Source organism: Poecilia formosa, unplaced genomic scaffold, assembly GCF_000485575.1.
Source record: "Poecilia formosa unplaced genomic scaffold, Poecilia_formosa-5.1.2 Scaffold71, whole genome shotgun sequence".
Lineage (NCBI taxonomy): Eukaryota > Metazoa > Chordata > Actinopteri > Cyprinodontiformes > Poeciliidae > Poecilia > Poecilia formosa.
Genome location: NW_006800010.1, coordinates 301,761 through 433,525, shown reverse-complemented (window position 1 = coordinate 433,525; position 131,765 = coordinate 301,761). Strand labels below are relative to the sequence as shown.

The window sequence follows — 131,765 nt, the reverse complement described above, 5'->3', positions numbered from 1 at the left end:
TATATATATATATTTAGCTGTGAGAGTGCTCCACTTTTAAACTAAGACTTTTCCACTGCTTTGCTCAGTGGAACTAAGACACTCCAGAATTCACTGTGGTGTTCTTTTGCTTTTGTGTTTAATGAACTTCTCAACTACTCCTATTCTTTAGGCTGGACATATAGAGGATTGTTTCTTGTTTTTTTTGTTTTTTTTTATGTGGAATCACACAAGTATGTTAGTGCAGATTTGGGATTAAAGTTAGATTTTTATCACTGCCAGTACTTTGTAGAGACTCCTGCAGCTGTGTGAGCGTTTCCTTGCCTTCATGGCCTCCCTGACTGGTTTCTTTCTAATCTTTATGCCTTTCCCAGAAACTTTCATTTTCACCATTGTCCCATATTGTCTTTTATTATTAATGACCGTCTTCCTTGTTGAAAGGCAAATAAATAATGCTGTGGAACTTCTCGTACCCACTTCCTTTTTAAAACCGTTTTTCAATTAGATCCTCGCGATCACATCATTTCTCCGAAACCTTTGGTTTTGATCAAAAGATACAACGCAGAATGTTCTGGAGAACAGTATTCTGAAGGTTACATGAAAGCAAAACTTTTGCAGTGAATCGCTTTGGTCTCATTTTGTTTTATTACTAAAGCCTGCCATTTTAAGAAGGTCCGTAGATTTTTAAGAGCCATTGTATATGCAGGTCCTTGATGTTTAGCATCTCTTATAAGCAGACAGAGGGTTGTGTTTTAGTGGAAACAACTTTTGAAAAGACGATGGTGGGCTAAGTTTATTAGAGATGTGCTGCTGCTTCAGATTCTGGGCTTCAGTTTTGATGTAAGGACACACAGTTCCCATTTTATCCAGATGTTTTTACTACAGCTGTTGTTTTATTCTGCATGGTGCCGTTTATTGGAATGGAGAATTGTAGCATTGGTGTTGTCCTCCTCCAACGTTGAGTCTCATAAAAAAATAAATAAATAAATTGTTGAGGTTTCTGGCCTTTTTTTTTATTATTTGGAACTGTCTAAACGTTCAAAACTTTGAAAAACAGCCGTCTAAGAATTTTATTAAACTTTCCCTGTTCTTGTAAAATAAATAAATGTATTTAATGAGATATGAAAACTATATAAACGTCTCCTGGCTCCATGCACAGTTGCAGCTTGTCACCCTAAACCATTCACTTTAGCTCAAAACAGAACCATATTTTCTTTTTTTTACTGACTTTTACATCCTAGCTGTGTTTAAAATGTATAATGTAGAATCCCAATAATCCCAAATGATATAAAATATATGTTAAGTGTGGCATGTTGGCCAACTATGTTATAATCTAAAAAGAGAGGAGGCAACGGTTGACTAAAATTCACAGAAATTTATTTTGCTGTAAAAGTGGAGAGGCTTCAAGAAAAACCCACAGAGGCTTCAGCAGCAATAAAAAAAAAAAAAAAAAAAAAAAAAAAAAAAGGGGGAAGGGGGCAATTTTTAAACATCTGTGGTCCTTGCTGAGTGAAACTGCACAGCGAAGACCATTTCACACATCTTATATCCCAGTGGTGTCCTGGTTTACAGCATTAGGGTTCAAGTTTTCCCTCTGTGTTCTACCTCGTTAACTCTTGCTCCACGATAGTATGGAAAGACATTTTCACTGCGTTTCAGTATCTCAATCCTTCTCGTTTCCTTGTTTCCTTCTTCACCTTGGTTTCACAGAGCGAAACTTACCAAATCGAAGTGGTTGCAGGCATCCATTTCCCCTAACAGGAGTACTTGCTAATCAAACAGAAACAAATGACACGTTATCGGAGTTATTATGGGAAGCAATTATGAGGCCTTTGATTGTTGACTAGCATATGAAAAACAAATCATGTTCTGTAGTGAGACGTCTCTTGTTCTGCAGATAAACACAGAACAAGGCAAGGAAACGTGGAGAGGGGAAGAAGAAGAAAAAATAAAGTGTTATATCAATGAGGGAAGATCTGCCATAATCAGAGTCTAGTTCAAGAGGGCCAGACAAGAAATCTAGTAGAGTCTGGGTGGCAACAGATTAGAAGAGGTCACGTCATGCTAATGAGAGTCATTACCATCACATGATAGCCAAATAAACTAATTGCCAGATTATTTACGAGACAGTGTGTTCTAAATCAAAAGGTTAATTACATCTGAGACGAAGTCCTTCGCTGAAAACTGACCTTTTGGACTGTTCTTTTTTTATTTATTTATTTTTTTTACCCGTTTCTGTCTTTCTACTGCTGTTTTGCACAAAAGACAAAAAAGCAACATCTAGATAGAGTTGGCTGCTTGTTTATTGATAAGCTTCAGGCACAGACCCTTGCCTGTTTCTTTTGTTGTTTTTTGTTTTTTCCCATAAAGTACCAGGCTGCATAATTACCAAACATCATCAGACAAGACGTGGTGCCACCGAGGACATTATGTTTCCTGAAGTTTCTGCGCCCCGAAGCCTTCCCGCAGCCGCTAAAGAATGTTTGCTCTTCTTGAAATTAGATGGGTTTAATTGCTGTGGAACAGCAGCGAAAAAAAAAAAAAAAAAAAGAGCCCCCCCCCCTTAATATGCACACACAAGCACTCTCATACATAAAAAGTCTAAAATCAGGCCGACTAATTATGCTAATAGCCAATTGTTCAGCCGTGGTGATGTGTTTACTGAGTGAGTTGATGTGTTTCCTTTTGCTTCGTCATAAGGCGGCCTGTCTACGGGTCCTCTGTGAGATCGCTGCACCTGAAGGCAAGAGGACTGCGCCCTCATCCATCCTGCCTAACCCATTACCCTTGGACAGGGAAGAAGATAAATATTGTTGCAGATGCCTAACTCTCCACAAATGAGATTTTTCAAGCCAGATTTATCAAGCCTTGGCGGGGTGTTTAAGGCTCCAAAACTTGGCCCTCGGCATGATAAAATGGCAGCACATGTTTCTGAATCACCCACCACCGTGTTATTGCCAAAGGGTTATGATGATACCGTCAAGTTTTCTTTTTTTTTTTTTTTTTTTCGTTGTTGTGCTCTTCTGCATCTTAGCCACCATTGCTTTTATGATATATTTTCTGGGAACCTGTGATTTTGAAAAGCTGGTGATCAGTCAGTTTAAGGAAAGTGCAACTTTGTCTTTGTTTACATGTTTCTGTATTTCAGCTTAATGCCAAATAGTTTTTCCAAGAGAACAAAAATAGTTTCTATCTTACTGTAATTTAAAAAAAAAAAAGTTAGGTTGAAACTAGATAGCTACACACACTTTATAAAAAATATGTACAACTTTTTTTTTATTATTCTTACTAACATTTATAAAGCTTTTCCGGTTTTAGATCAGTTTTAGTACCACGATTGTTTTGTATTAATTCCAAAATTAATCAGAAATAGTTTCTTTTTAGAGGTTTTTCTCAAACTTTCTTTAAATTCAAAACTTAACATTTTGAACTGAGAACAGATCTTTTTGATGGTCACACCAAAACATTGACTTTGTTCTCCTTCGGCCACTTTTCCACCACTTTAGCTCTATGCTCAGCGTCATTGTCCATTTGGAAGAACCCAAGCCCAATCTTTAATTTCCTCACAGATGTTGATAGATTAATATCTGGGGAGACACGATCCATCATTTACCTGAAACGTAGGCTAGTTAGACTTTACCTCGGAGTTTAATCTTGCACTGTTTTGCCCAAAAGTGCATTCTCAGGTATGATTCCATAAAACTCCATCAGTATGAGTTAACGTATCAACACCATAGGAAGCCATGACATTGTTATTTGTGTTGTGTGAATTTATTTAGCTACAGTAAATTTAAAGGTTCTGGTCAAGCTGAACTGTATAAATCACTTCAAATGTTTGCAGCTGCATAATGAAAATGACGTCATTTTGATCTCAGCCTCATATGCTCCACCCCTTCTTGTCACAGAGTTCATAGAATTTTTTTTTCTTTTTTTTCTTTTCTATTTTCTGGTATCACGTTTCAATTATATTTAGGTAACAGTCTATAAAATGTTTAAAATATATGCTTTGAAGCTGTAAAATGCACTCTTATTGTTACACAGAGGCATGTTCCCCTCCAGGCTCCAAATCCAGCACAATCACCAATAGAAGTCAATGTTTTTAAAATGTACAGAGTACGGCGCTTGCAACCAAACTGACAGAAAAGGCAGTGGAAGGAAAAATAATTAGTAATTTCAGAAAAAAGCAACAAATATAAACTTGCTGTTTTGCCTTGGAGTCATAAATCCCTTCAGCAGATCAAGTGCATTCACATTCAGTCACCTTCAGACTAACTATAGTCCACCTGTGGTTGGTTTAATCTCTGTCTCTTCTGCGAAGATGTCAACGCTTTTGTTAGAGAACATCAGTAAACAAGCAGCAGCTGGAAGCATAGAACCTGAATGCTGAATGGAGCACAGACATTAGAGATAAACATTTAAACACCCAAAGTAAGACTTTAAGAGTTGGGTTATAAAACAGCATTGTAAGATCTATTAGAAAGTCAAGTGAGCCAGAGCCCAAAGTGAAGAATCAACTATTAGTCTTGCACTGAACAATTCTGGAGTCTTGGGAAGAACGGCAAATAAGAAAGTTTGCAGTTTTCCACAAGCCTTGTAGGGGACACAGCAAATGAGAAGGTGTTTTGCCACACGTAGTGCTTGGCCTCAGTGAAACGTGCCATGTTGCAGAACTCTAACACCGCATATCATGCTGAACACACCATGCCCACTGTGAAACATTGTGGGTCATGCTGTGGGGATGCTTTTTCACCAGCAGGAACAGGAAAGCTGGTCAGATGTGGTGGAAAGACGAATCAAGGTACATACAAATCAATCCTAGAAGAAAACTTCTTAGAGGCAGCAGGGCTTTGAGGGCAGAGGGTCCACCTCCAGCTGGACACTGACCCTAAACACAAAGTCAGAAGTGTAATGAAACCATGTTGATACATTACAATGGACTGGTCAGAGTCTAGACATGCTCGAGGAGAGGTACCCTCAAAAAACGATCCTGTGTATTTAGACAACAGTGCAAGGCATTAAATCATGAAGACTGAATACAAATGCACAACACACTTGTCAGATTTTTATTTCTGCAAATTATACAATGATGCCCATTTTCCCTTCTACTTCACAGTTTGTTTTTTTTACTTTGTATTTTGCTGATCAAGTAAAAAACCTTGAAATGTGTGGTTGTAATGTGATGCCACGTGGGGAAAGGCAAGTGAGATGTATGCTTTTGAAAGTACCAGTTTATGAAACAAAAACAGTAATTACAGAAAAATCTAATACATATTTTTGTTCTATGAACCTTCTCTCTGGTTTGACATTTCAGGATATATATATATATATATATATATATATATATATATATATATATATATATATATATATATATATATATATATATTCAGTTTAACAAGCTAGCAGTGAAGTTATAGTGATGAATGAAATCAAAAGATTAAACGGTTGTAAACCATCATAATTGTTAAATGAGAAGTTTACTCCATAACTGATTTGGTGCTACATGATCCATCACATTTCCACTCTTTGCATGTAATATGGCCTTTTTCAGAAGGCCATATTACCTATGATAACACTTGGAATATCTTTTGCAGTCTGCACTCGAGTGGTGGGGAACACCCTGAAGACGTTACCATCAATCACCCATCAAAGGGCAGATGAAGTATTTGAGAATCCTTGCTTAGCTCATCTTGCACATTGTAGAAAACCAAAACTCCTATATGTGCTGTGATAACTTAGATTTATACATAAGTTTAGTTTAATGAAGTTTAATAAAAACCACTCAATGGAGTTAATCAAATCAGAAACAAATGTCAGATTAACTTAATTCTGGAGAGGAAAGTGATTTTATTATTTTTTTTTTAACTGAAATATATTTTTAGAAAGACTTTCCTCTTTTATTTTTATAACTGATGCTTGATTCTACTCTGTGTGCCTTTCTTTACCACGAAAATCCCCGTTACATATGCGGTTTATTTTATTTGTGGAAATTATTAGGGGGAAACAAAAACCTTATAAAATACATAAACTGACTACCTTTTTCCTAATGTTGAGAGCCCTTTTTCGCAAGTTGAATTTTAATAAGAGTTGTGGGAGTCGTTAAAGCATTTGCACCACAGTAGCAATGCTGAACAGTAACATAACTATGAAAAATCATTCGAAGGCGGAGGCCAAACTATAAACGCTGAAACTCGAACCAGTGGGGAAACACTTCTCTCTCAACTTGAAATGTACACCTCTGCGTGTTGTGGTGGTCTCTAGTGGTTGTTTGTAAAATGAACATAAAATTGGGACGGAACAATTTAACTGCAATATCACTTAGAGAAAAACAACAGGCAGGGGATCAGTTTTTTTTTTTTTTTTTTTTTTGTTTTTTTTTTTTTTTTTTTACCTGAAATAAGTGTAAGCATAAAGAAATTATGCAAAAAAAAATCACAAAATTTGAATCTCTGGAGACGAGGCAAGATGGACGATAAAACAAAGGTGCTTTCATAAAGGTGACCCCAGATGACGAGCTTCCTGATGCATATCAACACTCTCCTCTCGCGCCCGAGCCAACGGGGAGCCTGGAGCGTCTGCAAATGAACGATCTGTCAGGAGGCTGTTTATATCGCCTCTCCCACTCCTTTATTTAACACTCGCGCATTAAAAGGGAAGAGCTTTTTAATTAGCTGTGGACTCTCCTATTTTAATCAACTCACAAGCGGAGTCCTGCTGTGGCGGCCCTGACAGGCGAAGAGTGGTGATGTTCTGACTATCTCCTCAACCTCCAAAATACGCCAGCGAGGAGTTCGGCAGTGCTGCAGTCTTCAGTGTGTAGACTGAAAAAATGTAGATTTCCAACTGCTTGGGTAATCGTGAGTATGTTTGTTTTGGCATTTATAGTGTTTGCAGAAGGGCAAACGCTATAAATTTTGTATGAAAGTTTGGTGTCATGATTACAGTGGTCAGATGTATCAAAACAAATGTGCAAAAGCGTATTCTTAAGGCTAAATTAAGTCTGAAAAATCACTTAAATCTTCTCACAGATTAAGTTTAGATTCAAGTAGTAGTAGTAGTAGTAGAAGCAGCTACATGATACGAAAGTAGTATAGTCTTTGTTTTTGCTGTATTCAGTCACATTAACTCCCACTTACTCATAAAATGTCCACTGTACTATAACATGTCTGATTTGAACCTAAAAATTAGTTTAAACTAGATCTGCATTGAGAATGAGACCCAGTGTCTTAATCAGATTGCAAAGATACATAAAGAAGACATTTAATAAAAGCTTTAAGCAATTTTTTTTAAAAAATGAGGTGTAAAATCTTTATAGAGCAAGCAGTTGGGTTTCCACTGCTGACATTTTTAATCTTGGAAAATATTTGCGAGGACATAAAAATGTTCTGCATTTTGAATACACAAATATTTGTTTTTATCTGCAGGGAATCACCTTTAGTACCCTCAGAACAGAACAGGTAAATGACAAAGATTGTCACAGGGCACATAAAGTCGGGTACAAAAAATAATTTCTTTACGATGACCAACCGCTTTGACGTCGTCGAGTCCGGTTTCCATGCTCGCCTCAGTACTGAGAGTCCCCTTTCCGAGGTGTTAAATACCATCCACACGAACACCGACTGTGGAAGAGCCACAGTGTTGGTTCTGTTGGATCTCAGTGCCGCATTTGACACTGTTGACTATGGCTTTATTAAACGACTGAAGAGCTGAATAGGAATCTGACACCTGAAGGGTTCCAGTCTCACCTGAAGAACAGGGAATTCTTTGGAAAGTAGGGCACATCAGCCCAGTTCTGAAGTCCTCTCATTGCCCTCCTACGTCTCAGAAAATAAACTTTAAAATACTTTTGTTAGTTTATAAACAACTGAATGGCTCAGCACCAAAATACATTAAAAGTCCATGGTCTTTAACTAGAATATCCGAAAGGACTCAGGTCTCCTAGTTTAAATCTGATCTGCTGAAGAAGCAACACCCAGTTTTATGCACCACAAACGTGGAACGCACTTCCAAAAAAACTGCATGATTAATACATTTCATGTATTTTATTATTATTATCATCATTGGTGATTGTGATGATGGCATTTCACAAAATGCAACGTTTGTTTTGCACAGTTAATAACTGTGTAATGTTTTCTTCATGTAACGCACTGAACTTCCCTGTTCCTGAAATGTGCTACACAAATAAACCCGAATGAACTTTTATGAAATGTGTGGAGGACTTGAATAAAATCCGCCCTGCAAAAAACTGCAGGATGGAAAGATGGAAAGAAAAACAGAGAACACAAATGTTTTTGCGTATGCTCTTACACTGATTTCATGCTTTATTTGACTACATAGGAACTCTGCATGTGTTTATTGTAGTTATTCTGCAAAAATGTACAGATTTTAATAAACTTGGCACATAAACAATCGAAAAAAATCCACATTCATTAACGTCAGTCACATCTCCTGTCCTTCAGCGCGGCTCCTGACTTCTGCTGTGTCTTTCATCTGTGGAGCAGCTTTAAGGTCCGAACCAAAAAAAAAAAAAAACACCAACAGACGCAGTAAAAGTCACAGGAGCTTCTCTTTTCAGTCATTTGATGTAGTTGCCATGCAGTCAGTGGGACACTTTGGATTTTATTTTGCTTTCCAAGCAAGAAGCATCTTTTATTTAGATGACAGGACTGAACAGATTGCACTAGGCTCACACACAAAAGATGAATCAAAGATGAAAACAAAAACAACTCAGAGAAATCAAAGAAGACATTTGCCAAATAATGTAATGCAATTAAAATCAAGAGAGCTGTCGAGTCCACTCCCTTCAGCCACCAGTCACTTTTTGATCTTTTAGTACACGTTGGAGAGTAGCCCACTGTTCGACTATGATGTGCAATCTGCTCGCCTCTCATATTGTCATGCAAATACATTAGCTCAGGAGATGGCTTCCTCCACAGTGCTCTCCGTGGACAACACTCATTAAACTAATTACACATTGAACCTAAACTGAGAGGAGCGTAATGGGCTATGTGATATTCACGAGAAACTTATGCCGCTGGGAACATGCCAGCGCAAATTTATGACACCACCATTCCACACCTGCTTGAAACTCACACCCAGAGAAAGCATGATGGGTCTTTTAAAAATATTTGAGTAAATGGTCATGCGGTTGTAAAAAGCGATAGAGGGGAAAACGGGATGCCGTTCTGAATTTAAAAGATTTGTTTTTTTTTTTCCCTTTGTTTGAGCCAAAACAAAATTTTGTTGTCACGATAACTTTATAGGGCTGGGATCAAATGATGTTAAATGATAACGGTGTCTCAGAGGTTGCTGGTCAGAGCGACCCCGAACCGTTTCACGTTTCAAACATAGGTGATCTGCTGTTTTCCTCATTTCCTACTTCCACTTCTTTTCATTTGCAAATAATGCAGAAAACCTTTTCACATGTAATTCATAGAACAGATGTGTAAAGGAAAGGATGAGCCAATTCTAAAAACAAAAAAAAGACACTGCCGCACACTGTAAAACTACAAAATTTAACACACAATGCTTTGTTCATCAGACAAATACGTTCCAAAGATTACAAATTCCTATAAATTGAAACTGTTTGCCAGTATCATACCCATAAGTTACATTGCGGTTGCATTTAATTAGTAGTATGAAAGGCCACGGCAACAAAAATCAGATTCCAGCAATATATCTGAATTGAGCAACAATGCAGATTGTTTGATTGATTGCTTTGTGACTTTGAGTCAGTCTAGTCATTTTTTTGTTGCCGTCGTTTTGTTTAATGGCATTAGTGGTCTTTTTATGTAAATAGCTCGACGGGAAAAAAACAACAGTTTTTGGTCAATAAAATAAACTCTGATTGGCATCTATAATTTAAGTACATAAATAAAAGTAATAAAAAGTGACCACTTTAAAACTGGAACTGGTAAATGTCCCCAAAGACCAAACAAATGGTCACCTGAAAACTTCGTTGGAGCTTTGGAAACAACAAGGAGAAAAACGTTGCGTCTATCATGATGGGATGTGCAAAATGTGACTTTTGCACGGAGGGTTTGCTCTCAAGATTAGTCAATAGGAGTTTTATTTCTTTGGTTCATATGTGTTTTTGTTTTATTTATTTTTTTGCATATTTCACATGAAAAACAAAAATAAAACCTTTTTCTTCAATCTAATAGTGCGAAAGACAGGCTTTTGAGCAGACATACAGGAATATAAATTCTAGTGTATTTTGCCTCAATCTACCCAACAAAACTTTATGAAGCGCGAAGTTGCTCCACCATGAAGCAAACAAGCCTGTAGGTTTGAAGAGGGTGCGATTAGGGAGATGCCCTCTTCGCAAGTGAGTTACCACATGGAGTTTCTTATTACAGTTACAAGTATCATGAGAGTCATCCTTCTCATCCTATAAAAGTTTCTCTCTCGTTTTTTGGTGTCGTTCTTACCCGGGAATTGGTGAATCAAATGCTTTGCAATCAAAAAAAATAAAAAATAAAATAGAATTAAAGACTTACCTGAACACAAATCTCAATCTCACATCACTGCCTTCTCCTGCAAAAGGCCATGTCTCCTTTGGGGGAAAGAGTAGATGAAACAGCTTCAATGGGAGTAAATGCGTTTAAGCTGTTTGGTGCAATGAAAATGTAAAATATTCAAACAGTTGTGTTTTGAGTTGGTCTCATAGTCGCAGTTTGAGAATTTCTTCAAACATCCCAGTTGAGGCCTGCATTCTATGCTAAAAACCACCAATGAAAACACAAATGTTTCATGTTGTTTCACCAAATACCCCTGAATTTACATGGACTCCCATTTAAGTCATATGGTTTAAATGGGAGTTCATTGCAGGTTAGTGTACGCTCCTATCTGTAATTTGAGAGTTAACCAACAAAACCAGTGTGCAAAACAGATAAAAATTAAATAAGACCAAATGTTTTGTGGATTTTTTTTTTTTCTTTTTCCCCCCGAAACTTTTCTCTTCTGGAACAGGAAATTCTTGATGACTACAACTTTTTTGCGTCCCTGTTTTTCACTACCTCCACCGTTACCATTACCGTGTTGGCATGTGTGCATAATCGCAGCTCAAAAAAAATAAATAAATAAAAAATAAGGAAAGCGTTTAATTCTCTTTGCTCTCCATGCAGCCGTCTAATAGGCATGAAGAATTAATACGTTGCTGTTTTTATACTTTGCTAATAAATTTGCGCTGCTATGTTTATTACATCCCACACTGAGGCAAGGGTATCACTTTTCATTGGGAAGGACTATTTGTTCAAATGTTTTATTTCAGTGCAACTCTCTGGCTTTACTTGTGAGCCTCCCCGCTTGCATTCGTTCCTCTTTTTTCCTTTTTTTTTTTTTATTTCCTCTACCCCCTCCTCACTGCACTAAACACATCCAGACAGGCTGTGATGGTGTGCGCTGGAAGTTTTCCATGCATCATAATTGATTCGCTAATTTACTATGCTAATTGAGTAATTAATTCGGGAACAGGAGATTAGAAGGGGGCAAAAATACAGAAATAAATAAACAAGTAAAGCGTTGAACGTTACCGGCGGGGCTACCATTTTCCTCTGACATTAGGGATGCAGACTGACTTGAACGCTCAAGCATGTTTGTTTCCTTTGCCCAAGGCTAGCTGGTGGATGTGCTTGGCAGGCAGGCACGGTGTTAGCATCCCAAACTTCTCTCTGTGGGACTTCACAACCTCTAGGAAGAAATTGCTTGCTGCATCACCTCATTTCAGCTCCAGTGGAGTGGTCAAACTTAATGGTTACCAACATGCACACATTGAGTGATTTTTATGTTGAGAGAGAAATTCTACTAAATAGAAAGCTGTGCGTGGCAGCATCAGGCACTGGCATGACTTTACTCATGAGGAAACATGATTGCTATTCATAAAAAAGTTCTTCTATATTAAAAGAGCTTGGAGCTACAGTTGCTGAAATCACCTGAAAAGCCATCAGGGATTTCTAATTTGTAGAGATCCCTAATTCATTAAAACACAGGAATGCCTCATAAACATTTTACACACAATTTATCAATCTGCTAAAATAGAAACCATTATATTTTCAAAACAGCTATGTCTATACGGTTCCAATTTCCCTGTATCCATGAAGCAGGTTCTTAAGGTTCTTGTGCAATTGAGAGAGGAAACCACAAGATGGCACCCAAACAGTTCACAAATTTCAAGCTACTTTCAGTCCATGATGAAAAAAGTCTGTTTTGATGTCTCTTCATTTGGTCCTTTGTAACAACTTCTGTTTTACAAATTATGGAACAAATCCTTTTTTCATGTCTCTTTTGTTGTTGAAGGGACATTTACTGGTGTCTTGATGTGCGTTTCATTTAGAAATACCCACATTTCATTATATTTTTAAACCCGATCTCCACAATGAAGGTAAGCTGCGAAAAGGCCAGAACTAAGGAAGCTGGCTGCTCAAAGAAAATTATGTCCGAAAATGTTTGAAACAGTTGTTAAAAAAAAAAAAAAAAAAAAAAAAAAAAAAAAAAGCTGTGCAAGTCACTAAGTTCAGAGCTTTAGCAGGCAATAAGAAACCACATGTATCCAGGATATGGAATAAACTGTGGATTTTATTTTATTTTTTTTTGTATTAAACAACTCCTGCTCTTTTTAGTTTGAAATAAACTTGCATGTAATGTAGTCCCAGGACCAATTTCCTTTGGTTGTTTGCCCTAGGACTTTCAATTTTATAAAGTGAGTCTGGAGGAAGAGTGGGAAGGCACACTATCCAACTTGAGGTCCGGTATCAAACAACTTTGGGAGCTGTGTCCTCTGCTGGTGTTGATCCGCTGCATTTTCTCAGTTCCAAACCCATCCATCAGGGACGTGTGGAGTGCTTCTGCTGACAAGTTTCATGGTGTTCCTGATTTTTTTCTATTTTATTTTTTTCCCAGTAAAACCTGGTGTATGGCTGCTCACACAGCCAAAAGTACCAATATCCCATTTAAGAATACTGTATTTCAGGGCTTGGTTAGCCAACAAACTGGGCTGGCCAAAGACCTACAGAATTTGCCATAGGCCGATTGCTCCCATCCCACACTGCACTGGTATTGTAATTCATACAAAAAAGAGTTCCAGCAAAGTTCTGAACTCGTAATGTACGTGCACTATGTGGACATCTGTTTATAAAGCTGACATTTCTTTATCAAACTTCTAGCTTTAAAGCCAAAATAATCTAAATAAGCAGAAATTAACATAACACTGTGTGGAATGACTTTGTATAATATATGAGTTTTCCTTTTTGAAATTACTGAAATAAATATACTTTATCATAACATTAAAATTCATGACATTTTAATGTTATGATAATAACATATCTTAATTATAGAAGTTTTTAGCTAAAAATTATTATCTTGTTCATGTCAAAAACTCCTGTTCTTTCCAATGTGTGCCGTCCGTTGGAGCCACACAATCTCCCTCATAAAACTCGACCGCTTACGGAGAGTGTGGAAAATTACAAGTCTTATCTCTGGAAACGAGCACAATGGAGCAGCAACTGTGACTGGAAGTGATCCTGTGGCCCACTGCCTCCGTGTCCAACAGTACAGAAGCTGCTACTGCTTCCTGTGTCACGAGTGTTTGTGTTAAAGAGCCGAAGAACGCACAGTCTGTGTTGACATCAGTGTGACAGCTGAGCACGTTTAACAAATTGATGATGACGCTTTTATTGCTCTGTAAGTCAGCCTGGTATTCAGGTTTAATGGAAGCTATCATACCACTCCTTAGTGTTTATTTTACATTTTAAAAGAGCGCATTCTTCTTAATTTTCTAATGCATAATGATAAATAGTCATCTGTTGAGACATTATAAGGGTTTAGCTTAATAGGTCAAAAAGTGATTTCACATCATAAAAAGGAGCCTGAAAGCAGCCTGTGAATTAACAAAGATCAGGAACTGAGCCAGAATTCTCCACTTTCTTTTATCCTGAGCCTTCCTGATGTTTCTTTCCCACTTTATTTCCTTCCTTAGAGTTACTATCAGTCTGTAGCACACCTTGTAAAGCTATTATATTACATCTCCCACAGTTATTAATTAATAACCACAAACATCAAATGATTTTTTTGTGATTCTGTGATTTATTTTTTATCAAAAGATGCATGACAAGCATTTGTATTCAGCCCTCCTGAGTCAATACTTCGTAGAATTACATGTTGCTGTCACAGCTGCAAATCTCTACCAACTATGGTCATGAGGAAACTCAAAACTGTTTGTGTAGATATTTTCGTCTTTTGTAAAATACCTCAAGCTTAGCCAAAAAGTCTCTGTGAACAGCAATTTTCATGTCTTGCCAGATATTTTGAGTTGGATTTTAACCAAAAAATAACTGTCACATATAAGGTTTGTGCTGTACATATTAATGCACAGTGTGTGCATAATGTATATATTATTAAAATAGACAAGCATTTGTAGAGGAGTGTCTCAGGTGTTCACAGAGTTCAGCTGTTCAGAGGCAATTGTGGGTGTCTTCTGTATATCCAACAAAAAAATAAATACTTTTAATTATTATCCAGTTAGACAGATTTTAGTCTAAGCATATAGTTCTTCTTGGAAAAAAAAAAAATCAAGCCTCAAGCTGAACCCATTTTTGACAAGTAAACACATTCTTGAAATGTATGTAAAGCACAGAAAAGGCAAGTCCAACCCTCCTACAAGCCTTTTGTACAAATTGCACAACCTGCTTAACAAACAGAAATGCCTTCAACAAACAACCTGGACTTTGTTAACTTTAGAGCCCAAGTTCTCATGATGGGAAACACATGTGACTAAATATATATTTAGTTGGAGACAACAATAGGAAGATGTCTCTTAGAATGTGACTGGAGCTCAGTCAGTAAGGGCTTCTTCAAAAACAATCTGCCCCGAGGAGGTGAGCTTACAAAATGCACAACAGATGTACAGTAATGGAGATGACTCATAAAAAGAAGAACACCATGTTCAGCCAACAAATGCAAAGAACCAAATTATCCTCCTGCAATGGAAACTGCGTCCATGTTAAGAAGTAGCACCGTGCATGTTTGGAGCTGTGGGTGCCTTGGAGCGCAGCAGTTTCCCAACAGATATCCAGCGCAACACCGTGAAGCATAAAAGAAATTGCTAGTTGTGTGGGGAAAAAAATCGCAAAAACTTGGCCTCTCAAATGATGATGTTAAGCAGTTTTGAAACCAGACCTTTGGAAAAGTAAAAAAAAAAAAAAGACAGATTGGATCCAGCTGCCAAAACTGGAAAAATCAAAAGCACGCCAAAGAAAAACATAGTTGGCTTCCAGTTCTTCTCAGAGTGAGACTAATGAATTGAATAAGAAGTAAATCACTATATCAAACATAGTACAACATGTAACACAGGCTCATTCTGCTGAAACGCTTGGGAGTTTGATCAATTCTCTCAGACCGAATTGCCTGCGCAAAGCCAACGCAAAATAAAAATTATTGGTGCAATTATCGTTGACCTTACTTTCCTCTATTGCTTCTCGTGGGTTCAAAACATCAAATGAACATTGTTAACATTTATGAGCTCTTTTAAATGCAATTAAGCAGGCAATAGAAACAAAAGGGTAATGAGCAAGGGGCTGTTGTGACGAAGGCTGTCGGCCGCAGATATTCAGAAAACGTGAGACGTTGCGCATGAAACCAAGGATGGCAGGGGAGGGGAGAATGGTGTGTGTTCAATAATCGGAGCAGATGCACTTGGGAATTGATGTACAACAGTGTCGCATGTCCAAATCTATATGGCCCTTTTAATCCAATGAAAAATGAGAAGTGTGCAGTAACTTTGTTAGAAGTGCGTAATGCAGCCAGGGGAAATGGAACACGGGGCAGATTTGCAGGCCTCCTCCGCATTCGGTGTAAGGGCTAACCTGATTTGTGGTGTGCCAGCTATGAGACCACTATCTGCCTGTATCTGCCAAAGCCCATCAGGAGTGATTAAATAAGCATGATGGACAATTTTCTGAGGACCTACTAACTGTGACATCTGGTTAGCATATGCTCAGACATACACGTTCATTTGATCATATTTGACACTTTGCGCTTCAAAATGCATGGCTCAAAGAGCTAATCCTCTAAATGTTATGCATAGATCATGTTTACAAACAAAATGATCCCAAGTGAGACAATATAAAACATAGCAGAGACTAAAAATAATGGAAATAAAATGCCCGTTTCCCATTAAGTGTGATGAAAAAGCCACATTACTCGTCTGAGGCTCGACTTGGGTAAATAACTGAAGGCTCATGTGAATAAGCAGCGTCATCAATCAGTGTTACTGCCATTGAAAGACGGGGATTTTAAAATTACATGAATGATTCAGAGTTAGACTATGTAAAAGTCAAGAAGCTAGACAGGTTTAAGTCCCCTGTCCAAGACTGATGACCATATATTCCACTGTTATTAACTTTGTATCCAAAAACAAAATGGCCCATGTTACTTTGGTAACATTTTGTATTGCATGAAAGAAATAAAACCCAACAGCTGGCTTCAGTAAACAAAAGTTTCCCAATCTCCTTTGCAGTTTAGTCTTTTGTCTGAACTCCAACATAACATTAGAGCAAATCTAAGAAGAAAGAAAATAAAGAGACATGTTTTTTTCTTATTATGTTACATTGAACCAAAAATGCTGAAATGTTAAGATCAAAGTCATAGTGCTGAGAAAAGAATAAAGTGATTTGTATAACATCCTACCTAAACAATCAAACCAGCGCACCATGTAACTACAGCGTAATCATTTTGAAAATGAGGAAAATATAAGTTTATAACAAGATCACAAGAATGAGAATTTTTTGAACACTTTTTTACAATGCAAGCCCCATTTTTGTATCTTAACACAGAGTGAGGAAAGGTTTAGCAAATCAAGGCCTTGTTTTATTTCAAGTATCTGTAATTCATTGCAGAATAATTTAGCCTAGTTTTTTGTCATTGTTCAAGCTGAACAGTAACTAAAATAGTCCCAATGAAATAAACAGCAGTGAGATGCTCTCTTTGTGTATTTTTGCAAACAGATCCATGAGAAACATACATAACTTGTTGTATTCATGTTTCTCTGTCAAAGCTGTGGTCAGTGGTCTAATGACCACGAAGAATTGATCTAAATTAGCGATAAAAGGAACAACACAGAACATTGGAGGCGACTGCCAAGTTCCTCTAATCATACTTATTGTCAAGAAACATTAGATAGAAGTCCATTAAGCTACCAATGTAAACAGTCATTTATACATGCTACTCTAACTCAGCACGTAGCTAGTTTAGTGTAGATACCTTATAGTTGCTGGTTTACTTTTACTTCAATAACATCAGGTAAAGACTGATGTTAGCTGATGGTCATAAAGGCCAACTCTCAAGTCTTGAGTTCAAGCCAAGTCAAATGAAATATTTATTTTTACAGGGCAAGTTGCAGAGTTCACTCACTTTGTCTGGTTGAAGATTTATAGACTTTTATCTTTTAATGAATAATATATATGAGGGTATTTGTCCTACATTATAGATAATCCTTCATTACTGAGATAAGTATTTGGTCTTCTTCTTAAGTAAGATAAATATTTAAACTCGTGCAGTTCGAGTACTGGCACTATCGCTATGAATTATAGCTTCTAGTTTAGCAAACCATTTGTTCACACTCTGAACACACGTTCAAAAATGTGTGTCTGAATAGGGGATACAATAAGAATGCGTGCAATGTCTTAGTGTGGATGTTGTCCAAGAAAAGCCCTGTGTCCATTTGTCCAGTCACTCCCATCTTCATGCATCTGACCACTCCACTGTGATTAATTAGGAAAATTTGGTTGAACTGGTCCATCAGCAGCCTCAGGGAGAGGATGAAAATATTTACAGAGCTCCCAAGAAGGGATTTCATTAGTAGTTGTCTCTTGTTGGGCTGCCTCCTCTATGTGTTCATGCCAAAAATAAATCTCTTAAAGTTGGTCTTGCAAGTGTGGCAACTGTTAAATGTCATTGTAAAAGTAACCAAATGAGACAATAATGACTTTCTCCTTTGTTTACAGAAAGAAAAAAAATACCACCTCTTAACATTAATATGTGTCTTCGTACCATGACATGCACTAGAGTATAGCATAGTAGTATAGAAGCTACAGCAGGCGCATTAACCATTCTGTCCTTCCAAGGGTAAAACAATGCACACACAATCCTGGGAAATTGGTTAACATCAGTCTTTTGGCTAATGTTTGTTTCTCACTTTGCTGTGCAGTGATTGGCACGTAAGATGCCCCGCTGGGGTGTTATTTCCTCCAGCAATTTTTCCTTGTCTATTCATCCCAGCATTCTCAGCTTGGGCTGACTTGACCTCAGAAACTTCCAACACAAAGACCCATAAAGGGAACAGAGTGTCTCATGTTATCTGGGGGATATCAATACAAATCTCTTGAGCAATTTACTGGTCTAAGACACCAATCAGTCTTTTTTTTTATTGTGCTTGGACGTGTATAGCTCGATGAATTATGAATCAGAGGAAACATTCCATCGAGCCGATGGTTACTAAAGGAGGACAAATTTGAATTTTACAAGGACACCCAGGATATTTCAATTATTTAAAAACAAAAAGAAAACCTTTTCACTGTTTTTTTTCTTGACGATACATGATGTATTTAAAATGTGCTACTTGAATGCTAAAACTATCCAGTGAAAAAGCTGTGATTGGCAAAATAGTCCCAGTCAGTTTGCCTGCATTTGGAAAATATCTTTCTTTTATAAAATGCCAACGTAGTTATTCTATTGAAGAAACATACAATGTTTAGAAAAAATGTATATTAAACACTATGCAATTTGCCTGGATCATTGGCATTGTTAACTTTGTCCTTTCTATTATGTTTGGAAATTGGCTTAAATGTCCTTTTAATTTCTTGAGTTTGCTGAGAGAAGAGATGTTTGTAAAGTCTGATAATTAGTGGGAGGAAGGATCTGTGAGCCTGGGATGCGTCAGTCGATCACATAAGGAACAGTCCAGTTCAGCAAACCCTTCATGCATGGAACCGGGAGACACGGTCCAACAACGATGTTATTTTACAACAGCTGCACATTTTAAAACATGATAAATTGTTTTTTTCTTTCCAATATGAAGACAAAAGTTTGTAACCGATGTGCAAAATTTAAGAAGACTCCAAGACACTATTTAAATAATATGCTCTGGGCTGGATTTTAAATAGGATTTTCTGCACATGTTTTCGTCAATTTATTTGTGGATTACAACAGTCATTGACCAAATGTCTCACTTTTTGACAGAAGAGATAATGCATCTCTATAAAGACATAAATGGCAGCAGGCGAAAGTATAGAGAAAAGTAAAGGGAGTGTTACAGCTGAAATTATTCAGTTAATTTCTCATAGCCCTTTTCCTCATCCAACAATCAGGCTCCAGAAATAACAAGTTGCTTCACCAAGGACAGGTGTTTAGTTTTGATGACAGAAACCTGGCTCCATTCATATGTACCAGACTTTACTATAAAGACAACCAGCGATAGGACTCTCTGCTTTACTAGGATGATGGACTCCAGTCAGAGCTAATAGTGGGAGGTTGGCCATTGTAGAGACATTAACACGAACTGGGTCAGGGACACTGACTCTGGGCGGTCTTTGCTCCCATGATCTGAAGTACATGGTTGTGAAATACAGACCCATCTATTTAGCAAAGGGAATTATCTGTAGTAAGAATAACTGCTGTTTACATTCCACCTACTGCTGATGCTAGTGAGGCTCTTCATTACAACATTAGCCCCTATAGCTAATCAGCGTCCCTAATAGCAGATAATTTCAAATATGTGGATTTAAAAGCAGCTTTCCCAAAACTTCAGTGGCTCGTAAAGTGTGCAACTAAAAGCTACTTTGCTCCCACACTCAGTTAAGTCTGATCATATGTCACTGCTGATGATTCCTGCATAGACTCCGCTATAACATGCTTGTGCTGCCACAAGAACAATCACATTTGTGGCATGATTGATTTGAAAGAACCAACTGGGGTATCCAACTGGTCTAAATAACTACCGTCTGGTGGCTCTTTCTACTGCTGATGAAGTGTGTTGAGTTCAGAGTCGTTTCATTTCATTGATCCCTCCCTCCTCCAATGTGCAGAGCAAACAGATCTAGCAAAGATGTCATTGTGGCTGCTCTCCACGCTGTGCTGTCCCACCTGAAGCACCAAAGGAGCTATGCACACCTCCTCTTCATTGGCTTTAGTTCTGCTTTTAAACCCACAGTATGACAGACTGAGCTGGAAGCTGTTAGCCCAGACTCTTTCCCATTCCACCTGTCTCTGGCTTATGGGCTTTCTAATAAAGCTCATGCAAAGGGTCACAATGGTCACCCTTTAGCACTAACACCAGCTCTCCATAGGACCTTGGGCTGAGCCCTGTCCTCCTCACTCTGTTCCCAACAATCCACAACTCATAATAACAAATAGGTCAACAAATTTGCAGATGACACTAGTGTAGGAGGGATTCATCTCAAAGAGTGGTTCATACAACAACTTTCTTCTGAACCCGACGAAGACCAAGCAGTTTATTGTGGACTTCAGGAAAAGGAATAACCCACTACACGCTGAAAGGCACTGTGTGGAGAGACGTAAAAGACACAAAAAAACAAAATATTGACACAGATAATTAAAAAATATATATATGCAAAATAATACTTGTGAGATATGAAAGCACATGTGGACGAGAAAGTGTCCAGTGGCTTTTCTAAATGAGTCAACGTTTCACTGTCGTTTTACGGTGAAGCAAACAACAAATAGGACAAAATAACAGAAAACTCCAATGTGCATAACTGTTCACCCCTATAAATTCAGTATTTTGCAGAGCCACCTTTTTCAGAAATTACAGCTGCAAGTTGCTTTGTATAAGTCTTTATGAGTTTGCCACATCTTGCCACTGGGATATTTCAGTCTTTGCTTGGGAACTCTGCAGCTACTTCAGGGTTGCCTTTGGTCTCAGTGCTGCTTCTTTGATTAATGCCACCTTACCCAGTCAGAGGGTTTCTCTTGGCAGGTTTGTTGTGGTACGATGTTCCTTCCATTTGATGGTAGTGTATTTGATGGTGCTCTAGGGGTTCATAAAAAAAATTAAGATGTATATATATATATTTTTTTTATTTTATTTTTTTTATAACCCAACCCTGATTTATACTTCGGAGCAACTTTTGTCCCTGACATGTTTGGTGTTTGGTTAGCGGTGTGGTGTTGCAGCCTCTGGGGCCTTACAGAAAATGTGCAAATACTCTCAAGTTCAATTTCTTTGACACCGACCTTGTTAGTTCTGGAAATCCCTACCAATGTGAAGCATGTCGATCAAGATGATGTGTTCAATGATCTTAAAGACTGCTGTTTTCATCTGTGGCCTTAAGAGCAGTTAACACTTTTTATTTTTTTTTTAAATGACATGAACAACTAATTTTCTGTTTTAACTAATTCAACAAACACACCAGAATACTCACAAGAATATTCCATGTTATTGATACCACTTTTATAATCAACAGGTTTTATAGAATCAGAAACGGCTGTTCAGTTATGACTTCCTTTCTGGCTACAAATGCAGACCCATACTGGAAACCAATATACTGTAAACTCCTCCTCTTCAGGGACACTGCAGCATTGCCGGCTGCGTTATGAGACCCTGGTGCCATCTATAAACTGGCACTCCTTTAAAACACAGACTTGATAAGCTCCCACAGAAAGGCCACATCTTAAAAAAAAATAAATAAATAAATAAATAAAGGGAATAGAAGCAGAAAAAATAAGGCAGACTCACCAGAGACTGAAAGAAATCATACCATTTTGCATGACCTATAAACATATCATCGGTCTCTAGACGTTCTGTATATGAATCACAAACAAGACCTGAGGGAATTACAGTTTACTGGAAGATCGGTCTTGACCTGCTGCTTATTTATGTCAAGTGAACTCAGAGTCACGGAGTACGCAGCCAGCTTTCAGGAACCTGGTGACGAAGAAGGATGACTAAAAAAATGCTGGTAAAGGCCATTTTAAGTCTAGTTTTTAGACTTTAAGTTAATGTTTCCATTTGATGTCCACAGAAGAGCTATACCAGAGCAATACAGAATGTTCTAGTTAAAGGTCACGTCTCTTACAGCACACAGGGGATTAAGATCTACACGGGGATTACTGGCAAAGAGAACTCGACAGGGTTATGAGAGTGTCTTTAGGTTCCCTAATAATAATTTTTATTCCCAATTCCGGCTTGAGGTGTGTCAGTTCTCATACAGCATGTACCTAGATTATGTCATTAGATTTGGTGTTTGGCATGATTATTTTTTATTTATTCTCTTTTTTTTTTTTTCGTGATGCCTTAATGTGCTTTCCAAGCTGGATGAACTGAATAATCTGTCATTGGACTCGTGATTCATTGACATTTGAAGGCTCAAATGTTAGCTAAGAAAACATTTTCTGCACTATTATACCACCGCAAGCAGCTTAACTGGCTTAAGGTGGGCATTAAATAAATGTGCTCCTTGTATGAGTAGCAAGTGTACTCTGCTGCAGTACTCAATTAAATAGGCCATTAGTGAGCATATTTTTCCTCATAAATTGTTGTTACCTCCAACCTTGCCTGTATATGTAATACATTGAGTTCTGCACTTCAGTTCAGTGTGAAGGTTAATAAGGTGGAATACTGCTGTTATAACTCATGTTCCATACTGCTCAATATATATGTTTTGTTTTTTTTTTGTTTGTTTGTTTTTTTAATTATAATTGTTGCTTCCATTACACCAAAGTCAACGGTTTGCAATTTTACCTTGGAAGCATTTTCAAGTATACAGGTCATTTTACAGGTACTTAATATAATTTAATCTGAAACATCTTAAATGAAGCTTTTTTTATGGTTGTTAACCTGCTTAAGCCTCTGCCTAAATATTTTACGCTCAATTCTTTTTTTAAAATTGTGCATTTTTGAAAATGTATTTTATTACCCCAATTCAGTACGTGAGTTACATATAAATAAATTTCACTCAGACTCATTTATTTAATATATTTAATAATTTTTTAATAAATTTAATAATATTTTTTGTATTTATTTATGATTGTCCTCTATTTAACTTTCTTTCAGTTATAACCAGCTTTCATGTACCCATATTCTCAGAAGTACCGTATGTTGCGATTTTATATTAATTAGGTGATGTGCAGTGTTTGCAAGTGCCTGCGATGGTCAGACAGAAATTAGACCGTCAACACAATAAAATGTAAAATTTAAAAACTGTCTCTAAAAGCAACAAGCAGAAACATCAGTTTCAAGTAAAAGAAACCTCGTTCTGTGTGTTTTGTCAACACATAAACTGGAGCAGAAAGACAACATGTTACAGGAGCCATGTCAAAACAGAGAGGAAGGAAATGCATGTAGGGTGAGGAAATACAAACTACACGCATAAAGGTCCTGTATTTGAATCCATAACCTTCGTTCTGAGAGGCAGTAATGCTAAATCATGCCACCATGCAGATGGTTCATCAGCAATGAGTGATAAAGCAATACGTGTTGGGGTGAAGTTGCGTCAGAACATTAGAGCAGTTTTCCCAGTCATGTCAACACCAGGATGGACCAGAGAGGAGAGCTGTACAGGAGACACTGCGAGGACAAAACACCTGACGTGTCCAGAAAAACAGTACGGAGAGATTGTAGCATCCTGAACGTCATCGGTGAGTCAGTCAGAGTAAGAAAATAAAACATTGATGATGTAGGCCATATAAGACGGCTGTGGTGTAAATTGTAGGTGAGTATCTGAGTCACTTTTATTTATTTTATAAATGAACGACTGCTTTATGAAACAAAAAACTTTATCTTACTAAACACAATTTCACAAAATATTGAATGTTGTGTCAATCCGAAACAGGTTTTGTTAGTTTATTTTTGTTTTGTTTTTTTTTGTTTGTTTTTTTTGGGGGGGAGGGGTGACTTTAAATTTACATTACAAGTTGCAAGTGACATTAGACATTTAATGACATGATTTTCTTTTATCTCAGAATATTGATGGAAATGTACCTAGGAAGAAAGGCAGTAAAAATAAGCCATTGTTTGTGGACCTGTAGGGTGGGATTATAAAATAACTGAAAAAAGGTTAAATGTGCAGGGGGGGACAATAGTATAGCTGTCATTGGTTCAGGAATTTGCAGATATCATGGCCCATCCTCACTGAGAATGAAGGCGACTGGCTGGAAGGTTAACAAAAATGGTTACTATAAATAAGATTTTAAGAATGAGGGGATGTTGCTGAAGGACAATCTCTGCCAATCGGGTTTTTTGTAGCTGAGGTGTCACATGGAAGCCATTCTTCACTAGAAATGACATGGCTGTCCACTGGGAGTGTGATGAAAGGCTCTACAAAGGCACCTGAGCAAAGCGTAAGAAACCTTTATGAACTTACGAGCAAAACTGTCAACACCTTGTGTCCAACAACCATTTCCTTTGAATTAGAAGGAAACCAGGCAGTGGCTTTACTTTATTAACACAATTCTTATTGTCTAACATAGAGAAGGTCAATGGATCAATCCCCATGACACATTCTCATATTCTTTATTGTTAGAGTGTCCTTTAGTGAGACCCTGAACTGCAGTTTGCCTCTAATGCATTCATTGGAGTGTGTGTGTTCATTAAGTGGGTGTGTGTATCGTAAAAACAGTAAAAAAATAAATAAATAACAAAAATAACTATGAAAGTTCTTACTGTAATTGTCCATTTGGGACATGAGAAAATCTGAATCTACCAACTTGCTGTAGAGCAGTACATTCGTAAGAGAACAGATATGTTTTCCCAGAACTTTCAGTATATACGTGCATACATATTGTTTTGTTAGGGTTTCAGCTTAAACCCAGATTTTGCTCTGTGACAAAAACACAAACCTTTAGAGCCTTGAATCCCCAACGGCTTTCAGCAATCATCTCCGTTTGGAATAAGTAACTGAGGTAATTGTTATTTGTTTTGCATGTATTTTAAGATGTTAAAATTAAAGGCCATGCCCTATCTGAGAAAAATTTGTTTATTTGTGGTAAAACAAGATAATCAGATGCTGACCCAATTTCCTTGAACACACTCAAAGACTAATCTTATATGTTTCAAGAGGGATGAGGAGATGGCACAACATCTCTTCCATGGCTCTGACTGGATGTCGGAGCTGGTTTTAAGATTCAGAGGGGGCCCAGGGCTATTGACTCAGCTGAGCCCAAACGCCCCAACATTTCACAAAGTTGCAGGACGGCTCAAAGGGGTCCAAATAGGAAGAGTGTGCATGGGGGCTGTGAAAGCTCAGAGAATGATCTCAAAAGAGAAATTCAGAGGTGTGGCCTGTTTTATTTGATGTTTATTGTTAATACCGGCTTTTGCTTTTTACTCTCTAATTTCAAAAGGATGTTTTTGCTCTTTTGAGAAATGGGGCCAGTGGAGAGGTAGATTGCTGCTGCTCACATGTTTACATAAGGGAAGTCTGGCAGGGTCCTGGAGACGGTTCCAGTACATCAGTGTGTGTTAAAAACATTTTCTTTGCACAGTAATATTCAGACACATTCACGACAATGAACAGCCAGTCACAGCTTTACAACAGTAACCAGTGAAACCTAATGGATAGCCCGATTTTATTACAAATTGGGTCCAATTTAACATTTCAGTAGCAAAATATAAGTTGAAAAAATTGTGAAAAAATGGATACTTTGGGTTGATTCTGTTAGACCCAGATATGTCTAAATTTACTAAAAGATGTCTTTAATAAACATAAATTAGTCTTCAGAGAAATAATTTCAGCTTGAAGGCGAATCGACCGACCGCTTCCTTTGAGATAGTCTATAATACTCCTGTAGCAGAACTGATGGGCATCTTAAAAAAGTTAGATATATCAGCATGACAACTCACTGTCTTTATTGAATTTAAAAGTCTATAATACTTCTTTAGCAGAACAGATAGTTAACTTATGGGAGTAGAAAACAGCAGTGTGACATCTCACTGTCTTTATTCGATTTAAACGTCACCGACTGAAAAACTTCACTAGACTGGAGGGAAGTATGAAAATGGTTTTATCTACTAAAGATCTTATAAGGAACCCAAAACATTCATGGGAGAGGTTATGTTGAATGAGAAGTAGCAAGCCTCCCTCAGCATCCCCCCCGCCACCCTCCACCTCAGCATTTTCCCATCCCTCCCTCAAAGAATGTGTGGATGTAAAATTTAAAAAAAAAAAAGTAACCTTGGGGAGCTCAGAACTAAACAACAACCAATTCAGCATCAGTCGCAGGCCTTCCTCCAGAGTCTTGAACACTTCCTGTTTGTGGAAAAGATTAGTTGTCTTTACATCTCTGTTCATTTTCTCCAAACTAAAGGAGTTCAGCTACATAGTTTTACATGCCACGAATCAACCTTTGGGTCACTGATTTCCACGGTGTTAAGATGTAGTTGAAACGTGGTTAGAGCTAAATAAAAAATGATTTAAAAAAGAAAACAAAAGTGTTTATTCCTGGGTCCAAGTTGAACTAATGAAAAAGGCTACCCAGCCGATGTGACACAGGACGTTATGTTTTTAAAGCTTTGGCCATGTTGCTGTCATCCCTCCCACACATCCGCTGGTTCTGAGTCATAGTTTTGACATATGTTGGTCATGGCAGTAACAAGGCAGGTCCATTCAGAGTGAGAGGTGCAGTAAATATTTTCTGAACCTTGACTACGGAAGAAGGATGGTGAGAGGGCTGTCCTTGACAGCTCCACGCAACACTGGGAAAATAAAAGACCACTTAACGTCACATTTAGCACGTTTGGGTCATCTGAGGAAGATTTATACTGCCTCTATGTATGTTGTTGGCTATTTGGTAGACCGAGACATAGTAGAGCATGAAAAAATGATGAAGAATTTATGGTTTTCAGCTTTTTTGTAAAAATTTAATTCTGAAATATGTGGCATGGCTTGAAATACAGCCAACTTTATTCTGATACCTCGATGTAGAAACTAGAACCAAAGCTGAAAAGCTAGAAAAGTGTGAATCAGGGGAGCCATCAAAATGCCCATGGTAACTCTGGAGGAGTTGCAGAGAACCAGAGCTCCTGTGGAAGAGTCAGTTGACAGATTGGTTGTGCACACAAGATATCTGGTCTTAATGGAAGAGTGGCAAGAACAAAATCATAAAAGCTTTCATTTGCTGTTTGACACAAACACTGCAACAAGCATTAGGAAGATGGAGACCTGGACCGATGAGACCAACCTAGTTTCCTTCTAACCCCATTCAGCGCATTCAAGCACAAGACTGTGGCTTTGTTGCAGCTTTATGGGCGAAGAAACAATCTAATACTACAGGAAAACTGTTTGTCTGCTGTCATTGGTGGACATGCTAACTATCCTGCACCTTCACAACCTGCTCTGCTGTGGTGGAGGAGCAGTAGAGCAGCAGAGAGCTAGCGTGACACGTTTTCTTCTTTATTTTACGTCTGTTTTGTATTTTCTGTGAATCCTCGAACTAATCGTCTGTTCTCTCAGGGATATTGTAAAACCCCTTGGAACAGCCAGAGATCGTGCAATACCTTAAAAAGTAGTAAAAGTTGAACTGAGCTTTCATGGCAGGAAATATTTGATCATTTCACCCACTCTTTGTTTCAGTCCTGCCAAGATAAAATGTGTTCAGCTCCCATGGGAATAATGAGAAAGACATGCATAGTAACTAGAAACTGAAAGACTGTACAAGGTGGACAATTTTCTATTAAAAACTTATGATGATCATTAAGACTGCATGTCATTCACCTTTGATATATTTTGCCTGTTGTGCGCTCAGAGTAATGTCGCAATACACAAAAGAGAGTTTGGAATATTTTAAACTAATGAATGCCATATGTGCAAAGAAAAAAATGTATTCGTGTTCTGTATTTATTCATTATGCTGGAATCCAAGATGGCTTGTTAATGCTAATTAAAAAAACGCAATCTGTTCACACAACATGAATTTTATAGAAACCATACAGTATAAATCTGTCGATGTTATGTACAATAATGGCACATAAAGCTTTATAAATGATCCTAAAATAAGCATATCTCTAATTGCGTTGAATTTTTTAAAACTCCACTTCTTGGAATGTGCTTACTTTTATTAAATGGGAAGACAATCCCCAATATTATTATTATTTTTTAGATATATATATATTTTTTTTTTAGCAAATAATCAGTACCATAACTTATGATGCCCATTTACGTTTTAAACTTGATCAGTATGTAAAAATATTTAATTAATTAAACATAAAGCTTTATAAATGATCCTAAAATAAGCATATCTCTAATTTCATTGAATTTTTTAAAACTCCACTTCTTGGAATGTGCTTACTTTTATTAAATGGGAAGACAATCCCCAATATTATTTTTATTTTTTAGATATATATATATATTTTTTTAGCAAATAATCAGTACCATAACTTATGATGCCCATTTACGTTTTAAACTTGATCAGTATGTAAAAATATTTAATTAATTAAAAAAAATCTTGAAGGGCTGGTGCAAATGTAACATAATTATATATATATATACATATATATATATATATATATATATATAAATGACATTTCCATTTATTTTAAGATATTGGAATGTCTTTACAGATTTTCACAAGGTGTGCTAGTAAATACGGAGGGAGAGATTTGTTTTCCGTAAGGAGATTAAACAGCTCCTTACTCAATCTCGATAAGCACTTTATGGTCTGAACTCAATCTTCACATATTGCATGGTATTGTGTTTCCCTGGTAGGTGCTTCTGCTTTGGGTTTGGCATTTCACCGACTGTGTTGCTGTGCTGTACAAGGTCTGTCCTTCCCCGCAGTGCTCCCTGTGCTACCAGTAATTACGACAATTCATTCTACAACAGCTTAAGCGCTAACCAAGCTAATCTTGTTAGAATGATTTGATTAGCAGGAACATCAAGCGCTACCACACCTCAGGGCAATGAGTGTAAGAGATGAAGCCTCGTCCAATTTCTGACCTTACTCACTCAGAAATGATGCAACCTGCAATCAATAAATCAAATAAATAAGCCAGGATTTTACCTCTGTTGCGCAATGTTGCAAAACATTGTTTTGGACATAATCTTGGATCGACCACTGAAAGGGGGATTCTCTTTTGGTTTGCTGTACTGTCTACAAATTCAGACAAACAACTTTTTTTTAATTTTCTATAATAGTGCCATCCCTGAAGAGACAATATTTCCCACAGCATGTTCTCACAAATCTTCATTTTTAAATCATCAACATCTGTTCCTGCATGTAGTCCAAGAGTGTAAATCACTGTTATAGTGCTGGGTGTTGCAACAACATCCTGTCCCACAAATAAAAAAAAAAAAAAAAAAGAAAAGAAAAAAATTGTTTGTTTCGTAGAATATACAGCTAGAGATTCAGGGCCCGATGCATAACTCTTCGTCTTCGCTTCCTGAGAGGTCTCATGGGGTCAGATGCAGGCCATCGATTGTTCCTGTGGCAGCAAAGAGCGAGAATTTTGCTGCCGCAGACTCTTGCTGCTCTCATAGAATACACCTAACCTAATGGATAGTTCTTATCATTCGCAGTAATAGAAGTTATAATGGAGCTGAACTGTAATCCCTCTGGAGGTGTAAATGGCTCTGTTGCTGTGCAAAGCGAGATAAACTCTGTCATAACCTTCCCTTTTTGAAATACAACAGGTATAAAACTGAAGATATATATATATATACACACACACACACCTGCATGTTATTATATTTCCAAAACTCTCTCCAGGCCTTTGTATTAGTTCCCTTTTGACCTCCTGGGTATTTTCACCTGTCGAGTTTCGCACTAACTTGGACAAATGGTAAGGTCACACCAGAGTGAGGAAAAAGTGACCGATAAGGCTAGCTGAAGCTCCTCTATTGTTTGTGTTTCCTTTCTTTATTTTAAGTTCATGTCTTTGTTCATCTGCAACTCTTTGTTTACTAAAACTCTGTGCACTTATTGCACAACTCGCTACACCTCAGCATGCCTCAAGTAGGGAGGCAACTCCTCAACTTCTGTCAGGATCCTGAAAGAGAAAATAGTGCGAGACAAATACCTTTAGTACCGGTCGGTGCCTGAAGTTACGTGTGGTCACTAAAAATAGACATTCCTTTATAATGTAGCTGGATTAAACGTTCTCAGAGTGGTCAGGCTTCAGATTCTTTCCCTTAGTGCTAAAGATCTTGCTTTAAATTATTATTTTTATCAAAGACTTCAGTCACAAGAGAGTTCCAATAGAGACATTGGAGAAGTGCTTGTCCATTTCTAACGTCATTATTTTATGCTTTCGCAGTTTTTGTTGTTTGGTACTTGGTGCAAAATAGGGCCGACTGCCACAGGACATTTCGTACCAACAAACGTCAATTTATATCCACACAGCGGACATTTTTTACCCACTTAGGACCAATAACAGCCAGTTTACATACTGCAGACTTTGCAACACTCGTGAAGTCTGGGGTGGTAGAACAGAATCCCAGACAGTGTGTAAAAAATAAATAAATAAACTAAAATTAAGAAGGAAAATAAGAACAGCTGAATCTCACACTGTTAAACAGGAAATGTCTGGAGAAACCCCAACAATGACTGGAAAACCCAGCTCCTCCCTACCAGTCCCAATTTACCCCCTTTCTGAGACCCCCACCCCCCTCCCAAGCCTTTAACAATACTGCTTGATTCAAACTGAGACACAGCATTTAGCAGCTATTAATAACACATGATGACAGGGTCCGTCATAATCAAAGCCCGGCTGCTCCTTTCAGGATGAGCCGAGGACGACGGACAAGGTGCTGACATGATAAGATCATTTTGTGGCCATAGCAAGAAGTTCAAGAACATTCTATGCGTGGCAGCAATTGCCAAGTAAATTCAGTTGACGCAAAAGAAAGCGATTAAAAAGATACAGCTCTGGAAAAGGCAAGAACATCAAGAATACCCTTTGCATGGCAGCGATATTCAGATTAAATCAGTTCGAACAAAAACAAAGAGCAACTGAAAACACACAGGATGCAGTCAAAACAGAAGAGCAAGAACTTTAGTGACGCTGTTTGTGTGAGAGTGTGACTATGGCCTGTTGGGTAAATATAGCTGGGCCAGGACAAAACTTAACTGGCTCCAATAAACTCCATTTATCATTGTAGTGTGTGTGTGTGTGGGGGGGGGGGGGTGTGTGTGTGTGTGTGTGTGTGTCTTGTTTGTGAGGGGGAAAAAAAGAGAGAGAGGGAGAGAATTTGGAAGCGTGGGGAGGGGGTCTGTCTGTGTGTCAGGCAGGAGTCCTGCTCATCTCGCTCCATGAGTTAAGTTAAATCACAGACAGGGGCTGGCACTCCGCAGCGGTCTCTCTCTCTGTCCCTGTGTTCATCCAGCTCTGAAGGCATCACACAGCCTCCTGGTTCCACAGCTGAAGGTAAGAGCTCCCACTCTAATAAAAGTTTTTATGTCAGAAATCTCTGGGTTTCTGTTGCTTTCAGTAATTAAATAGTACTTTTCAGGCAGTCAGCTAGTGGCTCCCTGTCCTGGGGCAGAACGCTGGCAGTTGTAATAATATTTATGTAATGACAACTCCACAAGTTATTTGTAACCACTGCTTTGACTGGTGAGGCCCATCGTCGCCATTTGTTTAGGTTATTCATGTGAAAGACCTGCAAAGTGTCTACTTTAGCCTTTGAAATGGCATGAAGGGAATTCTGCCATATATTTCGCAACCTATGCAAAGTAGCGTGTTCATAGACACACTGGATTAGGTCTGCTTCCTGACAAAACAAGAAGATGCATTCCTGCTGAAATGCCCAATTCTTAAAGAATGCTATCTAAAGGTGAGCGGACATTGTTTGGGGAATAAAATCATGTGGGCCTGTGTGAATAAACAAGCATGAACTTCTTTCGGAAAGACTTTATTCTCGACTAGAACGTGAGATGTATGTAGGTCTAACTTTTCTAGATGATTCGTAAGCCTTTGATGGTTTTCATATTTATAACCAAGGCAGCGTCAAAGCTCCGCAGCAAAGTAATCCTCTAATGGACTAAAAATAAGTAGGTGAGAAAATGACTTCTTATCTGTTGTGTTGTAAATAGACATGTGAGTACAGTGCAGGAAATGAATGGAACTCCATGGGCAGAACCTTGTTCTGTTTAATTGTGCAGGCCACATGTGGACTCAGTTCTGTAAACAAACAACTGTTTGGACCTGACATTTGAAGTATGCAGTTTCCATTATCTGCTCTGCAGCAAACCGTAAGACATGACCCAGTTAGCTTATGGACACCAGGAGCGTTGCTAAACGAAAAGCCCAACGAGGGCACAAGATCTCAATACAAATAAAGTCTAGCTGTAACTATTTAACTTATCTCTATGTTTATTTCAAACTGCACAATACAATAATTACATTAGAGCAAAATTATTCTGTGCGATATCGCAATCCCAAAAAAAATTACTTGGTTGCAACATTTGGTTGGCATATATTATGTAAGATATTTAGAATAAAAAGAAACATGGTTTCTAAGGATACTTAAACTGGCTACTTGGAAAGACTTCCATTGTCCTTCATGCCTACAACTGGATGTAGATGTAGGGAGAACAGTGTAGAGAAAGAAAAAGAGGAATGATGAAAATATGGATTATTCACAATAGACAATGCAACAATCAGCAATGTCACAATTCATTTTTATATCTTAAATCTTGCAGTTATTCACACCTTTGGCAAATATAGATTAAAAGTCATATCCATTCAAACATAGCGCTTGTTTTTCAGTGGGAATGAAACCGGTGTATCTGAAATAGTAAGAAATATATGTTATGTTCATTGGCAGTATAGTAAATATAGATATACATCCATGCATTTACTGACAGATCATGTTCAGCTCAACCCACCTTTAATTGTCTTCTTCTATTTCTCTTGATGAAAAATGCATCCCCACGTCACAATGCTGCCATTAGTCTTTGAGGTATGAATGAATACATACACATTTTTTTAAAAATAGTTTCAAAACACACATTTACTATGAAAAGCTGGAAATTAGAAGAAATCACTGCTTCAAGTTTTCTTCAGCATACATAATCTTTTTCTAAAACTATTCCCACTTACAGTTGGGCAAATATTTTTAAACTTTTGTTGTGCAATTTTATTTGTACAATTTCGCAACAGTCAGTTTCTGTACATAATCTTTTCTATTCCCCCTCCTTCCAGTCAGATTGTTTTTGTTTATTTCCTAAAATAGATCTTCAGTGGCTTTCAAGTTTTCGCTGAAATTTGATCGGGGGCACATGGATAAAATGTTCATGGTGGCGACTATGCTGTTACTTACTTATTCATTTTTCTGCACATAAAGATGCAAAATACTTTATATGCAACAATACAAACAGTACGAGAAGCTTTGAACTTCATTTGAAGTGCCGACTTAATAATTTTGAGGAAAGTGGTGACAGAGTATGGTTAGATATAACTAATATTAATCCTCAGGGAGAAACTGATGAGTCATACTGTCTTGCCAGTTTTAATGCAGGCATGAATTAGTTGTGACAAATGGAGGTGAATGTGTGCTCTTCTAACTTGCTAAGATGTGCAGGATGTGAAGAGCTGAAAGCACCTATTGTTGAAGGAACTTCCTGTCGACCAAACGAGGCTGAAATGAGAGGACGATCAGGAGATGGCTAATGCATGCCTCCTAATGGCATGGTGAACCATGCATTCGGAAGCATGGTGAACCTTGCTTCCTAATGGGCTTTGTATAAATCATTAACTCCATCAGCCAGAGACTGTAGTTGCTTCTCGCTATGGCTGACCAGATGGTGGTGCTCATGTCAGAGCAGATTGGTGCTGCAGCTGCGGGCAGTTTCGAATAACTCGGTTGATGGGAACCTCATTTCTGTTTAGCCCGGTTTGCTTTCTCCAGCAGGATTCCCATGAGTTCATGCAGGAAGAGGCACATTTGAATGCCCCCAAAATAGGATTAGATGTGGGATGTTGCAACTACAGTGTCACTCAGAACTCAGTCAGCACGCCTTGGGTCGGAAAAGTCCACAAACGTTCTCAAAACTTTGATTTTTATCTTTCATTGTCAGCAGCTTTGTGTTTGTAGATGGGCACAGTGACACACGGACCTTTGTCTTGTCTTAGAGGATGCAGCTTGGTTGATGTTTACCTTCCTGAGTGTGGTCACCCAAGGTTTATGGCTACCGTTTAGTAATGTGCCATCTCACTCAGAGCTGAAGCTCACTGGACAGAGCGGCGTTTATTAACCTGTTGCAGATCAACCTTCTTTTGGTACCACCTTACAATTTTTATAGGATTCTCATACTTTCAGCTTTGCTTAAATAGCACTGCTCTAGCAATCACTATCCCCCCTCATGGAAAAATACCAGTGGTCAACTAATCGCATACTGGTATATAACCTGTACAGTCCGCATGTTGTCAGATTGTTTCCACTTGTGGTCATCAGAAATGTTTTGACCACCAAGAGATTCACTGTAACTCTAGAGCCTGAATTTTTTTTTTACCTTGTGTCTTACTATAACTCCAAATTCTATGCATTTCATTGGATTATGTTACAGACTAGCGTTAGCCATAGTTGTGACTTTTACTGGACATTTACTAAATCATTTAAATCATTTCATTGTAACCATGGTTGTAAATTTAGGGTCATCATCCTGCCGGAAGGGGAAACTTTACTCTAATCTAGGCATGGGCAGCTTCTAATAGGTTTTCTTTCAAGATAGCTTTACTTAGAGCTCTATTCATCTTCCTCTCAACGGTGCAGTTTCTCTGTCCCTGCTGAAGAAAAGCATCCTCACAATCATGATGTTGTCAAAACCATGTTTGAGTGGTAAGAAAATCACAGCATGATTTGTGACTGAGCCATGGATCTCTGCAGATCCTCCAGAGTCACCATGATGGTGCCATTGTCTGGCCTGTCAGATTAGGAGGACAGCCATGTCTTTCTGGTTTTATAGTCTCCAGTTGATGAATTGAGCAGTGGTCTGAGAGATGTTCAAAGTTCTGGATATTACTTTGTAGCTTTAAACTTTAAACTTCTCCACAGTCTTATCCTTGACCTGTCTGCTGTGTTTCTTGATCTTCACTGACGTTCTCTCACAGACCTCTGAGGCCTCCATAAAACAGCTGCATTTATTTTGACGCTAAATTACACACAGGAGGACTCCATCTACCAGTCAGATAACTTTTGATGGCTTCATTCAGTCTTGAGGTAGCAGACCAAAAAGACTGAAGCAAAATGAATGGCATCAATTTGTATAAAATGCTTAAAACTATGCATCATTTTCCTTCCAATTCACAATTATGGGATGCTTTCTGTTATTATGTTACCTAGATTGCATTAAAGTTTATTAAACTATGGAAGCGTTCAATGGTTTTGAATGCATTTGCAAGGCACTGTAATCTTAACCTCTAAAATAATGGCATGGTCCTGCTTTGAATAATATTTTGCTTCACAGACAAAAAAAAAACCCAGAAAAGAATATGTTTAGGAAATCCCAGCAATGACATCTCTGGTCTCTCTTTGCTTTGTAACCATTACAGAGGAAGGTCTGTGCAGGAAACTCCGAGAGCTTTTCATTACGGTGTTGCCCTTGGCAGCCATGCACCTTCCACACTGAAGACGCAGTGCCCACATCTGCAACCGATACCATTGTTGCTTTAGCACTCGGAAAATTCATCACCTAAAACCTGGTGGAAAATGAAGAGATCCTCCAATCTAAGATAAAAGAGTTTCACTTCACGGCTCAGACAAGCTTTAACCTCACTCCGACGGCAGCACGAAACACAGTTTCTCGAAGAACAAAATTGAATTTTAATTTAACAAACACTCACCTGTTATTTTTGCCTAAATCTTTCAATGCACCACTTTTTTTTTTTTTTTTTTTGCTCTCTACTGAGACGTAAAAGAACATTTGAGTGCAATCGTATTGCTAGAGTGCCATCTTGTGGCAAGACACACAGTTTTACCAAACTGGTACTTTAAGGACTTAATTTCTGCCTTTTGTCATTATCTCAACAAAACAGTCAACTTAATTTCCCTAAATCAGCCCATTTAATTTTTATAGCATCATCAAGCTATTCACCTGTTCTTGAGCTCAAAGCTCAGTACATGTCTCTCTGTGTGTCTGCCTGGTTTAATGATTCCACAAACATCCTGTTTGCTCATAATTAGTAACAGAAAGTGTCTTTATGGCCTAAATGTTACATACACACGCCTTATGCTAATATTATTGCATCAGTTTCGCTAATGACACCACTAAGCTATTCTATTAAACATAAAGACTATCAGCAAATGGGAGGATTTTTTTTATTTTTACAACCATCTCTCATTCTGCACATACAAATGAAGTTAAAAAAAAAAAAAAAAAAAACTAGCCCTGGGGCAAATTTTCTGTGGCACGCAGGTTTGATTTTCTCACAGAGTGAAGTTTCCACAGAGCCGAATCCCTGCTGTCCTGTTTGTTTAGGTGTGTGCTGATTAGAAGTTCTCAAGCTGGGTGCGACGTATCTCCGCTCGCCAAGGGTTTCGAACATGACAGGTCTTTTTGCGGCGCCCGGAGCCACGGAGCTCTTTAACTCTCTCCTCGCTGCTCCCTCTCGCACCTCTGCCTTTAACGCCATTGTCATCAGAGCTCGGAGCTGTGCCATGAAAGCCTTCAATTAGCACAGGTCGTAATGCCGGGTGTAAACATTCATCTGGGCGCTGTCAGTCCACAAGTCTGATAAACACCCCCAGCTCCCTCACCCCCTTTTGCCCTTCATTAGCTGAGGGAGAAATTAGAGGAGGGAACAGAAAACAGACCGTCTGAATAATGATCTTTCAAAGGACATTTTTGGAATATTGAAAAACATGTGACATCTGTTTCTCATGGCTTCTTCATTTACAGAAATAACATAAAGCTTCAGGATGGCTTTAATGTTCAGGTCTTTAATGAGCTAGTGCAGGGCGGGCACTTTCATGGGTGCTCGTGTGGATTAGCGTTTATGGACCATGCCAGCAGTAATGACGGCTCCTCTCCCAGACTGTCTGTGACATTTCTGTTGTGTTTTCTTTTATAGGACGTGCCGAGGCCCTCGCCCAAGGCCTGTATCAGTCGCCACAGACGCACCCCCCACTGACACGGTTCCCTACTCTAAAGGATCTGGCACCGCAAAAAAAAAACAAAAAAGGGTGGGGGAAATGCCGAACCAAACGAGAGGCGAGCCAGCGGGGATAAACCTGACATGTGGCATGTCTGGAAGCCACGAGTTCATCTTCACCCTGGTGCCCATCGTCTACGCCTTCAACTTTGTCATCGGCATCGTCGGAAACAGCATGGTGGTAGCGGTCATCTACTGCTACATGAAGCTCAAAACGGTGGCCAATATCTTTGTTCTCAACCTCGCCATGTCTGATCTCACCTTCGTCATCACTCTGCCCATGTGGGCGACCTTTGCAGCCATGGGTTACCACTGGCCTTTTGGAGGGTTTCTGTGCAAGACTGCCGCTGGACTGGTTATGTTCAACCTCTACACGAGCATCTTTTTCCTCACGGCACTCAGCATTGACCGTTACCTGGCCATTGTGCACCCGGTGCGCTCCCGGCAGTTTCGCACCGTGGTGTACGCACACATCACTTGTGTGATGATCTGGCTGTTTGCCTTTTTGCTTAGCGTTCCCATAGCCTTGACCAGGGATGTCCACTACATCGAAAACTCTAAAACCATAGTTTGTGGCACCCTGCACCCAAACGACAAAGACGTCAAAAGGCTAAACAATCTCCTCCTGTGCATCAGCCTCATGAAAAGCCTGCTGGGTTTTCTGATACCTTTTGTCATCATCATCACTTGCTACTGTCTTATTGGGCGGGCCCTGCTAAGGGTGAAGCATATCCAGAAAAGCTCCTGCTCCCGGGACGACGAGGTGCTGCGCATGCTCGCGGCAGCTGTCCTGGCCTTCTTCCTGTGCTGGGCACCCCACCAAGTATTTCACTTCATGCAGATGCTCACTCAGCTTATCTTGGCTAACAATTGCACCATCCTAGAAATCATTGACACTGCCATGCCGTTCACCATTTGCATTGCCTACTTCAACAGCTGCGTCAACCCCATCGTGTACAGCTTTGTAGGGCGCAACTTTCGCAAGAACTTACTGAGACTGCTGCGATGCTCTCCAGGCGGTGTTGCAAGGCCTCATCCCAGCATCAGCTCTAAGATGAGCGCGTTCTCGTTCCGTGCCTCTGAAGCGCTGAGCCTCACAGTCAAGAACAGCGTTTCCTGCGATGTCAAATGACAACGGCCAAAGACAGAAACTGTGAACAGATGAGTTGTCCTCCGTCTTGTGGACTGCGGTGAAGAGACTGAGAACTGAGACGTCTGAAGCTTTAAAACCTCAGCTGTAAAATATGAGCAGTGAAACATTTAAAAGAAAAAGACCAAAAAACAATCACTACCTTATTATGTTGCAAATTCGGCATTACCTCATATTTTGTAAACCATAAACTTTAATACATTTTAGTAGCGTGACCCAAAGGAGTCCTTTATTGTGAAGTGGAAGGGAAATGATGCTTACATTTTTGTGATGAATGAAAATCTAAAACGAATGGCATGAATTTTGCATTCAACTTCCCTGATTGAGTTTTCAGTAGAACTAGCTTTTGCTGAAAACACAGCATGATGCTGCCACCACAGTGTTTAAGCATGGGGCACGATGTGTCCAGTGTGACAGTTTCCACAAGTAGCCTTTTGCATGTTGGCCTTTTGACCAAAATGTTTAATCCTGGTCTCATTTTATTGGAGTGATATTTTACACATGATCTGCCTCCAACAGGACATGGGGAACACTACAAATTGGATTTCTTACTGCTTACATACCATCGTTCCCTGGTCTAAATGATGCTGTTTATGCATTAATGTTCTCTAACCAGCCTAGAATTATGTCGATGTGAAATTACCCACTGGTGGACTCCATTTAGTCATTAGATGGCTTTTGAAAGGAGTTGTTTGAGCTGGATTTTATTTGGGGACATCAGAGTAAAGAAAGCTGAAAACATTTTTATGCCATGCTTTCTAGGTTTTTATTTGCTTGTGTTATAATTTCCATTTTACAAGTATGCCTTACTTTGGTTTGCTCCGTCACATAAAATCACAAAATGTAAGTAAGTTACATTGAAGTTTAGTGCCTGTACTGTAATAAAATGTCAAAAGAAAATTGAAGGGATATTATTGCTTTTTTTGCAAGGTACTGTAATCATCCACCAACATTACGTTCCCAAATATAAACTTCAATTTGTATTTGGGAATTTGTATCACTTCTGAATAACTCCTGAAACTACTGTATCTACATGAGATAACATTGCTCTAATAGAAAGGTTTGTGACTAATTAAAGCTCACTTATCCCATTATTTATAAAAGATGTGCATGTTCTGCAGGATTTTGTCAGCGCTGCGTCCTAATGAAGCAGCATAGTTATATATTGCAGAAACCTCGGTGTGCATTCTGTGTGCTCAGCAGGTTTTCCAAATGCTTTCATCAGTGATCAAGTGTTCTGATCCGACCCTGCATGCTCTGCCTCAAAATGTTCTGCACGTTGTCATGTAAATTTAAAAATGTAATATATTAGGCTCAGATAATGTGATATTGCTTTGTGATGCTGACAATTTATGTAAAAATGTATATGTGTGTGGTAGAGTTCCATGTTGGGTGATATTTGTCTTTGTGGTAAATATGTACTATTATGTTTTTTTGTTTTTGTTTTTTTACTCTGTAAGTGTAAAATTTGTGACTAAATATGAGAGCAGAAATAAATTTAAAACATGTCTATGAGTTGTTGTTTTCTTTCTTTTTAGATTTTCTACAAAGATTAGTCAAATCATACATGAATAACATGAATTATGTTTTTGGGAGTAAATGAGGAGTCTCCAAAAAGACATATTAATTACAACAGTCCCATGAAGGCAGCTAATTCTTTGCTTTGCACACACACAAAAAAATAAAAAAAAATAACAGGTATTGATAAATAGCAATAATAATAATTAAATTTAACAAATGCATATACTTTTGAAGGCCATACATGTTTATCTTCAGTGATAATGATATTTTATTAATTTTGATTAACCTTTCCATTACTACAAAAATCTAACTACTCTATTAAACTACGCTATGTTTGAGTTTTGCTTTATTTATTTTTGTTTGTTTTTCTGGCCCATGATCATTTTTAATTAGACAATGTTGGCATAATATTTGGACACTAAAAATGAAAAGATTTTTTTTTTTTTTTTTTTTTTTAAAGATTTTTCAGGTAGAAGGGTTTTGGACTGAAGTTGAGGCTGGATGAATATCTCATTCATTAGGGATGCGACTAAAATCACATAAGTATATTTTTACCATTTCTCAGATTTAAATATGTACTAATATTGAAAAGGCAAAATTTGATCATTTTTATTTAGGAATAAACACAGATGATGCTGAGGTGTAATAAAGGTGTAAAACATTAAAGATCTGTTGATGATCAAATGTTAGAATTATTGAACTTTGGCGCCCTCTGCAGGTCAACCTTTGGATGCCAAACAGTTTGATGTTGGGGTTTGATGATCATCGCCATCAAGGTGTTCCTGCGATGTACGTTGTGTAAACAATGTTTGGGTTGAGCATCAGTATGGAGTCAATGCAAACTTCAAACTTAGCGCATTATGTTCAAATGGAAAATTTAAACTGTAGCGGAAAGCATTGTAAAGCTGCGATGAATATTTAAAACCATTCACTCTTCAGTATTTTTATCAGAGATGTTCAGTGTGATTTAAACACCCAGCTGACGGTGACTCTTCTACCAGAGCTTAGCGCTAAACGAAGCAGAACATCTGGAGCAAAGTAAGAGAGAAGATCAATGTCAATTGGTTGAGTCCATGCATTAAAGTACATAAGAAATTAAGTTTTATAGTCTAAACCTTATTTCACACAAACCAATAAACAAGAATCAACTATAAATCTGTTGTGTACCTGGTAGCTATTACCTAAAAGATCAAAAAATAATACATCAATTTAATCTACAAACTACTTATCATTGCAAAGGGGATAATCAATAAAGGAGCACTTAAGCTGACCAACTGAAGTAGGTAAAAGAACAGTGTTTGTAAGTGAAAGCTCGAGTTAAAGAGATGTGTTTCAGTACAAATCCTGTTTTACTTCCAATCATAACATTAAATGTAGGTACCTTATATTATTTATTCCCATATAGGTCCGTTTTTTTTTTTTGTTTTTTTACAGATAGAAGAATGAGCTAATTCCATTCCCTCTTCTAAACCCAATCGTATCAGCAAATGACTCAAAGGAACCGCAGCTTCGTCACACCTGCAAAGAAAACGTATCTGACCAATGAATGTTGTGGATTTTTATCCACACTAACAGGTCTGTCATTAAAGTCTTCATCTCCAATCACTCCCACACTCAGCTGCTGCTCTTCCACCAACCAATGAGGTTACTCCAGAGTGCAGCAGGCAACAGAGAATTACCATTGAAATAAACATGTGTGAGTCAGAGTGTAACTTTATGTACATTTCAAAGAACACTTATGGAGTCATAATATGAGGAATTGTTCTTCTGTTAGAGTTGCTAATATTTTCTGTGTGTCAAGGCGTGATTTAGAGGGTGAGTTTTCAACTATTTATGTCTGACCTCAAATGTAGAAAAATAAACCCCAGCTTTCAAAATGTCAACATTTTTTTAAGCAACATCATCACAATTACAAATCTGTGAATGAAAAACTAAATATATCTTTGATGCTTCCACAAAATTTAACTGGAAAAATACTGATCAAAACAAACTGGTCATTAGCAAATGTCATTCCCAATCGTACTAGGAATGGGTGTTTCCACAAAAACACCCAAAGGCCAGATTATGCCTTTGGGTGTTTTTGAAAAATAAGATTCCAATGCAGACTATATCCTCAGTTATCTTTCAATGTTTAAGTTTGCAGCAGGGCAATTGCAAAATAAGGCAAAACAAGAATGACATTTTTGGATGATTTGCAAAGAATAAGCCACCTTTTCTCCTAAAATAATTAGTTTTCAAAAGTGTGAATGAACATTTGAAGAAATATCAGACAATTGTTCTTAAGGCAGATGAAGCTAAAGTACATTGAATGAAGAAAACAAACTAGCATCTTTAAAATATGTTAGCAGAATGGTGACGATTTTGCTTGACCTGGACACTATTTAGCAGTTTTCAAGAGTTAAATTGGAAGTATTCAAGAGTTACTTGAATACAACTTGTGTAAATATGGGTCCTGCCACCTATTAATTCATTATGAAAAGACAATTATTGATAAAGTGACACAGGAAAAGACCACTTCAAGTTATTTATATCAAATCATTTTCAGCTTTGGGCAAAAATCGGATCGTTAATATTCGTGATTTGCAAAACCCTGGAATTGAAAAGGTGCCATTCTTCCCATTCATTTTACCAAGATAAGAGTGCTATAAACAGCAAAATTCGCATAACATCACTGAGTCAAGCTTTCAAGAGCTAGACAGCGCTCGCAGGTTACGAGTGCATAAAAACTTCTGGTAATGTCGTCTAATGCGTTTCTGAAAGCTTAACCATGAACTCACCCCATCACTGTGTGAGTCTTATCTACAGGCCACATTTAGCTGCAGCAAACCATTTACTCCCCACTCACATGCCTCATTCTCATGGCTCTTTCACCTCTCGCCGGGGCGTCCGAGGGGTGCACAGTTAGAGCTCACACCCCTGCTCTCCAGCTCTCACACTGACTGAACCTCATTGCGCGGCTCTGCCCCCTCTGCTGCTCGCTTGTGATTTAGGCTCTCCGGCGATACTTTACCAAACAAAAGAGCTCCAGGGATCCTACATAACTCATGTGTTCCCTGGGAAATATAATTTCCTGCACATGCCTTTCTCTGGAGGGGCTGGAGGTTAATTTCCTTCTAGCAGCTCACGGAAGTCTACCGTTTCCTTTTTCGTTTGTTCTGTTTTGGTTTGGTTGTTTTGGTTTCATCATTTTGCTGAAAAAATGAGGACCAAAAACCGGTGATAATACAGTGGAGCCCCCTTGTGTAGGCTCAGGGTTTATAGTTATGGTATGAATTAGGCTTTGGTTAAAGTTAGGGTTAGGAACATAGTAGTAACAGCAGATAGGGTTAGGGAAAATGTCTAGGCTAAGCATAAATGGAATACTAAAATGAATGGAAGTCAATACAAAGTTCTAATGTGTGTATGCGTGTGTGTGTGTGCGTGTGTGTGATCCACATAAATACAATTGTTGGTGGTTCAGCCTTTCATGATATCAGCTATGTTACATTGCTGCCTTGCCGCCTTGCCGTCTCAGAGTACAACTAGATAGTAGATCTTCTCAGCATCAGAAGGTGGCCCAGTCATCCTGTCCTGTCCCGATGTGTTCAAGATAAAAGTATTCCTACCCCTCCGACTGACAATTTTTCTGCCAAATCACACCGGAGGCGGGCCCACGGATGGACCCATTGCAGTGGTGGAGGTCTGATGCCTGGGGGTGTTTGTCTTTAAGGCTCTTAGTCCAGCAGCACAGTAGGTGACAACAATAAAGCACCGTTTTGGCAGCATCTCTGCCCTGTGAAGCATCTGCCTCAGTCTGGAAAATGAGCCAGTGATCAGTAGGGAGTTCACATACGCTGCCGCAAATCACGCTGGCAGTAATGTGATCTATGCTTATCTATTTTAACAAAATGAAATATTCTAAGTTTTTAACAAGTCTTTGTATTTTTGTCGGCTGTGCTGTAAAATAACCGCAGTTACATGCACTTGTTTGTTACAACTCAATTTATAAGATATTGGTAAGAGCCATCTGTCAAAGCTCCATCAACTGTTATGCCGCTGCATTTGTTTTTGCCCACAAGATGGCAACAGAAGATTTTAGCCGAGCAATTTTGTTCCTGGCTTTATTAAATCTGTATAGCAGAATCAAATGTTACTCTTGGTATTAGCAGAAGGTCTGAGGGACCATATTGGTAGCAGGGGATGAAAGCAGAAAGCATCATGTGATCCGGCGGCTGTCCCAGTGGTGTAAATTCCTCTTTTGTTTTTCCAGCTCTAAGCTAAAGCAGCGGCGACTTTGACTTTTTCTCCAGCTATGACAGGTATGTGAATTCTTCATATTGACATTTAATCATTGATTTTATTTTATTAATTCAGTTTTTGAATGCATTTTATTTTCATGATTATTTTTATTGTATATATTGTTGATTTACAAAGACTTGCATTTGCTACTCAAAGATTTGACACCGTGCATACATTACAACTGTGTTGTATGCGTAATACAATACAACACTTTGAAGATCCTGGGTTCATATCCTGGCCTGTTATAAAGTTTCCACATTCTACCTGTTCCTCTCTGGGTATTCCAGTTTCCTCTCACAGTCCAAAAATAAACAATAGGTCAACTGGTCTCTGTGTATTGAGTGTGGTGACCTGTTCAGGGTATACCAAGCCTCTCGCGCAATGACCTCTACAGATAACCACCAACACTGTCGGAATCAAGTTGCATTTCTGGCTGGGCTACTCCAAAATATTTGATATTACTGCATGTTAGGAAAAACATATTGGCTAAATTAAAATATTACATTAAGCCTAAATCTGCCAGGAGTATGAATGAATAACTTTGGGTTTAACAGAATATCATCAGGCTTAATTGTGACAGAAATTCAACCTTTGGTTAAGAGGAACATCAGCAGTGCATACATAAGCATGATTGACATTGCCAAGATCCTTCTCCTGGCTTCCATTGATTGTTTCTGGTTAGCTCTGGGAGCAATAGGAGAAGGCAGAGGAACCAGATTTCTGTTTTCCCCAAAATGATCTGTCTCATACTGTACTGATACAACATAGTGACAGTTTTAACAAATATGTAAATTACATACTGCAGCTTTAATGAACTGCTGCTCTACGTTAGTTATTTAGCCTGTGGATGTTCATTCTTTTATTTTTGTCTTTTAAATGGTGTCTAATTCCATTGGTAGGTCACGTATCCACCACAGAACCAACCCAGACAAAACGAAGAGACAACCATCAACACACAGGAGGACAATCTCCAAATCTTCTAACACCCATGCCTGTGAACTGCGAGATTGACAAGAGCTCCTGGAGTAGACCTACACAGACATATCGCAGAGTTAAGAGCTTCCTCAAAACCACATGTCTCGTTTGGTGTGTATGTTGGTGTATTTTACAACAGGGACCAAGTTCTGTGATCTATTCCTGCATATTCTGTCAGCAGCTGGACAAAAAAATGGAGATCTGTTGCATTTTTAGTGCAATTTTATCCATGATGTATGATTAACTAAGACTGTCTATAATGTGGCATTGACAAGTCTTGCTGTTCTTGTTAAAAAGTTGGGAGTTTTTTGTTTTTTTAATTTGCTGTCAACAACATATTCTAAAATGAAACGGTCATATAAATTCTCCATATTTAAATATAATCACATTTTCTTTTGTTTAATTCCTCAGAAGTGGATTTTCCAAGACCTAAGCGCTATATTCAAATTTTACATTTCCTGGAAACAGACACCATTGATTACTCAGTGCTTACAATACTGAAGCAACTATTAATAACATGAAATTAAGACATTGTTGCTATTTGGAGTAGACTACGTCAAGTGACCTTGGTTGAAGTTTCCGTAAAGATCTATTAATCATTGACTAGGCGAATTGGCAAAAATAAGTCAACAGGTGCACGCAGTATGGGGACTTTCAGGGAGGATGTATGATAGGGACGCATCTTGGATTTGGATTGGTGGATGGGTGAAGGGCTGAAGGCTATAAGTGCCGTCTGCAGGTAGGGTCAGCTTCATTGCCAACATGAAGCTCCTGTTGTTTTTCGGATTTGTGGCTGTCGCCTTGGCTGAAGTCACTCGCTTTGAGGGGTAAAGTTTTCATTTTATCAATGCAGACGCAAACACTTTGCTGTGAATTTTAGATGAATGTCAGAAGCTGTCGTGCTAATTATGCCGTTGCTGTGAGGTAAAGCATTGTAGAGTTAAATTTACAGTGTGTTAACAAGGAAGCCGTGAGAATCAGGTCCAAGTCTGCAATCTGTCTGCGTTCTCACATTAATGTTTGGTACCACACAAACGTTTTGAAAGACATTTCTCTTAATATTTCTTTTCCTCATGCAGCCAGGTGTTACTGTAATATTCAGTCTTAAACAGTATTTCTCCATTTATACACTGATAATTTTTTACATAACTCAAAGTAATTAACTCAAAGTTTCATACTAAAAAGCATCAGTTTTCGTAGAATTGGCTTTGCTGGGGTAGTGATTGTGTGTCTAGTGCTTTTTGTCAGAAGAAAGGAATAGCAAAAAAACTCCTCTGGTATTTGTTTTGCAATTTCATATGGAGCATTGAATTTTTCAACCATCAATAATAATTAGAAAACATACTGTAAAAAGCCCCTGATTGTACTTTGTGCACTTAATTAATTGAAACTTGTCGCAACACAATGTGCTTCAATTTCTTTGGCTCGGTCTACTGAAAATAGTAAAGATTGCTCAGCTTTACTTTAGCATCTTTCTACACGAGTACACAGAAGAAACTAACGACATCTGTCCATGATGTTTTCTTGATTTAAATCGCTTTCTTTGTTCTTTCTCAGAGACAAAGTCTTCCGCCTGAAGCCGACCCTCGATGCACACGTGACCCTCATTAAGCATCTGGCTAAGAGCATTGAGGTCTACCACCATAGCCACTCACTCTACACTGCCGTTCTATTGCAAGGCTTCAGATTTGTTGATGCTGACAAGTGAAAAAAGTGATACACGACCAATAATTTTAAAGCCTGTGTAGATATACTTCAAAGTGCTTCTTTGTTTAAAATAAAAATGTACATTGACATTAGTGTTTTAGTCGATATTAAAAGTTTTTTTAAGGAGCTTGTGGTTGAACATTTCAATTGACAAATGTTGGACTCTGCTGCCACCTGCAGCTTGACTTCTGGAGGCCCGACAGTGACGATCTGGTGACTATCGACATCGATGTGGACATCCACGTGCCTGCCAGGTACCTCGACATGGTGTACATCACGTTGGAGCAGGGTGGCGTTGCATATGAGTAAGTCACTGATAGCGTTTTCACGTAAGTGCACATTTCTGTAGGTGTAGTTTTGAAAACATGATTTTTATGATTCTACTTACACTGTTCTATCAACGCTGCTCAGGATTCTCATCGATGACTTTCAGTCTGCCGTTGATGGCCAGGCTGACAGCGGTGCCTCTCCCAGAGCTCACAGCTACACCAAGTACAACACCTGGAGTGAAGTACGAGAGGAAAACGACATCCGTCACGAAAATAATACCGGCCTCTGGTTGTACGTCAGACTTAATTTATGTTCTTGTCTTGTTTGTTTCAGATCGAGGCATGGACCAACACTATCACCTCCTCCAACCCCTCCCTGGTGAGCAAGCAGATCATCGGAAACACTTATGAGGGGCGTTCAATGGTTCTCCTCAAGGTATGTCGGCTTCACCCAGAAAGAGCAAATGACCCCACCTGTTCATGAATTTTACTTTACTGTTCAATGTCTTAATCTAATCAAACAACCACAGATTGGCAAGTCATCCGCCTCACCTAAACCCGCCATCTTCATGGACTGTGGCTTCCATGCTAGAGAGTGGATTTCCCCTGCTTTCTGTCAGTGGTTTGTCAATGAGGTAAGTAAGAAACCGACACGTAGATTACAAACATTATTTTCTGTATGAACGTTGTCTGATTAAACTGTTTTGTTTGTTTTTTTCCCTCAAAAATTCCTCAGGCCGTCACTACCTACGGCAGTGATTCTGCCATGACCAGCCTGCTCAACGACATGGATGTCTACGTTCTGCCCGTCTTTAACGTCGATGGCTACGTGTACTCGCACACGAACGTAAGCTTTGGGATATTAAAACCTCACATTTCAGTCAAACATAAATTAAGCCTCATGTTAGTTTTTGGATGTGCTTCTATCTTCTTGGGAATAACAGGACAGGATGTGGAGAAAGACTCGTTCCAGGAACTCTGGCTCATCTTGCGTCGGAACTGATCCCAACAGGAACTTTAACGCTGGCTGGTGCAGTAAGTGCAAAAATGCAGTTGAATCTTAATGGAAAACCTAACAATTTTATTTCACATCTAAAAGAAATAAATGTGTGAAGAAAATGTTAAAATCTTTGCAACAGATGCTGCAATATCCAGAGTTTTATTTTATTTGACGTGTCTGACAGACACCAAACTTCTATAAATTTGCATGCTACAAAAGAGGTCACATCTCTGCTCTTTACGTTATTTCTCATCCAATTGCACACAAGCTGAGCTAATGACTGCTTGTAAAAGAGAACAAACCTAAATCTTGTGCGATAAACTAAATTAAACAAACTGTAGGTTGGTGTCAAAAAGAGTAAAGATAAAACAAAATCATGACAGAAAGTATTAGAAATTAGACACTTACATACTAGTATAAAAAGGTATGTTTATTTTATTAGCAGTCAATTAGACTAAATATTTCTTGCTGTAGGTTTGTTATGACCAAAAGTATTACAATCCTACCTAACCTAAAACTTGAACAGTATAGTCTAGTTTAGTGGTAGCAAGTGAGGGGGAAAAAAAAAGGTGTTTTTTTTTTTTTAGTGTTTAAAAATGTGTCATTTTAAATAAACTCTTTTGATGTCATAAATTGAAGGCTTTCCTCTGTTTTTCTCAGCCATTGGTGCTTCCAGCAACCCTTGCAGTGACACCTTCTGCGGCAGCACTCCTGAGTCAGAGATCGAATCAAAGAATGTCGCCAACTTCATCCGCAACAACAAGTCCACCATCAAGGCCTACCTCACCATACACTCATACTCCCAGCTGCTGCTCTTCCCTTACGCCTACACCTTCAGCTTGGCTGCAGACCACAGCGAGCTGGTGAGTCCGTGGAGACTAAAGGTTGCACTCTTAATCGTGGGGTGATGTGTGGAAGAGTCTGATTTTTATGAATAAAACAATCCGTGAAACATATATGGAAAAAAAAAAAAAAAACATTTTCAAGAGAAGTAGACACAGCAAAACCTGAGTGGATAAAACTTCTCGCAATGTCTCCTAATGTGTTTCGGAAAAGCTTAACTGTGAACTCAACCCAGTGCCATCACAGTGTGACTCTTATCTACAGGCCACATTTAGCTGCTGAAAACCATTTACTCCCCACTCACATGCCTCATTCTCATGGCTCTTTCACCTCTCACCGGGGCATCCAGGGGCTGCACAGTTAGAGCTCACACCGCTGCTCTCCAGCTCTGCCCCCTCTGTTGCTCACTTGTGATTTAGGCTTTCCACAGACACTTTACCGAACAAAAGAGCTCCGGGGATCCACCATAACTCATGTGTTCCCTTGGAAATATCATTTCCTGCTCATGTATTTCTCTGAGGGGCTTTCATTTCCGTCAAGCAACTCACTTAAGCTTTTTGCAGTTTTTCAGAGAAACATTGCAAAAATGTTTTTGTTTAAACAAGTGTAGAGGATGTATGGCTGCAACAAGGGGGTAAAGCTGTATATTTTGTAGGGGAATTGCTGTTTGGATCTTGTTCAAGGAAGACAAAATCCCCCAATTGGAAGAGGTAACTTATGGTGGTTAATGTCGGCAAAATGAAGGAAAATCCTGTGTTTCAAATGCATTCACATGCTGTCAGAAGCCACGAAACCATATGAGCAGATGTATCACACTATAAACAGATGCAGTCATAGAAAAAGATTAAGACACCTGCCTTAAAAATATCAAGTTCTTTTCATTAAGATGTTTAAATTTTTAGGACAATCTTTTTTATCGATCTCTAGAAAAACATTATGAGATGAGTGAGACATTTGAGGGTTTTCATGCATGAAAAGTCAATTTCAAGTAATCCCACTATTAATATTAATATCAAGATCATAATCTAGATTTTTATATCGACAGTAGCAAGAGCCTGCTGAAGGTATTGTCATGCTGGCGCGTCTTTTAGCATCCACTAGCTGCTCAGACAGCCAGACTTGGGTGTCTTAGAAATCGCTTTGAAAGTCCTGACTATTTTCTGGATGGTGGAATAACTAAATAAAAATATTTTGGGGGCCTCCTTAAATCTGTTACCAGACAAAAGCTGCCGCAATAATCTTTTTGAAGGCCTCAGAAAAATCTTTTAAGCTTACCATTATGTTCTTCAACAGCCACAGGCACACCAAACCAAATGTCTGAGATTCAAACAAAGCCTCAGTGGTGTTCTAATCAATTCCCTCTCTAAGGTGATGTTTGATTTTGTAGAATAAATGAGGTGGTGTCCTGATTTATTATTAACCAGATATTATATATTATTTTTACATTTTGAAAGGCGTTCTGGCTGAGTTTTGCAATATTCTTTTTAATCTACCACAATGAAAATTGATATTAAGGATTCATAAGTTCAAACACAATTAGAAAAACCTATAGGGTTTCCCAGTTTTTAGCAATTGTAGATATTCATGTTTGCCTTTTATGACCAGATCTTTACAAAAAAATCACCCTTTGCCTTTTATTCCTTTCTCTATAGTTGAAGGTTGCTGAGGGAGCCAGTGCTGCTCTGACTAGCCTGTACGGTACCCGTTACACCAGCGGACCATCAGCTGCCACTATCTGTGAGTATATACAGCCAACAAATATTTATTGGTCTCTTGAGGGAAATGGAGTATTTGATGAATGACTGATTGTTTACACCTCAGACAATCTGCATGATGACTTGGTCTGTAAGCCTGTATGTCATCTAAGAGGAGGGACCTTCCAGAGACAACAAATGATGACTATCTATCACTTTACATCAGCATATGTTGCGCTGTGTAACTTTCCCACTCTTTATTTACCCTCAGACCCTGCTGCAGGAGGCTCTGATGACTGGGCCTATGACCTGGGAGTAAAATATTCCTACACCTTTGAGCTGCGCGACACTGGTTATTATGGCTTCCTGCTGCCCGAGTCTCAGATCAAGCCCACATGTGAGGAGACCATGCTGGCCGTCAAGTACATCGCCGCCCACGTGCAGAAGAACCTCTATTAAAAAGTGCGGTAGCCAGGACCCCTGCCCCCTGTAGCTCCACTACAGCAGCCCTTACAACCTCTAACCAATCTTCTGCCCTGTTTCCATGGATACGGCCATCTCCCGCCATGTTTTCTCACTGCATTTGACAGAATGTCGAGATGAGTGCAAACAATAAAATCAATGATCCATCCCAACATGCTGAATCAATTTTTTTGTATATATTTATCCTAAGCCCTTTTCAATGTTGAAAAATATAAACAACAGAACAACTCAATAAATTGTAGTGTGTGTAATATTGGCACATCAGAAAAACTATCATGTTTCGTTTTTTTTAGATTCAAACCGTCTTATACAGATGGCCTTGTTCCAATAGACGATGTGTATCTGTTCTTGAGGTTTTCAGTTCAGCAGCACAGTAGGTGACAAACGCAGAGCTGTCCGTGGCAGTGTCTCTGCTCTGCCAAGCATCTACCTGAACATAACCAATGCTCAATGGTAATTTTATCACCCCTATTGGGAAATCGATTTGGAGCGTACTTATTTATTAAAAAAAAAAAAGAAAGAAAAAACACAATAGAAACGCCAACACATAACGCAACACATCCACTATTCAAGAAGAAAACAGATAACAGACCTGAGTTTTCTGAAATTGATCAGCCAGCATTAAAAGGGCACTAGAGAAGGACTTCATCCTATTAAGTACAACAGCTGCAGGCACTAAAGAAGTCACACAACAAGCCAAAATAATACAATGCGTACAAAATGTTTCATTGGTACACTTTACAACTAAATAAAGATATATATGTAAGGAGTCTTAACAGAATACATAGTCTCTGACAATAGTGCATTCAGGGTAATGTTAATTTAATCCTACGAATAATTCATTTAGGTCCAGTAATTCTCTTTATTTAGCCTCTAAATGAATCAAGCATTCAACTGAAAAGATTATTTTTGCTGAGTTACTGAGATGTGATGCTCAGAGTTTTCCACAATGTTTTTAACTTCATGGACAATCCACTCAAAAAAAGGCTGATAACAAAGGAGAAAAGCCTTCCTTCTCAGCTTGTTGCATTTTTGTTTATCACTGTTGCAGCTCTGACAGATGTCTGCAGATCAGATTTCCCTCTCTCCACATTGACGTATTGAATATCTGCCATGTTTTGCTGCAAACACTGAAGGACCTACATTTTATCAAGAAATAAAGTCTGTTCTGTCCTTTCTACAATATTGCTGTTCAGTCTCTTTTTCCCTCCGACATCCGATAAATGTCGAGTCATCATAGTATTTCTGCAGATGAAAGGATTCGGACTTTTAATGGAACATAGTGTCGCACCAACCATGGGCCGTTTGTCAGCTAAGCCAAACTGTAAAGGTTTCTCCGTAATACTCGACATAAAAAAAGGTCTGTAGAAACCATTAAAAATTCGCCTCAACTGAAAATGCTTCGCGACGGTATATGTTTTTTAACCACAAGATGGCGACAAAGATCTTCTTTTTGTGGGAGCCTGAATCAAATGTAGTAAATTTAGTAAAGATAACAGTTGCTTACTTCAGTGATGCTTAGGGATTACCTTAGGGAGAAAAATCATGCTTCCATGTATGAAATTTCTAAACATTTTGAAAATAATCAGTTTAAAAGTGGAAAATATATGGGCAGAGTCCTCAAAAGTATCTGGTGCTTTAAAGTTGTGAATATACGAATCTGGATCGGTTGACACCCCTGAACTGTAGAGGCTGTGAAGGATCATATCGGCAGCAGGTGGGTGTGCGGAGACGGCACCACGTGACCTGGCTGTCTCCGTGGTATAAATTCACCTCTGTCTGTTTAGTCAGCCCTTCTTTTTCCACGCAGAGCAGTGGTCTTTGAGTCTGAGCTACCCCAGCAGTAGCTTCGACTACTCCTCTCAGCCATGGCAGGTATGTAACATTTTAACACTTTCTAACGGTGTTGACGAACCAGCCGCTGCGGTTGTTAAAGTGACCCTCACGTCACGCGCAGGCATGATTGCTGGAAAGTTTGTGTCGCAAACCAGTTTGTTTAATTTTTAGTTGGTTACTTGTTTGACTGTATCCTGGTGTAAAACAATAAAGTGACTTGCGAGGAGTGAATTGTGTTTAAATTGTACGCCTTTCACGACAGGCATTTAACTAATCTGGTCCTAATGAGTGGGAGAAATAAACCAGTTCGCTGAGCTCGGAGTTTAACTTAAAATAAACTTTTAAAATTGCATTTGTTTATATTTTTAACCGTTGAATTCGATTTTGTACATTTCAATACTTTAATATCCACATGTGCTGTAAATATTAAAGGACTTTCTATGCAGTCAGACACAACGCAACCTGGAATATTATTTTTTTTTGTTTTTTGTTTTCCCTAGATGTCTTAGGGCTACATCACTGCCTCTACCAATTGAAAAGGGGGTGTGATGTGAAAGGCGTGGTGCTGAGACATGGCATGCACAATTAATGGGAACTATTGTTCTCAAACTGGCCCAGATTTAGACGCTACATGCCTGTGCGCTACTTGGTGTTAAACATTAAGTTGCATAGCACCATGGGACTAACATAGTTCTTATGGGATTGCAGTTGGATGATGCACAAGTGCTGCAAAACCATCCCAGATCCAGTGATTAAATCATTCCAGTTTTTTATAAAGTCTCTTAACAAGCAAGTCCTTGTTTGAGGACATTGCTTGGCAGGTAGTTTTTTATTTTTATTTTTTTTTCCCCTTGTAATGTGATGCAGCAAAGCAGTGTTGGTGCCACACTGGTTATATAAACCTTTTTTACTTTTGAACTAGGCGAGTTGTTTTGTTTTTTTTTTGTTGTTGTTTTTTTTCTTTGTTCTTTAAGCACTAACATGGGATGATTTGCAAAAAAATAGTTTTAAATATAACAACCAGTTTACTTCTAACTGTACCAAAGTCAAACTTGTACAGTCACATTGCTGTCTTAAATTGAGTTCAGTCTTAAATGTAATGCAACCTGGTATAATATACCAGTTGATCTAAAATTGTTGCTACTATAATCTAAACTCGGGGACAATGAGTTTCCCCCACTTCAAATGTATATCCTATCACTGACTGAAATTCTTGCTGTTTTCTTTTTGTATGTTTTAAGGTGAATTACTTGTGTGTGTTTTTTCAAACCCCACAGATCAGGCTTTTGTGACACTGGCTACCAACGACAGCTATGCTCGAGGTGCCATGGTTCTGGGCAAGTCTCTTCGCAACCACAACACATCCAAGAAATTGGTTGTACTTGTTGGCCCACAGGTGTCTAACCCTTGCCAGTAAGGAAAATTCAGTCCAGTGTCTGTTTTCTTCTGTTGGTATTCCTGTCAGCCCTTGGGTTCCGCTTGCATGATTGATGCATTACTCAGTTCTAACTCGATAGGTCCGTGCTGAAGAACATCTTTGACGAGGTGAAGGTTGTGGATGTGTTGGACAGCGGTGACACAGCTCACTTGGCTATGATGAAGAGGCCTGACCTGGGTGTCACGTTCACAAAGCTCCACTGCTGGACCCTCACACACTACTCCAAATGTGTTTTCATGGATGCGGACACTCTGGTGAGCTTGCATGTTGACTTATCCCCAGAAGCTTCAAGAAGCTGTGGAGACTTGTGTAAACATGTTTGCCTTATACTTGTTCTGCGTCTTAGGTGCTGTCAAACATAGATGAGCTCTTTGAAAGAGAGGAATTGTCAGCTGCTCCAGATCCTGGCTGGCCTGACTGCTTCAACTCTGGTGTGTTTGTTTTCCGGCCCTCTGTGGAGACTCATGGCAAACTGCTTCAATATTGCACAGAACATGGCAGCTTTGATGGTAAGCTAAAATGGAGCATTACTGGTTTTGCTACTTTTGTGCATTTTGTCAAGTAGTCCTAGATTAACAGATTTTACATGAGTCTTGTCTGTTGGAGTTTTAAGCGTGGCACGTGCGTGTCCAGACACTTGCTGTCTGGACTTGTGACTATATTTAACTGTAATTGACCCAACTGTAATTGGGTTGTTTTGAAAGTTCTGGACCTGCCATAGTTTCTGAAATCATGTCTCTCGGGCATTCCATGATCTCATTAGTGTAAATCCCAAACGGAGGGAGACGGAAACATGACTTTGTCCCTGATTTGCCTGCCTTTCAGCCCAGTGATCTTCAACACTTTAGCGTTAACCTGACTTGGGAAGTAAATTCTGAGGTGCATGATGTGAAGCTTGTTTATCTTTAGCTCCAAGTAGGGTCTTTATCTCACCTAGGTTCTGGACACAAGGCCTCCTGTCAGACTTTCTAACGCTGAGCTATTCTCGGGTGTTCACTTGAGGTGGAGTGGAGGTTGCGTCTGAGAGGCCCTGTCTTGCCCAGAGGCACTTGGCATGTGGACTGTTAAAAGCATGGTGCAATTAAACTTTGGATGTTTGTTCCAGATCTCAAATATTGGACATGGTTGGGTAGCCAAAAACAAATCAGTTTTGTTGTGAGATTTCAGAAAATCTTTGACAGGGTTTACACTGGAGTTGATTACACGCAATCATGATGATGTATTCAGACAGCATAGCTCGGTTGCAAGTCAAGACTGGCCATTTGAGCATGGCCCTCCAAGTAGGCACAATAAAACTTGTAGCATTGAAGCGCTATGTTGCCTGATCTACTGAATTTCTAAGTCTGGACACTGCAGAGATTAAAGTGAGACAGTCTTAACAAGAGATGTTCTCTAAGTTTGCACTTGCATTCTGCATAGAAGGTGATATGCATATTGGACAGTTGTACTCAAATTGCAAAACTACGATTTTTGACTACTTGGACTTGTACTCTCATGAACTGACTTGGACTCCAGGTCTGAGATTTGAGTCTAGGGTAACCGCTGACATGTAATGAAGATGAAGCTTCTATATACTTTCTACCATAAAAAGGATATGTGATTAGCCAGTAATAGTACATTATGGGCTGTGAAGAGCTCTTGATTAATGTTAACTGTAGCTTTATAATGAGACAAATGACTATTAAATGACTCAATCATTTCAGAACAAAAGAACATGACTCTGACATTCTGTAGCTGGAATGGAACCATTATTCATGTGTGGGCAAATGGGTAAAATTTAAAACTGCATTACTTTAACATCTCTGGCATATTGTCAAGGCAACTTTATTCTATTTGACCAAAGCAAAACCTTGTCTCAATTAAAGTCTAACAGGACTCCCAGTAATGCTAAGCTCATACTAAATGATAAATGGACTGAACATTTCTGCATTAACCCTGTGATGCAGAAACAAGGTCATCTTTTTGCAATATCTTTGTAATGAAAAGTTTCATCATTTCATATTCCAGGTATTCCTTAACAAACATGTTATTGATATCATGCAATTCAAATTTTTAATTTACCTTTTAAACATTTTAAGAAATATCATGTTTTATATTGCTACCCCATTCTTCCATACGTGGGTCCAAAATGACCCGCATTCATTTATTTCCTATGGAATTTATTGGGAATCTTTGTTTCTCACCAACTGTGACTGTCAGGAAAATGTTTTTTTGTGAACCAAACTCACTGAGTCCTATGTGTCACCCCTGAATAATATTTTACAAAGCAAGAACTCTTAAATATAAGTATTATCTTTATTTTTTTTACCTCACAAATGTGTTTGTGTGTCAATAATGAGTACTGTGACAGTGTTATTGTCACAAATCAACATATTAGCCTTCTTCAAAGTTAGCCAACACTAGTTATCTAACCAACTAGCTAACATTATTGCCTATACTTTACTGTGCATGTGTACTATTTGTGTGTGCTTGTCTGTGTGTGTGTCTCTGTGTGTCTGGCATCCTGGATGAGAAAACCAAAAGAGGGACAGAATGTGTTAAATGACATGCAAAACCTGTTGATTAATGTGTTGAAGGTTCTTTCTTTTATTATCTCAATAAATAAAATAAAAAATAATAGCTATATAAATAAATGCAAATGAGCCGGAAAAAGAATAGAGTGCCTTCTCCTGGTCGGGGGGCAGTGTCCTGCCCCAAGTGGAGCGGGAGATCGACAGCTGGATTGGTGCAGCATCTGTAGTGAAGTGGGCCTTGTACCAGTCTGTCATGGTGAAGAGAGAGCTAAGTTAAAAAGTGAAGCTCTCAATTTACCGGTTGATCTACGTTCCTACCCTCATCTATGGACACGAGCTTTGGGTCATGACCGAAAGAACGAGGTCACGGATACAAGTGGCCAAAATTAGTTTTCCCCATATGGTGTCTGGGCTCTCCCTTAGAGATAGGATGAGAAGCTCAGATGTCAAGGAGGGACTCAGAGTAGAGCCGCTGCTCCTTCACGTCGAGAGGAGCCAGTTGAGGTGGTTTGGGCATCTGATTAGGATGCCACCAGGACATCTCCCTGGTGAGGTGTTCATGTCCCACCAGGAGGAGGCCCCAGGGAAGACCAAGGACATGCTGGAGGAACTATGTTTTTCGGCTAGCCTGGGAACGCTTTGGGATTCCCCTGGAGGAGCTGGAACAAGTGGCTGGGGAGAGGGAAGTCTGAGCCTCCCTTCTTGGAGACCCAGACTGCTACCCCTGCAACCTGATCCCGGATAAACCGAAGATGGATAGATGGATGGATGGACGGACAGACATACATACACATACTCACGTGCATGATACACGCAGCACAATAGAATACAGACAGTAATGTTAGTTATCTAGGTCGGCTAGCTAGTTTCAAGAAACATGCTCTTTCTAACCCCCCCTTCACAACCTCCACATACCCACACACACACACACAATGGACGCTGACATTGTTCCAACATTGCTGTTGTAAAATTGCTGTTATTTCATTTTGAAAATGTTGTACCAATTGTTCTAAAATGCTTAAAAAAATGAAAATATGTCAAACATGAAATAATTCTTGTGTGAAATAAAACACAGCAGAAAGTATTCTAAACATTATTTTGAATCAAAATGACAAAAGTAGCATAGAAACACATTTAACATGGGTCCAAAAAGACCCACTCATGGAAGACTGTATAGTCAATATGTCATGCATCAGAGGGTTAACCAATCTGAACCCTTCAGCACTAAAAAAATCTCTCATTCACCCAGTCGCACACACATTTATCACCAATGCACAGATCGGTAGACAACTTGGAGAAAAGGGCCTTGCCCAGGGGCACATCGACGCATAACAGGAGGAAGCTGAAATCAAACCTACAACCTTCCATTTATAAGATGACTACTTTACTCACAGTGCCAGTTGCCTAAACTAAAGGATGACCATGCAAAAGGAATGGTCTTCCTGTTTATAAAGCATTGAAGTAAATGGTTTATGCAAGAAGGAATGCCGGTCATTCTACAACTTGCCATGCTAAAAGATAATCCACTATTGCCTTCTGGATTTTGCTGTGCTCTCGGTAAAGCAAGGCACCAATTTAATGTAAAACTTGTCTTGGAAGTGGTAGCATACCACATTCAAAATGTGTCCCATTTAAGTCTTAAACGGTGAACTTGCGGTTTCTCAATTTGACATGATACTTACTATTCAACCTAAATGGCTCCCACATCTCCACCATATTGAGGGCTTCCATTAACCTTGTATGATGCTGGTATCTGCAACAAAGTTGAATCTTAACATGTGGCAATGATGTCAATGGGCACAAAACTGAGAAACTTGTTGTAAAGGATTAGCGTGTAGACGGCAAATGACTTGCATCTTGTGTCTGTGTGAACGTTGTATTGTGCTCAAATTTAAAGAACCTTAAACTTGGTTTCAAAACTGTTGGATAAACATTCAATTGTTGACTGGAAGTGCTGACCCTTGTTCGTGGGCAGAAATGACTGGCTGCTTTTTTTTTTCTTTGTGATGCTGTGAAAAAGATTCCAACAGGGGCTGTCTTTTTAGAGAAACCAATTAGATGGCCTTATGTAGGCCAGTGCTTTCAGCAACCGGAATGAGTCGGTGCTTGAAAGTTTTCTGGCAAGAAGTTTGCACATAACTTTATAAAAGGACTCCCCTTTTTCTACACTAATCCCATTAATAAAAAAAAATCTGTCATTTTATTAATTGGGTTTATTTCAGTTTTTAAACTCATGCCAGCGTCTATCAATGGTGTGTTTTTTATTTATAGTCATGGAAGTTCCTATCACATGTGCTATGGCATGTGGTGAGGCTTCTTTGACCTTTAACATTCTACTTCTAGCACATTATATGTGCAGCATTTCTGAATATCAGAACATGTGGGGGGAAATTGCTGAGTATATGAGCAGTTGAACCCAGAGGCTAAATCTCAATCTGTGGCTTTAATGCTAACTGCTGCCAAGACAAACGGGCAAAGTTAGATGCACATTCTTTCTGTGCTCTGCTCATCCCTTCAAAATGAAGATTTTGTTCTATATTGAGTTCTGAGATCCTGAAATGATGGGTTCAAGCTCCAGTTTAAATTGCTGTGTTCACTTTAAACTGGAGCTTGTGGATTCATAGTTCATTGGTCAGGACTCTACAGGGGTTCTAACAGCTGTTAGTTAAGCAACTTGCTACTGAAGGTTAAGTCTGCTTCAGTGGTCAAACTCATGAAATGTTTGTTCACCCCAGCATCTTCATTTGAAAGGGAGAAAATGCCTGTGCAAATATTTGTCTAAACAGATTATTTAAAGTTGGCTGGCCTTGAATGGGACATGGCATTGTTGGAGCTCTAATCTAGTGCACCTAATTTTAGTTTATAGACAAAGTTTGCTTTTTTTAAAAGGGGAAACAAATCACACATCTCCAGTGACATGTTCTAGTTTGCATGGCAACATGCTGGTGTCTGTAACCCTACTAAGAGTTGGGGGTTCTTCAACTTCTTGACTGCTTAAGAGCTCAAATCTTCCATACTCCACCTAATTGGACTACCTGTAGCATGCAGCAAATCAAATGGCTTTAATTCAAATATCCACAGCAGTCAGTCAAGTAGTTCAGACTTGTGGGAACATTTTTCTGTAACTACATGCATTGAGTGGTGATGAATGGAAGTGGAAAGGCACATTCTCCAAGGTATGCTTTGCTTCACTGGTCACCTTCTACTTATGGCATTTTTTTAAGTGTTCCCAATTTTGAAAGTTCTCTTGGCTGGGCCCATTTTAATAAAAAATCTAAGTTTGACTAGAGGGGAAAATGTTAACACTGTACTAGCATGTGAACAATATTGAGATGGATTTAAACTGAAACTGCTTACTAGAGTCAAAATCTTGCCATGTAATGGTCTCCAAAGTAACTGTCCTATTTCTATGACTAACGTTAGTGTACTAAAGGTTCCTATACATCCATTCAGTTTATGGGTTGTAGTACCCCCACTCACCTGTCAGCTTTTATCATGCAGTTACTCAGTTTTGGCAAAGACTAACTTTCACTTGGCTCAATATTTTGACGACAAAACTCAGGTTGAGTTGCATTATGCTTTTTAGATGGTAACTTTGGGAATGAGGTTTATTTATGTAGACCGTTCGAAGCAAGAGGTTATTGTATATCATGGAATTTTTTCCAAAAGAGTTTGTTTGGTGTTGGGCAACCCATTAAATCTTTATCTTGTCACTACAGGAGGAGACCAAGGTGTTTTGAATGGTTTCTTCAGTGACTGGGCAACAGCTGACATCTCAAAGCATCTCCCCTTCATTTACAACCTCAGCAGCTTAGCCATCTACACTTACCTCCCAGCATTTAAGCAGTAAGTGTCAATCTACAGAACTCGTGGTAATGATGAGGAGGGGGGGAAAAATTCAACTGTAAATGTAATTTGAATAAACCAGTGCTTTCATTTGCCATTTCCTGTGTATAAAAAACACAATTGTTACAACCCATCAGTCTGTCAATGTAACTTTGAACTTGTCAAGACCAAAGACGTAAGTAGACCCCTGATAACATGAACATGTTGTAAAGTTATGACACGACCTCAAGTTACTGGGGAGATGAGCAGTGGCATTCCAGTCTCAGCTGAAGCGTCACCCAGCAGGCTTCAGCCTGGGTTGGATATCCATCCTGAGGTCACAGCAGCTGACACCCTCTCCTAAAATAGTGCAGATTATTAAAGGCCTTTTTATGTTTGCCTCCTGGATCGCTCATTGTGCACCATCTTAAGCTCCCCCACTCTTTCTAGCTGCATCTGTATGTCAACGCCAGTCTGGATTTAGAAGCAAACCTCTTCCAGAGGGTTTCAGTTTGGCACTTCCTTGTCCATAAATTAGTCTCTCGTGTTTGGTAGTTGTCAACAATGGAGCTTAATGGATTGGCAAAAGGAATGAAAACAAAGTCGGCCTTGGGTTTGCCAGCCTCAAACTGTTTTGAATCCATTTTTAGCTGTGGACTTCATTCATAATGTTCCTCAACACTGTTACATTATGTCTAGGAGACATTATCTTTCATCCCAATATAGCTCAAACTTGTAGATGCCAGGAATTTTGCTTCGTACAGTTTGTCACATCTTGCTTTGCCCTCTACAGGTATGGGGGAAATGCCAAGGTGGTCCACTTTCTTGGAAAGACCAAACCATGGAGTTATACTTTTGACCGCAAAACCAGACAGATTTCAGGAGGTGTACAGGAGCCTGCAATGCATCCCAGCTTCCTCCTGAATTGGTGGACTCTGTATGCCAGCACTGTGGTTCCAATGCTGCAGGAACAGTATGGCGACAAGCCGTTTCACTCTGGATGTGTGGAGGTGATAAAGAATAAACTTTAATTTATATACACTTCTACACAAACTTAATTTGGGTGTAGCTGATTGGGATCAGAGGTGCAGATGTTTAAGCTGATACTTTGTATTCACATTACAAAGAGGCTGATATTGACTGGTTTTTTTTTTTATTTAATTAAAGCAAGTTTTCCTCAGCTTCCAAGGGCTTGAAGACATTTCAATGAAATTTCTGAAAGCCCTAGTGGCGTTTGGCTGTTTTAGTGAAGCGATGCATGTTCCGTCTGCCTCACCGGTTTCATCCTGCTGGCCATCTGGCTGAGGGACATTTTAGCCATATTTTTTACAATAGGGACCAATTAAAGTTTGGAAATTTCTGATCGAAAACTATAAAAGCCTGGTGAAACTGGAGTGTTCTTTAAATGCTTTTAAATTTTACAGTTGGCAAGTTGTGAGTAGGATATAGCGTTACAGTGAGAATCTTGTACCAGCTAATGTCTCGTAGCACTACCTTTCCTGAGTTGGCTCAAGGAGTTTGTAATAAACTTTATTACAGTTTCCAACTTGGCAGACTCCTTTGTGCCCTGAGCTCTTGAATACAAGAGACTGGCATTGTTGGTAGAACTGCCTGGAAATGCTTTTGGCTACGTTTGCACTGCAAGTACATGATTTAATTCTGCCTCTTTTCTGTCTTTCCATCCATCTCAAAGTTCAAGCACAGTGACTTGGTCACTTGTGAGACTGTACAGGTATGGAGAGGATTTGGTTTAACTGTTGGCACCTGCCTGATTGCTGTTACTTATTCACTTGTTCTAAACTGAAAGGCTTGGTTTGTCTGCCTGTGCTCATTAACACAGATTCACATGGTGTGGTTCTCACAATAGGTGTCAACCATTTTATTTATGTATTTTTTATTTATTTTTTTGTCTTGTCAAATTAAAGTTACTGATTTGGATGTTTTCTCCTAGGGGGAAGATGGCTCCTCACACGCACAGGCTTTCCAACCCATACCGACTTCAGAAGAACGCAAGGAGCAGTGGGAACAAGGCCAAGCAGACTACATGGGAATGGACTCATTTGATAACATAAAGAGGAAGCTCGACATTTTTCTCAAATGAAAAATGAAGTGGGGAAAAAAAAAAGTACCTGGAGTCCGAACAAATGGTCGCTGTGTCTCTAAAACTCTGTAAATGGGTTGCAGTCAAACTTTCTTTCCCTTCACCAGCACTGTCACCAATGTCCAAAGAAGATTAATCTCTGAGGAAAATGACTAACTGCTTTAAAAAAATAAATTTGCCCTGTTACACTGTGAAAACACGACACGTTTACAATGGCATGTACTCAAGGTAGACTCTTAGAATTATTGTCAGTGCTGTTTTTGTAACGCAGATTTTAAAGATCACTTTTTTTTTTAAACTTTCAAGTCAACATTAGTTCTGTGCTAGAGTTGGCTTTTTTTTTCTAGGATGTTTACAACGCTTAAAGGCAACTTCAGACTTGGTCACCTTGCTAGCTAGCTTCCTTTGTCTCTGATTGGGTTGTGCTGTAACAAGTTTTACTTGACGACCAGCATCGTGGGTGTGTAACTGTATTTCCTCAAACAATAAAAGCAGTGGTCTATTTCTATTAGCTTTCTTTCCTTCCAAGCTGTCTTGTATCTTGGCTCAAGGATTTTAAACTAGTTCAGTTTTTCTGCTTCATAATCTAGCAAAAACCCAGGATATGCCACAAAAGATCTGGAGTGTTAACTACACTAGAAAGTTTGTTTAGGGGAGATTAAAAGTGACTGGCTGGAGACTGTCCTCTGCAAACATGAGCCCATTTAGGAACATGAGCTCCAGCTGTTAAGCTACTTCTGATGGCGAGATGATGCTAGATGATCCAAAAAGAAAAGACTGCTCACTGGTCCAAATCCACTTAAGTTAACTTGAGTCCAAATTCAACACCGTCTACCAAGATATTTAGGAGCACTTCATGCTTTCCTCAACACTTCATGAGGTAAATGTCCACCACAAAAGTGAAAAGTGGATTATTTGACAACTTCACATATTGAAAATTGAGGAACTACTGGGTTCATATGAAACTTCTTTTTTTTTTTTTTTTTTGAGTAAAAATCTGAAATTTATTTAAATATATTAAGCCTCCACTGTTTTCACAATTTTAATTCTGCCACAGTGGAGAGTTTTCAAGCAAAATCATCACACTAGCACCATGTCTGACTGCTGATGTGATCTTTTTCTAAAATATTTGGTTCAGGATACTCACCTTATAAAATGTCTCACTTGTCTGTATTTTCCCAACTGACTTGGGAACTGTGTGTGTATGTATATTCAGAGGTTTCTCCGAAGTGACGTTGTTGACCTTCCTATTCGGCCAAGTCCGCTATATTTTACCGGATTTTTTTTTTTTTTTTTTTTTTTTTTTTTTAAGGCAAGGAGGTTCCCCATGAGTTACTTCCGCTTTTACCGTGTCCCGTTAGTCGGCGTCACAGTGACGCAAATAACAAAAAAAACTAAACCTTTAATTTTAACACAGTCTATGGTTTTAACATTGCGGAACATCTGCAGCTGTTACAGGAGGAGATGCTTAAAAACATTTTTTAAAATTTATTTATTTACCTTTATTCGACGTAAGGAAGGGGGCGTGTCGTACAGTGCCGTGACCCCACGCTGGTGGGTGATGTAGACAGCTTTTCCAGGAAAATAAACACACAGTCGCTCCAAGATGGCTCCTCAGTCCGCTTTCCGAGTGGCGCTCCTGGTGTCCTTCTCGGTTCTCCTCACCGTGGTGCTGGGCTTCGGGCTCCCCGCTCTCCTCAACGCCATCATGAGGTTGCTGGGACTGCCGGAAACGAGCGTGACCGAGTGCATCGTCGTGATCTACGCGGCTTTTGTGCTGTATGTCGCGACGCCTCGATTCCCCAGGGGGTCGGTTGAGGTAAGGGGACAAAGCAGTGATCCTGCTACACATTAAACCAGACTGTCTGAGGAATGTGTCAATATGCACAGCAACTTTCTGAGAGGAAACTTCAGGACTTTAGATTGTCAGAAAAACTCCTTGAGTGCAAGGTGAAGGGTGCATGAGGATTAACCTTGCAAAGTCGGCTGCAGCTCTGTACCTGATAATCTTATTTACAGTGAAGTATTTAGCTTTTTTCTTTCTGTTTTACAGGTTAAAGGGAAAGCCGTGCTTATTACGGGTTGTGACACTGGGTTCGGTCTTTCACTTGCGAAACATCTGCACACGCTCGGCTACACGGTCTTTGCTGGGTGTCTGCTGAAGGTAATAATCCAATCTTTTTCAGAACAATTGCAGTAAAATCATTTTTTGGTGTTGTTTTTCAAAATGGAAACTAAAGTGTGGCGAGCCAATACTTTGCAGGAGCACTTTTTTGCTGCCACTGACGCTTTGGGGAATTTCTGTCAGTTTTGCACACAGTGACTAAAAATTCTCTGCAAAGTAAAATAAAGCTCTATCAGAAAGCAAAGTCTGATTCAGAAATGTTCATGAATTCCAGATTTGTGGAGTGCACGATTAGGTTTTTCCTTGTTAGATTTTCAATTTACTAAATGTTGTTTTATGAGCCTGACTATGTTCTTTACATCGTGCAGGACAAAGAGGGAGAGGGTGCCAAGGAGCTTGAGGAATTTCATTCAGATCGCATGAAGGTGGTGCAGCTTGACGTCTGCAGTGATGAGCAGGTGAAAAACGCCGTCGAATACATCAAAGGGAATCTGGAAGACTCACAAAGAGGTACTGTTAACAGTTTATTACCCCTAAATCCAGATAAATGAAACGTGTGCCGATTCATTACGATTCTGTAAATCCGTCAGGTCTGTGGGCCGTGGTGAACAACGCCGGGGTGTCGACCTTCGGAGAGGTGGAGTTCACCTCCATGGACACCTACAGGCAGGTGTCGGAGGTCAACCTATGGGGCACCATCAGGGTCACCAAAGCTGTACTGCCATTAATCCGCAGGGCGAAAGGTAAACCCTTGGAAGGTTTTTCTCTGTCCGTTACTTATTAACGCCCACCTTCATGTAAGCATGACATATCGAAAAAATGATGCGTCCAAAGTGCAAAAAATCTGAAAGAGAGCCATTGTGTGTGTACCGACACACACAATGGCTTTGATTGTGAACACACAATCAAAGCCGTTTTTAGAGAGTTTAGGGAGCAAATGTAAAAAAATTTTAACCAAAACTATTTTTATCAGATATACACTGGTTTTTAACACAACACACTGTAAAGTACAGCTAAAAAGAAATTCATTTAGTTGACTGTAAAAACAAAAACACTGCATTGTAGTAAATATAATGCATTTGATTTCAAAATGAATTAAACATTTTTGCAAAAGTCTGGCATCTGTTTTTAGGCTGATCTGTTTAATTGGGTTTTTGACTTGGTGGAGGTGGGAAAAAATTCAGAGCACCTAATATTAATATCAAAGATAACCTAAGGAAACGCACACAAAAAAAAATCACGTTTTCATTTGTTAAAGGACAGAAGCTGTCCACACCAACATAGCCTCGTGTAAAAAAAAGTAATCACTCCCCTTTGATCGTATTTGTCTGAGTTCAAAACATCTGAAATCCTTTCCAAATCCAGAATGATAAAACTCCCAACATTCTCATATTAAATTCATTAGCTCATAGCAAAGTTCATTCACTGATTGAAAAAAAAGTTACAATTTTTGATCTTCCGACCTGTTCAGCAAACTCACACCTAAACCCCCACTTGAAAAAAACAAAACTCTGACCGACGAATATAAACGCGGTTGCGTCTTATCCGCTTGCAGGCCGCGTTGTGAACATCGCCAGCATGTACGGCAGGATGGGCAACCGGCTGCGATCTCCTTACTGCGTGTCGAAATACGGCGTGGAGGTCTTCTCCGACTGTCTGCGCTACGAGATGAAGACCTGGGGAGTGAAAGTGTCCATCATCGAGCCGGGGAACTACATCGTGGCCACCGGCATCCTCACCCGAGACATCGTGGCCACCACAGCCAACAAGCTGTGGGACGAGGCCCCCGCCGAGGTGAAGGAGGACTACGGGAAAAGCCACTTTGAGCAGTACATGGCGCTAATGCGCTCTTACTGCAACAGCGGCGAGAAGGACATGACTCCGGTTCTGGATGACATCGCAGACGCCATCGGGTCCAAGCGTCCGTACACGCGGTACAGCCCCATGGAGCCGCACTGGTGGATCAGGATGCAGGTGATGACCCACCTGCCTGGCGCCTTGTCCGACTTGCTCTACTTCTAAAAGTGAAGATTTGGCTTCCTCTGTGTCTCCTATTTCACAATAGATCAGTCGGAGTTCACCTGATGTAGGGTTTCTGATTCTTCAGCACCTGGAATCATTCACATGATTAAGCCTTAATACTTTTTAATGTTTTAAACTGTAAGTAAATAGCTGCAGTTTTTTTTTTTATATGTCTGCCTTAGACTATGTATTCAGATCTATTCTCTGATGAGTTTCCATTCTTTTTTTTTTTTTTGGTTTGTTTGTTTATTTGGTATCAACAGAGTTGCAGCATACTTATAGCTTACCAACAATGCACTTTTATTGCTTGCTGTGATATTATCTAAAACAACTTTGAGCTTGTTCCTTTTTATCTTTTATTTACCATGATATTTTGCAATGTTTTCCCTCATGCAAATCGTTAGGGAGGTTGAGGGGGACGAGGGGGGGGAGGGGGTTATGGCACGAAGACAAAACGAGCTTGAAAGGGCTCCTGCTGTTCTGTTGTCGGAACAGACCGGGGCCGGACTTTGAGGGCCGCTGTGATGTTTGCCCCAGAGTTATGTAACAGCCACACAAACTCACTTTGTCCCACATGCGCCAACGAAAAACCAGCATACTACTTCACACTAAAGGGATTAATGAGGGCACTTGGAAGAAGAGGAAATGTTGTTGGACTGCCCGTGTCTTTGTAAGCGGAATGTTATGTAATATATTGAATTATGCAAATGAACAGAGTGATTTATTTTAAAATACTACAGTCAGTGTCATTTTTTTTTTTTCAAAACCTGACTAAATAAACCAAAAGTCGTGAACAAGTTGTTTAAAGTCGTTCTGAATCATTGTAGATGTAGTTTTACTAATGGCCGCCAGGTGGCACACACGCATCACATATATAACTGCTGGAATTAAGACACTTCTCCGTGAATTAGAACATGATTCAGGATTCATTACACACACAGAGATATAAACTGTCCTTTAATGAAGGTCTATGATTATTGCTTGGAGCTAATATAACAGAAACACTAAAGTATTGCATGAGGTCAATTACAAAAACATTATCTACCTCAAATGTTATGAATAATTCAGGAATCTCACCAAGTTGTCCCTCCATTAGTAGGAAATCTCACCAAGATGCTGAAGAGTCTGTGTGACTAAGAGTGCTGTATCTAAGCATGCTGAAGGAAAGTTAAGTGAAAGGGAAAAACTCCCAAAGTTTTCCACAGGCAACATGAATAACCACAATATTGACAGGACTGTTGAGCAAATCCCATCCAAAGGACTACTTCTGCATGGCCCAAACTTTTTTCCCAGTAGGCTGACACACTTGTGTTAAAAAAAAAACGAGTCATTAGTCTAAATCTGACGGGCAGAAATTTGGATTTAAATTACCTGCGAGAGATAATCAGCAATAAATAACTGAACCGTGTGGTGAATCTGCATTGAGCTGAATAACAGAAAAGGGTTAACTTTATTGATCATCTAATATATTCAGAGCACATGTGCTCCTTTTTATATCAACATAAAAATATAACGTATTAAAAGACAAGCACAAAACTTTTTTTTTTTGCTTTTTATTACATCTTCAACACTCTAAATCTTCTAAATTATTACACCTGAAGACAGTCTCCCCTCCATAAAAACAGTATTAAGAGCATAACATTACATTTTTTTCACAGCACTGCCTTTTTTTTAATCATTCCACAGCATGAATCTGTTTCTTCACTCTCACTTACAGAAATAAAAGAAAAAAAACAAAAAAAGAAACAAAACAAAAAAAAAAAGCTGTGAGACAAATATCACCACAGAAATGTAAGCAGCACGAAAGCACCAAAATCAAACACGGGCCACTTGTTTTTAATATTATCAAGACATCTGTGTGAAAGTTTAACAATATCTCAGGTTAAGTTAGCGAGTTCAGACCGCAGGGTAGTTTACTCCCCCATCAGGACGAATAGTTTGACGAGCAGTCTTGATAATATCCGTCACAACTGACTTTTAATGTCTCTTTAAAGCAGATTTATTTTTTTTATAAAGCTACAAGGCTCTGCTCATGCAGCCTCCTTCTTATTGTAAAATGGAAAAAAAAAAAAAAAAAGATCCCAGTTACAATATCTAAGCAGCGAGATACTGTAGTTCTGTTTTAATATCAAGCTAAATATTTAAATATTGAGTTTGTTCATATTCATGTGGCTAATCTGCAAACAAAACAAAACAACAAAAGTGAAATCTTACACTAGTTGTAGATAAAGATGTAAAAATGATAACTTAAGCTGTTGACGTTTTGAAACACAAGTTACTTGAGGTGCTCATACAGATTTAGGTCATGATTACATCACACCTGGAGTTATGTTTATCACTCAACATCCGCACATGTGTTTATCACTTGCGTGTAGGCATTCACTGTTCATCTAATACTTGATGAAGTCAGCTATGGTAAGGTCACTTGAAATGGAACACACCAACTGAAAAAGGGCGTATTATGCATGACCAAGAAAAGAGAGGGAGGGGTTAAGTCCATGACATTTGCTGAGCGCTAAAGGAGGAAATGCTCTTTCCTATGAGGATGTGTCCGGCCCTCCCGACGCATCTGCTAATCGCTCCGCTGATGCACATGCAAAGCTTTAAGCAGATAGCAGTGATAAGTGAAGAGGGAAGTATGGGTTCTAAAGAGAAAAAGGGGGAAGAACAAAAAAAAAAAAATAAAAAATACAAAATACAAAATCGGGGAGCTAAAGCTTTGGTTGCCGGAAAGCTGTGAAGGCACGTTAAATTCTCCCAAAGCCTTTAAAGTGGGGCAGAATGTGTTGGCGGATTCACTTTAATGCTTTGCGGCATCACAGATGCTGCAGAAACTGGGGGCTGGGGAGGAAGTACCGGCATGAACAGAAAAGTTTTTTTCTTGCAACAAATGAATCCAGCAGATAGCTGCAGATTGGGTATTTTCAAAACCCTGGAATTGAGAGGGAGGGTGGGGGGCGTAATTCTTCAACTTCAAAACCAGTGTGATTACTGAAATCCACATAGCTGCAAATGGGAATGCTAATTAATTGCCAAGTTTAATTACAAATCAACAGTTATCTCCAAAAGCTTAATAATCCTGTTTTGTTTTATGCGTGCTCCATATTAAGACAAACCGTTCAAGAAACTGTAAAATTAGCACTTTAGACACATTAATCTGAATGAACCTGTGAACGCACTGCACCTCAGTACCTCCAGTTCACACCGACAACAGTCCTCAACGTGGACGCAACTACTGAGCAAAGAAGACTCATAGCAAGCCATTTTCAGTGTCAGAGATCTGAGAAGTTATTTTAAAGTAAACAATTGCATTTGATGACATGTCAGTGGTTTATTTGGGCTGCGGGAGAAAGCAAGACTTTCAGCAGATAACAGGAGGGTTAAACAGTGTAGCAGATTTCCTGTTTTGTTATTCTAAGCTTTTTAAAATCAGTTTTGAAAATGCTGGATGATGAAATGTTTGACTTTTCTGTGAGATAAGGTACAGAGCTACATTCTCCAGAAACTACGCACGGAAGCCGGCGTTTTATCAACGCCAGCTCTGCTAAAAGCCAACATAAGATGCTGGATTTCAAAGTGTACTTTAATTCCTTTGTGTTTGTTTTGGAAAAACTAAGACTCTCACACACTGTGCGACATCACCACTACTCATCAAATAACGACGTAGATGTTTAAATCTTCCTGTAACAAGGTTCTGAAAGAAAACAATTGGGGGGGAGGGGGGAATTGATATTGATAGGTAGAAGATTGATCATTCTGATTGGTCCATCTCTACTTCTGCCAATCACCTCAGATGCTTCTATCAAAAACCTTACACCCAATCAGCTGCATGGTAGATGATGGACTGGGCGTGGCTGTTACAGTGGAACATGCTCTCCAATTCCTTAGTCTATTTTTCCTTCCCTCATCCTCTTCTCTTTTTGTGCCCGGGTCCAACCAGCTGCAGCTGGAGAACTCATCATCGCAGGCTTTGTGATGATGATGATGATCATGATCATCATCATCATCATCATCCCCCTGCTGGAGCTGCTCCCTGCCAGCACTCCGTCTGCTGCAGCTTTGATTGCTAACCTTCCACATTCAGACTCTACCTAGTCCCCTTTCAGTGAAAAAAACAACAAAAAAACAACAAAAAAAAACGCTCACTCCAAACCTTCGCTGTACATTAGAAACTTGGATCTTTTCTGCCTCCGCAAGGAATAGGTCGTTTTTTTTTGTTTGTTTTTTTTTTTCGTATGACATCCATGCTTTGCAAGTACACACACTTGACCTCCCGGTGACCCTCTATTCCCTTTAGCAATCACTAATTTAGGAGCGGTGAGATCACCCTGTTGGCTGCCTGAGCCAGTCCTCCACTTCCCCTCTCTGTTCCAGAGAACTAGATTTATACATTTTCTTTTCCTGATGACAAACAAAAAAAACAAAACAAAAAGAAAAGGACTCCATGACTCCAACGGTGAGCTTTAGACACAAAGATACTCCCAAAACCTAGAGGTGCACTAACCAATCGACCGGAGATCAGGGTAGACCAATTTGGTCAGCTTTAATTTGTGAAAAATATGATTTCTCCTCCCACTGTCATTAAGCACACTTAAGCTATAAACTTTCTACCTAAACCCATCAAAAAGCAGCATGTGTCATTAAAAAAACAAAAAACAAATATGTTTGCAGAGATGAACCAATCAACCAGCTGGAGATCAAAATCTGCCTTTTTTTTGCTTTCAGCAGATCCAGGATAAAAAGATAGATTTTTCAACAAAACTAGTAGCTCCCACCATTTTAATTCTACAGATTGCAGTAAAATGTATTTTGATGCCATTTTCTAATTTAGAAAAGGGGGAATCAGATAACAGCTAGCGGCATGGACTTTGGTCCATTAATGTGGATAATCTTGTAATTCCTTCATAAGCTGTTGGATTCCAAACCTGAAACACATTTGTTCTCATGTTTTATAATCCTTTTGGGGGCACGGGAGAGAAATCAATCAAAATCAGAAATGACAGATCCCCAAAAGTTGGTATTAGTTGGAAAAATAAAAAAAAATCAATTTCTACCTGCTGGGATTCTTAACAGAAGATAAAAGGGAGTTTGGTTTGACACTATTCTACTTATTTGCATCATGAGATTCGCCGAGTAATTTGCCTCCTCTTTGTAACATTCACATGATGTGGATACAGCAAAAATGTGGCACAAGCAGTTCTACTGTACAAAAAAACAACAAAAAAAAGCCTACTTTGCACAAGAAATGGAGGAAAACAACAAAAACGAAAAAAAAAAAAAAAAAAAAAAAANAGCAGATGCATTGTAACATTTCAATCTCAACAACACGGATCCTAACAAATCTAAATAAATATAGTTTGGTCACTTGATTTTTTTTTATCAATGATTAGCTGACGTTGTGGATTAATGTGTCCACAACCACAAAGAAAGAAACAAAAAAAAAAAAAAAAAAAAAAAAGCTTTAAGACAAACATTAAAGTGAGTCAACGTGTAAGACTTGTAGGCATGGCTCTGAGTAAGTCGTCATCTAAAAATATCTCAGTCGTGTAGTTTAAAAAAAAAATAAAAATCACATCTTTAAAGGAAATTGTTAAAAAAAAAAAAGATTATATATTATCAACATAAAGAAATCTAAATGAAACCCTAATAGATACCAAGGGTGAAATACATGCCGTTGCCTATGACCTAACGTGGATAATTTAAAATGCGACCAAGAGGCCTGTAGTCATCTCTCGGGGTCTGTAAAGTCTTTTCTTCAGCCCTCTCTCGAAGTCTCTCCCATGCTTTTTTCCATATCTCCTCTTGGAATGTTCACAAAGTGGCCATTTAAGTCCTGATGATGTGTTAAGTCTTCAGGCTTGGAGCAGAAATGTTAGTGTGTGTTCTGGTGTAAGGATCTGTTTTATATATGGAAGCCATTAATCTCTGTGCATGTGTGTGTGCTTGCACACGTGCACGTATGCGTGTGTGTGTGTGTGTGTGTGTGTGTGTGTGAGAGGATCGGATCAGGATGCTGCCAGGGCTTTGATCAGGTACAGTTTGTCTCCCTGCTCACTGGTGAAGATGGGAGCCTTTTTGTAGTGTTCGACAAGCTCTTCCATAGAGTTGAATTTGCGCTGTCCGATGCAGTAAAGGTTCTCCTTCAGCTGCACTTTGAAATGCTTGTTCTTGCTCTGCGCCTTTAGGGAGATGGAGAAGTCATTTGGCTGAAAAAGTAGAAGGAAAAACTCGGATTAGCGACCACGGACAACAGGAACGATTAGAAGGAAAAGGAAAAATCCAGAATTTTTAAAGAGAAGGTCTGTTAAAAGTTTAGCAGCAGATAATACGTATTCAGACTGGCTGGTTCCGGAGGCTGAAGCTAATGGCTGCATTGGAAGGGCCCCAAAACCAAAGCGGACATAAACCGTAAAGTACCTCTAATCTTAAAAATGTCAGAGGGTTTATGTTAATGCGTAGCAATGAGTATATTTAAGCCATTGCTACGCATTCATTGGACGGTTATTAATACTGATGATTATTTACACAAAAGACGGAGAAAGGAGATCGTGCAAACCCGGTAATATTCCTGTGTGAAACGCAAACTGAGAACTGAGCATTAGAAAACATTCATAGTCAAAGTTAACATGGTTTGAAAAACTAAAAATACGTATATATAACTAGAATATTGTTAACTTGAACTGCTGTAATAGGTTTACGTTCAAATATTTTTTTTACCAGTTAATGCTAGTTGTAATCTGTACAAATAACACATGAAATACTGTTCTTATAAATCATGATGATCAGAGTCTTAAAATGCTGAAAATCTGCTTCAGTCTTGGCTCTGCAGAGACTAGCCCATAGCTGTAGTCTTCTGGGTACAACTTATTTGCATTTATACTAGACAAAGATAGCAAGAACTTTACAGCAGAAAAAAAAGAAGCGTAGATTCTATCAAAAACTTTTTAGGGTAACAACACCTTCAAGACACCTAAAATGTTCACATCTATTTTTCAGGTGCCCTTAAAAAGTTCTGGGAAAAAGATGTTGACAGAAACTATAAGTAGGACCCAAGTCAGCTAACTAAGTGGGTAAATAACGTAGATTTATTTTTGTATACATTGTCTTGCTGAAAAATCCACCCTCATTTCTTGTTTAGATTCTTATCAAGAATGCCTCTGGCACTGTTCTCCATTCTTCCTTCCGTCACTGACGTGAAATCTGCCACAACTGAATCATCAATGACGGCCCAACACCATGTTTTCAACCATCTGATCGCAGTAAACTCCCCGAGTAGCGAACTGACTTGTCGTAGTCTTAAACCAACTTCAAAGACATTGAAAATCTTTTTACTTCAACAGTGGAGTCTTGTGCAGTAGACATTTCTAAAAGGAACTGTGGTTTTCACGAAAATTCAGGACTTTTTTGAAGCTCTCTGTAAGTGATCTGAAAATCAAATTATTCTTTTCACACTGCTGGCAACCTTATTCGTGAGATTTTTTGACGTCGTCTTGGGAGAGGGCTGGGCTTTTATTCTTCTAACATGACTCTTGTGGGTTTCGTTGGTAACGAGAAATCTTGCATCATCCCCTAATATTAACACACACCTGAATTTACTGACTAATTGGAGTTGATTTCTTTGTAGGCGTGGATTACTTGGATTGGTACTGATGTTGGTGTGCTCAATAATTAATCCTCTCTGCTGTATCAACTAGAGGTAAGATAGTAGCTGCTTATAAACTTTTAACAGAACATAATTTCAGAAATTCTGAACAACTCCTTGAATGAACAGATCTTAGTGACTGACCGATGACTCGCTATCTCGGATGAGGAAGTCTCCCTCCGTGCCTCTTTGATTTAGCGCCACCTCTGCCTGGTGGCGCGTCACTTTTCCGTAGTACCACTCCTTCCCGGCAAAGCGCCCGCTGCCTGAGGGCGAGATGTAGTCACAGTCAGGCGTTGGAGGCCCGGCTGGCCCTGCTGTGGATTTATGGGAGCTGGAGTCAAGAACAGTAACGTAGTTCTTAGGCACCAGGCCCAACTGTCCGTCTGCTTTGCGGCACTTCCACCATTCTGGGTCGTTCTCTGGTTTCTCTATGACCTCCATCACCTCGCCCCGCTCAAAGTTCAGTTCCTCGTCATTGCCAGTGCTGAAGGGGTAAAGCGCCTGAACCGTGTGCAACACTCTGTTCCCGTTCGTGCTGCTTCTTACCACGTCAACCAGCTTCTCAGTCAGCGATCCGGCAGCCGGATCGCCCAGGCCGCCCATGCCCCCTCCCCCCGCCGTCCCATCCACGTCCTCCGTCACGTAGTTGGACGGGAACCAGCCAGACCGTCCGTTGTAGCTGCCGCGCCACCAGCCGTCGCTGCACTTCTCCATCACCACCACCCGCGTGCCCTTCACCAAAGAGAGCTCGTCCTCGCGCTCCGCAGAGTAACTGAACTTGACGAAAGCGGGCACGTTGAGGTCGTACAGCCTCTCGCCGTTATCGGTGCTCATATCCGTGTCGGCGTTGGAAGCGGTGTCTCTCATCCCTCCCTTCCTGCTCTTTACCTTCCCAATTCCTAGGAGTAAAAAAAAAACAAAAAGATGATTAGCAGTGAGATCTACAAATGCAGATGGTGGTGCCCCTTATAACGGTGGTAAATACTTACTCACCTATACCCATTTCAAAGAAATAAAATGAATTTATATTTTTACAGTTTAGCCTGAATTTACAGATATAGTGGTTTCTTCATTCAAGTCAACAATCTCAGAAAATTAAACAAATTTGGGGTCTTGGGACCCTCTTCAGAAATCAAACCAAATACAACTGGCAACAGTAAAGTACAGTAATTATTTTAATGTCGGAACAGATAAAAAAAAAAAAAAAAAAAAAAAAAAAAAAAAAACAGGGGATAAAAGATATATTGGCTTTTGGCATTGTTATGCCCTGCTTAACATTAATTGACATCTAACGTTTATATGCAATAGCCACATGTCATGTACACAGCAGGGGTATCCCCACTTGTGGCAACAGTAATTTTGTTAATTGTTTCCCCCTCCCCCCTTGATTGAAAAACTTGAAATCATATTAAATATATGAATGCAGTAGAATAATCAGAGTGAGATTATTCTACTGCATTAAAAAAAACAAAAAAACATTGAGGCTACTGACTTTTTTTTTTTTTTTTGCAGACGTCTCAATAAATTTGCCCACACCTGTGTATCAAAATAGTCTTTCCCACTCCCACCCCACTAACTTTCTAATGGTGTGGGACAAGTCTTAACAAAAACTGAAAAGGAAAACAAAAAGAAAATGAAGCACTAATTAGCATTACAGGCTTTCTAAATATCCTTTCCTTTTCACATCAGAGCCCAAACCCCCCACGCTCTAAATCTAAATACATTCTTGAGGATTAGGTCTAGGTGCTGAGGAAACAACAAAAATCTATGCTGGCATGGTGGAATAAAAACTGAATGGGACGAAAACTTGTTTTGACATGGGCCTACAAATCCTGTAGAAACTGTTTTCTTTGTGTACTGTCACCTAATACTAAAATCAGACACCTCACCCCCACTCCGGTCGGCCTGAACTCCCTGGAACAGAACAGTTCACCCAGCTACAGCCTCATTGCTGCTAATCACATTGCAATAATCACCTTGACCGGCGCTGCATCCTGATTTCAAACTCTTCTACTTCTCCCCAACTCTATGGCGTTACTGTAGTTTCATTGTTGAAGAGCCGTGACCATTTTATAACGTTTTAAACAACTCCAGCTCAGCCCAACCAGACGCTGATATCACAGACGGTGACAGATTTAGGCTCATTTCTGATTACGTTTGCAAGGCTATTGCTTGCATAATCAAAAGACAGCTGGGTGAAATTACACGGTGGAGCAGGGTGGAGTCTCCAGGACTGCGCTGGGAGGACGGCGTGCGTCGTCTGTTATCCCAGCCGCTGGGGAAACGCGAGTGTCCTTTACCGCAGATGGATTGTTACTGAAAGGTGCCTCTGACTCAAGGGGAGCAGACAAATTTCACAGTAGGGCTCAGAGTCCAACGTTAAATTGCTTCCAGGTAGAGCCTGTTATTAGTCCCACCACTGTGCATAAGTACAGAGTGCAGACAGGGTGTTAAGAGCTGATGTCTAGAGGCGGAGGTTACGTGCTGCACACATGCCAGTTAGGCATCTTTGTACCAACTCAAACAAGACAAAAAGAGATATCGGAGGACAGATCGGAAGCTTCCGTCACAAAAAGGAACATTATCAGATCAATTCCTGACACGCACAATTTAAACAGAGATACTGCAGTTGGAACCTTTATGGTTGGAAGTGACCTAATTTAGCCCAAATGAAGGTTGGAGGCCATCAACTACTGATAGAGACATCTTTAACCTCCAAATGAGAGCAGAGAGATAACAACGTTTATATTTTATCTAAGGAAGGGCTTATCGCTGGCCTTCTCACTGGTGTCCATTTACTGCTTTTGTCTGCTTTGGTTCCCTGAATGCTTTGCATTAAAAAAGAAGAGCCACAGCATTTGCATAGATGCTCAATCTGCAGCCAGGTAAGTAATGGGGAGTTTGGATTTGCCTGCACAGCTAACAGATACAGGGCTGCTACTGAGAGCAATGCTTCTCCTAAAGCCTCATCTATCATGGTGTTCTGGAGTTACGCAGAAGAATCCACTTGTCGGCTGCGTGGGAGAGCTTCCTTTACAGTTTAGCAGAGATAATATCTTTTCACATCAAACGCACGAAATGGAAACGCTTCTCCAGAGAAGGCCACAGCTGCACTGAGCTCAGGTGGCGCTAACAGATACTGGCTAGTGCTTTCCTTGATAATCAGCCAGGCTTGTGTGTTCAGTTGAGTTTTGGACATTTGTGTACAAATGGCTGGAAATCTGCAACAGTAATGTCACAGAAGTAATGCAGGAAGGAATCTTGCAGAGCCTTCCAAAACCACAGACTGAAGGGAATTTGTTTTTGGAACTGGACTTTGTTTAGACAAATAAGAATAAAAAAGGGGGCTGAAACAATTGCGCACCACAAGTTTCTGATTATTTGTGGGACATTCCAAGAACTACATCTTATTTATCTTGCACTTCACAATTATCCACACTTTTTGTAGGTCCATCACAGAAAATCCTAGCAAAATCCAACTAAAGCACAGCAAAAATCAGGGTCCAACCATTACAGATTTCTGCCTTTCTTTGGGTTCTGATCTCCAAGAAAGCAAAACATATTTTTTCCTTAGGATTGTAAAATAGAAAAGTGTTACTGATTCCTAATTAAACAGAAAATGAAGGAAATGCATGATTTTTTTACCATGTTACCATTATCAGACTTTTAGTAAACAAAACCACTTCATAGTCAATCCTTGATACCATGAAGGTGGATGTGCTTGTAAACTCTCAATAGAGGAGGTTCTTTTTATTTTACATTTTGAGGTGCTTGTCGCCACAATTCACATTATGGCAGGAATTGGGCAGAGAGAGAAAGGGAAAAGCTGGAGAAATGCAGCAAAACTCCAGAAAGTTGGGAGTGGAACCCCAGACGGCTGAGTTCAGGACTAATAGCCGCCGTGGGACCGCTCTACACTGAAACCCTCCAGAACCCAATTATGGTTTTGACGCGGTTAAAGAAAGGGGGTGGGTTTCAGTATCTGACCTACTGGTCAAGAGAAGCATTGTTACAACTACAAACAGACTGTATTTACTGTGATAAGGTGTCTTCAAAATGTGCTTGGTTGCGCTCAATCTTATTTAAGTGTTTTAGAGTTAAACAGGGATGAATACAAACGCACAACATGTTTCAGATTATATGTAAAAAAAAATAAATAAAAATAATGTTTAATAGTTCTCAAATTCATATTTACATATTAGTATTTATTTGTCTATTACATCTTATCCTAATAAACAGAGTGAAGACGGGATCACCCGTACCGAGGCATACTGAGGATTTAAAAAGTTCTGCTTTCATTTGTCCTTCTATACTGTTCCCAGTGTAGGGGAGCCAAATGTTTCCTCTAGGTATATGAAAGTACAGTTAACGGTGCTGCTGATGCACGCTGCCGGTCAGCTGGATGAAAGGAGGCTATCACACTTAACACTTGCTAGAAGGACAAATTCCACTATTTGTAAAGAAAAATCTTTAATCCATCACTCAGTGCGTCAACTTTTCTTTTTTTTTTTAAACTACACTTGCTAAGCACCTACCTGCAGATGGCATGGTATAATTCAATAAACACTTGAAAATTTCAACCAAATTTGGCCATTCATTGTGTATTTTTTTCTTTTGCTTTAGATGTATCTAAATCAAAATATTATCTTATTGGTATTTACAACATTATTAGAACTGTAATGCAACGCTTGTTATTTCTGCTTTAAATTTTATTGTAATTACTGTGATAAAGAGCCAGCCCATACCAAGTCACAGAAAATAGAAAAGTTCAAAGGTCATGACACTGCACACTATAGCTGGAGATGCCAAATTAAATTTCCCAATTTCCAGCTCGAGGGAAAAATTTACCGTCATAAAATGTTGCAAATATTTTAATTTATTTTCCTATATGGTGACATGTCGCAGTTCTTTCTCTGTATGTCACACAAAACATATACAAATATTTTATGTCACTGGGTTAAAATATGCATTTGTGGTGACTGGAAAGTGTTATTTGAAAGAGGAAGCAGACACCGCTCGGAGATCTAAAAATATCCCCCTCCCGATTTTGCCTCATTTTCGACACCTGACAGTAATCCTAAACAAAGTCAACCACTTGAACTTTGTGAACACATACGGCGTGGGACGTTCAGCTTCCCCTGAAAGCCACAAACCTTGTTGCGGCTCTGCTGCAAGCTGGGAAAACCTTATGAGAGAAATTAAAAACACCGTGCACTGGAAACTTCTCTCGTACGACATCACATGCCTCTTTTTTTTTTTTTTGCGCGCTTCCTGAGAGAGGGATGTGGGGGGAGGAAATTACACAGAATCAGATGGCTGTAAATCACTGCAAACAATGACGAAGAGCACAACACGCACATGTTGGGTTCCTCCAAAATAAAATTAAAAAAAAGAAAGAAAGAAAAAAGAAAAAAAAAACAAGAGTTTGTTTACAGATGAATCACAACAGCACAAAGAGAAGAAAGTGCCGGGAAGTCTGTCCAGCTACCGGTGACATACAGGAATGAGGATTTTTTTTTTTTCTTTTTTTCTGTCCAAACTCTGGCCTGCCTACGCTAGTTGGCTGTCCATTGTCTGCAAGGGCCCTTTCGACCTCCTGGCTTCCCTCCATTCCAGGGCTCTTCCTCTGTGGACGACAACACCCCGCGTCAGCCTGTCTGACAGGCCTTTAACATCCCTTTGCTTTGACACGGACGCTTTTTCCAACCAGTCAGGTCAGAGCAAACCGGCCTGCTGCCTCTTCTGCGGCAAGTTGCTGTCACATCCTACTTCGCAATTCCAGTCAAGTTGCTTAAAATTACTGTGCAGCAAAGTCTGTCGTCTGATTGCAGACACTCAGTAGGAGCTTTGCAAGTTCATGACAACAATATGTCTTCGGACATGTCGTGGAAAACAGCAGTCCTCAGCCGTATGGTTTGCTCAGAGACGTACGCATTAAGTGTAATGACAGCATGTTGAGCCAGAAGCTGCGTGAGTCAATCAAAAGGAGGGGGGACAGCGCGCACACGAGTGAGTCGGCGTATTCGCGGTCGGGGCTGCCTTTTAGAGGCCGTGGCTTCAATTGGGTCTGCCAACATGGCTGACGGATACACAGGAAGTGTGCAGAGCTCTTGCAACTTTCAACATCAAATGCAGGCAGCCTCAGTCTCTGTGATGGGGCAGAGTTCAAGGAGAGGTGCCGCCGAGCAAAGCTGCTGTCAGAAGCTACGGTGCGTTTGAGGTTGCGATCTGTCAGGTTGAATCAAATCAACCAGTTAGGAAACGACTTCCCATACTCCACCCGATGGTAATCCACGCTCACCTTCATCGTTACAACAGCGCTGGAATCATGAGCGCAAATTAAAGGGCGGAGACATAATTTTTTTTAAGTCTGTTTTCATCCCATTATCTTTCAGCTAATCAGAAAGACATGAATAAAGCAGGGCTGCTCAATTTCAGCAAAACATCCATTTGTATCCATTATAATAAATCTTGTGACAGTAACTAACCCACATTTCTCCCATCTTCTACAGTCAAGATGTCTTTACTAACAGTGTACCCAAGCAACTCAATCTCTCAAACCTTTACCCAAAGTGTACAGATTGACTTTGGATAGAAAGTTAATTGAACTTGCCAAACAACATTATTGTCGATATACATGCATGGATTCACTAATAAATGTTTAGGATTCTGTGGATTCCTTTATAATAAACAGTTAAGAGCATAAAATCGGTGGTATGTTAATGAATAAACATTTGTGTAAGTGAGAGAACCCAATAGAATTTTTACACTTAAAGAGAGACACTTTTAATGCACAGACACAGCTTTAATACTGAGATTATATTTGAAGAAGTTAATCTATCTCTACACCCTTCAATAAGTGGGTTAGATTAAGCTTATTTTGCACAACTAAGTTCCTCTGTTTTATTCGTATGAACTCTGTGTAACAAGCTGGACTTAGAAAGGACACTTTGCGTTCTTAAAAGTTAAAGAAAGGATGCAAATCTTTACACACACAAGCTGCTATTTTAATAATGCTAGCAGCGCTACCCAAACCAGATAATAGTAGTAAGACACTTTAAGGGTTTGGTTCAATTCAGTCGCGTTATTATCCATAATAATTCCACTGCCTGTAGTAGAAAAGATTTAAACTTTTCAGATATTAAATTATTATGTAATGTTGGTCAGATGCAAACCACCTGTTTTAATTGCCTTTAGTCATTTGAAAATGACTCAGTATGACAGCTATTGTTAGCGGTTATTAACAGTCTGTTAGTGTTTTGTTTAGTTGAAAGTCCATGTTTCTAAGATATGCATATCTCTGACTAACTTGTCCACCTCCTGCAATGGTGAACTGAATTTCCCAACAAGCTCTTAACGGAATATCTTTCTGTGACGTTACCAATAGATTCACAGGAATCTATTGGTAATCTACTGGATGATGAAGACATTTGAAAATTTCTTCATCATCCTTCAGTGTATAGCAAAAATAAAATCCTGTTGAACGAAGACTGCTCTCTCTCTCTCTCTCTCTCTTTCTTTCAGTGTAATGTTTACAGCTTAAGGGCTAGAAAAATATTTAACATTCAAAACTGATCTTTGTTTCTCCAATTTTTATTAGCGCATTTTAAACAAATCCAGCTGTGGTGTCATTTACGCAAAAAAATATATATATTAACATTTAAATGCAGTAAGATGTGCTCAGGATTTGAACTAATACTCAAATGAGTTACTATGTGTAAATTCCTGCAGTGACTGTAACCAAATTCAACACACAGGAAACAAGACAAACAGCAACAGGACGACTGTCCTAATAAAAACACGTATTTCAGATGTGATATATGACTATTACATTATGGCCAATCAGAAAGTCGGCAATCTCTAGTATTCTTACTGTTTTGGCTTTGTGAAGACCACTACTCACTTTCTCTGATGTAAACAGAAAACAGGAAAAGCAATGTGTGGTGGTACACCTTTACAGCAGAAAAAAAACATCTCAGGGATGAATGACTTGGACTACTCACACTAATCTTGGCCTAGCTATGATGAGAAGTTTTTATTTTTTTTCCTGTCTTTGGTCTCTTAAGTCAGGAAACAGGAGTGAGCAATGTGGAGAAAATAAGCGGGAATTTTGGAGCGAGCCATCCAACAGACAATCCCAAACGATATGATTCAACTTCCCTCTGACTTCTCACTTCCTCTTTGGCTCGCACTGAGCTAAGAGAGAAATGTGGCTCAAATTAGAGTTTCCGCTTGCTGGGGAGGCTGAGAAACAGGAAAAAGGAGGGAGGGGAGCCAGAGAGAAACAGAAGGAGGGAGAGAGAGAGAGAAAGCAGCAGCTTACAGAGTTTACACAAGCAAAATGTCTGTTAGCTCATCTCTATCTTCTTCACCTCCCGCTAGAGAACAAGCAGAGCAGTCAATGAGATTCCTGCAGACAGAGCCAGGATATATCAAGGTGAGATTACGGCCTTGTTAAATATATATATATATATATATATATTAAAGAAAAGTGTGTCAAGTGTGGCTGTAAACCATTGACATTCCTCTGATAACCATGAGAGGTGCATAAGATGGGAACCCGAGTCCCATCAATCATCAAGAACCCCCTTCCTCCCCTTTGCACAATGACTACAGTGTTCTTACATGAGAACCCTTCAACTGTAGCTCATGATCGGCGGCAGGGGGACCCTCCCAGAACCAGGGAGCTCGCCCTGAGGGAAACATAAAAGAAAACAGCCATCTGCGATGTCGTGAGATACTCCTGAACCGTGTGGAGAGAATGACAGTGTAATCCACTAAGATGTAGCCCACCTCAATGAGGTAAACGCTGGAAGAAAACAATGAAGCAAGATCCCGGCCTGTGTGTGAGTTTTGTGCCTGCGTGAATTCAAAGAAAGAAGGATTGCCGGGGCAATTACAGGCTTGGGCTCAGCAGCAGGCTTTTCAAAAGCATATCCACCCAGTGTCTGCAGCCGCTCACACACACTGGGACAGCCTCTCTTTGTCAGACCAAATGGCTTCACACTAAAATCTGTTGCTGCCCGCTCTGATCCCGACACTTTCATTTGGTTAGCTTGAAACAGACATTCAGACAAAGCAAAAAAATCTGATATTTTAAGTTTAAAAACAAACAGCAAAAAAAAAAAAAAAAAAAGACCCGACATCTTTTTCCTGAGTCGTTCAAAGAAACCAAACTGCTCCGAGAAGTTCAGAGGGATAAATAAATAAAAATCAGATAACTGGAAACAAAACAAGTCAAAACAACTTTAAGGAGCAACTAAGGGTGAGAAAAGTTTAAAACTCACGAAAGAAATGTTTGAATAGGTTAGCCATGTCCATTTTGGGCTCGCTCTCAGTCTCCTTCGCAGTCCCTGTTCTCTTCCCACTGCAGCTGTGGAGTTATTCCATGTGAACACCCTGAGAGCTGGGCGGACTGCAGAGAAGGGCAGCCCACTTGCAGGCCATGTGATCAGGGGTTAGCCAATGAGGGCACAGGTTAGAAAGGCCTCCAGTTCAGCTCTGGAAGGCAGACTGCAAGAGGCCTCAAGAAGTAGGAGAGAATGGGGAGTAAGGAGAGGGTGGGGGTGAAGCTGAGACACAGAGCACAAGAGCTCCATGCTGCATAAAAAGTAAGAAGGTGATTTTCTAAACATATATACAGCAGATTTAAACGAAAAGGATTTTGATAAATTAAAAAAAAGGAAAAAAAAAAAAGAGGAATCTCTGGGGAAGCAGCAGAGTGACTCAGTGAAGTCTCACATGACAACAGCTGTTGAGAAACACTCATAAGTTTACAACAAACCAAGGGAACAGAAGCCGTTAAACCCAGAAACACTCCCAAACAGTAAGAGAGCCGTCTCCAGACACATCATGCCCTCTTACGCGATGACACAACTTCACGCCCAGCAACAAAAAGATCAACTTTTCCTCCCACACAACATATCAGAGTGTGAGCCTGGAGTTGCTCCTCTTACTCGCCCACGTGTGACCCAACCGCCCACAGCACAGATTAGGAAAGAGGCATATTTAATCAGAGATTACACAATGCCTGGTGTTTTTCTTTTTACATTTTCTTTCTGTATTACAAAAAAAAAAAACTGTAGTGTAACTATTTAGGATGATGTTGTGTCACCAACAAAGTAGTTTATTATTTGAAGTGGAGAGAAAAAAGATACAACCAAATACCTGAAAATGTGGAGTGCATTTTAGGCATCTTTTTAAAGTTTGATACCCCGACATAAAATAATGTACAACCACCAATCGCAACTGTAAACCTTCCAAGGGACTGCTACCCATCAAAACTAAGAGGTTGGGAAAGGCGAGCATCGATCAAAGAAGCACCCAGAAGGCACATGGGAACTCTGGAGGAGCTGCAGAGAGTTACCTTGTATTTGTTTACAAGGCAACTGTTTTACCGTTTTACATGACAAGGCTTCCAAAAACGTTTTCAGTTACGCATCTGCAAAAACTGCAAATGCACAACAGCAAAGTGAAAATACTCTGCATGCAGATGAAAACACAAATAGCAGTGGAAACTATGTAGTGGGTATGCCAGGCCAGTAAGAGGCGTTGAACCTTCGTTCTCAGACCAACTTCTGGCTGGTCTGAGCCAGAGGTCTGTTTTCATAACCCCTTTCATTGTACAGAGATGAACGCATGACCTGGAGTAGGTAACCTGTGCGTCTTCGCTGTTGGCGTAAAGTTTAGCTTTAACACTGCAAATAATCTGAAACGGTGCAGCAGCAAATCGAGCCCGAGTGGACAACCGCAGGATAACATGACTCCCAAGTGTTTTGTGCTTGCGTTTACACGGACAAGATCTGTGTTGCATCAATATAAAGTTTCATTCTGGAGCCACTTGTCAAACCTTTGCGATTTTCTCAACAGCAGCAGCAAAACATATAGGTTTTGCTGTTCTTGCATTGTCATGTAAATGGGGCCTTAGTCGTTCACTCCAATAGTCTGGGGTTAATAGAATGACAGCAAAAATGAATGTTGCTGTTGACAGTTTATCAGGGTTTGAGATACTTTGCAAAGAAGTAGGGGCAAAACTTTCAGTCTCTAAGATGTGCAAAGCAGGTAGAGGATTACCACAACAGACAGGCATCTGTAATTGTGGTGGAAAATGCCTCTACAAAACAGTGACTCAGAGATGAACGTACATTCAGACTTATGAACTAATGGGATAATAATGTGTTGCTCCATTAGATACAATCTCGATGAAATACATTCACGTTTATGGTTGTATTGGGGTGAGAAAACCTTTTAGAAAACAAAACAAAAGCCCCTTTTAGGATTATGTTACCGTTTTAACAAGATTGCTGCAAGTTTGTGTTTAATTTCGAGTGTACGGTTAAGTTAGACATGACTTGTGTTTGTGCCAGCCAGGCAGCTGTTCTTAAAAATGGAAAGATCGAATATGGTGACAGCTGGGGTGTTGTTCAGAGGCCATGGGCTTTTGTTTATGGCAACATAACCTCTTACTCACACACACACACACACACACACACACACACACACACACACAAAAACCACAGAGACAAAAAAAAATCATGTCATATAAATCTAGATACCTCTGAGTAACGCATGCAGGACAGACTTAAATCTTTGCTCAAGTCACTGAGCTGAATTATTTTAAGACATTTCAATTCCTCTTTCACCCACACTTTTCAAAAAATATTATCACACTCTACCCACAACTGCTGTGCACACACTCAGACACAAACACAAGAGAAAACGGGAAGCTGCAGTCCAACAGATAAGTGTTTTGCAAACACTGGTGAATGTGTGATAATTGTGAAATTATGACGCATGACGAGGAGCACCCAAAACCGCACTTTTGTTTTCCTTTTTTAATATTTTCATCATTTGTTCATGTAAAAAAAAAACTAATTTGGAGCTACAGTATGACCGTTAGCATAGACTGGCAATAGCTTCTTCGGAGCACATCATCTTCACGCCACATCAACGAGTAACGGACTTGTAGGCAACTTTGTTGTTAGCTTACAAGTTTTAAAAAAAATGTCTTGTTTTAATAGTTAATTATTAAAAGACAGATAAAGCTCCGCTGCAGAGTTGGTAGTGTGTAAAGAATCACCAACCACTCAAATTAAATTCTACAATAATACATGAAAAATAATGATACTTGGCAGATCTAATGCCAGGACTGACACTGATTCAAAATAGATAGCAGAGAAGAAGAACTCAGTTAAGACAAACTATAACTTTCTCATTCATGCTTAGCTTCAGCTTATAAATATTCTCTACTTTTAAAAATCAAACTGCACACTTGCGAGTTTAGTTTTGTAACTTTGCAAAATAAAATGGCTGAGAATTTATGTTTTGTTTCAATAAATGTGCAGGTAACTTTTTTTTTTTTTTAATCCAGGCTATACAAATGTTGTGCTTGTAAATCAGGATGTAGTTGTACATAAATTGTCACCTTGTAAACCAAATAGACAATTTCATCTCTGTGGATCCAAAATTAAGATTTGTGTTGGTAAAGAATAACTACATCTACACATGCACAAAGCAGAAATTCAGAGCCATTTTATTTTTTTACAAGGTTATAAAACTCAACTCACAACTATGCAGTTTGATTTACAAGTACAACATATTTATGACTGAAATTTATGCCCATACTGGTCTTACATGGTTTGCAATAGCTACAAATTTAACTCTTTTGCTAAAGGAAACAAAACAGCCAGGATAGAAGGTCTACGAAGTATGTATTCTGAGAAAAAGCTGTGCAAGAAAACCAACACTGATTTTTACTTGTTACAAAGCCGGAAAGATAAAAATATCTATAACTCCCTTACCTGAGTAAATGCTTCAAAGTTGCACTTAAAGCCTTTAATGTCAGGCAAGACGATCAAAAGTGGAAGTCCAATTCTTAGGTGCGTGCAAACAATAACCTGAGAATAATATGTCTGCACTCTGAACAAACACCCTCACTGTGGTGAAAAACGTGCAACAGGTTATATGCCACAGTTGTGGTCCAAAACAATATGAAAGTTGGCCTAGATAGAAGCAGCGCTGCTTCAGTTAATAATTAAAAGAAAATCTACGTGCGAGAGAGGAACCCCACCAAGATGCTGAAGATATGTAAATATTTGCAAAAGTATTATCTATGCGGCTTAGCTGAAATATTATGAGCTAGTCGAAAAAATAAATAAGCTTGTAGGGAATTCAAACCAGCATGCTTTCTCAGGATTACTGAGAGCCAACCTACTGTAGAAATAAACGGAAGCGAAAGCAAAGGAACAAAAAGGAAATTCTCTTACCGAGTGTGTCTTTGAGGTTCTTGACAATCGAAGCTTTTCTAGCGCTGTTTTTCCTCTCCACGTAGTTGGACGGGACGAAGCCAGTTTTGTTGGTGGCGTTCCGGACCCTCCACCAGGACTTGGAGTCGTCCAGCAGCCAGAGGCGCTCGTTCTTCTTGATGTCCAGCTCCTGGTCCTGCTGGGCCATGTAGTCGAACTTGGCGATGACAATCACCTCTTCAGTCATCTTGACCTAGGGAGACTGACACGTCACAAAACCGTTAAGAAAAAAAAGCATGGTCGTCATAGTTTGCCTTTAAACTTTAAGTGTTTAGATTCACATCAAAGATAGAGCCCGGAGAGGTATAGTCCAGGTAGGAAAACCGAAAAACAGTTATTTCCAAACAGCTCTTTGCAGTATTGATCTTGCACACACTGACTTTGCAATGGCAAAAATCATTGATACATTATGCAGCCTTATTGCAAACTAAATGAACTCCTTGCACATGGTTTTGGTTTCAGTTGCAGATCCAGCTGGCTACACAGAAGGACTGCAGAATAACTAAGAAATCTGTTAATGTTTGAAAATCCCCTGTATGAAATATCAAAACTGCAAAACACTGCTCGGACTAATATTAGCTATCCAAGAACTTTACATTCATGCTCTTTATGCAAGCAACATTTTTGTGACGATTGTTGTTTAATGCAGCACAGAAATGTTTTAGAAAGTAAAGTGGTGGTAAAGTGATTAAGATTATCCATGTTTCCAAAGAACTGAAAGCATAATGTCACTAACTGATATTTTATTATTACTTTTGGCAAGTCATGTCATTACCACAACATTCTTCCATCTTATCGCTATGTCATTGTAACTCTACTGTGAAGTTGCATTTTGGGTGGCCACTTAAACAAAAATGTTAAAAAATCAGTATGTTATGAGATTGGCTGCCAAAACTGCTTTTTATACAGTGAACATAATGTGGCTGATCAGACAGATCTGGATTTCCCCAATCAATCTGTTTGTACCCTTAATGATCTGAATGCTGAAACACTGCAGCTTCCAGTCTATCATGTGATCTGTTCTGCTGTGTTCTGATATCCTCAGCTGATCTCAGAGAGCCACGCTGAGAGCAGCTGAAACTCCAGTCACTAAAAATGAAGACATTCAAAGTACAGTATTACATTTCTAGGGCAGAAAAATATATATATTTTTTTCTGAAGTTTTGTATGGAAATGACAAACTGAAACTGCAATGTAATGTTTTAGGAACCAAGCTAATACAGCAGAAAACAGAGTAAATATGCTAACATTAGGCTTGCACTAACTATTAAAACATCTGCAGCAAATATTTCTTTGGAAAGGAAGCTACGCACCTTAAAACCTAAACATTATTAACACTATAGATGACTTTCTTAACCAAGTCAACCCTCTGTTGGAGCTGAGGAAGCAAACTTAATGGAAAACTACAGACAGGGCAACAGCTCTGCTGCTCTAAACTTTAAGAAAAACGAAGGAGACGGCAGGATACTGATCATAATTGGTAAATAAGTGGTTGACAATCCTCATCATCATCATGATGACATGACACTGAGATCTAGTGTTTAACTTGTTTGCATGGCACTGACTTCAGAGAATTGACCTAAAACAAATTCCTATGTGTTTTTCATACATATATTACAGACTGTTGCAGTCTGTTGCAGTCAAGAAAAAATGGAAGGAAAGGAAACTTGGTAACAAAGAAGAAAAAAAAGGAGTCAGAGTGACAGAAGATAGGAAAGAACGGGAGGAAAGGGAGGAATAAGAAAGAAGATAAAAAGAAGGACCAATGAAGGAAGAAATAGGACATTAAGAATGAAGAAAAGGAGAAAAAGGACACAAGGAACTAAAGAGGTAGGAAACAAGGAAGGAACTAAGACAGGGAGAGAGGAAAGGAGGACAAAATGGAGAAAAGATGAACAAAAAGAGGAAAAAAAGGCAATATTTAGACAAGAATGACAGGAAAAAGAGTCTGGAAAAGCTTTTGCGGTTTCACACTTCAGCACACCTGGAAAATACTGAAATCAAATTCCAGACTTTTCCAAACCGTTTAGGATACGGTGGTTAAACTTCTCTGATCTGTGTCCGAGATTTTCAATCTCGATCAAAATATCCATAGGTGATAAGTGTTACGACAAATGAAAAGGAGTACGTTTGGAGACCGACGCTGGACAGCCATACCTGTTCTGCATCAAAGCTGAGAACAAGCCGTTCTGATACTTCTGCAGACCTAGAACAAGAAAAAGAAACGATACAAGGAAGTTACAAATTAACTCCTCAAACTCTTTTGTTTGAAATACATAATTATGTGCTACACTCTTATAAAAGCAGGCTTCAGATGACATAATAGCACCCTTTGCAGCAAACCTATGCCAAGAAGGTGTGAACCAGGGTTATCCAAATATACCACAACAACCGGGCAGAAATTCCAGCACCCATTTCCACAGTTTAGTCTTGTCGAGCAGAATTTCCCTCCACCAATTGTATTATTGAAATAACAGACAAATTGCTATGATACTCAGTCTTTAAAGCCAAGAGCTGTCAGAGAGTCATCAGAATTGCACAGGGGACGATTTCCTTTGACGAGCTGACACACCACAAAAAAAAATTGCCTTTCTTTGCCTGCCGTCAACTTACACCAACAGGATGGTAAAGATTACTGTAATGGTGCAACTGGAATCTCTTTCTGAGCCGCGACGATGAAGAAAATTGTTTTAAATTTAGATCTGGCCTAGATGGGTCCACATATGCAAAACGCAATGCCAGTGTGAGCTAAGTTATTAAATACACAGGGCTCTGTTATCCACAGTGCTCCTTAGCTTCCCTCAACACATCTAAATTTATGATTTTGGAGGACTGAGAACCACTGTGAAAGTTTGTTCACGTTGAACAATGCGCACATTCAAAACAACCAGTCTTATGACCCGAACAGCCACAAGCAGAGATAAGCTACGCTTAGTTTAACATTGCAGATCCTTGGGTCAGCTATGGTGGGGAGCAAGGCCCTGACTGAAGTGGCTGCTCTGATGTCATGGGAGTGGATGAAGTTTCACCTCTCCCCCACCCCGACTGACTACAGGGAACAGACACTGACTTTACTGAATGAGAGAGGCTCTTAAATTTATTTGAAGCAGCAGTGCTGTCTAGGTTTCAGCCACAGCTGGCCTTGAGATGGGCGTACAACATGATCTTGGGCAAACAAGAGTGGAGGGAGCGAAGCAGACTTTCAGCATGGTTAACCAAGGCATGGATAAGATGTCGATTGGGTTTAAATCAGCTCGTATACCGACAGAAAATAAATAGTAAACAATCAGGGGGAGGTGGGTTACTTAATGTACCAAAGAGCAATTGGGTGTACACTGTGGTTAAATCTTATGGCATGTTATTGCCTGATTCTTTTCCATTAATTACATTAGTGAACACTGCGAGAAATGCAAGGGAGCGGCACACAAAAACAAAGAGCTGATTTACTCTCCTCGAGTGTCTCGTTCACTCAGACAAAAGGCAACAATCTCTTCACTCCCTGGGCTGGATGAAGGAGCTGCATGCACGCGCTCCGTCTGCCTTCACAATAACCTTCCGTTACTTTAATTTCTCCATGACATGCTTTTGTTTTTTAACACCATGTAATGCTAGAACCATCGGTACTCCGTTTCTTGCCTATCTCGCACTTCAGGTCGAATCTAGAATCTATTCTTTTAGCATCCACCTAAAAGGCCAAGTGTAAAAGTCCACGTTAATTCTTCGGTGACTTTTAGAGTAGATATGAGGGAGGATCAGAAATGGTGGGTGACAGATGCTCTGAGATAATCGCACAGCTGTAGACTGAGCAGAGACCAGTCGCCACACAGAAGCACTAAACACCAGGTCAGACAGGTCAAACTGCTCATATGGTGGCACTACGGATATTCATTTACACTGATCCCAACCAGCAGCATACGTATCGTCGCATTCAGAGTGTGGTAATTCTGAATTGGTGCTTAATGCCCTTTGTTCTTTAGATTTAACTAAAGACTTTCTCTGTGAGATGTGCCACGAAATTGGTTTGTGATCAGTCGGCCAATTTTCAGCAGAAAAAAATTTTTTCTCATCACTGAATGAGTGAAACCTAGGCACTACCAGCACATGTAAATGACAAAACTCATCAGTGTGTAAGTTTTTATGTATTTCTGTCAGTAAGGTGTTTTGACAAAGTAAAGGAAAGCATAAAAGTTTGAAGAAGTACTTCAAAGGAATCCATTTTCACCAGCACGTCACAGCATGTCAAGACATGTCTGCCATGCATTTAGGCTGCTACTTTAAGAGACAGCAAGATGTTAGCAGATAGCAGTGACTGAATGTGTGACATCAAAGTTGCTCTGTTTTATCCTTTGAGTTTTAACTTTGGTCCGTCAACTTGGGATAACTCCTGGTATAAAGGTATGCCAAGTTATCATTCCTTAACCAGTAAGAGTTTCACTCAGATGACTCTGATGAGATGCCAGAGAAACTGTTGGAGTGACAGGATTTTTCACCAGCTCTATAGAGTATTAGGAAACCACCGCAGTCTTTCTCCCAGCTGTTGCTGCACACTGCTGGCCTACTGGCTGATAGAAGTTGCTAATACTTTTTCCGTCTCACTAACAACACTACACAAATCAAGTCTTCAAAAACAGAATCATTCATGATATGGAAACTAAAGGAACTTCTCCCACAACTCAAATTATTTTAACATTGTTTCAAGCAACATTTGTTAGGCTGAGTGGCCAGTTTGCTAAGCAGATGACTGCAGGCCGGATACTGTGGCAGAAAAACTGACCAACTTTCAAGGTAAAATCAGCCTGTAATACTCCCAGATTTGCTCTGTAAACAGAGCTGTTACCTTGAAGAAAGACTTTCTGTGCAGAGTTTTGTCTCTGTGCATGCGTGAGTTATCCAGGTTCCTCCAACTAGCCAAAAACGTGCAGGTAAAATGACCTCTCTATATTGCTCTGACCTATCCAGCAAGTGAAGGAGTTAGCTTACTCTTTAGCAACTTTTGTTAGCCATCATTATCAATTCTGTCCCTCAAAATGAGTTTTATTTTATTTTTTTTTTCATTAGAGGATAATTTGATTCTAAAATGTGGTAATGATTCTATTGCAAAAGATCTGCAGTGTATCTTCTTCAGAGGTTTCTTCAGTACCGCTGTAATACAGACAGCTAATGGAGATCATTCCTGCTCACAGCCAATAGCATCTGCAACTCTTTGAAAACACCCAGATAGTGTGAGTTACAACATTAAAATTTCATGTTGGATTAACAAACAACTTTGGAACTGAACTATTTGATGATGTGTTAAAGTAAGAGGGGAAAAAAATAAACTGGGTCAAAAAATAAAATATCTGACCTTTTTTTGCACTTGTATTCAAATTAAACCAGGAGCAGAAATGTAAGCAACAACTTCAGCAAGCCATTTGTCTTCTTGGTGCTAACCACTAAAACTAAACAACAGTTCTCTGAGATAAGATGTAACCAAGCGTGATCTCAGGTCGTCTGACAGGAGAAAATTAAAGTTCAGAGCAGATCTGTTTTAACTTAAATCATTATGCAGGGCTTTAAACTGGGCATGGGATGAGCCCAATTTAAGACTTTATATTCATGAACTGTTCTAGAAACAAAAACAAATGTAACAAAATATATATATATTTTTTTCCCCTTTACACATGTAGAACAGAATAGAATGTATGGGTAACCACTTCCTATATTTTGACAATAAGGGGTTAAATGTCCAGTCAGTGAATGACGGAGAACATCATTACAGAACAATTGAGCCTGTCTCTACAATGCAAATGGACACAGTTTTGTAAACTATGAGGAAACAAACCATGTCTTATCTGGGGAATAAGCCGAACCAAGGACTAATGTCAATTCAACAAGTGATCCTCTCATGTTCACACTTCAAGCACAAATAACTTCTCTCACATTCATATAATACTAATAAAAGTATTGTAATACTTTGTATTTGCAATACAAAGTATTATGTTTTCTATTTATAATACAAATAAATACTTTGTATTTATTAGTATTTGTATAAACACAATACAAAGTATTAATACTTTGTATTTATTAGTATTATATGAATACTAATAAACACAAAGTATTTATTAGTATTAAATAAATACTGATCCCTGTATGTAATTGTAGCCACATGGACCAGCCTGTAGATACAATTTTGTGAAGATGTTATCACAAACAAGTCTTTACAATGAAATCTAGAAAGTTTATTTGACATTAAAAACCACAAATACTCATCAGTGGTGAAAAAGCAGATGCAGGGTGCAACTTTGTGAATTCTCTTCTCATGGTGAAACACCAGTGACATAAATTCACCACATCCTGTACGCTACAGCTGCTGCGAAAACCTCTGCTGTGTGTCTCGGCAGACGGAGGAGAAAGAAACCCCCGACAAGAGAGCCAGTCAAAGAGCACACCTAGTGGTGGGTTTCTGCCACGATCCTGTTGGTACACAGAGAAGTAATGTCAAGCTGACTTTAGACGACTTTAGGAAAAGTCAATTTACATCAGATAGTCAAAGTTTAGTAGCCAGGTAGAGGAGAATGAATATGTATCCCAGTTTTACTCGCACTGGGAGCAAACCGTTTGCTGCTGCGCAGGAGGATTGCTGTGGCACCGAGACGGCAACGGCATGAGCTCACAGAAGCAGACAGGGTAACCTAATCCCTGTGACAGCCCGCTAAAATCACAGAGCTCTGCTGCCTTCAGGAATGTGCTCTATGTGTTCACTGCTAACTCAGCCCCCTCTGGCGCTGCAGCTCTTCCTCCAGCACGCACCAAAAGTTGCATTTTAGCCACAGGGACCCAGCCTGTTTCACAAAGCGACAGGCAGAGGACAGCAATGGACCAATAAACACAAGCTTGGGTTTGCTTTTTTCTTTTCTTTTTTTTTTTTTTTTCCACCCTGAAGTGCATCAGTGAAAGCTCATGAGACTGAAGCTCATCCCGGCTGTCCTGGATTCTCTCAAAACAAAACAGCAGCACCGCAGCAAAGGGTCATGGGAGACTTGGCAGGCCAGCTGTGAGACAGGAAGTGTGGACACAAGAGTGACCGGATGATGGGAAAGTGATGCTATCCGACAGAGCGTGGACTCGACCCCTGGGCTGAGAGTAGTAAAGATAGCTTATCTTTGAATCAATGTGCGTAATGCAACTTGTTAAAGAGATGAAAGTGTTAACTTAAACACCAGCGGTGCTGAGAGAAGGAATTCCTCATTGGAAAACTGTCCTGATTTGGGATCACAATAAGAGGGAGCTGATGGCCTTACCGCTGTGATTGTTTGAAAGAAGTTGGTTATTCACCCCTTGGGATTCCCCCCTAGCAGTTGGGAATATCCTAAAATAGATTGTGGCTCGTGTCCTTCGGGAATAGACAGATTTACTCTCACAGCAACAACCAACGGCAAAAGTTTTTAGTTTTCTGTCGGAACCACTTCACATCAAAGGGCCCATTCTCTCCAAACAGAACTGTGTATAATGTCACAGATAAGCCACTGTTTGGAGACGGTTGCCTGGCAATTCCCCCCCCCCCAGTAAAAAAAAAAAAAAAAACTGCTCAGGCTGGAAGCACTGGAGTTCTAACACAATAATTAAGACAGAAACTGGGCTTGTTGGAATTAAGAAAACCACATTTTAAAAACTGCAGCCTGCTGAGCAACATCTAATTAGAGAAAACTTACTGCTAGCATCTAGAATGTCTGGTTAAAGCCTTAACATTTAGCAACTTAGAAAGCAATTCAGACTGTAGAAACATTCTTGATGAACACCCAGTATAGTCAAATGCTGACAAAGAGGCTGATAAGCCACCCTGGCAGGCCAAACATGAGCTAATGCAAAAAGCCTTTTCACAGTGTTTTTTTTTTTTTTTTTTTAAGGACTTTGGATTGAACCAAACATATCTAGTTTAAAATCTAAATATGTAGATATACTCAGACTTGATTTGAACCTATTTTGACAATAAACTGAGATTTGCTTTTTATGACTTTTTTTTTGTTGCATTAGAGACACAGATGAGCTCTAACTTACTACAAAAATGTATAGTTTTGTAGAAGTTACACTGACAAATTGTCTAAATGTTCGATGTATCTTGCAAGCTGAATGCATTAGTGATGCCCAAGTCGAGAATGCAGAAAAACTTGATTTAGTCAAACTGAACTCCCGATTTCTGTTGTTATATTTTATGTCACAGAGTTATATATTTAACACAGCTAATTTAATAATAATAAATAATAATAATAATAGAGAGCACAACCTATCTTTGCATGAATAGCCTCCAAATCTAGACAGGTTACATCATTTACTTGGTCTAACAAATATTATTTTTATCAAAATGTTTTCAATCTTTTACGGTTAAAGAGAAACTGCATTGGGTGGCTCACAGTCAGTCTGTGTCATGTGACTGATTGGTTTCCAACCCTGTGTTGGAGAAACATCTTAGGATTGGTCAGCAAAAATTGAAGTGAAGACAAAATTCAAGCATGTGTATGGTATTGATTTCATTCATTATGTAATTTTGATAAAAATGCACAAAAAAGACATCTCTATCATTTACATCCACAGTTTTTAAAAATACTAAAAAAAAAAAAAAAAAGTTTAAATACTTCAAGAAGTTCAAACTGTGAATTAGATCTACCAGAGCAGACATAATTCAAGGACTTCCTTTAAACCAAGATGCTGTATTTGAAGTAGCTAATAGAATGTAAATAACAAATACATCTCTTAAGGCGCAGAGATTGTACCTGGAAGGAAGTTGAAAGATCTATTTCACATTTTTTTATTTGAAATAGATCTTTCCATAGATCACCAAGAAATAGATCTTGGTGTTCAGAAGATGCTCACAGTCAACCTCTAAACATATTTTGATGCTAGCCCTTCGTTATTAGAAAATACATGTTGCTTAATGTCAGAAATAACCGATCGTAAGACACTGGAGAAAGATTAGGCCACTTCATAGTGCTTTCACTTCCCCGTTTCACTTTATGCTTCATTCCAGCTTCAAATTCCCCAGTCTGGTTGTTACGGTCTGGCCAACAGAGACACCGTCACAGCTGAAGTAACGTTTATTTTTAAATGGAAAATTGACAAAAGAGATGATCAGGTGATGCAATCATAGTTACCACCCAGGAAGGTTTTAAGTGGTTTAGCCTTTTCCATTAGTTAAACTAACAATTACAAAAATACATTTTTAACTTGAATCTAAACAAACTCATGAATGCTATTGAAACTTGCTATTAATTCATGAACTAAGAAGTGTTTGCTCTGCCATACTTAAGTTAATACTTTTTTTAAGATGGTTTTACATGTAGATAGGTTGATGGTTTCATTGATGTTTAAGCTATGACAACTGCAGTTTATAAGCTTGATTATGAGGCATTATATTTTAATTTCAGATTCAACTATAAATAGATGCAGCAAATCACTACCTAGAATTATAATCATCCTGTTTTCTTGTGAAAACAAAAGATGAGTCCTTTTTAATTCTTTACAAGTCAACACCAATTTTCCAACAGTCTGCTGGAAGCTAAATCCTGATCAAGGCGCTCAACATACAAATGCACACTTCTGATCAGAGCCATCAGATTAAACAGAGAGCCAAAGCAGGATAAAGCTGATGTGATATCCAAAGTACAAAAGTAGAGCTATAAATAAAGCCGTTTTATTTCCCCCCCAAAGATAAATGAAGCACTCTAAATGACCTCTTATAAAGGTTAAAGTGGATCACATTGTAAGAAAATATTCACTATTTTAGAAGTAGAAATCAGCTAAGCAGAGTGAGAAAAAAAAGTGACAATAACATTCAAAGGGTCTCTTCTTGTGGGTGCACACATTGAAAAAAAAAAAATACTTAGATGAACCAAATCAGTGATCTATATCAGCACTACACAGCCAGATCAAAGCCGGCTTATCATTTACTCACGCTGCTTCTAAGCAGCCTTTGACTTTTCAAGATAAACTATAGAAATAGTAGCACAGCAGAACTATCTCCAAGAACCCTAAATATGAGCCAGACTTTCACACAGAAAACACAGGAAAAATAGAAACTGTCAGATGGCTCCAACAATTCTGTTGCCAAAATGAATCACTGGAGGAGGTCATCTGTATGGAAAACTGATCTAAAAAACAGATTTTCCCTGAAGATGCTCTCTAAAGTCTGAACAATCTATTAACTTTATTGTTGAAGCTAAACTAGCTTCAATGCCTTTCAGACTAGAAGACTAACATTATAGACCTCTGCCAAAGAAATCTCAGCTCTACACAAATCAGCATCAACCAGATCTTTGATAGGAGTTGGCGAAGAAAGAAAACATTTTCCTCAGAAAGACTTTGAACTTGTGTGCATGACTTGGACGGCCTACACAGACTCCAAACAGCAGTGAATATTGTTCTTAAAAATTGGCTCCTTTACGCTATTCAAGAAAAACTGAATTCCTGTTTTTAAACTAGTTTATATAGAGCAAGAAATGCTTAACATTTTAAATGATTCACCCAGAACCAACAGTTATTACGTGAGAGATGATTTGAGTAATTTATGTCAGCAGTTTTGCTCAGCAGTCTTGCAGTATGGCATTTTCACTTCCCACATAAAGAAAAACAAAAGATTAGAAACTAGAACTAAGCACTTAATAATTTTTTTTTTAATAATGTCAGACATTTAGAAGTGATTCTGAATGTGGTGTTGCATAAGCAAATACAAATAAACCTCAGGCACTACATTAAAAACATGTAGAATTTTTCCCACACTTAGAAATGGATTTATATTAAGATTGCTAAATAACAGAACAAGCATCAATGATATTCTACGTCTATATTTATTTTCTAGCTAGCTGCTAAACCTGAACATCCAGACAGCAGGGAGGCGAACTTCCCCAAAAGTTACCATTAATTTAAAAAAAAGTAAAGAAATAAAATTTATTTACTTGAGTGTCTTAGAGAAAGACATTGCTAAATAATCAACAGCTAAGCAGTTAGCATAACATCAGCCTCTCTGTGTACTTTTAAGATAATAATTAATCCATACAAAATTATCATCACTTCCAAGAAACACAAAGATGGAGGCTAAAAGTTCAAAGGACAACTAAAACCGTAATCCTGCTTGCTTTTGCTTAGGATACTTTGACTGTTCTAGTAAACTCAATGACGCTGCTCAGGGACCTGCCCCATTTTTTCGTTGTTTTTTTGGGGAGGATTGGATTTAAGATGGTTTTAGTAAATGTGTACCTAACTTCTCCAGGATATCTTTTCACAGTGGGACAGTAACAGTAGTAATTCACCTCTTAAGAGTTTTTTTTTTTCTCTTTCCCATAAATTGCGTGTGAATAAAACTTTTACAAATCTGTTTTCCTGCTTTATGGGTTCATGAGCGTTTTTGTTTTATAGTAGCCTGCAGTGTTGTGTTCAGGTCTCTCCAAAGTGGTTATCGCTTGAGTGAGTCAGATCAAACACAAGTGTCTGACTTTTACTGTAAGAATCGATGTAAAGGTTGAGCTTCAGAGTCAGTCAGATAGACAAAGTTAATTATATTTAGCTCTCTATAAAGTGGATTTAATTTTAATTGCTGAATTTTGCAATGCCATTAATGTTTTCTGCATCACAGAAACCAGAAGGTCTTATAAATGTCACAATATCAACTTAAGTTTTCTCCCCAGTTATATGCACTACACCAATCCAGCATCTCCCTCTTCAAATGTTTGCATGAAACACTTAACAAATCCCCACCTTGTTTTTTCTCCTACTAAACACCAAAATATCTCCATAGATGGCCATGCTGAGTAAGTAGACGATCCACTGGCTTGTAGAAAGTTTAAGTAATCCGTGCAATCCCAAAAACATAGACACATTTTATATGTCTGTGTCGCCCTCTCAACGACATGCCTACAAGCTTACACCTCTGATGTAAAAACAGCATAAATACAAACAACTCATCAAAACGGTTTCTGGATTGGTGGTCTCAACCCAAGAGCCGACCCAAGAATGATGCCAGCGTTGGTATCATTATTGTATCAAATCAGTCCAAAAAATAAACTGCTTTTAGGTTGGACAGTTATTATGCACTCCAGTATATTCTTGTTTTACAGGGATCACCCTCATGTACAAATGAATTTGGCAAAAAAAAAAAGCAAATTACAGAAATTTAAAATTATAAGGTGGATTCACTTTTTTATAGCAAAGAATTTATAAAGAAAACCAAGCAATCGAAAATAACTTCAGGGCCTGATTGGTTCTACCCACGAGACGGTGTGTGTACAACAGTGCACTGTGTAACTGTGGTGCAAACTTCACACAGCACTAGTGTGCTAGTGACACTATGCAGCCGCCTAAGAAAAAGTCTTTTAATCTGAAAGCAAATCTGCATTTCTAATAAGAATATCACGACAGAAGTGCCTTCTTGCTTTTGTCATGAATACAGAACCAGAGTTAATATAACATTGTGGTTACATAAGTGCACACATCCTCATTTTCATTCTGCCAAACCCACTGAAAGAAAACCCCTAACCCTAATGAACTAAGACAGAAACAAAAAACTGAAACTGCATACTTCTTTTACCCTAAAGAGGAAGTCTCATCACTGACTCTAAGTGTAAAATGATTGCAAATCTCTCACCACACACACTGACATTTTACAGTAGTGGGGAGAAGAAATGTGAACAGTGCTTTATAACTTTGCCTCAGTATTCACTTAAAGATACACAAAAGTACTTCTCAGTGGCATCAGAGAATCAAATGCAGTAAGGCTGAGTGAAGTGTTAAATCGCTCACTCCGTTTCCTAGATTTCTGATATTGTTTGGTGTTTCTCAACTAATTAAGTAGCAGTCACTTGCGTGATAAAACACAAACGTGATAAAATACATGTGTAAAACATAAGTATTTGCATGTAGAACATCGATGCAGCCTGCAGCTAACCTTCCAGAACCAATAAATTTAAGGAGGTAAATCAAGAGCTACTCACTGGACTGTTCTGGCAAGTCCCTTCACCATGATGTTATATCTCATACTAGCGGTGAGAAAGTAGCTACGTTAGCAACAACCCAGATAATTCTAAGGAGTCTGCAGCTCACAAACACAGAGGCGGAGCTTTGTCATGCGAGATGAGAAATAAGACTTTTTTTTTTTTTTTTTTTTACATGGTTAGCCAGCAAGGATACAAATGCTTCTAAATTAATTTCACACCTCATGTACAACAATACTGTTTCAAAACAAATAGCATTGGCTTCCTCTTCTGGAGAAAAGACACAAGAGTTAAGAACTTATCATCTGCAAGGCAAACCCCCAAAATTTTGTTTGACACTATCCGCTCAATTGTTTTATCAGCTACCCTACAATACCTAGTTTAATCCAAAGCAAACGGTAAAGAATTTTAATATTTTTTGTTGGGTAACTCAACAGTCATCTTTTCATGTTCTCTCTTGTGACTTGTCTCCTTCACATACTTGGTTCTCTTTCAGTCTTGTGACCTTACATGATGTCTCTGATTTGCTCAACACAATGTCTTTCCCTACTGACATAACACTTTAAAAAAAGAAAAAAAAAACAAAACAAAAAAATTTGAGTTCATTGTCTCTTTAATACATCACTTTCATCTGAGAAATGCATCTGTTTTTAAAGCACCGTAGCATTTTAGCTGAACAATACCTTAGTCCAGATGCAACTTTACCTCAGAATTACAGGTCAATTTCTAAATTCAAACTCAAGTCAAAATGCTAGAAAATGTGGTAGCAGATAAAGTCATGACTATTCTGAATAATCAGAAATTTTTTTAAAATTTCAATTAGGTTTACTTAAAAAGTACTCTAAGGAAAACGCATTACTCAAAAACTCTAGTAACATGATGTCAGCAGACTCAGGGGAATACTAATTTTGTTTTGGTTAGAGCCTTTATCTTTGTTTGACACTGTTGATTTTAATTACATGGTTAATAGGAGCAGAAGCTTCAGTGTTTGTGTCAATCAGCTAATGGAAGATTCCACTGAACTGAGGTGGAGTACCTCAGGGCTTTGTTCTGGGACACCTCTTGTTTCTCTTGTATATTCACCCCCTGGGTTCCATGATACAATTCAGTAGTACCAGTTCTAGATGGCATGCAAGATATACTGGCATCAACATCAAAATCGGCCAATGGTAGACATGTTTTTAACTTATCTGTATTAGTTCAATGAGTAAAACTGAGTCAATATTAACAAACAATGTTCATTTCCATCTTGTTGTTTGCATATGTGGTTCAAGAGGGGGAGGGGGTTGGCAATGTGGTAATTGTTCAGTTATGTGACAGTGAAGGTGATGCAGCGCAGGATTGTGGGGTGCTTAACTTGAACAGAGATGAAACGTACATGATGTGATTGCTTTTACAAAGTGTAAATAGTGTTGGGAAATATGTCTAAAAACATTGGTAGTTATAGGTCCTAAAAGCAGTATTAAAAATTGGATATCGGCTCAAATTTTCATATTGGTGACATTTTGCAGTACTGTTCATTCAAAACATCTGGGTGCTATAAACCTCCTTAATTTGTTTTTTTTTTTTTTTTATGTTAGATCAGGACTCAAGGCTGAGACACTAATTAGTGCAAAGGAATGATAAAACTACTTAGTCACATTAAATAAATTAGAATATGCATTCCAACGAAGCTTTTTTCTCACATTAGAAGTATAACCTTTAAACAGAGATTAAACATACTTTTTATTAAGCTCCAATTTTTGAACTAAAAATATTTTTTATCAGTCTGATGTAATATTCTTAGACGTGTTTTCATTAGCTGTAATAGTATTAGCTGAAATATAGTGTTTGAAATAGTTATTAATGTTTTGACTGTTTCTTGCTTAGAAAACTGCTACGACCTTTTTTTTTTTTTTTGTCTGCAGGCAATTCAGAATGCTGCTTTTAACCAACTACCTGAGATATCCCTTTACTCCTGATTAGGTATCAAACACTGCACTGATTACCCGTTTATGTTACAGTAGTCCCATCTTACATCTTTGACATTTTCTACCTCCTATTTCTGCCCACGTATTCATATCCACAGGCCAGAAGCTGTTAGTTGTTCACCACAGGGAGGACCAGAAAGGTTTAAGTTTATCATAACAAACAAGTGGAACAAGTTGACTCTGTCCATACTACCTCTCTTCTTTTGATTCTACACACTTCGATAAATAGAAAGTGTTAAAATAGACAGCATTAAGGTGATGTGCTTTACTGTGTTTGCATGTATTTACATCCATCTTTAATTGTTCTTTATTGAAAGCACTTTGTGATTTTATATCTATGAAAGTGCTACAAGAATAAATCTGAGTTGACTTGGAGAAACAAGGTTTGCGTTTAATCCTTCAAAAAGCCATCATGCATGAGCAGTCATTAGATAAGATGAAAAAAAGATCACAAAAGAAAAAGAGGAAATGGAAGACAACTTTTGCAACAACAGACTGTGGAGACAACATAATGAACAAAATCCCCATTTCACCACGTGGAATCGATTCCTCGGCTAGAATTTAAACGGAAATTTGTGAGCCACACTTCTGGCTCTTATTGAAATGCACAGTTAGCACTTTTCCTCTCAGCTTTAAAAAGGACAGAGTTGGCCGCTTCAGGCCACTGAGATCATCATCACTGTGTGCTGTTGTTATTTTCAGTCATGAAAGGCAACAATTACAAAACGAGTGATTCAACAGGACATCTAATTACACAATGCCACCGCCATTGTCAGTACAAGTGTCTATAGCTGCTTAACTGTGAAACCTCAATTGTGCACAAAAACAGACAGCTGACAGGTGCAAGTTTTCCAAACAAGTTGCCCCGTGGCTATTTTTGGACTTCAAATATGAAAATAAAACGAGTGCCTTCAGGCATAAAAGATAATAATTAGAACTAAAGGGAACTAGTTCAAATCCGTCACAAGTACGCCCTCCTAAAGGCAGCTGAGGACAACAAAAGCAAGCATACACCACTCCTGATGTAGACACAAATCACAGTTCTGCATTAATCCACTATTGCGCTCAAACACACAGCTCGTGCTGCTTTGGATGGCAGTCAGCACCATGGTAGTTCTACTGCAGTAACAACTGGGTTTAGTCACTTGTTATAACTCTTAAAAGAAATTTATCAGAATCTGCTCCCGTCATCAGAATTTTCTGCTGTTTGTATTTATGTCTGTGAATTTGCAAGTCATTGGCTGGAGGACTCAAGCTTTCTGCTACTGACTGAACAGTGTACCTATGGTAAGACAGTTAATGTATAATGGCATTTAATGCATGAACTGTGGAACTGTAGCACTGAAGTGTTACTCAACACTCTAGTCTTTTAAAATCGTTGCATTAGAAGCCTTACAAAGAAATCTCGCATTGCAGTGAAACATGTTCTGCCCTTGCATCTCAAATGTAAACATAAATACATTGAGGAACTTTGACTTTGATCAGAAAGCCCAAGACCAAACATGACATGTTGCTCTAATAAGAAAAAGATTAATAGGCCTACTTCTAAGTACAGTGGAGGATCTGTAAAAGGGGTTTGTTATTCTTCCAAAACCCCTGCAAACCTAGTGAGTGTAGACAGTGTAGACTTTTAGAATACCAGGAGGTTTCAGATGATCTGTTGGGCAATCCGAAATAACTAAACATGGAATGTGACTAGATCCATACAGTCTAAGTTTCATAGGAAATGCCCAGAAACAAATAAGCCTTCTTCCACGGCTATCACACTCCCTAGACCTAAACTATGGAGAGTTTGTGGAGCAAGCTGAAGAGAAGAGAGCGTAAGGGACAACCCAAAACTGTGTATGATTTCGAAAGAGAAGGTAGCACAACATGGTGTATTCTATTTGTACATAGAAGTTGTTATTCTGAGTTCTTAGTCAGAAATATAAACAACGCTCCCTCATGAAGTGAAATTCTGACTCAATTATGGCTTGTCCACATTTAAAACAGAGTTTATAGAATGTATATCTTTTAACAAAATATTTTTTAAAAAGTATGAACTATTTATTACTTCAGTTTGAGTGTGTGTGTGTTTATATTTTTAATTGAAAATAGAAACACAATCTTGTATTTTTCATAGTCACAAACACCACACAGTAAACTCAACTGGTTTTTCAGACTGAAATTCATGCTCTCACCACATTCCTAGATCTGAGCTCCGACTTCATGAAAGAAGTAATTTTGTTCAAATATATCTTTTCTACATTTAATACATACAATTTTCAGTGTGAGATTATGATAATGCAATAAAAGGTGTTTTATTTTTTCCATAGCCTCTTAGCACATTTTATTATTGGGGTCCCACAGTGGTCGGGATCCTGCTTGCATTAGACATAATGCAGTGCAAAAGTGCATAACAACAGAAACACACTGACAAATGCCACTAACTACACAGAGAGAATGTGTAGCTTGGTCCTTATGACGCGTTGATAAGGCTTGTGTTGCTGTGCAATTTATTTAAAAGGTCATAAAAACACAGTTGACAAAATCCTGCCAGGAACACACACTCACTTCATCCATTGTCCAGCTAAGGCATGACATTTAGTCCGTCTTAGATTAATAAATGCAGGAACAATGTTGTATGAAAAACACAGAGCTCCTAAAATACAAACTAGCCGCATTAGGCCTGATGGTTGCACATGGTAAATGTAACTGTATAGTTACCTACTTTCAATTTCAGACATGTTTAAAGTAAAAACAATTCCTCAGCGATGATGCCTGCAACACCATTAGATCTACATTAGATCATTTCATCATAACACCACCACTAAAGGTAATCAGTTTTGTTGGAGCTACGTTTCAGATCAGCCCAAACATGAAATTTGGGGAAATCACCTTGGCTTCTAGGAAAACTATGATGCATATTTACTGGCTTCTTGAGGTCATGATGATTATTCAATTGACTGTGAAATGTGACAAAAACATGGTGGAAGGAGATAAAAGGTGATGTGCTTTTTATTAATACCGTTTCACCGTATTATAGTATAAATAAGTACATAAAATGTACTTTGTCATTTTTTTTTATATAGTTTGCTTTGATACATAAGCCAAATATCAGAATAAACTAGGGATGAATGGTATATCGGCATAAGCATTGGTATCGGCGTGTGGTATTCTTTTGGTCATGTGATAGTAATGTAGCACAGTATAGTGGGATGTTTAAATGAAGCAGATTAGCAATGTCAGAATTGTGGTTTTTAAATGGTGCTAAAAGTGTTGGAAAATACATAATCTAAAATAATGTTGCTTATCAGCAATGCCAGCTGTATTTATATTGGGCTAAATTTTCATAATGGTGCATCCCTACAATAAACACGTTCTAAGATCAGTATTAGTGTAGGCTTATTAATAATGCTAAGTGTGCAGAGTGCCACTCTGTTCTGCGTTTTATAAAATAACACTGGGAGTAAGACTGCACAATATTTCACAACATTGCATTTTTATCAGTGTGTAAGATATTCCAATAGCAATGGACTGTTTGAGCACAATAATTGACAGGTAATACATTATAAACTTTCATTTTACACATTACTTTAATATTTACAGTTTCAGGGTAGCAGATACAGTGGATACAAATTACATACCATCATAATATATTCCAATACTATCGCCATTGTGACATTTTCGGATACTGAGCAACCCTAATTGGGAACCTAATTAGGTAAAACCCACATAGGCAATATCAGCTGTTTAATTTGCAATACTGCCTGCTCAGCCTTCAGTCAGCTACATTATTAAAATGTTATTCATAGCTTGAGCTTCTTTAGTTATTCCCCTTGATTATCTTTTTTCTTCTTCTAAATTTGACTTTTTTGGCTGAATAACATAGTATTTAAAATAATTTAAATTATGAAATTTTGTGTGATTTTACGTGTCAAATTTCAGTCTCCTAGTCTATATTTTTCATGTAAACATGCAATTCACTGACTGAAAGTTTGATCCCAAGCATCTGGATCATGTATGTTAAAGTTTAAATATATCTACAAACTAAATTGTACCAAAGGAAATAGGAAGTCATTTATACACATCTACTAATATGTGTATTAAATTTACATAAATATACCTATTGATTAGAGTTGCACAATATATCAGATCACTGTCATCATTACAGTATTATGTGTGCATTATCTCAAATCACACAAAACTGTTTAGGTGCAATATTTAGTCGGCTACTGTATCTCAAGTACCATGTATTTACTTTCGATGACAGTAATATATTTGGCCAGATGAATGGACTCTACATACACATTTTAGCAGTCGAGTTGTGTATGGGAAACGGTTGGACAGTTGTGATAATAAAAAGAAAAATATGGGTGAATCACAGTGTACTTCATTACTGCAACACATGATTCCCCTTTGTCAGAAAGGTAGCTATTGCAGTTTGTAAAAGTATCAAATCTCAACATCTCAAAAGATAATTCAAGAAAATTATCTTTTCTTGAATTAAAGAAAAGATATTTTGGGCAATCTATGTAACCAATGTAAAGAGTCTCTTGCTTTGGGTTGTGATATTAGATTAGTTCCCAAACTATCCCCCCTATATTTCATCACTTAAGTGTAAATATGGTTAAAACAACAGCAAAGAATAAAATATGAAGTGATTTATGGTTCAGAGGATGCTTAGTCCTTGTATGTGTTTTATGATTCCATTTGTCATCTATAATTATCATAGAAACATGCTTTTTTCCTGTCTCCAAAACATCCATCTGATTAAGCTGAAACAGCCTTTCATGAAAAATATTTTGAAAATCTTTCAAATAATATAATAACGGTACAAACAAAAAGCCACCGTGCTTACCAATAGAGCATCTTCTTCATTTTCAATCTCAGTCAATGAACATAACTATGCTGAAACAAGACAGATTTAATGTATAACCAGGATTTGTTGCACTCAAATGTTTGCCTTTTATGTCAAGTTAAGCTTTTCAGTGTGGAGCCACCCAACTTGGTTAATCTATCTGTGAAAATTCAGCGAACACTAACATCTCGTTTTAGAGTCGAAATTAATGTTAACCCCTTTTCGGACTGTATATTGGACCAAGCTGGCTATGCGACAAAGCAGAAAGGTTGGCTTTCTCTGTTTTTGCCTCGGTTACCTTTTAGCTGTTAGCCTATGTGGGTTTTACCGTTAAACAGAGGGGGAGCAGGAGAGGAGTGCGGCTGCAGCAGAAGGCAGCCTGGCACATTCCCTGTTCAGTCATGCCACGTCTTACCTGACTGCTGATGGCCACCTCTTCTTATCTCCTTTTAAATATATTGTATTGATGCAGGCGTCTCGAAAAAGATGCTCGCAACGGATGTCCACAGTCCTCGCAAGCCAGCGGTCAAATATTTTCTTTCCCAATCCGAGAAGCTAGCCTAGCTGACTAGACGCAGCGCCCCGTTGGAAGAGCATTTCTGCATCAGACCGTGTCAGAGCTCAGCGGCTAGGCTAGCTAACTAGCTGAAACCGCTACACAGCAGTTGGGAACCCACTCACCTCCCTGCTGCTCCTCTGTGATTGGCTGCGAGAGGACAGACTGGGTTCTGAATGGACGAGCTCGCTGCCAATCAATGCTACTGCAGCTGTTAATGTTCTACATTCCCATAGAACGTCCTCCTGAATTTTGCCTTCCAAGGATAAAACAACCATACCAGCATAAGATCATCCTCTATCATCTTCATAAGGACTGAAAATTATTTTTTTATGTAGTATTATCTGCCTAATTATTTTTCTCTATTTTATTTACTGCTTAAATAAAATAAGCTTTAAATGTTTAAAAAACATTGAATCACGACAATGACAATATTTTACAAAGGGCTAAAGAGGATTTATCACCAAATGAACACAGAAATTATTCACCAGAGCAAAACCAAAATTCTTCAGTGTTCATGTAAGTTCTCAAAGCTACATCCTATATAAAACATTTGGAGAAAACTGAAGAGAAGATGAAATAAGAAAAGACAAAGACTCTTGATCAGAGACACAACAAAAAGTCTTTAGCGAGGCATGCATGATTTTCTTCCAAGGTTTGTTCAGCAATTTGGAAATTGTTGGCCGCAAACATGTAAGACTCTTAACGTGTTGCAGATCAACAATCATTTACAGAATCTTTTTTTTTCTTTTTCTTCTTTTTTTTTTTTTTTTGAGTTGTGGCCAACGAGTACTTCCAACTTCACAATGCTTGGCGCGCCTTTGCAGAAAGTTTGGACACAACTGTTCTAGTTGGATTGTGAGAAGAAGAACTGTCAGAAAATAATTTCTCTGTATGCTCCAAACTTGTTAAATGTCATAGCAAAAGTGTAAATACTGCTGCTCTGCCAAGAATGCTGTACAGAGAAAGCAGAACTATCAACAATTATGCCACCAGCAATTTTGCAAAACAAATTCATTTCTTAATAATGTTTTTGTTTTTGCTTTTACAGATCTTAACCACAGGTGCCAGTAATTGCGCAGAGTGATGTATTTCAAGGTATCCACGTTTCATAAAAATGCTCAGTCATCTGTATTGCTCACTACAAGTTCCCATAATAATTCAAATATGCATACAGATCATCAAATTCCGTTCAGCCATAATGCATCTTATAAATGTGTCTGTGGTTAAGAGAGCTGCAGAGTAATTTGGAAGGTTCTGCAGCTCGCTGCAGGATGCAATCTGTTTCCTGCTCTAACAGATGGGTCTCCTCTACGTGTCTTCTTCGTTCTGCACCCCAAAGCCAATCTCAAAACTACTCAATGTGAATTGTAAGCAGGATTCTCAGTTTTGTTGAGCTTAATAAGCTTAATAAGCTGTGGGTCAATTTATTGCAAAAAAGCAAGTAAATAAGAGCTGGTAAATCTCGTTTGTTTAATTGTAAACAAACAAGATTTACATATCTTTTTATCTTATTTACAATGACAGTGACTCTTTGCAGATGTGTCCAACATTAAACTGAGTCTCACTTATAACAGCCACCCTTGTCATACAGAGTGCATACATCACAACATGACTGCTTCTGCTGAATGAATAAAAAGAGGAAGTGTGATGTGTAATTTGTACAACTGTTGTGATCAAAATGCTATCTCTTCCTGACATAAAGGAAATGGAAGTAACACTAACAAGCTTTATCCTTCGGTATGAGAACAATTTCCAAAAGCTGAGACAATATTTGTTGGGTACACAAAAACTTAAGCCATTTATAGAGGATTGTGTAGAATTGGATGATCAAAAATGATAAATAAAAATCCTAAGAATATGAAATTGAGTTATAAAACATATCATGCATGTAAGACTGTCAAGCCAAGTAAATACACAGGCTAGCCTGGGTGGCACCACTGATTTCAGCTTTCTTCTTTCACTCTTGGTTGTCAGAAACATTAAGTAGGTCATGAATGCCACCTGCTGGGCTGTTGGTGAAGCACGTCAGTTCTGAATCAGCAATGTGTCCTCATTCATGGCAAGCACTTTTTTCATCACCATTGTGTCTCTATTTCTCTATTTGGTTCCTCGGCAGTTCCTTTTGACCCTCAAGGCAGCATCTTAGAGACTGTTTATTTTGCTCGGTTTCCTGAAAAGACTAAAAAAAAAAAAAAAAAAAAAAAAAGAGGAGAAGTACTCTGTGAGCTGCTGACTTAACTGATACAGAAAAAGAAACAGCAGATGGACCGGCATTGTTTAAGGGGGACTTTAATTCAATTCAGTGTACTTGCCTCTGGGCATTAGTTTGACATACATCTGAGAGTAAACAGAAGCCACAGTCAGAGAGAAAATCACGTTTGTCAAATATAAACTAGCTAATGGGTTCGGAGATGTAGCTTGAACAGAATAAATTGCTCAAGTCATTTATTCTACTTTGGGTTTTTGCCTTATTGAATCTAATGCAATTCTGAAAAATATTTATGTAAACCAAATGTACATTGTTTCTTGGTTGTTTTAAAAAGTGTTGAATTTGGATTGTATGAAAGTATACAAAAAAATTGTGTATTCACATTTTGAAGTAAAACATAATTATTTTTGCTGCTTTTTAGGCCCCTGCAGCCCATGATTTGAAATTCACTTTTTCATTTTCACAGGCACAATTGAGTTGTCACTGTATTTTAAGGAATCTGTAGTAAATGCATATTTAGAGTTTAGATAGAGCTACCTAAATTAGTCCATATGCCAAAACAAAACAGAGAAATAGCTCTTTAATAACCTGGTGAATTGCAAACTATCTTCAGCTTGGTGTTACTTTGGGATTTGTAGAATAAGATTATTTTGCACTTTTGTTCCGAATGTTATGTAAATATTAAAAAAAAATTATAGAGAATATGCATATATTCATATATGTCATATATGTCAGAGCATATGGATTTTTGAAATGGAAAGTTTGTAAGAACCATCTATTCTTTTGTTAGTTAGGACATTATAGACATGGGATTCTCACAAAAACGCTTAGCAAAATGACCACAGTTTTAAATTATCTCTCTTTACTCAAAAACCAAAAACAGAAAATAGATGACATGTTTTTAGCACACATTGTTCTTGCTTGTTAACTTTACTTTCAAAACAAATTTAGCTCAATAATAGGAGCGATAGTCGTGATTGAGAATATTTTTGAAACAGCTAAATATGTCTTTATGGGGAATGAGGGATAAGCTCTAGCCCTTTGACAGACAGCTGACCAGCAGTGCACAGCAACACTTTGGGTGTGGTGGGCAGTAGTGCTCCGTTCAGCTCACTTTGACACTTCCTTTGGCTTCTCAGTTAGTTTAAAACTTAGAAAAGCTGTGATTGTGAATTGTAGTTGTTTTGAAACCAACTATTTAGACCAGGGGTCACCAACTCCAGTCCTCAAGGGCTACCATCCTGCAACTTTTAGATTCACCTCTGCTCCAATATGTCTGAATTCCCTCACCAGCATTCATTCCTCTCTGCAATAGGCTGGAAACGAGCAGTTTATTTGATCCAGGTGTGTTTGAGCAGAGACGCATCTAAAAGTTACAGGATGGTAGCCCTCGAGTTGGTGACCCCTGGTTTAGACCATGGTACTTTTACACCTGTAAACGTCCTATGCATAAATCATTGTGTTTTAGTTTCTAACAACAAATCAGGTCTTTCAGTGAAGCATTTTCTTTTTGTCTTTTTTTATTCCTTGTTACAATATGAATGGTTCCAGGGCTGACATTTACACAGTTTTGGCAGTGTGACGACAGAAGATTATATCAACACCTTGTGGCGTCGTAATTCACTCGTGCCTCTTTTTGCTGACATTTTAGTCTGTGGCACAATTTGACATTAAAGCATCACTATACGAAAGGGGAAATGGTCACAATATTACAATTGTCTTTTATTTCACATGTAAATATTAAGACTTTAGTTACACAAACTGGCACTCTGTTCACAGCACAACAATACAAAAATCATCAGATGAAGATTCAGACATTCTTTTGATTGCACAACCAAGCGACACTGTAAACGGATAGACTGACAGATTCATTTGATAGGCGAGTCTAGGATTTCTTGGTAATCCTGTCGAATGGCCCTGCTCACTCTGTACAGCTTGACCCCGGTCAAAGTGAACACGCTGACCATGATGACAAGGCCTCCGATCACATCGTACACTGAGGGGATCATCCTCAGCACGATCAGCTGCAAAATCATTGAAACCACGATCTCTAGGTGCTGCACGGTGCTAACTAAGGCTGGATGGAACTTGTTTAGAGCATAGTAGACTCCAAGGAACGCTACCGTGGAGCAGATGCAGATCCCAATTAAATAGCCCCAGGTCTCCCCATCCAGGGGAATAATAGGCTCCTGCATTATGAACATGGTGGAGGCACCCCAGACAGTGCCTGTCCAGCCGAAGGTAAAGAGTGCTGTCCACATGCTGACGCGCTCCTTGATGGCTCGGTAGACAATCATGGAGAGGGCGGCGGTCAAGCCTGCCATAACTGTCATTGTATAGCCAAATGCCTCCTTCCAAAACCCCAGCCTGGACTTCTCCTCATCTGCTACATTCGGCACCATGACCAGACACAGGCCGAACACACTTCCCACCACCGTGACCACGTCGGTGTAGCTCAGCCTCTCATCCAGCAGCAGGAAAGCCAGTATGGCACTGAAGACAGTGGTGGATGCTCGCCACATGATGGTACCATTGCTGGGGGGTACAATGGCAAAGGACGTGTAGGCGCAAGTGATAGAAATGACGTTGCACACACCATAGAAGAAGAGACGGAGCCGGTAACCCTTGGGGCCGAAGGGTGCCTCGTGGTAGTAGAGGACCACCAGGATTGACAACACTTGGATCACAGAGCGGATGAAGAGCAGCTCGAGAGAGGGAACCTTAGAGCGATCTGCCGCCAATCGGGTGATTAGCGCCACACATCCATGAGCTGCTGCTGCCCCAAACAAGGCCATCCAGGTCACTCTGGAGGCCAACACATTAGCTTCGCCAAAGCTGGCCAGCTGACCCTCGACCCCTTTGTCTCTTTGCACACTTGGCTGCTTAGGCTGAGTCTCCATGGTTCCAAAGAAAGTCCTGCTGCCTTTGGCATCAGACACCAGTCTCTTTCCAATGTTTGCCTCTGCAAAAGAACCGAAATCCTCAAAGGAGGGTGCATCGTCGTACCCTTCGTCACCAGGCTGGGGGAAGTGAGTGGCATATTTTACTGTGACTGTGTTTGGGTGAATTTTGACCCGCTTCTTTGATCCAAACTGCAGGGAGGCTGAAGCTGCATCCATGATGTATGAGGTATTTAAATAGTGTTATCTGGAAAACAGTGAAGTAAAAATCATTATTTAAATTCCACAGACACATTTAGACTCTTGCATAAATATTCACATATTCTTTTTCCACATTTTCTCAAATTATAACCGTTAACTTCAGGATTATATTGTGTCAACACTTTGTGGAGCCAACTTTCACTCTAATCACAGCAGGAGGTCTTTGGGGGTATATGTCTACCAGATTTGCAGAAAGTTGTGTCCATTCTTCTTTGAATATTGAGTCAGATTGGGTAGAGCACATGCAAACATATATTTTGAACTCTTGTCAAAGATTCTCATCTGTGATTAGATCCACACTTTCACTGGAGTGGTCTAACCCATGAACATGCTTTGCCATTCCATTGTGAATCTGGCTTTAAGTTTGGGGTTGCTGTCCTCCTGCAAGGTGAACCTTCACCCCTGTCCTGAGTGTTTTCTAGTCTTCATTCTAGGATGGCCCTGTATTTACCTCCATTCATCTTCTTATTAACTCTGACCCCCTTTAAAGTCCATACGTAACATGGACATTCTTTTAGCAAAAACGGTGCCATTATCATATTTTGTTGTAGCCGTGGTGCATTCAGAGGAATGAGCAATGTTAGTTTTCAGAAAAACACAGTATTTCATCTTGGTCAGTACAACCAGATCACATTTTTTCACATTTGCTGTGTCCCCTTACATAGCTTCAGGAAAACTACAAATAGGGCTTTTCTTTTTGCCACTCTTCCATAAAGGACAAATTGGTGGAGTAAGCATTTAATAGTTACCCTGTCAACAGACTTATCAGTTCCCTTCCCAGATGAGTCATCACCTGCTTTGTGTTTCTTTTTCTTTTCTTTTTTCTTTTTTTTTAACTATTGTTAGAATGTAGAAAGTTATCTACATAACTTTCTATCTGAACGGTGGATTTCTGCTACTCCTCCACAGTTACAATTTAGGCTTGTGATTCTGCTATACTCTTAATTTTTTTTATATGATGAATTGAATTGTGTTTCAAGAGATGTTTAAAGCTTTCATCTTTCCCACACTTTCGTCTCTGATCTGTCTGCTGTAATCTTTGGTCTTGATCCTTTTTTGCTCACAACTGCTCTTTCTAAGGTCTTATGAGAACACAATTTATAACAAGGCTACCTCATCCACACTTGAACTCACCAGGTTATAAATCACTAACCTGGTGATTTATATTGGCAAATGTTTACACTGAATTTCTATGTGGTAGCAGAGCAAATAGGGATGAATGCAGACTCAAGTCACATTTTTCCCATTTTTGATTTTGTTTTCATTGAGAATCATGTATCATTTTCCTTCCAAGTCACATCTATGCACTGCTTTGTGTTGGTCTATCACATTAAATCTCAATAAGATAGACATTTGTGCTCATAGAAGCCAAACAGCAAACACTCTGAGGCTGATGCAGTCTGATGGGAAAGAGATTACATAACAAGGAATCCACAGAGGGGGCTGATGCATAAATGTGGGCCATGTATGAGATGAATGGAGAGGCACACCATAATTAAGCTACATCTGAATACGCTGTGTAGAATGGATACAGGAATAGTCGTCTGGAAAATTAGTTTGATTCTTTACTCATCACATTTTGCATCCTGGGGTCAGATGAGTCAGTGATTTATATCTTAAATAACATTTATTTAACATATATTCATATTTTTATTTCCCCGCCCATATTTTGCAGTCAGTCCAGCACTAATTTTAGAATCACATTAAATAAAAACAGCATGAGTCCAAACCACAAGGGGGCAGAAAGATACTTCTGACTGTTTGGTCCTCTTTCATTAAGATTAAAATTAAAATACAAATTGATGAAAAACGGAAGTTGGAGAAATGACAAGATAAAAAGGCGTCTAAATTAAGGCACATATACGAAACGCTGCAATTAGTGTTTTTTTTTTAATTGCCCGTGAATTTAAAGCAGCCAAAATCGTTTCTCCTCACGAATTGCAGGATAAAAATACTAATTAACGAGCACCATATTAATAATGATATCATTTTAAGGGATCGCTAATCCATATCTTTTCTGACAGTCGTTTGCATCAAACTCCCCCCTCGTCCTCCCCCCCCCCCTTTTTTTTTGAGTAAGAACATGTTATTTTTTAAAAACATCTTACCTGGTGTTCTTGAATGAATTCCTAATGATGCTGGATGAAGCAGAGGTCTGTGTCATAAAAGCAGATTTGGTCGGAATTCCTCATCCTTGCACTTGCCCATCTGCAGCTCCCATTCCCCCATGTTCCCTCCCCCTGAAGCGGAGCTTCTCTTCAAGACTACTTGTTTTTTTCTTCTTCCTCTACAAACTGTTTAACCAACTCTGCCTTTGCTTCTGCCGCCGATGAATCTGAAGCTGCTGTTGCTGGTGAGGCGGGTGATGATGATGATGATGATGATGATGATGATGGAGGGGGGAGGAAGCAACGGTCGCTGTCACAGCCAGCGGTTTCTTCTTTTCAGTCTAAATCCCACCCTTCCGCCCCCCCAGCTACATTTGCTCTCATTCGTCCTTCTCCAATAGTAGCAAAATAGGAAGAGGATGTACGTTGGCCGGCCGCCATCATCATCATAATAATAATATAGCCCGAAAAAAAATGCACATTCATTTGCTTCCTTTTTTAAGATGTTTGTTTCAAAAAAAAAAAAAAAAAAAGAAAAGAAAAGGGTGTTCTTGTTACATTTCTGATATGAGTGCAGATCTACTTCCTCTTTAAAACCATTTGTTGTAGGTGAATTTGGATATTCCATTTATGAAGTTATAATCAGATTATTAATCCTCCTGAGAACCCTAACTTGCTGTTCTGTTTTTGTGTGCAACACTCTTTTTTTTTTTTTGCTCCAGTCACTTCACCAAAAATAAAAAATAAAAAGTTGATAATGAATACTTACTGTTTGAAATTCTTGAACTTTTTTTCTACTCTGTCATGTGACAACCACAAACTTTAATGTATCTATTTGAGATTTTATATATTGAGCTATCAGAAAGTAATTACTTGTGAGGTGGAATTAAAATGAAACATAGTTTAAACTTTTTTTTTTTTTTATGTGTGGCTTGAAAAGTGTGGCTTGCATTTTCTGCCCTATTTAACCAAATACCCCTAAACAAATCACATTTACTTAGGGGTAAATCTGTGGCCTCATCTGAAATCAAATTAACGTTTGTGTAAAACTCTAGGCAGCATCTGGAGGAAAACTAGCTCTGCACACCACCCTGAACATGATGACTGATGACTTCCTCACGACTGAAACATGGTGGTGGCAGCATCATGCTGGGATGGGTATTTTCTCTGCAGGCATCAGGGATGCTGGTTAGAGTTTAGATACATATATCTAAGAGCTGAATATGAAAGAACTACATGTTTAATCCCAGAGTTGTGTTTGTATCTAAACTCATTTGAATTTCAGGAGTCCTGAAATTTGCTTCAGGATGGCCCTCATGGGAAGTTAGCTGGTTTGACTTCCCATGAGGGAAGTACCTAACACAACCATTCTGCTTTGGACTAAACAGATACTTTAAAAAAAAAAAAAAAAAAAGGTAAACGCTTGCAGCAATTAAAACAGCAGGACCACAATAAAATAATGTGATAATGTCGTCTCCTCATACAGCAGGTTTATAGAACTTAAATTAGGTTGTGAAGTTTACCCCCCAGGCAATGCACCAAGATTCCCAGCTGGTAATGTAAGACAGTAACGCCACTGGCTCTGAAACATGACAGCGACTTTAATTATCATGGAGGACCACAGAAGGTGATTTGCAACGCTGGAGCAATTAACTCTGTGTCAACATCTGCATAAAGCTCCATGCAATCACAATAAATCTGCCAGTAGGGAATGAGCGTGTAATGTAATTGCTTATTAATGAAGGAAATTGTGGTTGGAAAACACGCGTAATTGTTTTCTGCACATGACAGGTAGCACAGTTACAAACTGCGAAACAGAAACAGTTGAGTGAACCCTTAGAATAATATTTTAAGGTGACATTGTTCATTTAATTTTTTTCTTTCTTTTTTCTTTTGGTTTGTTGTAAAACTGATAGTACACATCACCGACACTGCCAGAGCTTCAAGTTAATAATCCATGTATTATGATTTGGAATGAAAATTTAATTTTATACTCTTCAATTCCTCAATGAAAGCAGCACCGTTTACGTGGGAGGCACTTGCCTTCAGAGGGTAAATGAGAAACCTCCACTTCTATGCTGGATAGTTGGTGTGAGTTTATGCTGATATGCTGTATGGTGTGCATATTGGCCAGACATTTCCATTTTTTATCTAACCTGTCCTAAGAACCTTATTCTATAAATCTTGGTTCATCCAGGCAAACATTAAAAACCCCATGTTTCCCTGTCATTTAACATCCTGTACTTTCTTTTTGACATGACAGCAAATCCTGTTGATAAAATGTTTTCATTCCCACTGTAGATTCCTCTGAACTGAATTAGTGGATCCTCATCCCGATGAAGGGAATACAAATTCATATATTTCTTACAAATAGCCGTCCGTCTGGATATTAATATGTATAAAGCCATAACAGCACAAGCAATTACCCATTCTAGGGCTGTTTGAGTACTTAGTGTTTGAGAAATTTAGAAGAAAAAAAAAAGCATGAAAATGTCCACTGTAAACTCTGCATGGCCTCACAGCTCATTGAACTAATATGAGAACTGGGAAGCAATCATGCCCTGTCTTCTCATTTTATCATCCAGGGATTAGTTCAGACTATTGAGGAGGTGCTCAGCGGTCTAAAATACTGGAGGTATTTTCCAATCTCACAAAACACCCAAATGATTCTGTTGTTTCTAAAAAAAAAAAAAAATATCTGGTGATGTAAGAGTAAGGCTAGATTTATTTATTTATTTTAAGTGCACGTTTAGGTTTACATCTTCTATGTTTGATGGTTCAATCAGACATTGCATAAGGAGAGACAGCTTTAAGCCGAGGTGTTAGTTAAGTTGTACAGTAAATACTAGAAAGCATCATTTCTGATGTTTGATCTATTACACTTGTGTGAGGTGCAATAATTTGAATAAATTTAGATGTTGCACAGGCTGGTTAGATATGATCTGACGAATCAGAACTATTTTTTGAGAATGAAGCCCAAAATAATATTGACCTGCACTAGACTATAGTTAAACTCATGAAAACATAGTGCTTCATGGTGGTGGTGTACATGTAGTTTGAGTGGACTGTGGACTGCATTGTGCTGTGGACTTCTCAGCTAAACACAATGCCAGATCAGATGTAGCTTCTAGAAATCAAAAACTGAGAGAAAACACAAAGTTGAAGCTGACAAACAGGCAACAAATGCAACATTGTACTGTACCAGCATTGCAGTGTTGCAATGTTGTACTAGCATTGTCTTCCACAGATCTCTGTCCAGCAGAGCACCTTTGGCAACATAAAGTCCCCTTCATTGCATGCGGTCAACAAATTTGCAGGAACTGTGTGATGCTATCGTGGGAATATGGACTAAAAAAAATGTCCAAAAACTTGATGAATTTACATTGAAAAGGATTAAGGCAATTCTCAGGGCAAGCAACTATGTGAGAAGTACCTACAGCAGATGTACGGATGGACGGATGTTTTTCAGTGTTGTATTACTCTGTCTATTTCAGTTGAGCTATTTTGCTCCTATTTTTGTGTAGCACACCCCTCTCCTGAGGTTTGCATGATAAACAAGTATGCAAATGCCACTTTGGCATTTTGCAGTCGCACAAATGCTCTTTTCCAGAAAAAGTTGCCTCTACATCTGCTTTGGCTATGAGCTTTTGGAGCAATTAGCACAAACAACACTTCACAGACTGAAAGAGATAAATATAGCAGTGTGACTGTTTTTATGATCCCTGTGATTTAACATCGAAGCAAACAGTGAGACCTTGTCCAGGGCTGAAATTCGAGGCATTTCTGTTCATGCACCCTGGAGCTTATTTCTTTGCTTCCAAATGCTCATGCTAAGAGGACCAGCTTCAGTCACAGTAAACACAGAGGGTAATTCCTTACCTGCAGCAGCAAATGGAATTGTAGATTACTCCTGCAGGCTATTTGGGAAAATGTGAGAGCCTCATAGCGCATTTGTATTGATTACATGTGGGTTTTTATTTGCTTGTCAGTATGCTCCCTCCTAAATGTTACAGATGTGGTACTTATTCATCACCCATTGTAAGCCTCAGCCATCATCAGGTAGTTATACAGTATTTCTGTTGTAACAGCGCAGGAGGAGAAACTCCAATCCCTTTTTGTACTCTGACAGGCTGAGCTAGAAAATTCATAAGGTGAAAGAAGACTCGTCACTGACATGAAGCGAACAAAGAATACTTTTTTCAGCTTTTGGAAGACAGTGAAACAGAGTTGCTTGTGGGTGGTAAATGAACGCATGTGGTTCCTGTTTTGTTAAAGCATGCGGGCGTGGAAACCTGCCAACTTATATATGTTTTTTTTATTTTTTTTTTATTTTTTTTTAACAAGATAACAACCGTTGTCCATTGTGTAGCACAAAAGATTTGCCAAATCACATGATCTAAAGTTAAAATAGTACAGCTTTAGTTTACTACATAATGTTGCTTTCCAGTAAAATGGGTCACCGTTTCCTCTGTCTGAATGTACACCAGGCTAAGGTTCCACCAGCTGTCTATGTCAAAGCCAGACTTTCTTCTGCTTGAAGGTACTGACAGATATCGCTCCGAGAATAGCTCATCCCCGGGAGCTAGTTTTTGGCACTTTTGTTTTTCGTGTACATACTGTGCCCCCCCCAAAAAAAAAAAAATCATACACTGCCTCGTACTTACTTATATGAATACCAAATAGGCCAGGGCAGAGATGTGTTCTAAATGGAGCATTTTAAATTATGAATGAGCTAGGGAAGTTTGAGGCACTCTAGATTTGATGCTCTCTTTCACCCTGTCTAAGAATAAAACAAATGAAAACGGTGTCTTCTGTCTGTCTAAGATGTGGCATACTGAATGATACTAAAGCTTGGGATTTTTAAAAATCTTTTTACCTTATTAGTGGTGTCAGGAGATTTCAATGCAGCATTTCAAGCCACGTCAGAACAAATGTAATGTGCACCCTGCTAGCCCAGGGAATAGAAATCCCTTCTTTCTATCAGGGCTGTCATAATCCTTCATGACACGGACTCAACAAAGTGTCAGAAACATTCCTAGTCCATATTGACATGATGGCTTTACAAAGTTGCAGGTTTGTCAGTTGCACATCCATGGTGAGAATCTCTTGTTCCCACACTCTTAGTGGCGCTTTGATGGATTGAGGTCGCTGACTATGAATGTTGTTGGAGAAGAGTGAGTTCTCTGTCAAGATCAAGAAACTACTTTAAGCAGCAGTTATCAAACCACTGTTAAAAAAAGGAGCAATTTGGGTAAGCTGGAATTGCAAAATTACAGCTTTGGCCAGTGCAAAGCTGGTAGACACGCACCCTAAAAGACTTGCATATTATTCTTCTCTGATATGTATTTGGAGAAAAAAAAGAAGCTAAAAATGTATCTTTTTTCCCTTCCAGTTCTATTTATTTACTCCATTGTGTTGGTCTGTCACATAAATTCACAATACAACTCTTTAGAGGCTGAACAATTTCAAGAAGCTTGAAGACGCCGCACATCCCCAGCAACATGAATCAATGTACACACTCTGACATGACAGCGGATGATAAATGCATAATTTGTGGATCGACTCAGCTACGTTTCGTCTCTTATTTACTTTGAGAGACAAGAGCTGAAACGTTGAACCTTTTCTCCGAGGACCGAAATGACAGCTGCGCCATTAGCTGCTGTGTGTGGGCTGGACAAACCGGAAGCTGTAAAAATATCATAAGAGAGCACTTAAGTGGATGAGACATTTTCGAATTTCATCACGGATGGACGTTCGTCTGTCCAGTCAGGCGCATGGAGTGAGTAATCATCGCAGCATCTGAGCCCAAACGAGAGGTTGTTCGTGTGTTATACAGCGGGGGACAACAGACGCGACAATAAAGCTGCGGTGCAGTGGACCCAGTAAACAGCTTGTGTAGGAGTAAAATTTAGGCATCGAAGATAATAATGGAGCTCCTTTAAATCTGATTAAGCCTTTCTATAATAGAAACTGTAATGAAGTTTCCTCTCAGTCTTGGCAGTCGTTTAATGGAAAGTAATAAGTAACTCAAAATTAGATGAGACACGGCTGTGAGGAAGAGGTCGGAGTCGTTCACTCTTTCAGCACATGATAGAGGGCAAAATAAAAAAAAGAGGTAAAAGTGGTCATTTTGAGAACTTAGTCTAATATATATCTAAAGATGGTACACAGCAAATTTGGAAGTGTTCCATCAACTCCTACAGAGTTAAATTCAACATTTTGAAAGTGTCTATATTGGTCCACTCTGGATGGTGTAGAAATTACACTTTTGAGCACGGTGCATGTGTCAAACATGGTGTAATGCATGTTTGGCACAAGTGCATTACGCCATAGAACTGCCAATTGGTAATTGAAGTAAAGTAGCTTCGATTTCAAAGAAGCCAACATTGAAGTCGATTGGCAAATGAACCATCACCAAAGAGGAAGGCTCTTGTTGTCTCACTGTACCCCAAGAGATGCATAACTGACAAAAAATGTTTGTCTGGTTTTGAACCAGAGACCTTTTGTGTGTAAAGCAAACATGATAACCACTACACTACAGGAACTGAACTTCTCTGCTTTGTTTCAGTTTGACGTTCCAAAGTTGATGATGTGAGATGCAACATGAAAATTTCAACTGAGGCTTGAACTCAGATGCCTGGATTCAGAGGACAGACCATGACACCACAGAACCCTTGTTGACCTTTAGTAAACACTTGTGATGAATAGAATAAATCAGTTTCTGTCTGGTTTCGAACCAGAGACCTTTTGCATGTAAAGCACATGTGATAACCACTACACTACAGAAACTCATGCTCTTTGCAGTGTTCCTGGTAGATGATCCACATTATGTTAGAGACTAACGTCAACAATGGGCATGGAACAATGTCAAATACTTAAACCACAGATCCTCTCAGAGAGCACAGTAACTTGGTGAACAAACTGCCAGACTTATGCTTGTGCCTAATTTCACATTACAGGCCATAAACTAAGCCTGGGACAAACAAATTGTATTGAAGATGTCATTACCAGAGACACATGATTCTACAGAGACTTGGCTAAATGGCTATAAAATAAAATCAATACTTACAAATAAAAAATGGTTAAAAAATAAAATTAACACATTAAAATAAAAAAATATCTCTGAAATACAATCAACACTTGAAAAATAAAAATGGTTCAAAAATAATATCAACACTTCAAAATACAAAATCTCTGGAAAATAAAATATTATGTATGTTGTTTTGAAAAATATTGGAATATAAGCAATTTTATCAAATATTCATGGTGGTAAGATCATGTAAGTTCTTCTTAAATCCATGGAAACTCATCAGTTTGTAAGGTAGGTTAGCTCAGCAGGTTAGAGCACCGTGCTGGTAATGCTGAGGTTGTCGGTTCAAACCCCATATGGGGCAATTCATGTGTAAGGTCTTTCAGACAATCAACACTTCAAAATAAATAAGTGTTCAAAAATAAAATCAATGCTTTACAATAAATAAGGTTTCAAAAATAAAATCAACACTATACAATTAAAAATGGTTCAAAAATAAAATCAACACTTTACAATAAATAAGGTTTCAAAAATAAAATCAACACTTTACATTAAATAAGGTTTCAAAAATAAAATCAACACTATACAATTAAAAATGGTTCAAACATAAAATCAACAGTTCAAAATGTATAATGGTAACTGTTTCTGTCTGTTCAGTCCATAAACTAAGCCTGGGATCAAAAAAAGTATTGAAGATGTCATTAGCAGAGACAAATGGTTCTACAGAGTCCAGAACGCCCAGGAGAGCGGCGCTCTGGAGGAGCTGCAGACGTAACATCTGTCGGTTTCGGAGAAGCGAAACCACGCAAATAAAAATAAATAAATAAATAAATAATCCTGGTAAAAGGGCAGATGGGAACCAGGAGGAAGTGCATTCAGACCCCAGCGGGTGAAGTGATGCTAATTTAAGTGAAGTCGCTTAATTTAATTTATTAAAAGTTATTGGGGCCTCAGTCAGTGGTTTTTGTTACTACGAGAAAAATGTAGATACATTTATCTGCTTAATTTGTGATGGGATCTGGATTCACGGTGAATATTAACTAAACCGCATAAAATGCGACTAAATAGCCGATGTTAATATGATTGTGATTTCACGGATAAAAATAGTACATGACCGATTTTTTAAATGTTGTCGGTCAAGATAACATCTAGCGTGACCTGCCGCCCTGACACCAACTCACACACATCTTCATTCAGTCTTACTTGTAAATCGATTTTTCTTTTCTTGGACGTTTTGATGTTAGCTTGTCGATGTCTCAGTTTTATTCGCTGGGAAAATCAATAAGCAGCTTGAGGTGACTCTGCTGCTCTCTAGTGGCAAGAAGCTGTAATGTTGGCTGGTAACAATCGGAATGCATTGTGAGAGATGTAGTTTGTAGTCAATTCGTGCTCAAACCCTATTTTAAATCAATCATGGGCCTATAAAATGCTGAGGGGGCCACATAAAATGACATGGCGGGCCACATGTGGCCCGCGGGCCTTGAGTTTGACACGTGGTGTAAAGTATATATAACATAGAAATCTGAGTTTTGAAATACTACTAGCAGAGTGTGCTGTGGTGGTGCAGGAGTTAAGCACAACCCACATATGAAGGCTCTAGTTTTCAATGTGGCTGTCGTAGGTTCGCTTCCCGGTCTTCCCCTTCTCTCATTACTCACTTTTTTTTGTCAATTTACTACCAAATAAAAGCCACTAGAGAGCAATTAAAACATTTTTTTTCCAGAAACTATCAATAATCCCCAAATTAATTTTAAAAGACATTAGAAGCCACTTGAATCTACAAAATCACCAGCACCATTTGCAGTATATGATCTACTTTTATTTCAAAACATCAAACAGCACTGACAGCAATATACAACAAAGGTCATTCATTCATGGTACTTTGCACTGAAGGTGAAATGTGCTTTGAAAGTTCATTGGAAGCGGCCATGGATGGTCTTGTGATCACTGATGGTGAAGTGTCTTTGGTGCTGCTCTTGTTTTCACCAACGTGAAGGAGGAAGACTTCCAGCCTGGAAGGAAAAACAGGAAATGTAGCAGAAACATTAGGATAATAAATAAATATTTTAAAAAGTAGTGTGAGCAAAACTGATCAGACTCACCTGTGTGTGTCACCATCATATTCATTCAAATTACTCTGCCCACCCGGTTTGCAAGATAAAGCATAAAAAAATCAGAAATAATTACTAAAGAAATTAATCAGCTTATAGAAAAAATGTCGTCCCAACCTGTCTGAAGAAATGTGTTGGAGTCATCATAACAAGCTTCAGTCACCAACATGACACACTAACAAAGAAAAAAACATTTTGGCAGTTTTTAGATGTGCCACAGGTACAAAACACCAGAGCTAAATAATGTTAACTCAAATGGCCTCCAGATTTTCCTGACAGATAATAAATAGTCATATATACCGTGATATCAAAACAAATAAACGTACGTTAAGCAAACTATGTATATGAATCGATACTCTTGCGTAAACGGAAAAATAATGCCTCCATAAAAAATAGTCAAAAACATGTTCATTTTAACATGGAACTTACCTTGTTATAATAAGTTCCACACAAGACGCCATACCAAACATGTGAAGCAGTAGCGGAACAAGACGGCGTCGGCCGGGAGGCGGGGCTAATGACCGGGCCCAAATAATAAAGCTCATGATAATTTAACTTTACAACATGGACATGTCCACAACAGCGGAGCTAACGAGTTTCATCACCACAGAGAGCGACTGTCATTTTGAAGTCCATCTGACATGAAGTACAACAAACCAAGAGAAGAACAGAAACATCAGGCTAGTTTTGTGTGTCATAAAGTTAAATATAAGAGTGAAAATAAAGCCAGTCATGTAGCACAACATTTTATTCAAAATTGTACACCCACTATGTCACTAAAATCAGTCAGTCTGGTAAGGTTTTTAGCAACCATGAGTCAACAATGGGGCATCCTACCATATAAGATACTGGGGTATCATACACAGTTTTCAACAGGATAGGACTCTCCTTTCCAGTTCTTGTCAGATGTGATAAAAAAAATGGGATCCCTAAAGGCATGTTTGGGCTCCCTCTAGGTCCCCTCTGCTGCAACTCCCACCCTACCTGTAAATCCTTCCCTGATGTGATGTCACAAATATGTTCCAATTGTGGGAGGAACTGTCTGATGTTGAACTGTCGAGTGTTGATTTAGACTGTTGGTGTTAATTTAGAAATTAACACTGGACTGGATTGCTTTTTGTTTAACTCTTTGGAACTCTTTAGTGAGTGTTAGGGAATCTAACACTCACTAACACTCATGCTGTTGAATTAACACTGTATTTTTAACATACAACATTTACACTGGAAATCTAACACTTTTGAATTTGCTGTGTATTTATGGAGCAGGAATGTCAAAGACCTCCATTAGGGGAACTTAATCTGTACTCATCACTAATCTCATCCTCTACTTAACCTTACATTAACAGCGAGGAGGTGTTAACCTTGCATTAGGGTGAGATCAGGCCATGTCCAGTTCTGGTCCTGACTGACCCGCCGTTCCTGTTCCCTTTCTGACTTCTGCCACAGACCGACTTGATGCAGTAGCAGCAGTTGTACGTAATGCTTCTGACACCACACCGGTTGTGAGAAGAACACCACGGGCTGTCAATGCTGAAGAGACTCAGAGCACCAATCACAGTGTTTTATTAGGGCCCTGCAAATGTTGAGGTGTGACGGTGCAAATTGGAAACGCCAACCTGGGATAGGCTAAACGAAAAAGCTAGAAAAAGAAACTCAATCTGATATTTTAAACAACAGATGATGAATCTTTAGTTTTGAAAACAGTAAAGCGTGTTATGTCTCTAGGACATGACTAAATCAGTTTTGCTGCCTTTCACTGTGTTAAGGTTGGTTTCTACTTGAAGAAAAAAAAAGGGATGTGAATGATATGCAGGCACATTTTACAGGAACACTTCACACTGCATGTTGCATCTTGTTCTGTACTTTCTCATAATTAGGAACAGATGTGATATCTAATGTCTGAACACTTTATTAAAAAGGAGAAACATAGTAAAACATGGCTTTTAATATGACTATATCACAGTTCCTCTTTTTGCCAATTATTTGCAAATAAAATGTTCAAAAAAATTAGCCAAAAAATTACATAACTTAAAATGATAATTCTTAAGAAAATCATTCCTGGAGCTTGAAATAGGAAATAGCGATTATGCAAATTATTAATCCCAGACTTACGTTTTTACACAAATTTTGGGATGTCTGTTCTCTCTGTTGTTGTTTCACTCTGATATTAGTGTTAAAGCAGGCTGTTGGTACTGAGAATGAAAATGCAAAATTATTATTTTGCAGTCCCTGTACGTGGATCTTCTGTCTAATTGAAAGTCCGCTGCGGTGCAACAGTCGAGGCCTTGGATGCAACCAGACTCAAACGAAGACAGATTGAAATCAAATTGACTTCAGCTCCTGAGAATAAATGTGTCCTTCGAAGTCAGTTGTGCTCAAAAATAGAAGCTGCTCAGAATCGAGTTATTAATCATCTTCATCATTTACGCCACATTCGTTCTGGCCTGACAGCAACATGAGGGCATAATAGACGCGCTGTGATGACTTCTTTCCCCAAACTGTTGCGTTGGTGCTGAGACATGAGACGGTAATAACAGTGCAGACCAAAGTTAGATTGTTAAAGCAGCATGACACATTATTTGATAGGGGATTAATCACCGTCTGTTGCGAAGCGGTGCTGTCTGCTGGAACAGGGGGAGCAAAGAAGGTCGGATGTGAAGGTGATTTATTACGGTGGCTTGACTGGAAACTTCATGTTAAACATGCTGAATAAAAAAACTGTCCCATTCATCATTGTATGCACTCCTGCTGTTATTACATATTAGCTTTATTAAAACAAAGGAAGAATGAAACATTTTTGGATTGGAAGTAAAAGCTTCCAACACGCAGAGCGACTGTGGCTCTGTAGGTAGTGTAGTCATCTTGTGGTCGGAAGGTTGAAGGTTTGATTCCTCCTGCTACATGTCGATGTGCCCCTGGGCAAGGCACTTAACCCCAAAGTGCCAACCGATCTGCGTATCGGCGTATAAATGTGTGTGTGAATGAGTGAATGTGACTCTGGTGTAAAGTGCTTTGAATGCCCAAATCATTTGAAAAGTTCAGTACATTTACTTGTGAGCAAAAATTTATAGCATGACCAAAGTAAACCATCAAGCAAAAAGTATTCACCCACCTGAACTTTGTTTCAATAAATACACAAACTTTAATGCACTTTATTGTGGATTTATGCAATCGATAGACAGTGAATAGTCGTGAAAACACGTAAAGAGAGACTGAGGTTTGCCAAGGAACACTGGTAACAGGACACAAAACATGATGAAGACTGCAAAAGAGTTGAGCGTTGGGTGGAGGTTCATCTTCCACCCAACTAAAACAACACTAAAACATAAAGTGAGAGCCACAAAAATATATGTCCACAGTATTTTCAATTATACAATAAACCTTAGCTTGTATTTCACGACTGTCAGTGTGTTCATATGTGTTAGTCACAGAACAAATCTTCCCGGGTGACAGGAGATCAATGCAGATGAATTAATAGGCTTAGTTAATTAATCAAGAGCCACTGCTGTTTCAGTCTCTTCTGTCGGGGAGAGAAAACAAGTCATAGCTGTAATATTCTGTTTCTTCCTCACTACTAGCTACAGATGTTTTCTGTCCAGCTGCTCCAATTATACCATCTCCAGATGATCCCTCAGTGTTTTAGTTCAGGACTGTTTGAGTCTAAGTTTAGTTGAAAGGGGCATTTTTTTTTTTTTTTCCAAACAGCACTTGTTGCCTGGTACCACAGGGTATTGATTTAAAAGCCCTGGCCGAGCCTGTTGGTTTTACCTTCACGGACACAGTTGCCATGACATAAAAGCCACCGCTGAGCTTATGTGTATACACTGAAAAGGTGAAGGATCCAGACAATCAGAGCTAAATACAGTCACTTTAGAAAGCAAATGTCACTCCCGCAGGGGATAAACGTGTAAAATCTGCTCTGAGAAGCTGTGATCAGCAGCAGGCTAAACCACAACTTCTGCAGATGCTGAGTCAGATTTCTGAGGCTCTGAGCATAAACGCAATTCAATCACCTGGTTTAGTCATGAAATCAAGGATGTAAATCTAGTTTATTTTTAAAAACTGTAAAAAAAAAAAGTTAATAAAAAAAACCCTCCACAATAGTAAGACTTTTTATAAATCTGCCACAAGAATGTTTCAGTTTGCTATCCTCAGGCATTTCTGACAGCACCTTTTAATGAGGCTAAAAATATAAGTGTCTCAACTCCGTGTGTTTAAATTCCTTCCCTGACTGAACATTTCTCAAGAAATTTCAAAGCTTAATTTTAAAATACATGTGTAACAGACAAGACTTGTTCATTGTATGCCACGTTACTTCTCTTGTATAACCATCGGGCTCCAGGGAGTTTATCGTCATTCCGACGCCTCCGCATCGGGAGCCAGACAAAATTCCTCATCGACCTCGCCGAATACAGGCTACGGCTCCTCTTATTGACCGCCTTGCCTCTCCCGGTGGGCATTAGCCTTTCGCGGGCTCGTTACCAGATGGAGCGAGTCAGCAGTGGTGTACAAAGTAACCCCGTGCGCTGTCTTAGAGTGAACAGATGGAGCAGGAGGAGATGGGTGATCTCATACGGAGCAAGGAAGCAGGAATTACAGAGGGAGGCTTGCTGACTCTGTGTAACTAGGAAACTTGACAATGAAAACTGGAAAAAAAAAATAGACAAACCCGTTTTTCAGAGGCGAAACGCAAAGTTACAATAGAGTGATATGTCAGTCAAAGGATCTTCTTGTGGTATAAAAACTTCCTCAGAGTTCAGATCCAAGTTCAGCTGATAATACATGTCAAAACTTTATAAGTTGATTTGAGCAAATCCTCTCCCTTCAGTCTGAAAGAACCTGAGATACAGACTCTGGATATGCAAGCAGGTGAGGACATTCCCCAAGAGTTGCAACTTCACCTGCATTAAATGAAGCATATGAAGTTGCTGTATTTAATGTAGCTTGGTACCTGCAGTCCCTTCTTTATGTGTTTTCCTGGCGTTATTGGGACCATTGGGATGGCACAATCTGGTTCCAGAATTGTGCCGCTTACACTGGCAGCATGTTGGAGTAGCTCTGTTATATTAGCTCTGATTTGTTCTTTAAAAAAAAAAAAAACTTATGTTAATAATTGTTTAGTTTGGGACATTTTGCTGACTCCAACATCTCTCTGCCCGACTTTAGCCACATGGCCAGACAGAAATGTAAAAAGGAGCAGCAAAAGCAAACGAGGTGGATCAGAAATGCTTGCTAGCAATTCGTGGTGCCATTTGGATATGTTGCTATGGAACATCATCTGTGTTGGACAGAAATGTAGCTGTTAGTATGTTAGATGAACCAGCATAAGCCTTAGTTGGTTAGAACTGGCTGAGCGATTGTAGCAGTATTTGCCATCTGTGAGGAGATTAGATGAATTTATCCGCCAGTCCCCTTAAAAATCATCATGGAGGACTCTTGCACAGCAGGAGACATTTCTTTTGCTCTCACAAAGGCATTTTCAGGAGCTGCTGGAAGAGCTCCCTGCCCTAATTTCTGCAGCTCCTCCTCTTGGTTTCAAGCAGTGTCCTTAGCACATGTTAAAACGAGACAGATCCACACCCCACCAACTGCTCTGCTCTGCAGCTCTCTTCCTCTTGTTCGCACATTCGCTCTTCTCCACGAGGGCCTGGCTCGGAGGACGGCGTTTTATGTGAGTGGAGCAGCTGTCAGCAGAACAGCACAGAGAGCACACACTATTCTGAAGTGTGGAATATGCTATTTCTAGGATTTTTTTTTTTTTTTTGCAAAATACAAAATTGAAGCCCAGGACAAGAACAAGCCCTGCCACAAGTAATTGGGTCATGCTGCTTGATCGTGCTTTCACCCAGACCTCAACATATCCCTCTAAGAATGCCAGCTTTCCTGATTACAATGTAAACATTTGCCCTTTTTCTTGTGCTCAAAGACAAACAATGACAGTGAACAGGATAAGGTAGAGTTGTATATTTGTGACAAAATGTGCCGGTGTGTTCAAGAGAGCATTTGGGACAAATGTGGGAGAGAGTGAGAGGAGAACAGAGAGTCACGACAAAATAAGGTATGAGTCATATGGTGACGTAGCCAGATGGGTCAGGTAGCACCCATGTGGTGTTATCACTGACCCCAGAGGCTGCAGGCAAGCAGCAGACGCGTCCTGGGAATTCAGCACCAAACTGAATGTATAATTTCATCGTCTGCTGAACGTCGGCTAAACCTGCAGAAATTGCTGCAAATCCAAGGGAATTATGAAAAAAATATTTGAATGCTTAGTGTTCGGAAGCGCTTATTAAGGCTTCGGTGTGGCACAGTATCGGTGTTGGCGATGTCAAAACTGCTGCCTTCTGCTTTATGGTCCAGTGTTTTCCAGCTCAAACGTCATTGATTTAGTTTTACGGCCTGGAGCTTTACTGTTTTTCTGCAGCGTCTCTGCTCGCATCGGTCGTCATCGCAGGTTTATGAGGTGTTTTCTGCGAGACTGGTAGTAAACATCACAAAAACCAGACGTCAGAAACACAGATTTAACAACCTCAGGAACAAATAAACACAACATTTAGTCACTTTTAGTACCTGATACAGACTAAAGTAAAGGTGAGCAGGGTTGCTGGTTGCTATATGTAATATTTAGGACTATTTACCATATGGTAAAATGCTGCACTTGAACATTTACATGCTAGAACTTAACATGTAGTGTTAAAATTAGATGTCGATCCATCAATCACTCTTTTTAATATAATTTAATTAAACCTTTTAACGTTTTCATATCACAGCTTTAAGCTTAGATGTGTAGTGGTATAGAAATAGACATAATTTCACACAAATAGTTTCCAGGTGAGAAGTTCCGGTTCTTGAAGTGGGCGTGGTGTATATAAGGGAGCTGCTGCGTTCATTCAGGCATGTGTCTTTGTTCTCCCACTGTGTGGCTTGCGTCTAGTGGACTTTGGCAGCAGAAAGCAACAAATCGCTGGCTGGTGCATGTTGCGCTGATGTTTTGGTGGTAAAACGCCCCTGCGCTGCA

The 131,765-nt window shown here is 39.0% G+C and overlaps 6 protein-coding genes across 9 annotated transcripts; 4 read left to right on the top strand and 2 right to left on the bottom strand.

The window, feature by feature from the left end:
* Positions 1 to 31,208: 31,208 nt before the first annotated feature.
* On the top strand, positions 31,209 to 38,326 carry LOC103140419 (type-1 angiotensin II receptor). The gene is made up of 2 exons (XM_007555569.2): positions 31,209 to 31,347; positions 36,994 to 38,326. The coding sequence occupies exon 2, from the start codon at positions 37,115 to 37,117 to the stop codon at positions 38,204 to 38,206; it is 1,092 nt and encodes a 363-aa protein (XP_007555631.1). The 5' UTR covers positions 31,209 to 31,347; positions 36,994 to 37,114; the 3' UTR covers positions 38,207 to 38,326.
* A 7,424-nt stretch (positions 38,327 to 45,750) lies between these two features.
* On the top strand, positions 45,751 to 51,146 carry cpb1 (carboxypeptidase B1 (tissue)). The gene is made up of 11 exons (XM_007555571.2): positions 45,751 to 45,825; positions 46,556 to 46,631; positions 46,886 to 47,010; positions 47,117 to 47,216; positions 47,309 to 47,410; positions 47,505 to 47,609; positions 47,711 to 47,821; positions 47,919 to 48,009; positions 48,635 to 48,837; positions 50,470 to 50,554; positions 50,783 to 51,146. The coding sequence occupies exons 1-11, from the start codon at positions 45,761 to 45,763 to the stop codon at positions 50,968 to 50,970; spliced, it is 1,251 nt and encodes a 416-aa protein (XP_007555633.1). The 5' UTR covers positions 45,751 to 45,760; the 3' UTR covers positions 50,971 to 51,146.
* Positions 51,147 to 52,760: 1,614 nt separating this feature from the next.
* Positions 52,761 to 63,216, top strand: gyg1b (glycogenin 1b). Of its 2 annotated transcripts, XM_007555567.1 has the most exons (8): positions 52,761 to 52,869; positions 54,108 to 54,243; positions 54,348 to 54,522; positions 54,615 to 54,777; positions 60,501 to 60,627; positions 61,400 to 61,616; positions 62,300 to 62,338; positions 62,558 to 63,216. In XM_007555567.1, the coding sequence occupies exons 1-8, from the start codon at positions 52,863 to 52,865 to the stop codon at positions 62,705 to 62,707; spliced, it is 1,014 nt and encodes a 337-aa protein (XP_007555629.1). In that variant the 5' UTR covers positions 52,761 to 52,862; the 3' UTR covers positions 62,708 to 63,216. The 2 variants fall into 2 exon arrangements, with proteins under 2 accessions (XP_007555629.1, XP_007555630.1); XM_007555568.2 differs by lacking the exon at positions 62,300 to 62,338.
* Positions 63,217 to 64,204: 988 nt separating this feature from the next.
* Positions 64,205 to 67,651, top strand: bdh1 (3-hydroxybutyrate dehydrogenase, type 1). Of its 2 annotated transcripts, none has more exons than XM_007555566.2 (5): positions 64,205 to 64,526; positions 64,761 to 64,871; positions 65,201 to 65,342; positions 65,423 to 65,575; positions 66,388 to 67,651. In XM_007555566.2, the coding sequence occupies exons 1-5, from the start codon at positions 64,314 to 64,316 to the stop codon at positions 66,852 to 66,854; spliced, it is 1,086 nt and encodes a 361-aa protein (XP_007555628.1). In that variant the 5' UTR covers positions 64,205 to 64,313; the 3' UTR covers positions 66,855 to 67,651. The 2 variants fall into 2 exon arrangements, with proteins under 2 accessions (XP_007555628.1, XP_016528673.1); XM_016673187.1 differs by lacking the exon at positions 64,205 to 64,526 and adding an exon at positions 64,542 to 64,657.
* A 751-nt stretch (positions 67,652 to 68,402) lies between these two features.
* On the bottom strand, positions 68,403 to 108,227 carry nck1b (NCK adaptor protein 1b). 2 transcript variants are annotated; one of them, XM_007555563.2, is made up of 5 exons: positions 107,988 to 108,227; positions 89,961 to 90,009; positions 87,765 to 88,005; positions 74,641 to 75,398; positions 68,403 to 73,060 (listed from the first exon to the last, which is right to left on the bottom strand). In XM_007555563.2, exons 3-5 carry the CDS (start codon positions 87,988 to 87,990, stop codon positions 72,860 to 72,862), a joined length of 1,185 nt encoding a protein of 394 aa, XP_007555625.1. In that variant the 5' UTR covers positions 87,991 to 88,005; positions 89,961 to 90,009; positions 107,988 to 108,227; the 3' UTR covers positions 68,403 to 72,859. The 2 variants fall into 2 exon arrangements, with proteins under 2 accessions (XP_007555625.1, XP_007555627.1); XM_007555565.2 differs by lacking the exons at positions 87,765 to 88,005; positions 89,961 to 90,009; positions 107,988 to 108,227 and adding an exon at positions 83,787 to 83,882.
* A 3,814-nt stretch (positions 108,228 to 112,041) lies between these two features.
* Positions 112,042 to 115,970, bottom strand: slc35g2b (solute carrier family 35 member G2b). The gene is made up of 2 exons (XM_007555562.2): positions 115,610 to 115,970; positions 112,042 to 113,487 (listed from the first exon to the last, which is right to left on the bottom strand). Exon 2 carries the CDS (start codon positions 113,457 to 113,459, stop codon positions 112,209 to 112,211), a length of 1,251 nt encoding a protein of 416 aa, XP_007555624.1. The 5' UTR covers positions 113,460 to 113,487; positions 115,610 to 115,970; the 3' UTR covers positions 112,042 to 112,208.
* Between the last annotated feature and the right edge of the window lie 15,795 nt (positions 115,971 to 131,765).

What these genes read in the sequence shown, in the direction of transcription:
- bdh1 (XM_007555566.2), top strand. Translation starts at nt 64,314, where the DNA reads ATGGCTCCTCAGTCCGCTTTCCGAGTGGCGCTCCTGGTGTCCTTCTCG. An exon ending in TCTGGAAGACTCACAAAGAG is followed by an intron (nt 65,343 to 65,422) that starts GTACTGTTAACA and finishes TAAATCCGTCAG; the next exon opens with GTCTGTGGGCCGTGGTGAAC. An exon ending in ATTAATCCGCAGGGCGAAAG is followed by an intron (nt 65,576 to 66,387) that starts GTAAACCCTTGG and finishes ATCCGCTTGCAG; the next exon opens with GCCGCGTTGTGAACATCGCC.
- LOC103140419 (XM_007555569.2), top strand. Translation starts at nt 37,115, where the DNA reads ATGCCGAACCAAACGAGAGGCGAGCCAGCGGGGATAAACCTGACATGT.
- slc35g2b (XM_007555562.2), bottom strand. Translation starts at nt 113,459, where the DNA reads ATGGATGCAGCTTCAGCCTCCCTGCAGTTTGGATCAAAGAAGCGGGTC.
- cpb1 (XM_007555571.2), top strand. Translation starts at nt 45,761, where the DNA reads ATGAAGCTCCTGTTGTTTTTCGGATTTGTGGCTGTCGCCTTGGCTGAA. An exon ending in ACGTGTACTCGCACACGAAC is followed by an intron (nt 47,822 to 47,918) that starts GTAAGCTTTGGG and finishes TGGGAATAACAG; the next exon opens with GACAGGATGTGGAGAAAGAC. An exon ending in CTTTAACGCTGGCTGGTGCA is followed by an intron (nt 48,010 to 48,634) that starts GTAAGTGCAAAA and finishes TGTTTTTCTCAG; the next exon opens with CCATTGGTGCTTCCAGCAAC.
- gyg1b (XM_007555567.1), top strand. An exon ending in CAGGTGTCTAACCCTTGCCA is followed by an intron (nt 54,244 to 54,347) that starts GTAAGGAAAATT and finishes CTAACTCGATAG; the next exon opens with GTCCGTGCTGAAGAACATCT. An exon ending in TACCTCCCAGCATTTAAGCA is followed by an intron (nt 60,628 to 61,399) that starts GTAAGTGTCAAT and finishes TGCCCTCTACAG; the next exon opens with GTATGGGGGAAATGCCAAGG.
- nck1b (XM_007555563.2), bottom strand. Translation starts at nt 87,990, where the DNA reads ATGACTGAAGAGGTGATTGTCATCGCCAAGTTCGACTACATGGCCCAG. An exon ending in GAACCTCAAAGACACACTCG is followed by an intron (nt 75,399 to 87,764) that starts GTAAGAGAATTT and finishes TTTTACTCCTAG; the next exon opens with GAATTGGGAAGGTAAAGAGC. An exon ending in TCCGAGATAGCGAGTCATCG is followed by an intron (nt 73,061 to 74,640) that starts GTCAGTCACTAA and finishes CTACTTTTTCAG; the next exon opens with CCAAATGACTTCTCCATCTC.